The sequence below is a fragment of the Xenopus laevis genome, chromosome 7S, assembly GCF_017654675.1.
Source record: "Xenopus laevis strain J_2021 chromosome 7S, Xenopus_laevis_v10.1, whole genome shotgun sequence".
Classification (NCBI taxonomy): Eukaryota; Metazoa; Chordata; class Amphibia; order Anura; family Pipidae; genus Xenopus; species Xenopus laevis.
The window spans coordinates 18,310,758-18,454,165 of record NC_054384.1 but is presented as its reverse complement, the minus strand read 5'-3'; the positions used below and the strand labels follow the sequence as shown (position 1 = coordinate 18,454,165).

General features: G+C 39.8%; 2 protein-coding genes across 5 annotated transcripts; one reads left to right on the top strand and one right to left on the bottom strand.

The window, feature by feature from the left end:
* Window positions 1–1,094: 1,094 nt before the first annotated feature.
* On the bottom strand, window positions 1,095–10,387 carry borcs7.S (BLOC-1 related complex subunit 7 S homeolog). Of its 2 annotated transcripts, XM_018227437.2 has the most exons (6): window positions 10,269–10,386; window positions 9,978–10,143; window positions 4,792–4,854; window positions 3,662–3,705; window positions 3,076–3,096; window positions 1,095–1,507 (listed from the first exon to the last, which is right to left on the bottom strand). In XM_018227437.2, the coding sequence occupies exons 2-6, from the start codon at window positions 10,134–10,136 to the stop codon at window positions 1,456–1,458; spliced, it is 339 nt and encodes a 112-aa protein (XP_018082926.1). In that variant the 5' UTR covers window positions 10,137–10,143; window positions 10,269–10,386; the 3' UTR covers window positions 1,095–1,455. The 2 variants fall into 2 exon arrangements, with proteins under 2 accessions (XP_018082926.1, XP_018082928.1); XM_018227439.2 differs by lacking the exon at window positions 4,792–4,854 and having other exon boundaries at window positions 10,269–10,387.
* Window positions 10,388–37,965: 27,578 nt separating this feature from the next.
* Window positions 37,966–128,408, top strand: cnnm2.S (cyclin and CBS domain divalent metal cation transport mediator 2 homeolog S). 3 transcript variants are annotated; one of them, XM_018227434.2, is made up of 8 exons: window positions 37,966–39,880; window positions 112,418–112,561; window positions 114,275–114,412; window positions 115,492–115,661; window positions 115,939–116,032; window positions 121,342–121,404; window positions 124,822–125,003; window positions 126,467–128,408. In XM_018227434.2, exons 1-8 carry the CDS (start codon window positions 38,425–38,427, stop codon window positions 126,674–126,676), a joined length of 2,457 nt encoding a protein of 818 aa, XP_018082923.1. In that variant the 5' UTR covers window positions 37,966–38,424; the 3' UTR covers window positions 126,677–128,408. The 3 variants fall into 3 exon arrangements, with proteins under 3 accessions (XP_018082923.1, XP_018082922.1, XP_018082924.1); XM_018227433.2 differs by having other exon boundaries at window positions 124,819–125,003; XM_018227435.2 differs by lacking the exon at window positions 121,342–121,404 and having other exon boundaries at window positions 124,819–125,003.
* Window positions 128,409–143,408: the final 15,000 nt, after the last annotated feature.

Here is a 143,408-nt window from a genome sequence, read left to right as displayed (position 1 = left end):
CAGACACACAAGCTATAAGATACTAAAATCAAAGGTGAGCATTACAAGTTTTATGGCAGTATATTCTACAATCTTAAAGGGATACTGTCATGGGAAAAAATTTTTTTTCCAAATTGCATCAGTTAATAGTGCTGTTCCAGTAGGATTCTAAACTGAAATCCATTTCTCAAAAGAGCAAACAGATTTTTTTTATATTTCATTGTGAAATCTGACATGGGGCTAGACATATTGTCAATTTCCCGGCTGCCCCTAGTCATGTGACTTGTGCACTGATAAACTTCAATCACTCTTTACTGCAAGTTGGAGTGATGTCACCCCTTCCCCAGCAGCCTAACAACAGAACAATGGGAAGGTAACCAGATAACAACTCCCTAACACAAGATAACAGCTGCCTGGTATCCCACTGCGTTCTATTCAGTTACACTGAAAAGGAAAAACAACAGCCTGCCAGAAAGTAATTCAATCCTAAAGTGCAGGCACAAGTCACATGACTGGGGAAGCTGGGAAATTGACAAAATGTCTAGCCCCATGTCAGATTTCAAAATTGAATATAAAAAAATCTGTTTGCTCTTTTGAGAAATGAATTTCAGTGCAGAATTCTGCTGGAGCAGCACTATTAACTGATGCGTTTTGAAAAAAAACATATTTTCCCATGACAGTATCCCTTTGAGGTGGCCATAGATGTAGAGATCCGCTCGTTTACGGATGTCGCCAAACGAGTGGATCCCTCCCTGATATGCCCACATTGAAGTGCGATATTGTGCTGATCCGATGGTGGGTTCACGTCGGATTGCAGGACCGCATAAACGAACAGATACGTATCCGACGGGATTTTTTAACCTGCCCGATCGAGATCTGCCCAACTTTCGGGCCAGATATTGATCGGGAAAGCCCATCGGATGGCCCCACACATGGGCCAATAAACTGCCGTCTTGGCCCATGTATGGAGGCCTTTAGAGTCTTTCACCTATTAGATGCAACATGACTAAACATGGAGGCTGCCAGCACATAACTGTTTGCACTTGAGTGATTAAGTTGATTTCATCAGCTATACAGATTTGACATCAGAAGATAGAGATTTAAAGGACAACTTCTGGGGTGAAGCACTGTGTATTCCTGTAACACAAAGGTTAAAACAACATGGGTTAAGGTAGTCTGAGGGCTTATGATTATACAGTAACTGGCTGTGATCGGGCCTACAAATCCCCATTTTGGGGTATTATACATTATGGTTTTGTAGCTTATATTCTCAAGTGGGTATAGCAAGCTGGCCATGGGATGGCACAAATAGAAAGGCCGCCCAATCCCCCTAGGTTTCTACCACTGTAAAACCTTCTGTAAACATTTTATATCATTAGGAATAAGTTTCTTGCATCCAAAAGACTAAGTGAATTACTTGAACAGTAAATGGAGTCTCAGAAAGCAGATTACGTTGTAAAAGTTCTTTTTTTGGTCTCATTTCAGGAGATGATTCAGCTGATCCTGAAGGTTTGACGATTGCTCAACACTACAGGGAATATAAAGTGAAACATTATAAGACTTTATATATATTCTGGACAGATATTCCCTAGAAGTCTAAGTCTTGCGAATTGGGAATCAAGTTTGGGCATACATTTCCTTGGTAGTCGTTACCAAGATTATCATTATACAATACACAAAAGCCATGAATATCTTGTAAATTATATCCTTATGACTAGTGATGTCATCAGTTATAAACGGTGAGAAGTGATGTCATTTTTGTCACATGACTCACTAAAATGTGTGCATTATAATAAATAAAGCTCGGAGCTCCATGACCTGTATGGCCTCGTACTTTTATATGGTCATGGAACTCCTCAGTGACTTATAATATCCTTATATTTTACAATAGGGGGTACTTTATTCACTATATTACAGAAGCAATATACACCATAATGTTAAATGTAACCCCCCAATGGGTGGAAAGGGGAATCATTTAATCCCACATTTACGAGAAAATGTTAATTAATATCTAGATATATCTAGATATATATATCCAAGAAGGTAGCCGCACTCGCAGGACTTATAGTGAACAAAAGATGCTTTATTGCAGGTGAAGAAAAACGGACATTTCGGCTGATACACCAGCCTTTTTTTCAAAGTGACCCGGAAATAAAAAGATCAAACTAAATACAAGTTATGGCGCGAAAGCTGAGTGACCCCCCCAGGATGTGACGAAAAAGAAAAGCAAGAAAAAAAAGGGCAATAAAACAATCTACATTGCAAAAATAACAAACACATAAATAATATGTACCTCCAATACGATTGTTACACAACGTTTTTAGTAGGTGCTCATGTTTTTAATACACGAGGTATATTGGAGGTACATATTATTTATGTGTTTGTTATTTTTGCAATGTAGATTGTTTTATTGCCCTTTTTCTTTATTGCTTTTCTTTTTCATCCCATCCTGGGGGGGTCACTCGGCTTTCGCGCCATACCTTGTATTTAGTTTAAAGTTTGTATTTCCGGGTCACTTTGAAAAAGTCTGGTGTATCAGCCGAAACGTCAGTTTTTCTTCCTTCACCTGCAATAAAGCATTTTTGTTCACTATAAGTCCTGCGAGTGCAGCTACCTTCTTGGATGATCTTTCACGAATGATTCGGAGGTTCCTAATATATATGGACTCATTCACAGTACACCAGCGACACAGTGTGGTGAAAGAGAATAATTGTGTTTTTAATGTAAAATGCAATGATACTGTTGGAGATGGGATTTCTTGGCGCCAAATTTGAACTGGGGGTGGGTATATAAAGCACAGTTTGTTTGTTAACCTTGAAAAAGGGGCCGAAACGTCTGATTTATGTACACAATAAAAGGACTTAGAATTTTGCACATAATGGAGTGCTGGTCTTTTCAATAAGATTATATATATATATATATATATATATATATATATATATATATATATATATATATATATAGTTTCTATAACATCTGCATTATTAAGATAAAGCGTTTTTTCTGGGCCTGAGTAATAATCATAATAATCTGAATTATTGCTTCACATACCAGTAACCTGTGAAAATGTAAAAATAGTGATTTGTAGGAACTTACTTCTTTTGTATTGCTTCTTGCCTAAAGAGAAGGAAAAGACATTACTGTAAGAAACAAATGTATTTCTACTTGAAAATAATGTTTAAGGCTGGTAAAGTAGCTGAGCTTACATTTTCAAAGCATTCTGTGCATGCAGAGGGTAAGGTAAACCAATGGTTAAGTTGCATTCCTTAACATCAACAGCTCAGCCTTGCTTTATGGCTGAGCTTTTAGAGCATTCACAACAAAGTGGTCTGATATTTGAATGCAAATCTGTTGTGGCTGTCATCTGGCGGAAAACATCCGTGGACAAATGCCCACGTCCTCCTGACGCTGCTTCTCATAGAACTTAATAAATATTGCCCAAATGGAAGCACATGCATCAGTGACAGGGGGGAGTGGAGCAAACCATTTACTGATGAGTTCTGCCTGACACCAGTTTTATGTGTTCAGTACATCACTGGTGATTTCTACCAGGAGCGCTGACAGAATCACTATGACCAGCAGTCAAAATGCCACATGCCATATCACTTAGTATTATATAATGCATTGATTAAAGTACATCAAACTGAGACATTTTGAGAAGAGGTCATAATTGGGTCCTTACTGGTACTGTAGATGTGTGGTAATAATTGCCATTTTCCTTAAGCTCTGCAATAAAAAAAGATAAATAAGAAAAAGGTGCACACATTTACCCCCTTCTTTGGGCCTTTATGTTGTGTTCCATTCAGTACAATGCTACATACATATCGAGTGAATTAAATAAATGTAATAAGTAATAACAACAAGTTTTGGAAGCCTGTTGTTTCATAAGAAAAAGCAACACAGCAACTTTTTTTTTTTTTTTTAAATTGTTCTCGTTACTCAATTAAAGGGGTTGGTTTCTTTCCCCAACACTTTCTTTTCAGTTGTTTCAGATTGTTCACCAGTAATAAAGACTTTTTAAATGAGCTTTTTATTGTACTTTTGACACTTTTTCCAAAATTGAAATGTAATGTTCCTGTCTCTGATATTAGAGTGTGCAGCTCAGTAATCCAGGTGAGGATAATTGCTACATTAGTTGATAACAGTTCTCAGCAGTATCTGTTGAACATTAGCCATTATGGTATCCGTTCTAACAGCTGAAACTCAGGGATTCTTTTCGATTCCAATTATAAACTCAATTCGAATTTAAAAAACTCAATTTGTGTCTTTAGTGTTTCAGTCTGGCAGCTCAATGATTCAGGAGCATCTGATATGTTATAATCTGATACATTTAGTTGATATATTTACGGAACGCATTTTTAGGACATCATCAGGAGAACACACGCTCCTCCATGCACTCTCGTAAAGAAGAAGTATGCAGACTCGTCTCTAATTCTACTTACTTATCCGAAGACACTGCAGTCACACCTCCGTGCTGCCCACATTTGCTGTTGCAATCTCCCCCCTCGTGGCTCATTCCTCAGCCCTCCCTCCTCGGTCCTCAAACCTCCCTCCTCAGCCTTACAAAAGCCATTCGTCCTCAGCCCTCCCTCCTCAGCTCTCATCCCTCTCTCCTCAATCCTCCCTCCTCAGCCATCATTACAAAAGCCCTTCATCCTCAGCCCTCCCTTCTCAGCTATCAGCCTGGCTTATGAGCTGAGGTCTGAGCATGGAGGGCTGCGGAGGGAGGGCTGAGTGCTGAGGAGGGAGGGCTGAGAACTGAACCTTTAAGAAGGTAGAGCATATTATAATATATATATATATATTCCTTACATCCTCTGAGTGTAGAATGGAATCTTCTTGCATGACCATATTTCTAGCAGCCTGGCCAAGAAGCTAAAAAGAAAGGAGAATAAGGAAATTGGTAAAACTTACATTTGTGATGGCATAATAATTAATACATAGGGCTTGCACACGACACTGTGTGACAGCGGGATTTCTTTGAAGAATCGCACACTTGCGGATTATAGATAAAAGGTAACAATCTTTTATTTTGCTGAGCTGAGGTCTCTGAGGAAGTGCGCTACTGTTTGTTAATCGGATGTTAAAATAAAGATTGATACCTTTTATCTATAATCCACAAGAGTGCGATTTTTCCCGGAGTGTACCGTCACAACGTGAGGTGTGCTGTTAGTGTCTCTTTAGTGACGGACTCGGGCCAGCGGCACCCGGGTTACAACGTGGATGGGGTAAAACTCGTATTTTACTGCATTATAAAGTATATTTTTTTCTTTGTGGAGAGTCCAGCGGACTAAAACCGGTCTTGGAACTTAAGCGTGGGGCCCACGGTGACAGATACACGTAGCAGAAGTTTTGATGGGTGAGCAGCACACAGACTTTTATGCCTTTCTTAACAACAGAGTCGGATCTCATTGATCGATTTAATAATTTTGAAACCAGGGTGTGTGCAGTTGGTGGTTGGACGAATACATAGGGCTTGCCCACAAGTAAATCCATGTGCCCAATCAGCTAATGAAGATTTTATACTGAAGCAGCTGTACACAAGGTTGCACCAGCATGCATATATATTTATTCAGCACATTTGAGGGTTATACTGTTTAACTCTGCTTTCACCTTGTGGTGGCGGCTCATGGAGAGTGACCCCATGCAGTGAAGATGCCCAACACTATAGTCTTTATACAGCATCTATACCCAATGGCTGAAGTCATACACAGTTTTCAATACTGCCATATGTCAGTCAGCAGAGACATGCCTGAACATTCATTGAAAAGAAAACTGACCATACATTACCGACGCTTTTCAGCACAAATATACTCTCTCCCACTATTTAATGCAGTACAGGTTAGCAGGGAAATAATGGGGTTCGTGAGAAATTAGCAGGATCACCCCATAATCGATAATCATGGAGCCACGTACTACCATGCTAGCAGGTCCTTCCCCAGGGTGGGCCCTAATTATTAACCTACAGTCAACTGGGCCTTGTGAGCAGGGGTCACTGCCAAGTAGTAGGATGGGCCTGCAAATCACATGGGCTTGTATTTCTGTTACTGGGCCCCTGAATTTAGATTAGCGTTGCCTCTTTAATCCCACCCATGATCCATCCAAACGTCAGCCTTTCACCAGCAAGCCCTGCCTGTGAATCACACCTTTGTATTTCTTGCCTCCCCCCCATGACACTGGGCACCTGATGGGGGTCCCCGCCAGATTAAGGATGTCACCTTTGCTGGCAGCAATAACCAAAGGCACGGGAAAATGACATCATGGGGTGGGTAAGTGACATCAGAGAATGGAATTGAGATTGTGGACGTCTGGCAAAATTGGAATTGTGAATTATAACATCAAACAGCAAAAGGATGATTTCAAACGGACAACCCCCTACAAAACTGTCTGGTTAAATACCAGACTAGTGGCAAAACGACCCGACGGAGGCCCTGCATATAGGAGGCCATCTTGGCATACAAGAGTTCTTTAATAAAATAGGTACTTAACTAGACCTAAACTGGAATGAAAAGCATCAGTCTATTGAAAGTTCCAACATATAAAAGTGCATTTCTGCACCCAAAAAATAAAACGAGCCGGGTGCATCCAATTATAACAACGGTACTTATCTTCATCTGCACAGACTTACTACGAGCAGTTGTAGAACTGTAACCTTGCAGCCTTTAAGCACAGCGATGTAACAATAGGCTAGGTACACACAGCAGCTGTTGGTTCCTTGAAATGAATTTGTAAGTACACATTATCACAGGACTTTTGCACTGCATGAGAACCAGAAGCTGAAGTGGGAGTGGGATGCCGGACTGGAGAATTTTTTTTCTGTTGTATTTATTCTGACATTTGCACTAGGTCACTGGATAACGTGAAGTGCATCACGAAATCATCAAACTTATTGCTCTTACCTAATCTTTATATAATGGGCCTTTGATTGTCCTCTGATAGTGTGGGCTTGCTGGAGAGCTCTGCAGGGGACTAAAGGTGGCCATAGACGCAAAGATCCGCTCGTTTGGCAATGTCGCCAAACGAGCAGATCTTTCCCCGATATGCCATTAACGAGCATGGCTATATCGGGGGTAATCTGAACGTTCGGCCATATGGCCGAACGATCAGATTACGTTGTGCAATGGGCTCCAGCGGGATGTCGGCACTCTCCACACACGATCCGAAAATCGTACGAATCCTCGATTTGTACGATAGGATCTGTGCGTCTATGGCCAGCTTAAGGTTACATTAAGGGATTCTGTTCTCCTTTCAGAAACAGGACATTTGGCATAAGTGTCACCTTGCATTATTCTTCTCATCACTCCCACCTCCCCAATCAATGCCCCCAACTCAGTGTCGGACCGGCCCACCAGGATACCAGGAAAACTCCCGGGGGGCCAAGGTGTCAGTGGGTCCTCTTGCTTCTAACCATTTGGCCTATTTCATGTTCTTTCCCTATTTCTTAAGGGGCTTAATAATGTAAGAATAGAGTATAGTATGTAGAGATAAAAGACTAGAAGAATAGAGGAGGAATAATATTTTGGAAAGTGGGCATGCGGTCTAAGGATTTCTGGTGGGCCCCTGGCATCCCAGTCCAACACTGCCCCCACTCTTCCCTAACTCCAGTCAGCAATTCAGTCCACCAGGATTCATTTTCTCTATGGTTCTTAAAGGGGACCCGTCACCCAAAAAATATATTCAAAATCCTATTTTATCACATTAGTCAAGCAAAATTAACTTTAATTACACTATATAAATTATTTGAATCTTGTTTCCTTCAGTCTGGGAATTCAAAATGATAGCGAGCAGGCAGGAGCCATTTTGTGGACACTGTTATTAAGACAAGTCTTGCATCGTCTCAGAATCTTGTTTGTGCACCAGAATAGGGGACCCGATGTACATCCCCATGACTTGGCTACACAATTAAATGGTAAAGAGAACGGGGGGAATGTGTGGAGAGCAGTGACATCTAGGAAGTGCTCAATGGAAAGTGAAAGTAATTGTCTGCCCCGCCTCTATGCCCATGGCATAGAGGAGGGGCAGTCAATACTTGATTGACAGCTGAAATTTTTAAATGAGCTTACAACAGCTATGAATGCTTTAATAAAAAAATTAAATTGGATTTCATGTTGAATTTGAAAAGGACTTATTATACAGATTTTTGTGTCTGGGCGACAGGTCCACTTTAAAGGACAAGGAAAGTTAAACTAAAGAAGTAGCTAGAAATATCGTACATTATGTTTTGTGCTTCTGTACCAGCCCAAGGCAACCACCGCCCTTTAGCAGTAAATATCTGTCTCCAAAGATGCCCCAGTAGCTCCCCATCTTCTTTTCTGCTGATTCACTGCACATGCTCTGTGCTGCTGTCACTTACTGAGCTTAGGTATCAACTCAAAATATACAGTACACATAAACTATAAATGTCACAGTATACGGCTGATTAGTAATTAATATGGATAATTACTACATGGCAGCACAGAAACCAGTGCAACTAGCATCAGAATTTAATAATCAGCCCTGTAGCATCAGCTTATATTACAGACAAACCTAATTTTCTACTGGATAATTTGTGACGACCCCTAAGTTTAGCTTCTCAACAGCTGCTCAGACCCGACTGAGCATGTGAGTGTCACAGACACTTTTCAAGGTGTTGACCCCCTGTGACAAGTTTGAAGTCCTGGATCATTAGAAACTTTTCTCACATCTTTCCTAAGCAGAGGAACATCGGAGCAGCCTCTTTCTTTCTCCTGACAACGTCCTTGACTACTTAGTGGTCAGACCGGTCAAAAAATGACCAGCAGGTGGCGCTGTTGTAACAAAATTCATTGATGTTAACACTACACAAATCCTTTAAAATCTTGGAATTAAGAAAAAATAAATAATGAATGTATTTTGCAAAAGTGGTTAGAATAGCACCCTCATCAATTTTACATTCACTTATTGTTAAGGTTTACTTATCCTTTGAGAAGCTGAACATTTTGGCTGGTGAAATAAGTTTAAGCACAGAGTAAGGTTAAAGATTTAGCTGAGTTCACCCATACAGTAGCGCGGCGTCTCTCGCATCAGTTGCAGCTCTCGCGGGAATCCGGCCACTTCAGTCCAGAGTTACACAGTCACAGAAATTCACCCGCTGTACGGCGCTGACCGAAGCACTCACAAGAGACGTATGTTTCTTAATTAAGATGCGGCTTTATTGTGCACATCATGTGAACATTGGCAGTGGGTTGGAGAGAAAACCTACGCGTTTCGTGCCCTAACTCTCCCGGCACGTCTGATGAAGTGCCGGGAGAATCTTAATTAAGAAACATATGTCTCTTTTTAGTGCTTCGTCAGCGCCCTACAGCGGGTGAATTTCTGTGATGGTGCAAGAAGTTATTGATGATGCATGTTAGCGAAAGACGCAGTTGGAATGCAGCATGTTGCTTTCCACCTGCGATTGGCACCTACATGCGTCGTCCTGAGTGCAGGCCGCTTTTAAATAAAAGCAGGTGAAAGCAGGGGGGCAATTGCTCATGAGTAAGAGCACTAAAGGGTACCTATCACTGAAAAAATGGTTGTCTGCACTTTAAATGGCGGAAAAAAACGCTCTTGGCAACTTTATGAGTTGCATTTACTTTTATTAAACTGGAAATTTGCACAATTGTGCCCTCTGCACTAGCAGTGGGGTTCCCCCCTGGACCCACTCCTGCCCAGAAAAGATAAACCCGGGGGAGTGAGGGGAGGGTGGCATCACAGGAGCATAGGGTTGCCACCTCAACCCTTTAAAATCGAACACATATGGAATCCACAGCCTGCATGGCTAATTAGCAATTCATTTAGATGCATGGCTGCACATAAATCAGTTCAGTCTGCAGCATGCATCTCAAGTAATTGCTAATTAGCCATGCAGGCTGTGGATTCCATATGTGTTCGGGGTTTAAAGGGGTGAGGAGGCAACGCTACAGGAGCAGCGAGGGTGAGAGAATCGCTTTGATACCTTTTAAGATAACCTACATGTAAGGGAATAAAGTGCACCTCACCTCTGAGCTGTGGGATCCTTTGAGCACTTGCTTGGTGAGTGCAATCACATCAGCCCCACACGTACTGACTTTCTCCGTGAGCAGCCCTTTCACTGATTGGCCGTACCGAGCTTGACCCTCTGCGGACGCCGTCATCTTGGCACCTGCTTCCTTCTCCATTGTGTCACTACTCAGGGTTAGAAATATCAAAGGGAACATATGGTATCATCCTTATCTCCTAGTATTACATGCCCTCCCCTTCTTTTAAATGTATAGTGCCCAGATACAAAATGGTTCCAATAACATTTTTACCTCAGAAAAAAATCTAATTCTATTAGTGCTGCAGACAGATGCTCTCTGCTCCAGTGCTTGGGCTGAAATGAGAACTAGGCGGGTACTTTCATTTTCAAACAGGAAGTTGTCATAGCTGTGAGTGACAAGACAGCTGTGCAATAACAGCTCAAATCCCGCCCCCTGTCTCTGTGCTGGCAGCCTGAGCAATCTGTGTCACACAGTGTTCCTGCTCACAGCATTCAATGGAGCTGCTGCTTCCTCCTCACTGTGCAGTTTTTTCTTTCTTTTCCCTTACTCCTTTTCTTTACATTATTATTTTCCTTCTCTTTCTCTCTATTATTAATCACTAACTTCATTTACATGCTTGAAATCATATCAATGACTGCAATTTGTGTAATAAGAGCTTTTTCAAATAAAACTTCCAATACAAAAACAACTGTGTAATTCTGTTGTGTCCCCTTGCTATTACATCTCATTCCCATTTATTTGCACACCCATACCTCCCAACTGTCCCTTTTTCAGAGGGACAGTCCCTCTTTTGACAGCTCAACCCGCAGTCCCTCATTTGTACTGGAAGTCCCTCTTTTCTCTGCACTGAACAGCCAGAAAAAGAAACAAAGTTTCTCACTTAATTGGCTTTTAGCGGAGAGCCCAGAACAGCTAACAGGTGCAAATAAGATACTTTGTAACAATTTTGAGACACAAAAACACAGTTTAGATAAGGAGAAATATTTTCAAACTTTCATAACCTGCCAAATTTTGTAAAACAAACGGTAATTAGGGGGTGTGGCCACAGAAAGGGGTGTGGTCAAAAAATGCTGCGCTAAATGCGGAAAATTTTTTTTTGTCCCTCTTTTTACTTCCAAAATGTTGGGAGGTATGCACCCTCGACTTGCATGGGACATGATGCCCATGGGGTCCTTGACTTACAGGATTTTCCATTATATAAAATATGTCAGGGAGGTCATCAGAACTGGCTTTTGGCAAAATGACAGTTTAAATCTGCCCGTGTTTGGCCAGCATTATACCCCCATAAAATGATTAATGCCAGAAAAACAGGGCCAAAAGATGTGTAAATTAAATATACAGCTTTCTAATGGCAAAGCCAGAAGACTGAGTGAGTAGAATCCCAAGTAAATATATATTTATTGTCACATGCAAGGCTGCTAGTTTTCCATATATATATTCATATATTTTAATGTCTCTGTGAAGGAGAAAGAGAAAGATTTGCAATGGGAAAATGAACAGCCAGAATAGAGCTACAGCACTTGATAATAGAGCCCCATGTAAAGGTGGCCATATAGGATAAGATCTGCTTGTTTGGAGAGGTTGCCAAACGATCGGATCTTTCCCTGATATGACCACCAACGGCAGGGAGATATCGGGTTAATCTGAACAATCGGATCACAACTGACCCATCTAAAAAGACAAATGCTCTGTAAGGCTACAGATTTATTGTTATTGGTACAGGTAGGTGACCTGTAATCCAGAATGCCCGGGACCTGGGGCTTTCTGAATAAGGGATCTTTTCATAATTTGGATCTGAATACCTTAAAGGAGAAACAACCCTCTTATTAAAAAAAAACCCTACCCCCAACCCCACATAGACCCGTCTCCCTCCTCCCCCCCAGCCTACCTCTGGCAAATGCCCCTAACTTTTTACTTACCCCTCATTGCAGATTCAGGGTTCAGAGTTAACGGCAGCCATCTTCCGAGTCTTCTTCCGTTGCTTCTGCAATTTCGGCGCAGTCGTCGCGAACCGGGAAATTGCTCCAACTGTGCATGCTCCGCCGGTCTCGTTGTCAGATTACCGAAGACCCGGAAGATGGCTGCCGAGGGGTAAGTAAAAAGTTTGGGGAATTTGCCCAGGGTAGCAGCCAGCCTCCCCGCTGTCCCTTCCCCCTGCCAAATGCCGTCCTCTTTCTGAGCGTGCTTACGTCTTACTTGTTAGGTGCAGTACTGGAGACTGATGTGGGTCTCCAGTGCTAATAGCTTTTTTGATGCGGCTGGGCGGCATGCCGCCCCTATAATTCTGCCGCCCTAGTCCCGGGCCTTTGTGGCCTTGTCACAAATCCAGGCCTGATTTCTGTTCTGTATCAATGATGCCAAACGATAAAATTAATGTGAGAGTTGAATAGTTGATGCAGGTTTGGCCAGGAAGGGACTGCAGCGCTTGGATTAGGTGACTGTAGCGGAGCTGAGAGGGTGGATGGATCTGAGGTGGACCAGGGGCAGATCTGAGGCATGGCCAGGGGCAGAACAATAGGAATTACTAATTTACCAACTAATACGTTGACGGTAAATTTGTAATAACAGCCCAGGCTGGCATTATAAGTAATTATAAGTATTTATAGCTGCTACCATAGTGGTTGCCCTGGTAAACATAATATCCACAAACTATGGTACAGTAGAAAACACACCATGTGCCATTAGCCAAATGCCGCAGTCAAATATTTTCATGGCAGGCTAAGTCAGTTCATTTGAATGGGAAACACTGTGGCAGCAGTAGGAATTAAAATGTTACTGAGAGTATTAACACTTAGGGGCAGATTTACTACGATTTAATCGAACGATCGAATGATTTTCCTTCGATTGCAGGATTGCCAAATTTGTTGAAAAAACGTAGAATTCGATATTCGAAGTTTTTTAATTCGATGGTAACATTTCGAAGTTTTTTGTACTTCGAAATTCGACCCTTGATAAATCTGCCCCTAACAGTTATTATTGAGTTTTCTTTTTTTGCCAACAGGAGGTCATTGGTGACCCCTTCCAGCTTGCCCAAGAGGTGAAGAATCAGCCTCAGGATCCCTGTTCTGGATGCTGCTATGGCCCAAAAGGATGTTGCTAGGGATGAATAAGTGATTCGGAGAAGCCTTTGGACAGATCAGGATTATTAGACATCACCCAGTCACAAAGATCTCAAAAGCCAACTTTCCTCCAGCTTTGTCTCTATTATCCACAACTGTCTGATCTCTGATTGTGTATATAATAATAAATATTACTGTCATTTATTTTTATCGTGTGATTGAATTAATTTCATTAATGTGTTATCATTCTCAATTGTGGAAAAAACTGGAGAAATGTGATCAAGGAAAACTATGAGCTTGTTAGAAAGTTAAAAAATACACTTCTAGTTGATTTCAAAGGAAATCCCCAGTAACTCCTATATTCAGGGCCACCTTACAGCAGCACGAGTGGGACACATGGATAGCGCTATCTGTGCTTTTCTATTTCTACATATAAATAATAAACTCCAGTCCTGGTGACAGCCAGCAACAAAGCTATTTGTTTTAGGAAACAGGAAATGATGGGCCACACCACCATGAATAGGTAAAACTTCACCATTATTAACAAGAGTAAAAACACTGAAGACAAAAATCAGAAAGCCAGACGCGTTTCAAACTTTTCCGTCTTTACTTATTGTCTTAAGAAAACTTTACCCAGCTATTTGGCGCCATCTACTGTTTCTTAATAGTTAATAATCCATCGCCTCATCCCGCATTGGTGTCATTAACAGGCATCAACAGCTACTATGTTGGTCTGTGTGCAGATACACAGATTTCAGTGCACAAATGCTTTCTGTGCTGTGTTTTGGCACCCAGGCCTGTTAGGAAAATGCTACCCTGGGGCCAATATGAGCCTGCTGATTTCAGCCCCAAAGGGCAGTAGCCTCTTCTTCCTTTCACATCCGGGACCATTGTGTCAGCTCAAGCATGAACATACTTTGCTGATTTCCCACTTGTGTGGAACACAAAGATTACAGATGCAAAAGGACATACCTCCCCAAATATGTCATCATCATACCCACTCCAGCATCACTGCCCCACCACCACTGCATTTGTCATGCCCGTTTGTTTGGGTTTAGTCACCAGCAAAGGTAGCAACCCTACAATAAAAGAATTCTGAATACTCTTCCTTTACTCAAGGTCCAGATTATATAATTGTGAAAATCGAGGAAACTTATATTCAAGATTATAAACTACAAATAACAAACCTCAGCTCACACAAACACAGTAATATATATAATATATAATAATAATATAATTTTTATCCAGGTCCATTTCTTTGTATTATTTTATAGGCAGAGATATGTAACAAGTTGCCCATATAACAATTTAAATCTTAGAATTGTAGTGCAGCTTAGACACAAGCTATCCATACAGTGTATGGGAAATTATACAAGTCCTCATGGCCACAAGGGGGACTCTGTTGCCACAGTAAGATTTGCGTGTGTCATATGCTTATTGTATGCAATAGTATAACTATATATGAGGGTGTTATGCCATTGACACATTAGATAGTAATTTTGTGCACATTTTACCCTAACACACTTTACTATTGCTTTGCTTATTTGCCTTCTGCACCCAAGATCTGTACTCTCAGGGGGGTTATTTATCAAAGTCTGAATTTATCTCAATATTTTCTGAAAAAAACGGTTGGATGCATGCACGGGGTTTTTGGGCTTATTTATTAATACACTTTCCCGAAAATGTTGTTTGCGGTAAAAAATATCAGATTTTTTTTTCAAGATTTTTTGGATCTTTCATCCGATTATCACGATTTTTTAGGGGTTTTTCACTCGAAAACTTTGAATTTTGCCCAAAAACTTCGGGGTATTGCCAAAAACTCAGCATGCATCAAAAAATCATTCGGACTTCTCCCATTGACTTATTTGCAACCTTGACAGGTCTGAGATGCCAGATTTTCAGATTCTGACTTTTCCATCCTCTGGGTTTAATAAATTCTGAAAAATTTGTGATTTGTTTTTAAAATCCAATTTATAAAATAAAATCACAAATTTTCTGTGATTTTTGCATTCGGAGTTTAGTAAATAACCCCCATAGGGGTATATTTATCAAAGAGTGAAGTTAATAGTTAAGTTCCGCCACTAGAGTGAAATGCCGCCACTCCCCATTCATTTCTATGGGATTTTTAAAGGCGTATTCATCAAAGGGTGAACTTTCACTTTCACCCATTGATAAATACGCATTTCAAAATCCCACAGAAATGAATTGAGAGCTGCGGAATTTCACTCTAGTGGCGGAACTTCACTCTTTGATAAATTTACCCCTTAGTGTCTCCCACATATGAATATGTCTGTATACAGTCAGTCATTGCAGGTTGGGAGGGAGTGGCAGGGAGAGAAATGTATGTAGCTAGGGACTGCCTCTCATTTTGTTCAGCCTTCAGAAAAAAGTCACTTTGCAGGGAAAGGTTCTGCTTTTGCAATATACAAATTTTAGACAATTTTTTAAAGAATGTCCTTGTTGTGTTACTATAGGGAAGGATGAAGAGTTATTTCATTGAGAAATATACAATGTGAACTGTAGGCTGCTCTATAGTATAACTTTGCATGTACACGGTAGATATTTATATGTATATATGGCTCAGACACCTGTTGGCATTCCTGGCAGCACAATCAGATCTTTCAGGTACAGCAGTGAAAAGGTCAACACTAACCCTAGTGAATGTATTCCACTGAAAATATCCAAGGTTTGTTCTCAGTCATGAATATAAATTATTGTAAGTGTATTTATGGAATATTAGAGTGTATTTTTAGAGAAATCAGCGGCAGTTGAAATGTACCACCAGCACCAGCACCAACATTGATTAGGAATGGGAGGGTGGTCACCAGGATGAGTTATGTTCCTGGGCCATATGCAACTATATACACATGCAAACACACGTATAATAATCCCAAATGTGATTATTGTACAGTATTGTGAGTATTTTACAACCATTGTTTATTCCACGATTCTTATGTCTTTACATTTTTTATTCTTAATAAGAAGCATTAAATATGTATCAGGAAGTAATGATTCTATCTCTTGTGGAAATGAATCATGGCTGGAACTAGGGGTAGGCATAAGAGGCATGTGCCTCGGGGCCAACTGATGGGGGCACCATAGGAGGAAGAATAAGCAAGCAGAGGCTAAAATTAATTAAATGGGATTTACCTAAACCAATGCTGAGTGTCAACATATATAAATACGGTACATGCAGGCTCCTCCATCCACCCTACAGATTAGTAGATTTCTTCTCAAAGCCATTGGGCAACTGGAAGTCTCTCTTGATACACAGGGAAATACAGACCACTCAATAACATTGTAGCACAGCTATTAGTCCACAAAATTGTAGTGTTTGCTTAGTGATGCTAAGTATGGTTTTGGCGCAAACTACACTTTAACATTCCATGGCTCACGAGGAGCACCAGTCACACCACTTTACACCATAGTACAGTGCACAGAGCAATTTATTTTTGTGCAAATAGATGGGAAAGTCATCTGCTTAAATGGAGTATCGTGTTGAACAATGTCTGAAATCAGTTCACAATAAATTATTATTATATATTGCAAAATGGCTGGCTTTGTACAAATAAAATTAATCCTTTTTCTGAGTAGACACCCCCTTTTAAATACATAGGTTGCAATTCCAACTTATCTGCCAACCATAACCCTACTAAAGAGGTCCTACCCCTTGTTCTTTCCTTTCCCTTGTCTTAAAGACAGGTTTCATTTATGGAGACTATTCATTTCCAAATTGAAAATGAATGGATATTAATTAAAAACATTTAGTCATCAACTAGTGATGTATTGATTGATGTTAAGATGGTACATGCTGCCATAGGGCAGTTGGTAAATACTGAGCTCCTTTGAATGCTGTACCTGAAGACACAACTTGTTTATCTTAATTTATGAACAAGTTAGGGTGCAGGCAAGTCTCTCTGGCTGGAGACTTAAAAGCCATATGTTACCCCAATATGATTATTTAGCCTCTGCCTACTCAAGTGCTACATGGATTGTACGGTCATTGTTGTGGTAAGTTTGAAGGGAGAAATGTGGGATTTAGATATTTTTGGAACTGTGGCTCAATGCAGAGTCAGCCTAGCGGTACATGCTCCCAAGGTAAGTGCTTCTTGTTTCCCCTCTCTCGCTGCCTGCTGCCTGTGACCCAAGACCCCCCATCCCACTCACTTACCCACACCTGCTTCTACTCGCCCAAGTTGTGTCCTAGACAGTTGCCCCTTCTGCCTACCTCTGGTTCCAGCTCTGGCTAAAAGGATAATGGAACAACCTTGTTGTGGGCATTGACCAAATGTTGGACCTCAAAAGGGAGGCTGAACCAAAAAAGTTTAAAACACCCACTGATTTTTAATAAATGCTATTAAAAATCAAACTAAACAAATATTTTAAAGAACTTTAAAAACAAAGGGGTATATTTATCAAAGAGTGAAGTTAGAGACCGCCACATTCGTCTAAGTGAAATTCCGCCACCCTCCATTCATTTCTATGGCATTTTTAAAAGAGTATTTATCAATGGGTGAAAGTGAAAGTTCATCCTTTGATAAATACGCCTTTCAAAATCCCATAGAAATCAATGGAGAAATGGTGGAATTTCAGTCTTGACTGGACTGTTCCTGTTGACTGAGGCGACGACTGGTTTACCTAGTCCCAAGCTGCACACCTTACTGGTGAAGTTGGTGCAGGGAGCTGAGTCTTGTACTTTGAAGTTTTTGTGCTTCTTCTGCATTGTAAATAGTCCCACAGGTATTTGGAGAAACAGGTTTCCAGCAGGTCCGGACTGAGAATTAAAATAGGCCTTGGCATTTCAGAGGCCCATTCAGCCCACATAGAGACCCAAACAGCCCACTTAATACTGACTTTCTATGGGACCTCTGGCATTTGCCAGAACCCACAGATTGCTAGTCCGGGCCTGGTTTCCAGCGAGGCTTTCCTAATTAGATTTACCACTAAATGGAACCAGGGGCCAAATTAGAAATCCTGGTGGAATTGTAGATGCTATCAAACTCAGCAGTTCCTTATGATCAAAATAATAGATAGATTACAACCTACAGCAATGGACTAGCTGGTGTTCTGGTTTAAACCAGTGACCCATTCATGATTCGTTAATCATTTATGTTGATTGACCTATTAGTCAACATTTGTTTTGCTATTAGAATACAATACGTAATTACCCAAAAATCTAAATCCTGTTCCTAAAAGGAGTTTGACATTTCAGGTGCAATATGCTATAAGTTAGTAAGTTACTGTCTGACATTGGGGAAAGGGATGCATTGTTTAACTTTCAGCTCAAGTCTTTCTACATTAGTGATCCCCAACCAGTGGCCTGTGAGCAACATGTTCCTCACCAACCCCTTGGATGTTGCTCCCACTGGCCTCAAAGCAGCTGCTTCTTTTTAAATTCCTTAGTTGGAAACAGGTTTTAGTTGCATAAAAAACAGGTGTACTGCCAAACAGAGCCTCCTGTAGCCTGCCAGTCCACATAATGTTTACCAAATGCCCAATTACAGCCCTTATTTGGCACCCTCAAGAACTTTTTTCATGCTGATGTTGCTCACCATTATTGTATTATTATAGAACATCTGGCCAGAGATACGCAGTACATGGCAAATTGCAATCTGCCATTTACTGTGGGGGTCAAGCGCAGAAAGCAGAAGAAAGTAGAGAAATTAAATAACTCAGGAATGACAAAACTCCAAGCCTTTCAGTAAGTCGTAGTGAATTAATATAACAATGTCACTCAATATAATATGTCCTTTGTATTTTTTCATTAGTAAATGTCCTTCTTTTTCTAGTTGCCTGGGGCAAATTCCTTGACTGCAGCACACTTGTGACATAAAAAAAACATGTTTATTCACTTATTATGCACAACACACATCCCTTAAAAGTAAGGAAAACACATTGACATAAAATGTAGGGCTATGGAACCACATTATTGCTATATTTATAAATTTGTTTCCTAATTATAATACACCTCCCCAAAATTTATATTATAGTAGGCAACCTAATGCTGTTGCTTCCATAAGCCTCTCACTTGGCTTTAACCAGGGCAATTACAGTGACATCCTCTAAATTTAGTCACAGCATAAGAGCTGCCAGAGGCCATGACTGTAGTAGAACGCCAATTCTGGCAGCAGCCATTACAATAATGCAGCTAAAGTTATTTAGTCCTCTATTTTATGGTGAAGCAGGTTCCTTACTTTTGGGTTAATGTCACATACCTCCCAACTGTCCCTTTTTTGGAGGGACAGTCCCTCTTTTGACAGCTCAACCCGCAGTCCCTCATTTGTATTGAAATGTCCCTATTTTCTCTGCACTGAAAAGCCAGAAAAAGAAACAAAGTTTCTAACTTAATTGGCTTTTGGCAGAGACCTCAGAACAAGTGCAAATAAGATACTTTGTAACATTTTTGAGACACAAAAAAACAGTTTAGATAAGGAGAAACATTTTCAAACTTCCATAACCTGCCAAATTTTTAAAATGAACATGGTAATTATTGGGTGTGGCCACAGAAAGGGGCGTGGTCAAAACATTTTGTTGCGATACGTGTGAAAAAAACATTTTGTCCCTCTTTTTACATCCAAAATGTTGGGAGGTATGATGTCATACAAGGCATTTTCTCCTCCAGCGCAGAAAGAAACTGTCCATTCCAAGCAGGCCCGGACTGGCAATCTGTGGGTTTTGGCAAATGCCAGAGGGGCTGCTGCAAGATGCCATAGAAAGTGACTATTAAGTGGGCTGGTGAGGCTGTTTGGGCCTCTGTGTACTAGGAATGCCAGGGCCTATTTTGGATCCCAGTCCAGTCCTGGTTCCAAGCACCTGTCTCTGCTGGTGTAGGCATTTCTGCCCTGAAATCATGAGCATTTTTGAACTGTAATACACCTGCAATAATGAATATATATATATAGACTGGACCGGACCGCCCCCCCCCCAGTCCAACATTATGGGGCAGATTTATCAAAGGTCGAGGTTAATTTTCAATTGAAAAAATTTGAATTTCGAGCTATTTTTTGTGTACTTTGACTAGGGAATCGGCCAAATTAATTTTTCAATATATATATATATATATATATATATATATATATATATATATATATATATATATATATATATATATATACTGATCAACTCATTAATGAAAATCAAATAAAAATCAATATGTGTTTGTTGGTACCACTCAGAGGGCTGGCTTCCTGCCTAGTGTATCCATCTCAAATTCTACGTTCTATATGTATGACACTCCATCCTTTTCTGTCTTCTCAGCAGGAAACCATTAAGGATCCATTTGAGTTTGCAGAAGCAGAGATCAAAGGAGCCCCGTCTTTGTGTTCTGCAGGCAGCTTTGGAGTTGGCAGATATTGCTAGGAATATAGCATCAGTGACATTGGGAGGTCTATAATTAACAGAATATGGACCCACGTTAAAGGGGTAATTTACTTTAAACAAACATTTAGTATAATGTAAAAAGTTTGCAATTGATCTTTATTTTTAATCTTTTATAATATCTGAATTATTATCAGCTCTCCAGTTTGGAATGTCAGCCGTTATCTGGTTGCTAGGGACCAACTTAAACCAAGAAACCATGGCTGGGTTTCTTGGGTTTGAGACTGGAGGATGAACAGAGCATTTTTTTTTGTTTGGGTGCGATAGTCTCTTGGTCTGGGTTCCGATCCCTAATTACTGTTTGGGCGAAAGTGAGAAGAGAGGACTGGTGTGCAGATGAGATAAGCTCTCATTTTTGCCTGTGACTCCATTTAAAAGCCGGAAAGAGGCAGAAAAAGATGGCAAATCATTCAAATGCTATTAAGAAATACAAAATAAAGGCCAACTGAAAAGTTGCTAAGAATAAGACATTCTACAACTTACTAACAATTCACTGAACTACTCTTTAATGGATTATGAAACATAATGAGGGTTGCGTGTATTTGGATTTGCTGTATAATGTGAAGACAACAGAAATAACTTAATGAGAGCCCCCACATTGAGGGGAGCCCCATTTGCAGCCTTTTAGTATTAAATACACAAAGGAAAGCTTCCTGCACATGAACCTGTGACCTCCATCTACTGACGTCCTTCAGAAAATGATATGCAATGCTATCTGTTGCTTTGTGATTGACTTTGCTTTCCATATAACTCAATCAGATAAGATTTTAAAATGGAGAAACACTTTCCAATGTAAAAGCAGATCCAACTGGTCTTGCGGAAATGGAACCAATTAACAGGCCATTATAGCTGTGCAGGCATCTGAATCTTTGTGCTACTGCTGAGCTAATGCTGCAACTCATTGCAACTGGCTTGCCAGCTATAGACACACCTATACATACTATATGTCTACCAATTTGGTACACAGTAATGACAAAGCAACAAATAAATCATGTACGTACAACTTTATTTACTCTGGACATCCATTTATTCCATTCTGTGCAAGGAGACCCAAATGCAATTCATAGCAGGTTATGTGACATACACTAAGGGGCAGATGTATGAAGGGTCGAATATCGAGGGTTAATTAACCCTCGATATTCGACTAGGAACTAAAATCGTTCGACTTCGAATATCGAAGTCGAACGATTTAGCGCAAATCCTGCGATCGAACGATCGAAGGATTAAATCCTTCGAATCGAACGATTCGAGGATTTTAATACAACGATCGAAGGAATATCCTTCGATCAAAAAATCTCAGGCAAGCCTATGGGGACCTTCCCCATAGGCTAACATTGACTTCGGTAGCTTTTAGCTGCCGAAGTAGGGGGTCGAAGTTTTTCTTAAAGAGACAGTACTTCGACTATCGAATGGTCGAATAGTCGAACGATTTTTAGTTCGAATCGTTCGATTCAAAGTCGAAGTAGTAGTCGAAGGTCGAAGTAGCCCATTCGATGGTCGAAGTAGCCCAAAAAACACTTCGAAATTCGAAGTTTTTTTAATTCGAATCCTTCACTCGAGCTTTGTAAATGTGCCCCTTTTAAGGTTTCTATCAGCATCATTTAGAAACTTCATGCCAGGAGAGAGAGTGTCATGTAAAACTCCAGCTAGAAAGCCCAAACCAAAAAATATTTTCCTCTCACCAGCCTAGTCACTGGAGCCTCCTGGGTCCTGAGTCCTTCCAAGACTTAAATGGGGCCCTAAAGTATAAAAAATGTCCCTTGCAGGCATGGCCACGCCCCTAATACACCCTAACCACTCACCAATATTCAGCCCACAATCCACCTAAGCCCCACTCTCTCCTGCACAAACCACCACCCATTTTGCAACTCACAGCCAACAGTGGAGACAGCCAATGTTAGATTGGGGTATCACACTCAGGGGATCCACCTCCGCCATGGACACCTCCACCAGCTGGTTAACCTCCTCCTCCACCACTACCACCCCTGTTGGCACATACTCATAGTGTTCCTTTTACTTGCAGCTGTCACATTCTTTCACTTAGGGAGGCTTTAGGGGGTGCTAGCAGGTAGCAGGCTTGGGTTGGGAGGGTCCACCAGATTTTTTCCCAGTGTGTTGCTGGCCTAGTCTGACCCTGAAGACAGGAGATGTATGTTCCCAGCACCCCTGTTGTGCCCTAGGCATGAGCCTCTTCAGTCTACCTCTAATTCCAGCCATGTATTATTGTCATTATCAGAAACAGAAAAATCACCATCATCTGTGCCCAAATCCAACTAGGGAATACCCAAGAGTGGGCCAGATTTTCCCTCTTTCATTCCCCTAAAGGTCTCTGTCCAAACACTCCCTTGGCTATCTAAGTTCACTGGACACCCACTGTTACAATTAAGGTAACTATCAATGCTGAGATTGTACTTTCTGAATCCCAACCTAAAAAAAATGTATTGCAATTATTCAGTTGCTTCCTCAGACGAATGCATTTAAAGTATTATCAAGGTCAGCATCACAAAGCGGCAAAGAATCCAATAAGACCTTCTTTTCCAAGGAAGAAAAAACAGAAGCATGTGCAGTGATTTGGCTGGGCTTGGCACGCTTGAGCACTTTCATCTGGCTCTACAACCTCTATTTTGCTGGCCCTGCTGTTTGCTCAGCTTATTATGCTGCTGTCATGAGATGAAGTGACAGATGATTATTGCAGAGCAGGACTAACTAGAACAAGCAAAGAGCAGTGGCCCTAGCTATGTCAGGCTACAGCCAGTTAAACAACTGACCAGCAGCAGTACAGAGTGTTTCGGGAAAGCTAGCAAGGAAAAAACAGAGCAATTTCCACCATTGCAGCTTTCACACCAACCCCCATTGCTCACATACACACACACATACTCACATACACACCATTCCCCGCTGCTCAGTACATTCCAAATAAACATGTTATGATGCCACATGCCAATAACAAACATATAGACTTGTGTTGTTGTACTGGGAGTTGATGGGGCAGTCATGCTGTAGAGCTAAGGCATATGGTAATTGGGACAAGGTTCCAGGAAGAATATTTCATTTTCTTAAAAAAGAAAATCACATTTAGAAAATACTCAATATCAATTAACATCACTCATATCTAGTGAGTCTATTTACATACTTGAAACATGCACATACATTTGTATCATGGTTGTAACTGGCCACTTTTAGAACCAAAGGGAACTGAGTAGCAGATCCATTTGTGTATGAACTATGCTGGTATCAGTGTGGGACTGGGGTATACTAGGCTCCCCCATCACTAACCCCTCCCAGCCTCTAAGTCCTGCAGTAATATAAAAGATGGGTTTTGTGATCTTGGACCACTGTGGTCTGAATGGTCTGTCAGGACAATGGCACATGGGGTGTTTTTAGCAAATAGGGGAAAGTGTTTTACCAGTAGAATTGCATTATTGTGCAAGGATGGGTCATTTTAGTGCAGTAATGTGATTCTACTGAGAAGGACATGGCTATTCCTGTGATCTTTCATGCAAAAGTTTTTTTGGGGCATTTTGTCATCTGGCTTAAGGACAATTTAATAGGTAGAGAAAACACCCTGGCGCATGGTCCTTATAAAGAGGGCTAGAGTTTCAGCCATAAAGGATAACAGAACCACTGCATTTTGAGAAGAAGGAAAAGCATGTAACCTCTTGAATATACATCCTTCTGCCAGGACGGGAAATTAAGTAAGATAATTTAATGAACCGAAATACTTTACACTAGGGGTGCCCAAAAGGTAGATTGCGATCTACAAGTAGACCTTTAGCTGCTGATCAGTAGATCTCAAGACACTGTCAACTAGGGTTGCCTCCTTTTCTGGAAAAAAAAATATATATTTATCTTTTTTCCCTATTAATAACATTTGGATCAACCATCATTTTTACCGGCCAGGCCGGCAAAATACCAGCCAGGTGGCAACCCTACGTCAACAAACAGCTTGTCTAAATCATCCTCTATTGTCTATAACAATATACATTTTCCCAAGAATTAGTATATAGATAATATTTTCCATGGAACAGAATGCTAACAATGCTTTTGTTGATGTAGATTATAATGGGACAACATCACTAAAAGTAGACCTTGCATTAGTAAAGTATGGGCACTCCTGCCTTACAAATTGTTTTTAAACACAATTACACAACTTGTTATTGGTTGGTAGCACTAAAAATCATACACAGTTAGCCCTACCCAACTGTGATTTGTTATTGACACTCTATCTAAAAGTTTGCTAAAGCAATTATTACACATAGCAGCAGTGACAATGCCAGAGGTCACTATGGATCACTTTCTATTGACAACAAGGGCAATTTGGAGTAGCTCAAGGCCCATGATTGTTGTGGCACTTTCCAATAGTGTTAATAGCATGCTATCACCTTGGGTATTTAAAGCACTGGTAATTAAAATGTGTGCTCTCAGTAAAGCACACAAGGCTTTTTAGGGCATCTCCAGCCTAGAAATTCCCCCAAGAAGAAGGCCAAAGCTTGTCAATTGTGATGTAAGCCTAGACTGTGACTTTGTTACATGTTACAGAAACTGAATGCCATGTTCCTTGTATACACCTGTTTACTGTACAGCGCTGTGAAATACATTAGCACTTTCTGAATGTTTACTAGGGTTCCAGAGGATATACTAGTGGGCCCCAGTCAAGCACAATAACTCTCAGAAGGTAAGGTAAGCCTGAGTGGGGCTTACTTGCTAATGCTGGACTAAATTGTCTCAGTGCAGGACTGTATTTAGGTCCAGTGTACACCTAGGAACTGGACCACAGCTGGGGCCCTTCCCTGATGATCAGAGCATGGACAGCTTATTATTATTAACATGTATTTATATAGCGCCAACATATTTCACAGCGGTGTATTGATCTGTACTGTGCAATCACCGAGAAGATACTCCTCTCCCAGGTCCAGCACGGATTTAGCAGCAAGTAAGGCGGGCTGGTAAGATATTTTCAATGAGTTTATTAACAATATAGCCAGCTGAGGGCCACCTCAAGCTGCCAATCTATACATGCCATTCAAGTGCCTCTATGTTAGATACGTACCTGTTGATGAGCCTGCTGCAGGTAGAATGCTGAAGACAAATGTCTGGTTGATTGCTATTGGTTATTGGCTATGGTCCTAGGACACTGCACATAAGTCCTGGTGGCCCCCACAGAGCATTGAGCAGAAACTTACCCGATAACGAAAAGCACCCAAATTGGGGGAGGGTGCAATGAAAAAAATGACAGGGAAAATAATCTATTACTGAAAACTAAGCTGCACTTTATATATCATGTTTCATGACAGTTAGAAATACTAAAAATAACATTTACAGTATTTTCCCTGTGCCCTTCCTGTCTTGCTTTATAAGCTCATTTTTTCTTTCATTGCATTTTAATGCTGCCATAGAGTGATATTTAAACTCTCCCAGACACAATGACACCCTGCAAGGCTTTTGGCTGGCTGTGTTGCTCAGCAGCTCAGAAATAACCTTTCCTATAGGCCAGAACATGAATATTGCATTAATGGCTCGCTAAAGAGGAAGGCAAAATGTCAAACGGCAACTGTTAATATAAGCACAGCAGGCTTAGGTGGAATCACAAGTGATTGCCTCTTCTGTTCTATGGCTTTAATTAGTTTGTTCTAACAATGGCCAATCCAACAGCCGAGCACACACTGGTTTTCCTGCTGGATCACATAGTAACAAGTTTAAATGTCATTTAACACCTGTTGAGTGTTATTAAGTTGTCTGTCTTCTCCCTACACTCATCGTCTCATATGAGAAGGCTCTATTTTTATTTTAGATTGTATCCTGATTATTGCATTAGAGTTTTAAATAGATTTATAGATTTATAAGCAAACTTTATTTGAAAACTAAGAGAAAACTGAAAAAAATAATTAAAATGATTATAACATTTATATAGTGAATAAAGTACCCCCTCTTGTAAAATATAAGGATATTATTAGTTACTGAGGAGTTTCATGACCATATAAAAACACGAGGCTGAAGGCCGAGTGCTTTTATACTGGTCATGGAACTCCGAGGTAAGTTCTATTATTATTATAATTATTATTATTTATTATAATACACAAGTTTCAGAGTCATGTGACAGAAATGACATCACTGCTCACCGTTTATAACTGATGACATCAATACTCCCCTTTTATAAGGATATAATTTACAAGACATTCATGGCTTTTGTGTATTATATTGCAATAATACACTGTAATAATAGCCAGATAAAGAATTTGGCTAGAGAAATGGATGGCTAGATTATACTGATTTTCTAGGAGGAGAGATTGCCTGCAACATAGAGAAAGAGATGCAAAGTAGCTACTGCACCCTTAGATGGGTGGCATTGGAAGACTGCTTACTTAGGTTGGAGTAGCCTGCCAGAATATGAGGATACCCTGGTGGGCCCCAACCCATGACAGAAACTGTTTCTGGTTTTCACCATAAACCTATTTTAAACCTATTACATTTAGCACTGTCTATATATAATTGAGTTGGCCATCAATTTTAGGTTTTCTGTTGGGCCCTGGGAGCCCTAATCTGATTATGATTACACAACAGCCTTGTCGAGTGTGTAAAAATGGGGCTCATGCAGGAAGCAATTATCTGGTTAACCATTAAAAAGTTGGGAATTTACAATTTGGTCTCTTGGTACAACCAGCTTAAGACCAAAGGACACAACTCTCAATAAATAGTACTATTAATAAATAAATACTATCTCAATAAATAAATACTATTGCTAAGAAGCTCTTCTTCATCTGCCATTGAATTATCCAGCATCCAATGAGCCCATCTAAAGGTGGCCATAGACACACAGATCCTAAAATCGAGGATTCGTACGATTTTCGGATCGTGTGTGGGGAGTGCCGACATCTTTCGTCCGGCGGAGATCGGTCGTTTGGTCGATCGTTCAGGTTTGATTTTGACCCGACCGATCCCACCAGAGCCCATGGCACATCGTAATCGGATCGTTTGGCCATACGGCCAAACAATCAGATTACCCCCGATATAGCCATGCTCGTTAATGGCATATCGGGGAAAGATCTGCTCGTTTGGCGATGTCGCCAAACGAGCGGATCTTTGCATCTATGGCCACCTTTACAGTGGTCCTAGGAGACCCATTTGGCAAGGATTGGGTAAGGATTCCCAAATCTGCCCGATAGATATCTGGTCGATATTTGGCCAGATATTGATTGGGCAATCCCTTCCAAAGGCCACATACATGTACCCAAGAGAGGCCTGGGTTAAACATTGGTCTTGAAGATATGTCGAATTTAAGGTTGCTTTAGTATGTCACACTTCTACACACATCTGATTTGCACCTTGTGTTGCATTATTGATGCATTTTGTGTGGCAGAACAACTTGTGCACAGTTTACCAATATGGTATATACTGGCCTGCACAATTATACTAGATCTGGGGAAATAATGCTGCCTTGTGAGTAAGAAACATAATCATCTGCACAATTATTTCTCACTTTGCACTAGTTTAGTAAATGAGCCCTTATATAAAGTATTTCAGCCAGAACATTTAAACAGCTGCCAAGTAACCTTAACTTCCAGGGACAATCTTGTTTTCTATTTTTCTGTCTGAGGGAAATGTGTGTCCTGAAAATGTCCAAGGATTTTATAGCTACGCTGTAATAAAATCTAATAGCCATGTCTTTTTGGTACAAAAAGGTACAGTGGGAGTAAAACACAATGACCCTTTTAGTGCAAGTTAATATGACAAAGTGCATTGGCACTGCTGGCATTTAGGCCACATTTGTATTTGTTTGTTTTCGGAAATATTTTTCTGGGCAGCATTTCCATGCTGTGACCATTCAGTAACCAGACTGTACTCAGCAAGATGCTACCCTGTTTATGACGCGCTAACATTTCCACTAGGATCAGTTACAGTATCCAGTTTCGGTTACCTTGGAGCAGGGGCTGCTAATGGGGACAGCTAAAACTGTCACTGTGCTCATAATGCTCACTGCTTGGAAAATAAACTACAGTTATAGGATTTTTTTTAGAGAAACACGTTGTCCAGTAAGTTCCAAAATACCCAGTTTCCATAGCACCAACAAACAATACCTTATTTTTTAGAGATTTGGCTTTTTTCTCTCTAATAAAAGGCAGTACTTTGTACTTTATCTGAGCTTGCATAAGAGTTAGCTTTAAGGGCTGGGACACACTGTGATTTGGGGAGATTTAGTCGCCTGGCGACTAATCCCTGCGACTTTTCTCCCCGAATGCCTCCCCTCACTCTGCGCCTGGATAAAACGAAAAGTCGCCCGCGCTAATCACACACGGCGATTCGTTTTCCAAAGTCGCCCGAAGTTGCCTCACGAGGAAACTACGGGCGACTTCGGAAAACGAATCGACGCGTGTGATTAGTGCAGGCATTCGGGGAGAAAAGTCGCAGCGATTAGTCGCCAGGCGACTAAATCTCCCCAAATCGCCCAGTGTGTCCCAGCCCTAACGTAAGTTTCCCCACCAATGAATTTTATTTAACACACAGGAGGGTGGTATTATACATGGAACTGTCATTGTATTTATTCTGCCACGTGTTTTGGGAGGTATTATACATTATACAATTCTTTTGTCCTACAATGTTTCTGCAATTATGTTCTGGTCACAAAAACACCCAACCCTAACCCACCCATATGGAAACAGAGCCCATCCTGAACAGAACCTGTATCCGCCAAGGATCCCACAGAGGTGGAGGGGCCTGTAACTGATCATTAGTGTTCTGGGGTTAATATGGATAAAGCTGACATTGTGATACATGGAGTTGCCCCTGGGATACTACTATGAAATCCACAGGAGGTGCAGAATGCAAAGCCTGGACACGTAGGGGCAGATTTACATAGGGTCGAATATCGAAGGTTAATTAACCCTCGATATTCGACTGCCGAAGGTAAATCCTTCGACTTCGAATATCAAAGTCGGAGGATTTACCGCAATTAGTTCGATCGACCGATTCGAAGGATTTTAATCTATCGATCGAAAGATTTTTCTATGACCAAAAAAAGCTTAGAAAGCCTATGGGGACCTTCCCCATAGGCTAACATTGAGGTTCGGTAGGTTTAAGCTGGCGAAAGTTTTTTTGAAAGAGACAGAACTTCGACTATGGATGGTCGAATAGTCGAACGATTTTTAGTTCAAATCGTTCGATTCAAAGTCGTAGTCGAATGTCAAAGGAGCCAATTTGATGGTCGAAGTAGCTAAAAAAATCATTCGAAATTCGAAGTTTTTTTTATTCTATTCCTTCACTCGAACTAAGTAAATGTGCCCCTTAGTAATCAAATCTCAGTCTTATTCCTGTTGAAAAATGCAGTTTATGCAACTATTATCAGGTTGGTGGCCCAAGGGCCAAACAATCAGACCACCCCGGTAATTCCCACCTCGGATATTGATGAAGGCGACTTTTTTGTCTTAATGCATTAAAAATGGGTGTTTTTTCTTATGGTGACCTTTTTTTCTCCTAATGCATTAAAGTCAATGGGCGTTTTTTCTTATGGTGACTTTTTTTTGTCCTAATGCATAAAAGTCAATGGGCGTTATTTCTTATGGCGACTTTTTTTTTGTCCTAATGCATTAAAGTCAATTTTCTCTGCAGTTTTGAAAAAAAAACATTGCATGAATAAATTTGCTCATCACTACTGTGTATGGCCAAGGGAGGTATAAATTAAGGTGTGGCATGCTACTCATAAAAGTGCTGAATACATGGTTAATCAACCCTGGCTTTTGAACTGCAGACTAGAATACCAGACAGCTATGGCCAATCTGCTCTTCTCAGTTACTAAATATACCATGGGAATGCTTTAACTTAGTGATTTAGTAGGGCTGATTCTTGAGGATGTCATGAGAAAGCACAAGTTGGTCCTGACTTTACAGCTTACAGTGAAGTGATGCCTTTCTGTAGTCAGTTTTATAGTATGGGATCTATTATCCAGAATGCTCGGGACCTGGGGTTTTCCAGATAAGGGATCTTTCTGTAATTTGGATATCCATACTTTCTGCCTATTAAAAATCATTTAAATAAACTCAATTGGATAGTTTTGTCTCAAAAAAGGAATAATTATTTCTTAAGTAGGATCAAGTGCAAGGTACTGTTTTATCATTGCAGAGAGAAAGGAAATCATTTTTAAAATTTGTAAATATTTGATTAATAGAGTTGCCACCTTTCCTCACAGGTAACTCTGGGTGGGGCAGTGATGTTATGGGGGGCAGTCGATAATGTATTGAGGGCGGGTCACAGGGGTGGGGCTATAAAGTGCCAATCACCAATCGGGTGGTCGCTGCACCAATCTCGGGGAATCCTGCCAGGTTTTCCTAATTTGGAAAATCGGGCAGGCATTTTTGACAGCCTGGTATTTTGAAGGTCAAAATCTCTATGGGAGATGGCCTTCCTGTAATTCTGAGTTTTCTGAATAACAGGTTTACAGATAACTGATCGCATATGTGAACACAAAATTTAATGAGAGCCTCTGAGTAAAGCATTGCCATTCATATTTTATTAAGAGATGTTTAAGGGGCAGATTTATCAAGGGTCGAATTTCAAAGTAATGGGAGTTTTTTTGAACTCCCATAACTTCGAAGTTCAAATAAAAAAAGACCAATCGAAATGTATTATAAAAAAAAAATCAACGTTTTTTTTGCGGGGTGAATAGGCTGTATTCGATCGTTCGAAACGAAATAAGATCGAATTTGATCAAATTCGATTTGAAGTATTTTTTTAAAAGAAACTTTGATGTTTCAAATTCACCAATTGACTTCAAATAGGTTCTAGGAGGACCTCCCGCAATTCGGCAATTTTTATATGGCGCATGGTTGAAAGAGAATTTTCAATTTTTTTTTCAAATTCGAATTGATTTTCAATACGACCCTTGAAAAATCTGCCCCTAAATGTTTAGACATTCACATGCAGATATCTTGCTTAGATGCAGTAGCTGAAAAACAATGTGTATGGGAATCATGTCATGAGGAACATCACAAATATGACTGGCTACACTTCCTCTGAAGGTTCCTCCTGGATGTCACACTTCTGGATGTCACACTGTGATGCCTTTTTATTTCATTAGGCAAAGTCTATTTGAGGAACAATTTAGAATCAAAAAAGAAGTTGGGACTATTATGTCCCCAGAACAATTGTGCAGCTCTACAACAAAGTTGCATTTGAGTGGGATCCAGCAAAAACCAACATCATATAACAGTGTGTAAATGATTTCTGTAAAATCAAGTAACATCAAACTAGAACACAACTGTGATTGTGCACACACATGGAAGCTAGTGTAAAACCTGTAGAGGGCACTGTGTACCATAAGGAATCCTCTAATGTTACTTCTGTGCACTCGAACATTCTCTTATTGCCTTGTTATTAGAGTAATAATTAATACTATAATATCTATAATAAATGATATCTATAGTGTAGTAATAGTAACACCTATCCATGGGCAATTATATTCAACATACTTTTACCAAGGAAACAGAACAACTAGGGCACTAAGGGGCACATTTACTAAACTCGAGTTCGACTACGGCTTCGAATCGAATGATTCGAACTAAAAATCGTTCGACTATTCGACCATTCAATAGTCGAAGTACTGTCTCTTGAAAAAAAACTTCGACCACCTACTTCGCCGCCTAAAACCTACCGAGGTACAATGTTAGCCTATGGGGAAGGCTTTCTAGGCAATTTCTGATCGAAGGAAAAGCGTTCGATCGATGGATTAAAATCCTTCGAATTGTTAATCGTTCAATCGAACGATTTTTCCTACGATCGTTTGAACGAACGAATTGCGGTAAATAGATTTTACTTTGACGGCCGAATATCGAGGGTTAATTAACCCTCGATATTCGACCAATAGTAAATGTGCCCCTAATTGTAGCCACACAAATTTTAAGTACTGGGCTCGGCACTGCTGAACTTTCCGAAAGAGCTGGTCCCCCTTAACAGCGCCAAAGCCGTGCCACCTCCTTCCGAAGTTCCGGACAGCTGAATGAGGAAATGCCGAAAAAAAAAGTCCCAAAGCGGCAAAAAGACCCGAAGCCACAAAAACAGCCGAAGCCGAAGTCCCGAATTGGCGAAAAGACCCGAAGTCACCAAAAAAGCCAAAATTGAAGTCCTGAAGCGGGGGAAAAGACCAGAAGTCACGGAAACAGCTGAAATCGAAGTCCTGAAGCAGTGAAAAGACCCAAAGTCACGAAAACAGCTGAAATTTAAGTCCTGAAGCGGGAAAAGACCGAAAAGTCCTGAAGCCACTAGTTCAATTCCTCTGAATTAATCCCCTGGTCACCAATGTATTATTTTAATACTCTATAGGCCTCTGCCACCAATGTTTTTTTAAAAGTATTCTTTGGGGGCCCAATTTTTTTGTAACTTGTAAGGGGGGCCCTGGCACTAATGTTTTTTTTAAAAAAAATGTTCTTTGGGGCCCCAATTTATTTTAATTTGTAACTGACATTTTTTTCCCATGACAGTATCCCTTTAAGGTATAGATCCAATACCTGTATATATATAATATATATATATATATATATATATATATATATATATATATATATATATATATATATATATATATATATATATATTACACATAGCCAAGGTTATAGAGCCCTTCGGGAACATTTAAGAGACTCTGATTAAAAGAACATTAACATAAAACATTAATATTAAAGGAACCAGCTAATTGCATTTGTTTCTTTCTAAGCATTGCCAAATCATATGTTTACGGTGTATTATTATATAAAATTGTATAGTTTAGAGGAGGGAAAGGATTTATTGTTATAAAATTATTGTCCCTGGGGAATTGTATTTGTCCACCCTCTGCTTTCTTTAGGACAAGGCTGAGGCTGGTTATACTTTATGGCAGGGATGACACAGATACAGATATACTCTTAGAATCAGATTGAGAGTTTGGAAATATTGGCTCACGAGGCTTATTCACATTTCCTACATTGTTACCTGATTTGGCCTGTGCTTGATTTAGCTGTGGAAGAGATGTCATCTTAGTATAGACAGGTTAAACTAACCACATAAAAAGGTTACATTTGAAGCCCTAACATGATAGAAAACAGTGGAAGGTAATTCAAAGGTGTATAAAAAAAAATGTACCACTTTTTTGTCATTACGTGCTAACAATATACCTTTGATTACCTTGGAGGGAGTAAATTATCCATTCCCTTATTTTGCTGCCAGGTTTAAGCACATAGATAAAGTTAGATATATTTTAAGATAATAGTGATATCTGCACTCTGGAGCATTTCCTTATTAGGAAAGTGACATGAGGTGCCCGGGGCACAGACACAGCTGCAAGGCTTGGAAAGTGCATTTGATTTTATTGGTTCATTTCACTCAGATGGTTGGAAGATAACGATATCTCTGATCTCAGATATCTCTGAGACATCCCTCTTATCTTGGCTATCACTTTTCCCCAATTTAATGTTTAACAGTTGAAGATCATTAAAGCCATGTTTGGCAAGGGAATGTGTACCATAGAAATGTTGAACTATCAGTCACTCCTAAGAGCCATGTGTAGTTAGCCTTTGTATAATATTGTCTGTGCCAGAGTTTACCCAGCATCGTTAAGCAGTTGTATATTATACAGGTACAACCCTATTTGATGTATGTATACATTTATTATACAGGTATGGGACCTGTTATCCAAAATGCGTGGGACCTGGGGTTGTGCCGGATAAGAGGTCTTTCCATAATTTGGATCCCCATACCTTAAAGGGGGTTGTTCATCTTTAAATTAACTTTTAGTATGTTGTAGAGAGTGATATTTTGAGACAATCTGCAATTGGTTTAAATTAAGTTTTTTTTTAGTTATATAGCTTTTTTATTCAGCAGCTCCCCAGTTTGCGATTTCAGCAATCTGGTTGCTAGGGTCCAAATTACCCTAGTAACCATGTACTGATTGAATAAGAGACTGCAAGATGAATAGGAGAGGACCGGAATAGAAAAATGAGCAATAACAAAAAAGCAATAACAATATATTTGTAGCCTTATAGATCATTTGTTTTTAGATTGGGGTCAGTGACCCCCGTTTGAAAGCTGGAAAGAGTCAGAAGAAGAAGGCAAGTAATTAAAAAATTATAAAATGGGAAGACCAATTGAAAAGTTGCTTAGAAGTAGCCATTCTATAATATACTAAAAGTTAACTTAAAGTTGAACTACCCCTTTAAGTCTGCTAAACATGAATTAAACCCAATAGGATTGTTTTGCATCCAATAAGGATTAATTATATCTTAGTTTGGATCGAGTACAAGGTACTGTTTTATTATTACAGATGAAAGGAAATAAAAGTAAAAGTCTGAATTATTTGATTAAGGGTGGTGGCAGATGGGGAGATTAGTTGCTCATCGACAAATCTTTATATTATACATCAATTGGGAGTCCACATCTGATTTACATTTGATTATGCCTAAGGGACTCGCCCCAGTTCTCAGGCGATCAGAAGAGAAGATTTGTAGCTGGGCAACTAATCTCCCCATCTGCCACCACCCTAAGGGTAAGGCCAGACGATGAGATTCGGGGAGGTTTTGTCGCCTGGTGACTAATCGCCACGTCTTTTGCGTGACTATCTCCCCGAACTGCCTCAGCGTTTTTTCCCCATAGGCTACAGCGCAAAATCGTCTGCGCTAATGCACACGCGGCGATGCGTTTTCAATAGTCGCCCAAAGTTGCCTCAGTGAGGCAACTTTGGGCGACTATAGAAAATATTCAGAAATGTATTTTATTCAGAAATTGGCTATTTTAGTGCAGAGAGTGCAATATTCATCTGAAAGGTTGCGTCTGGTGGTAAAAACCTCAGAAACACCCCTGGGCATGTGTGCTTCACTTGCACACAGAATGCTGGAAATCGGAATCCTGCAGCGGATCGGGTACCCGCGAGTTACCCACAGAAAAAGCAGGTACCCTGCCGGAGGGTAAGATTTTCGGGTGCGGATATAGATGCAGGTCTGTGAGTTGCGGGTTGGGTTACAGATTTCACCTATATTTCTTATCTTAAATTGTCTATATTTTACTCCTTTTAAAATTTTACAAAACTTTTTATCTGTCTCCATCCACTTTTGATGATGTCACTTCCTGTTTACAGCAACAGCACTTCCTGTTTAATGGTGATTTTGCGGGTTTAATTCCTTGGCCACAACTGCATTAATTGAAACACCCCCTAGAGTCCTGCACTGAACCAATTTCTAATACACAGACCCGAACCCGCAACCCGCATATTTACCCACTTTGATCCGCTACCCGACTCGGACCTGCAACTGCCTAATCCGCAACCCGACCGCAACCCGCCGACCGCCATCAAACAGGAAGCGATGTTGCTGCAAACCGCAAGTGACATCATCGAAAGTGGGCAGGGACAGAAACAAGTTTTGTAAAACTGGACAATAGTAAAAAATGGACAATAGTACATAAAATAAGAAATGTAGGTGAGACCCTCAAACCCGCATCTATACCCGCACCTGAAAATCCTCCCCTCATTCCACAGGGTGCCCGTTTTTTTGCGTATCCAACCCGCTGCAGGACTCCAACTCCCCCCTTGGTGGGAATTCTAGGGAAAATAACTGCATTTTGAGGAAAAACAACTTGCACTTTACACACTGCATTTGCTGTCAACAATGACCACTCTAATGTTTTTAGGTAATATAAGGTTTATCTTGGGTTTATCTAATCAGGTAAAGACTTCACTGTTACAGACAATCACAGAAAACCACCCTAAATAGCACACGGGAACCATTTTTTGGAACCCAAGCCATAGGTTAGTCATCCCTACCTTATATATTTTCCTGTCACAAAAATAAACACTTTCTCCTATTCCTGCAGACATTTAATCACTGCTTAGGGAACTGAAGTGTTCTTACACAGAGCAACGGTCTTATTACTGGGAGGAAACCCTGGAACAGCTTGATGTGCCGCTGGAAAGCTATAAAGCACTGCAGTGCAAGCAAAGGTCATGTCACGTGTAGATTAGGCAGAGCCTGGGAAGCAGGTTTGCCAGGTTGGCAGGTTTCCAGCCAAATTGGGCAACTTATTTAAAGCCCAGGCGGGTTCTGAAAGAACAAACTAGCCATGGTACGGATTTGGGCTACTTTTTGTGCCTTTGGCTGTTTTGTACTTTTAAAACCAGCCAAAGTTCTTTCTTGTCCTAATGTGCCAAACCTGCGTCTCCCAATGCATGTTGGATAAATTCATTTTTGTTTAACAATTTGCCAACTGTCAAGTTTAATGTAAGACTACAATACCCAGCATGTGAAGGAACTGACTTGTGCAGAAGTAGGGAGTTACCAGTGTCGGACTGGCCCAGCGGGACACCGGGAAAAAACCCCCGCCAGGCCAGACCCCTCTCCCCACATAATGGGATTATGGAAAAAAAAATTGGCGCTGCGCCACCTGCGCATGCGTGCTGCGCTGAGCGTGCATTTTCATGTGTGCGCGCTGTGCGGCACCTCATAGTAGGGGGTGGGTGGGGAGGCCGGAGGGGGGCCCTGGACAGCGGTCCCGGTTGGCCCCGGGCCCCCCAGTTCGACCCTGTCTGTACCCCAGTCTCCCATAGCTTTCTCACATTTTCCAGTGACTTTTCTCAATTTCAGACAATTTTGGGGCAAAAATCTGCTCGCCAGTGCCGGGCCAAGTCAGCCGGCTGCCCAAGGCAACCCGGCCGACTACATTGCCACTTCTAAAGTGCGCACATGCACAGGCACGCGTGTACTAGGGAGCTGAAGCGCACAAGTCGAGCATCCGCGCGCGTATGCGTAGAAGAGCGCACACGTCCAGGAAGTGCCGATTGCTCTCACTGGCGGGGAAAGAAGCGTCTGAACTAGGGGTAAGGTGGCAAAAGAGGTATGGTGCCTGGCGCCCCTCCACATTTGCACCCTAGGCACGTGCCTCTTCTGCCTACCGCTAGTTCCGGCCCTGCTGCTGTCAGGGTTGCCACCTGTGGCCACAGGTGGCCTGGCCGGTAAAGATGATGCTTGATCCCAATGTTATTAATAGGGAAAAAAGATAAATATATAGGAAGGCCGGTATTTTTTTCCAGAAAAGTTGGCAACCCTAGCTGCTGGCCACCAAAACGTCTAGAGGTTGACCTGTTTTTGCAATATTTATTGAAATTGTATATGGGCCCCTCTCTGTAGTTACGCCCCTGGCAACGGGTGAATTTGTTCCATTTTGCTTCATCGATAAACTTGCGAAACAGTGAAAATTTGAAAAAGGTGTTTTTTCATATATATTCATTTATTTATTAGACTTTTTTCACTGCACATATTGGGCTATTTTTGGGCTACTTTTGAAGTGCCCCCTGGCTAGTTTTGGGCTGTTTTTTTTAGCTGGTTTTGAATGTTAGACCTGGCAACCCTGCTGGGAAGCTCACTGGGCACAAATACTGGATTCACTCTCTCACATCTGAAACAAACCATTCAATTAATAACAAGATAATGCAGTTTTTGGGTGCGATTCCCCTTTTAAGCGTTGGAATGGGCGTGCGGCCCATTCTAACGCTTAAAAGGGGAAAGACATCATCAAACTGCGCTGTTTTTGAGTTACAACTCCCAGAATCCACGTGATAGCGGAAGAAGCGCAAACCGAACATCACAGCGCCGCACAAACCATCAGCACGAGCAGCTCTGTGTACACATGCCATAAACCCGCATGTCTTCAGACAAGACCAAGCCCTTTCCACGCTAAGACCGCCTCTTTCGCTTCGAAAACACGCCCACCGCGGCTGAAAACCCAGCGATTGGTCCCGCCTCTTTCAGCTGTCACTTTACTCCGCCCACTTGAGAGAAAGATCGTCTTTTCATTTGTTCTTGGTCAAGTCGCTCAGGAGGTGCCCGCCTCCTCCTGGAATATTTGGTTCAATTCTGGACGCGGCTGCTAGCTCCTGTCAGAACCCGGGTGGGCGTCGGGCAGCGCGGGCTTTGCCTGTGATAGAGTCGGAATGGAGCCAGGCCGTGATTGTATGTGACACCCCCTCCTCACCCGGACTAAAGATGGCGGGTGGTCCTAAAGCATTGCCCCTATTCAACATGGCGGCGCGCAGCCACGGCTGTGTCCTGGCTCTGGTTTTTGCGGTACTCTGCGGCTGCATGGGCAGCTCGTCCGTGGCCGGAGAGGACAGTGAGGAGACCGTCATTATTGGGCTGCGGCTGGAGGATACTGACGAAGTCTCGGCCATGCACGGCGGAGCTCTGCGGGTTAGCGAGCGGACTCGGGTCCGGTTGCGGGTTTACGGTCAGAACATCAACAACGAGACGTGGTCCCGCATCGCCTTCACTGAGCACGAGCGGAGCCGAAGCAAAAGCGGGGCCCCTGGGGAAGAGGAAGGTTTCCACCCCTGCGGTATCCGCACCTCGGACATCATCATCCTGCCTTTCATTGCGCTGAGCCGCCGCAGCTCGGGCATCGTGGAGATCGATATCAAACCCCTGAGGAAGACTGAGAAGAGCAAGTCGTACTACCTGTGCACCTCCATCTCCACTCCACCCAGTGGTGGCCACCCTCAGCTCTGGGCCGACACCACCTGGATCTATCATGATGGGGAGGACACCAAGGTGATTGTGGTGGAAGAGAAGAAGTTCTTGTTGCCTTTTTGGCTTCAGGTCATCTTCATAGCCATGCTGCTGGGCCTGTCCGGCATGTTCAGTGGCCTCAACCTGGGACTCATGGCTCTGGACCCCATGGAGCTGCGCATTGTCCAAAACTGTGGCACAGAGAAAGAAAAGAACTACGCCAAGCGCATCGAACCCGTTCGTAGACAGGGAAACTACCTGCTGTGCTCCCTTCTGCTGGGCAATGTCCTGGTCAACACCACCTTGACTATCCTATTGGACGACATCGCTGGATCTGGACTGGTGGCCGTGGTGGTGTCTACTATAGGCATCGTCATCTTCGGAGAGATTGCGCCACAGGCCATCTGTTCCAGGCATGGGCTCGCCGTCGGCGCCAACACCATCTTCTTGACCAAGTTCTTCATGATGATGACCTTTCCGGCTTCCTACCCGGTCAGCAAGCTGCTGGACTGTGTGCTGGGTCAGGAAATAGGCACTGTCTACAACAGGGAGAAACTGTTAGAGATGCTGAGGGTCACTGACCCCTACAATGACCTAGTCAAAGAGGAACTTAATATCATCCAGGGTGCCCTGGAACTGAGGACCAAAACCGTGGAGGATGTAATGACCCCTCTCCGCGACTGCTTTATGATGGCCGGGGACGCAGTATTGGACTTTAACACTATGTCCGAGATCATGGAAAGCGGCTACACCAGGATACCTGTCTATGAAGGGGAGAGGTCTAACATTGTGGACTTACTCTTTGTAAAGGACCTGGCATTTGTGGACCCCGATGACTGTACCCCTCTAAAGACAATCACCAGGTTCTACAACCACCCCTTGCACTTTGTTTTCAATGACACCAAGCTGGATGCCATGCTCGAGGAATTCAAAAAAGGTGGGAAGTTTTTTTTTTTTGTTGTTGTTGTTTTTCTTTGTAAAGTAATTACTGATCAAATAGGAGGAGCATAACTGATAACTGAAGGGACCTTCCTATAAAGGGGATTGAACTACAACTTTTAGGTTCTGTTGATAGCTGTAGTCTTACAACTGTTGTTGTTGGAGAACTTTTACCACCAAATGGATCAGTTCCTAAAATAGGGTCCCGCTATTGTTACTAGCCTGATTCCCTATGATCCCCATCCCCAACTACAGCAAGTTTCTCCCGCAACAATAGCACTCGGGTTCATTCTGCTGTCCAAATCATTTTAGTTTATTTCCCACTGACCCAGGGATATGTCCATGCACAAGCCACACACATACCTTCATTTACGCAGCAGGGATCAACTTGCTGATGGAAGAATTTGGAGATTGTAGCTCAGCAGGTTGAAGATCCCTGGTGTTGTGGCAAGGTAAACTAAACTTGCCCGCTGCAGAAAATGTGTTGGGAAGAACTTTCTGCTAGTTGTCCTTTGTCAGTTCTAGCTATATATTAAAATGTGTTAAAACAGGTTCGTAGGAGCCCCTCCAACAATTCATTGAATGCATCTTGCAATACCCTTGGTTGGATATGTATTAGGTTTGCCATGCAAGAAACAATGCAACTGTGCACAGGAGAGCTCCTAGCCTCTTGCTGTTTGTGGTGATATCAGGCTGAAGATATTAATGCAACAAAGGTCCCTGTGCTCCCCCATCCCTACCTGTCATGCAGTTTACATCAAGGTGCAAAATCCCCATGGGGGGTGGGGCTCTGGTTCAGTTGCATCCCCAGTCACTGATAGACTAAAATACAAGGTACACTATCATTACTTATCCTGCCCATCAATCCTTGAAGTAGTATCATGTGAAATGTAGGCAAATGGCCATATTCTAATAAGCAGCTTTGATGTGTGTTCTGAGCCAACATATTCCCCGAATAAAAAAATCTATTTACAGGGCACGTATCATATGCTCTTTTGTTCTTTAAAGTTTTGTGCAGATTTAGAATCTTTTGATAATGACATTCAGTGGCACAACTAGATGCCATTAGAACTCCATGCTCATTTCTTTGTCCCCTCCATTCAGGGCTGCCATCAAAAACCCCACCTTTGGTTGTTGGATGTGTGGGATTACTGACATACTGATTTATGCAAAACGTAGATTTTAAAGGCCCTCCTACTGCTGTACAACCTGTCAGTTTACCTTCCCCAGTCACCCCAGTTTTTATCCAAGTATTCGTGCTTTACAGTGTCACTTTACTTCATTGTCATAAATCTAAGTCCAACCTATGGGACTTTGTCGAGTCTGGTATTGGTTTCTTTGCAAACACTACAACCTAATTGTTGTGTTCTGGCCTGCAACATTTCATTCTTTTCTAATAAACTATTTAGATTTCTTTGACTGTAGAAAGTGGATGATGGGAAGCATAAACAAGATGACAAGGATCTCTGTACAGCACCCAAAACCTGTGCCAGTACAGCTAGTGGAGAGTTTACTAGGAACTGCAGTGATTGCTTTCTTGTCTGTGTAATAGACCTAAGGCTATTATCTGCTCAATTATTTCTGCTTTTATGACAACTATGCTTTCACTTCTTGGCATAATTTATGATTTTATCTGCCTATGGGTCCCTTCTCTGTATACTTTACTATCATACTAATGGTGTCTTCGGTATATTGCTTGGTATTATGCATCATTTTTGATTTTCCCTTTTAGCTTGCAACCACAAGTTCAAATACAGTTTGTTGTATAATAATTTCGGCAGTGATGCCCCAAGAATAATTTCATTATAAAGTGCCCTTGGGTTTGTATGTGCCCCAATAATTGTTTTTAGTTAAAGAAAAATTATTCTCAGCAGCTTTACAATATACATTCATCATAAGTGTTTTACAGTTACTAGTCTTTAAGTAATTTCAATAGCAGTAGAAAGCAGTATATGTCTGCACTACCAATTCTGACTTCTGAAACTAAGTAGCAGCAGCCAGATGATTAACACACCTGACTACAATGTTTCAAGAGTCAGAACCAGAGAACACTATGGGATAAACAAATACGTTCAGTAGCCATGACATTTACAGATAATGTTGAAACCAGTAGCATTATTTAAACTTCTTATTTTTATCAGACCTATTATTTTTCTCTATCATGTTTTAAAACTCTTTAATTAAGTTGCTTTTATAAGCAAACTATTTATAAGAGCGACTGAAGGTTTATAGAAAACAAGCTTTGCTCTCCGGTATTGGATTTCATTTCAAAACTGTACCCCAGTTTCTAGGGTAAATAAGCCTAAACCATTTAAATTCCAAGTCTAAGAGGTGCAAAATAAAGTTAAAAAATGTAAAACCAAAAAAAGTATGCATGGTCTTTAGATTGTTGCTGCCATCATTCTACTAAATGTTAAACCCTTTTTATGAATAGAATTTTTCTTAAAATCTGCACCACAAAGAATGATATATTGCCGTTACTGTTCTGAGTGTCCTTATAATTGCCAATTTATAGTCTTATTCAGCTTTCTGTAAATGATATCCTTATAATACATAAAATTAATGCATATCTTGTAAATTATAAACGGTGACTAGTTAAGTCATCCGTTATAAACTGTGAATAGTGATGTAATTTTTGGCACAGGACTCCCTAACTTGTGTATTATAATAAATAAAGTACCCCCTTGATGGAAAATATGAGGATATTAGAAGTAACCTTGGAGTTCCATGACCTGCCTCATGCTTTTATATGGTCATGGAACTCCTCGGTGACTTATAATATCCTTATATTTTACAATAGGGGCTACTTTATTCACAATATAATACACAAGAGCCATGACCATGACTGATACCGTCCATATATTTTACAACAGGCTGTACATTATTCCCGATATGGAAAACACACATTTTGACATTGGAACATGCTGTTTATAATTAATTAAAGGGACAGCAGAATACTCCGCGACTACTGCAGCTTAGAATGGATGCACTATGAATGATGCACCCATAGCTTAGGTGACCAGTGATGGTAGGACTGCGCATTACTGACAGGAATGCTGACTGCATCTCTCTCTTATTATCAGTAATGCTGTGGGTGCAGCTCTCAAAGCATGCCTAACGCAGCTGTGATCTCTTGCTGTTCTATGTTCCAAAGAAAGATAATGGGGTTATATAGAATTCCCCAGGCACCCAAGCCTAGCTAAGGTCAGTTAGGGTGAGATTTCGGTGAAAACGTATTTGCTGTTGTATATGCCCTAGGAAGTAGCGCTATTTATAACCTTATAATACACAAAAGCCATGAATATCTTGTAAAATATATCCTTATAAACGGTGAGTAGTGATGTAATTACTGTCACATGACTCACTAAAATTTGTGTATTATAATTAATAAAGTACCCCCAGTTGTAAAGTATAAGGATATTATAAGTTACCTCGGAGTTCCATGACCTGTATAAAAACACTCGGCCTTCGGCTTCGTGTTTTTATATGGTCATGAAACTCCTCGGTAACTTATAATATCCTTATATTTTACAAGAGGGGGTACTTTATTTACTATATTATGATCTGATTGGGGGTCCTAGCTAACATTGCTTATAAACTAGACAACCACTGACTTATGCCTCTGTCACACACACTGTTTTAAACACTGACGAAATGCTGTGTTTGGCACTGGCCTTAGAACAATTTTAGATATTTGTGTTTACCATGCTTGTTTGTTGGTACAGGTATGGGATCCGTTATCGGAAACCCGTTATCCAGAAAGCTCAGAATTAAAGGAAGGTCATCTCCCACAATATCCATTTTAATCAAATATTTTATTTCATATGATTTCCTTTTTCTCTGTAATAATAATAACCTTGTAGTGATGCAGTGTCGGACTGGCCCACCGGCTACCAGGAAAACTCCCGGTGGGCCCAGTGCTAAACTTACCGGTCTATTTCATGGCCATTCTCTATTTCTATGAGAACAAACAGGCTAAATAGATGGAATAATTGATTATAGTATGTAAAGAAAACAGACTAGGAGAATAGAAGTTGATTGAGGAGATGAAGAATATTATTGCTGAGAGTGGGCCCCATGTCTAAGTTTTTATGGTGGGCCCCTGGTCTAAGGTTTTTGGGTGGGCCGCTGGTGTCCACTGTAATGGTGTGTGGGCCGGGATTTTCCAGTCAGAAGAGCTCAACCCGCACCTGCCTGCGACCCAGAAAGGGGGGGTGAGAGGTCAACCCGAATCTGCCCGACCCGCGAGTATCGGCCCGGCCCACACATAACGACTACCATTGTTTGCTACATGCGTATGAGAGGCAAAACAATCCTATTGCGTTTATTTAAATAATTTTTTAGAAGACTTAAGGTGTGGCGATCCAATTTATGGAAAGACCCCTTATTCGGAAAACCAGGTCCCAAGCATTCTGGATAACTGGTTGCATACCTGTAAAAAGACCCTGATATCAAGCATTAAAGGAATTGTTCAGTGTAAAAATAAACACTGGGTAAATAGTCTGTACAAAATAAAAAATGTTTCTAATATAGTTAGTTAGGCATTCAGTTACTCCAGCCTTTATACATTACATTTGTGGCTAACATAATAGCCAGAGCACTACTTCCTGCAGAGACTTGATGGGGGGGCCACATGGGTCATATCTGTTGCTTTTAAATCTGAGCTGAATGCTGAGGAGCAATTGCAAACTCACTGAACAGATATGTACCATATGGCCCCCCTTCAATTCGCTGACTAGCTCAGAGTTATAGAGCTGAAAAGCAGGAAGTAGTGTTCTGTTATGTTAGACACCCAGTCACTCCAGCCTTTATACATTACATCTTTGGCTAACTAACTATAATAGAAACATTTTTCATTTTGCACAGGCTATCTTATTTACCCAGTTTTTATTTTCACACTAAACTGTTCCTTTAATATATATATTTAAATTAGGTCTTTCCGCTGTTGATGGTTTCTTTCAATAGGCAACACTTCTCTCTGCTTTCAGACTTGGGGGCACAGCATTCAGTTGGAGTAGCTAGCTGGCACCAGTCTTAGGATTTTCCAAAGAAACACACAAACAAAGCTTGCATGGTTTGGCTGGGTTATGTAATTAAGAGGCTTATTTCCCTGCTTCATTGTAGCTCAGTAGAGTTCAGCAGCCGCACATATTTGTCATTGTTTGGCGCTACACTACTTTAATGTGCCCGTGCTGTAAAACTAAGTTGACGGAGTCAGGGGAGACGGTGAAATATAACTAGGGGTCACTTATTTATCTAGCAATGTTGTTTCATTGAACATTAAGTCAGCGAGCCAATTGTATTATTCTATGTCATTTTGCCACACTATTTACTTTCATGAAAGGCTTGCAACTTCAAAGGTGACATCATATTAAACCACTTTCATCCATTGTATTGCTACAATGAGAATCACAGTGCTTTGTTGTTCTCTATTTATCTTTTTTAGCACTAACAAGATTTAGGGCAGAGACACATACGAAGATTCAGGGAGATTTAGTCGCCCGACAAATATATATTAATGTATGAATGTTGAATGTTAATGTTATCAGGGGTCACTTTTGAACACAAGTGCAATTTCAGACACAAATGAGCTGGGTTTGTTTTTTTTTTTACCCATAATGCATGTTTCTTCCCTATAAGTTAAGTAATATTGCAGCCTCACTCCAAGTTGTCAGCCACAGTTGTGTCTAAGCTCTAAAGAATGCAGTTGCACTTTCAGTGTGATGCAAATCCAGTACAAGTTGTATCTATCATTTACAGAGTTGGAGTGGAGTGTGCATTGAAAATGTTGTTTGTATCTATTTCACTGGGTGCAAGTCTGGTTCAACCCACTCTGGAAACATTGAAGCTACAGCCATGTCTAGGATGGCAGTTAGTATCTTTAAGGTTCCCCAGTGTCAGAACGTGTCCATTTTAGAGCACCCCCACTTGTAGGTGTGTTCATGAATGATGTAAGGAACGATATGATTTTCATTTTTTATCATATGTCGCTCTTGAAATATTTAGCTTTTTGTTCTCCAGTTTGTAATTTCATCTATCTGGTTGCTAGGGTCTGAATTTCCCTAGCAACCAAGTATTGATGTAAATGAAAAACTAGACTATAAATAGGAGAGGCAAATAATTCAAAAACTATAGAAAATAACTACTTCAAAAGTTGATTTTAGCTAATTCTTTTATAACATACTTCGAGTTAAAAGTGAGGTGAACAAAAAGTATAGCAGTATATTTGTCTCTTTCCGTACGTCTTTCGCTGTCTCTTCTGTAGCAGAAGTCACCCTTGCATGCTTCTTCACAGGTTTTTTAACCTGTTCAAAAGTCTGAACCACCAGGGCAGAGAATAGATAGCAACATGCTGATGCTGCTTCAGTAGCATTTACAAATACAGGTATGGGACCTGTTATCCAGAATGCTTGGGCCTGGGGTTTTCTGGATAACGGATCTTTCCATAATTTGGATCTTCATACCTTAAGGGTAAGGCCAGACGAGGAGATTCGGGGAGATTTTGTCGCCTGGTGACTCATCGCCACGTCTTTTGCGCGACTATCTCCCCGAACTGCCTCAGCGTCTTTTCCCCATAGGCTATAGCGCAAAATCGCCTGCGCTAATGATGCGTTTTCAATAGTCGCCCAAAGTTGCCTCAGTGACAAAATCTCCCCGAATCTCCTCGTCTGGCCTTACCCTAAGTCTACTAGAAAATCATGTAAACATGGTTCTGCTTCCAATAAGGATTAATTATATCTTAGTTGCGATCAAGTACAAGCTGCTGTTTTAGTATTACAGAGAAAATAATTCTGAGCTTTCTGTAATTATTATGGAGTCTATGAGAGACATCCATTCCGTAATTTGGAGCTCTCTGGATAACGGGTTTCAGGATAAATGATATCATACCTGTACTTTAAAAATACTGAAAACATGTAATGAAAAGTTACATAGAGTTTCAGCTTCTTTCATTTAGTAAAGTTTTAATTATGGGTTTACACAGGGATGTATTGAGGTATAGTTCTACCCTACTCACAAGACCTTTACTGCACCCCTCCCCGAAGGGCAGCTGGGGGGATTTTTATTTTATCTTAAAATCAGTTTATATAGGCACCCGAGGGTCGACCCCCCCAAAAGCTGCTGCCCTAGACACAGGGTGACTATATAAATACAGACCTTTGTTTACACTCCCTTTATAGCAGAATGACCTATGCAAATACCATTATTACTTTCCATTCCTTACCAATATCTTCTGTTTGATTTTGTCACAGGCTTCTTCTATTCACAATAATATAAGATTATAATGAGGGTGCATTTCAGCAACAAAGACTACCCTTGTTTTCTCTTTGGTTATTTTCTTTTTTTTTTTGTTTGTGGAACATGAATTGCAGCGTGATGTCAAGCTATTCATTTGCAATTGGTTTTCTGCTTTTACCACAATTGTCAGGAGTGTTGTGATTTCTAATTCTCCTTTTGCCAGAAATGTACATTACTGCAATATGCTGATCGGCTATAAAATCATAATTGTCCGACTGCCTGAAAATCAATGGTTCTTTACTAGACTAAAATGCTGTGTAGATATGCCGCCCTCCTTTGTAGAGTGCTTTAGATATCATGGTTTATAGCCCTTGGTCCATCCTAATTACTGATCCAGTAATAGATATAGAATGATATGAATTGAACCAATACAAAGGTAGCTGAAAGGTAGTCCTTTCAGTTGGAGTTGTGGTATACAAGTATGCAATAGAATAATACATATTCATATGGAGAAGGTTCATACAGTGTGTGTTTTACAGTTAAATTCTAGAAAGAGATTAAATTGATGGAAATTGAACCAGTTCCTCGTATAGGCTATGGTCAGCTAACACCAATTTCATCCATATATGACTTGTTAAGATGCTAGGCCATTAGAGATATGTATCTACTGTTCCACTACTCGTACCACTGGGCGAGTAGGACACTAGGAAAAAATATGGTGGACCCCCGGGGAAGGGGGATTTGTAGCGTGGCCTGTGAAGGTGGGGGGGGGGGTTGGGGGCCCATGCGTATGTCAAAGGGGTGTGTATGAGCCCCTGATGTGGCAGCCCCGGTGGGCCCAGAGGAGCCCTATTCCGACACTGACTACTACTATGGCAATGGGTGATGTCGGTGCTTGCCAACTATTTCCTTTAGTGGGACAATTCAGTTAGCTAAGACTTGCATAATAAATGAGCAACAGGGGCCTTTACCCATGGCCCAACCATTAACCATTTCATCTACAATAGCATTGAAACATATATAATGAAATATATCCTAGAAATGGCAGACCCTATTACTATTTGTTTTATTAATAAAATTATGATTATGTAAAAGAAATGTGTATGTTAACTTTAGTCAGGCTATGGAAATCTTTTGAGTGTGGGACAACCATCAATGTTTTTTTTTTAAATGAATGTTTGAAGCAGGAGTCCACCCTATCTAAACCCCTATCAACCTGTTGCCTTGCGTTGAGTTGCTTTTGAATAATCCATCACCCGCTTGTCCATTTGTTGGATCTAGCAGTATGGACATAGACAAAACTCTAGAACATTTATTCTTTGATTAGATGTGCAAATATTCCTTATTAAATAATATAAATAATAGGATACATGTACTGGGATTGTGTCTACTTCATGCTGTTAAGATCTAACTAATGTCATGTTTTGATTCTCATGTTAGACTTCAGGCTGTAAAGTGACCCTTTTTTCACTTCATTTTCTCCTGTCCCTGTTTAATATCTGCCCAAAGCTATGTGTTCCTTGTTGTCCTCTAGTTCTCAATAAATCTTTGGCTTCTTGCAGACTGTAATCCAATTGTGATCCGAGTCAGTCAGAGCAAATTCTGATCCTTCTGAGAATTGGCAGTCTCAGACAGTGGGGTAAACGTTTTGGCTGCTCCAACTTCACTTGAAATGACCGAGACTAAGCGCGTATTAGATCTAATGCTGGTGGATCACAATTTACTCTTGAGTGACTGAGATCACATATTCTTCTTTGCTTCTCTTCTAGTTCATTGCCTTTCTATACATTCTGTTTTCTTCCTACTCTTCATGTAAAGATACCTGTTCTACACTAACCTTATGAATATTCCTTTATCTTTATGCAAGAAATGCACATACTGTCTGACTTCCATTTTGCTTCTAGACTGTTTAAGCCCCAGCCCAAAGATACAGCAACCTTAGCAGCGAGAAGTTATTGTGCCATGTTGCCCTCTTTGGCAGGTTTATGCCAGGCTCAGTATACTTGATTTTTGCTATTTTTATCTTGTTGCCCTAATATCATCGATGCATCTATAGCGTGGATTGGGCAGCTTGGAAATAAACTTTGATCTGCTGAGGTTCAGATGGCCCAGATGATTTAATATTTTGTGATTGGGTAATATCATGAATATTGTCCCATCACCGTTGCCTTAATGTACAGCCAGGGGCGTAACTACAGAGGAAGCAGACCCAGCGGCTGCAGGGGGGCCCAGGAGGTATAGGGGCCCCATGAGGCCCTAATTCATATAAAATTCCAATAAATACTGGTAAAACAGGTCAACCTCTAGACATTTTGGGGGCTTGAAAAATAATTTGCTGTGGGGCCCAGTAATATCAAGTTATGCCACTGTGTACAGCCTTGTGCCATCACTATCTTCCCTTTCTTCCATCTTTCTTGGATTCTTGTCAAGTACCACGCCACTAAAATTCAGTAATGCCACATATCCATCATCCTGAAATGACTGCCTTCTGACCCGCCTTCTGACCCATCTGCTGCAAAAAGAACCCAACATTCCCTGTCTGGATATCAACCAGTATCGGTCAGTTCTGGGTAACGTTTAATCTGGCTGCTGAATCACTTGCTTTAGCAGGTTTTTAGCTTATGCAAAGGTACATCATGTTCAGGGTATTGGCAGCTGCACTGGTAAAATTCTGTAAATGCAAGAATGACAAATAGACTGTGGCCAGAATGTAGTGCATCTTGTGGTGTCCATCATTTTGTCTGTCGCTATGAGCCAAAGCAAGAAGCTCTTATGGAAATATTTCCTTACTAATTTAGTGTAGTGTGTGTGTATCCTTATTGGAGCTAAAACAATCCTGTTCCATTTAGTGAATGTTTTAATTATTTTATTAGTAGAAGTAAATTATGGAGATCCAAATTAAGGAAATACCGCTTATCCGGTAAGTACAAAAAGAGGGTAGACTGCCAAGGTTGGGGTTGTTTTCTCTGGAAAAAAGGCGCTTTCGAGGGGACATGATTACACTTTACAAGGACATTATAGACAAATAGCAGGGGACCTTTTTACCCATAAAGAGGATCACCGTACCAGAGGCCTCCCCTTCAAACGAGAAGAAAAGAACTTTCATTTGAAGCAACATAGGTGGTTCTTCACAGTGAGGACAGTGAGGTTGTGGAATGCACTGCCGGGTGATGTTGTGATGGCTGATTCTGTTAATGCCTTTAAGAGTGACTTGGATGATTTCTTGGACAGACGTAATATCAAAGGCTATTGTAATACTACGTTCTACAGTTAGTATAGATATGAGTATATAAGGATTAAATATATCTTAGTTGGGATCAAGGACAAATTACTGTTTTATTTCTACGATTGATTGAAATGGAGTCTATGGGAGAAAGTTTTCCCGTAATTTGGAGCTTTCTGGATAAAGGAATTACAGATAACCGATCCCATACCTGTTGAAAGTGTCTTCTGTGCTTTGTTTGGTCAGATACAATAATTCCTGAAATACATGGAAACTGTAAAATTTGAGTTGGAAAAAGTCTAAGGATTTCTGATCATAACCAGAAATGTTTCCCTCAGCAATTTTTTTTAATACATAATGAAAAATAAGAAAAATGTCTGATTGTAAGCTAAATTTACTTTCAGATTTACTTATCTGAAAAATAACAGTTACGGTATAAATTCCATATTCACGTCACTTGAAGTAATAAGTACATTTTGAGACTTGAAAATCCCTAGCTGTGGCATTTTTTGCTGATTATTCAGGTTTTTATGTGCTATTCTGCTGAAATAGCACAGGACTTTGAATGTTTAGGTGAAATTGCATTGCACATAATGCTCAGAGTCCCATATTTTTCATATCAAGATAAACAATCTGTTCCCATCTCGCTAGTTGGTGGCAGTAGCTATGTTTTGGTTGTAAAGGTTCTTTACTTTATCAGTCCTAGTAAGTGTTCTTTATATGCTGCCTTTATTTATCATCTGACTATAGTTATAGCTTTAGCTAGCGAAATTTTATTCCGAAAGCTCTGATAAATATTATGTAAACAAATAGTGCTTCATTATTTATGGATTAGCTTTTTCTCTGTGTTAATTAGAACCTTGTAAAATGATAGGCTTGTCACCTGTCTGGTTGTGACCTGGACAGCCCAGTTTTTCGAAGAGCTGTCTGGGTCAAAACAGCTTGCCTGGTATTCCAAATTAGGAAAACCAGATAGGATTCCCTGAGATTAAGGGCAGGACTCCACAGACGATTCCGGCGCGATCCGACGCGCTGCGCAAAAACGCAGGCGTCACGACGGATGCGACGGAAATAAGATAAGTAATGCTATTGTCGGATCGCGTAGCATTATTGATGCGACGTCGGATGCAGGCGTAGCGTGCAGCGGCTGCATCAGACAGTCGCGTCGCATCAATGATGCGACACGATCCGACAATAGAATTTCTTACCTTATTTCCGACGCATCTGAAGTGACGCCTTCGTTTTTGCAAAACGCGTTGGATCGCGCCGGAATCGTCTGTGGAGTTCTGCCCTTACGCAGCAATTGGCCAAAATCGGAGGTCACCACTCCATAGTCCCACACCTGATTTCACAGGCCCACCCCTCCAACATCATCCCACTTAACCATGTTATTGCTCCCCCCCACCTGCAGATCGTGGCCGGGAAAGATGGCAACCCTATACAGTGAGGATGATAACTAAGCTGGCATATACCAATAGTAATGACAAAACAATTGTGGGTTTTTATATATATATATATATATGTGTGTGTTTGTGTGTAATATATAAATATGGGTTAATCTTCTCCTTTCACTAGCTTGGATGTCCTTGATAGCATTTATATGTATACCAGAAAGTTACATTACTAGTTTGATTTCCCTATGGGACCCTCTGTTCTGTTATTTTAGTTTTCCATTTGTGATATTGTAAGATGATAATTTCAATATGACGCCAGTTGACTTATTGCAAGCCTGCCGCTGTAAAATGTCGTGACCCCGGAGCCCATCCGGTCTAAATAAAGCAAATTTTTTTTTATGATCCTGCAAGTTCGGGTGTAGCATTGACACCACTGATAACCAGCCATGCCGTTAGACTACCTCCTTTTTAAGGCTGATGTGAGTTATGCCTGTGTGAGCGGTTCTGTACCCAATTTGCGATGAGAGTGGTCCGTGCATTTAGCGACCTGTCATAGTAGCTGAACTAACCCCTAAATTGTACTAGGTGAACATGCGTGGAGTACCCATGGGTCACGGTGGGGCATGAGACGGCTAGACAGGCCTGCCAAGGACCCTCCGCACCTTATATGTGCTCTACCACTCTGTGCCCACCATGGTGTGAGTTATAGATCAGAAACTACTCACGAAAGGGACCGCTCCAAACCCAGGCCCCAAACTTTTCCCACGTGGCTGGGTCACAGAACCAATAAAGGACGGCACTTTGGTTAAAAGGCAGGTTTTTTGCAGAATACTGCAGATATACAAAGCCTTACGCGTTTCAGGAACAAGATCCCTAATCATAGGCTCATGAAAGAACTCTCCATAATAGCTCTTTTACATGTGCTCTATTACTCTGTGCGCACCATTTTGTGAGTTATAGTTCAGCAAGAACTATTGTTGAACACTGAAACAAACGAGGCGACAAGATATTTTTCTATGTATTTCCCTCATTGGGTCTAATGACCCGTATATACAGGTATACTTCTTATGAACTGCTACTGGTCCAGATGACTGAGCCCTTATATACAAAATGGGTACCATGTAGAAAAACAAGTATTTTTCTATGTTACACAGGTGTTAGTTTTTTTTCCTACTGGTAACACAGTTCCTCCTGTTTGTATACAGGGGTTGCCATGACAACCAGAGTTTTCTTGGCGCCATTCACTTCTGGGGGAGGGTATTTAGCAGTTTGTGTTGGTCAAAGTCTGTTTTGTTTTATATATATATATATATATATATATATATATATATATATATATATATATATATATATATATATATATATATATATATATATATATATATATATATATATATATATATATATATATATATATATATATATATATATAGACAAATACAAGATTCCTCTGCACTCAACCCATTATCAATATATTTAAGACAGAGACATTTTGTGCATACTGCTACTGAAAAATGCCTTACCCTTTAAACAAAACAGGGATTGTTTGTCCATATATTGCAATATATTTAAGCTGGCCAACTACGTCAAAGTCATCCCATATCTGGCCAGTCCTATGCTCAATTTTCATTTGATTCATTAAGAATTCTATGGTTTCATTATACATTTTATAAAAGGGACGAATACGTTTTACCTGCAACTTACTAGCTGCTTTCAAAGTAAAACTCCAAACTTGGCTGCCCTTTTATTAGACACCAGTGGGATCACCTGACTATAGTTGGAGGGGGTGGGAGCTACAACATAGAGCTGGTCACTGCTCTTGTAGAACTATAACAAACAAGGGAAAGTTGTGCTCACCACTAGTTTTTAAAATCATTATGAGGGTGTGACCACAAAATACATATAGACAAATACCCTCATTGCACCCCCGCCTAATGATTTTAAAAACTAGTGGTGAGCACAACTTTCCCTTGTTTGTTATAGTTCTACAAGAGCAGTGACCAGCTCTATGTTGTAGCTCCCACCCCCTCCAACTATAGTCAGGTGATCCCACTGGTGTCTAATAAAAGGGCAGCCAAGTTTGGGAGTTTTACTTTGAAAGCAGCTAGTAAATTGCAGGTAAAACGTATTCGTCCCTTTTATAAAATGTATAATGAAACCATAGAATTCTTAATGAATCAAATGAAAATTGAGCATAGGACTGGCCAGATATGGGATGACTTTGACGTAGTTGGCCAGCTTAAATATATTGCAATATATGGACAAACAATCCCTGTTTTGTTTAAAGGGTAAGGCATTTTTCAGTAGCAGTATGCACAAAATGTCTCTGTCTTAAATATATTGATAATGGGTTGAGTGCAGAGGAATCTTGTATTTGTCTATATGTATTTTGTGGTCACACCCTCATTGCACCCCCGCCTAATGATTTTAAAAACTAGTGGTGAGCACAACTTTCCCTTGTTTGTTATATATATATATATATATATATATATATATATATATATATATATATATATATATATATATATATATATATATATATATATATATATATATATATATATATATATATATATTATAAATAATACACAAAAGGCTCAAATTATATCATTATAAATAGGGATTCCCCCGAATCCAGGATTCGGTTTGGGATTCAGCCAGGATTCGGCCTTGATTCGGCCTTTTTCAGCAGGATTCAGATTCAGCCGAATCCTTCTGCCTGGCCGAACTGAACCGAGAGAGAGAGATGGATGTAAACTACACCTTTTTCTGGTTTCACAGCACTGATGTACATCACAGATATAGTGTTAGCCATGTGGTATTTGACAGTTTGGCTGAGATTAAACTTTGAACTTGCAGTTATTATTCAGTCCTACTGCACAGCTGCTGCAGTCTTGAGAGAAACGTTGGCTCCTAAACCTGCTTTTATTGAAATCTTCCTATTGCCGCAATTGGCTACATTCATGACATTAATCATTCATTGCCTCTACCCATCCTTCTGTTCCGTTCTGGGGGAAACCTATGGATCTCAGAGGAACTGATGTTGGCATGGATATTGACTATTTCTTTACTTTGTTATATACACAGTGTTCAAATATCTAAATTTACCAACCCATAGACAACTGTAATAACAGGCACTGATACTGCCTTTTTAGTGCAGAAAAAATATGGCAGGCAAAGGTCAAAATACGCCCCATATACCATTGCAGTAAGGGTGAGCACTAATTCCCAAAACATTTGTAGAAACCCAACAGGATTAATCATAGTGACAATATTTTCAATATACGAGGTATATTGGGCCACTTATGGGGTTTAACAGCAAAATCTGTCACGTTTATGCAGACAGCACACTTGGCTCAAATGCTGATGTGGCCCATTAAACATGGTGCATTCTTTACAATTTACTGCATGATATAATGTCTGTTTAATGATCAGGAACTGCTGAATAAGAAGAGTCGTGATGTTTTGGAATAACATCCGAAAAAGAAGAAACAACATTTGTTGTAAACTATTCTTTTGTTGTGTATTGCACATAATCTGAAAGCAAAATGCTCCTCTGTGACCTTACTGCTGTCACTGCAATAAATCTTTTCAGGCTTTCCAATACAATTTTATTGGACTAGCATAAAAATTACAACATACTCTACGTGCACTAGTCTCTGCTCTCACATTTCCTTGCAAAACTGCTGAACTTTTCACTTTAGTAACCAAAGAGTCTGGAAGTTACAAAATGCATAATAATATATTTATGGTATTATTATGAGGTTGCATAAAATGCTTACCAGGCACCACAGTGGTCACAATTCAGTGCAATCATATTTATATAAACATCTGAGTTTTTTTAAAAGAAGGTTTTTTTGGGTCATTCCAGACCATACCAATGTCTGGTTCCTGCCCTGCAGCCTTTTTACTACATCTGCTGATTCCCTCTTTTGTTGGCAACCAAAATAAACTCTGTAGATTCTTCTGCCTGGAAAAAATCAGCTTTGGGTGGCATATGCCTTCTTTTTTACCCAAGACTAAAATAGAAACTTGGATCTATTGGTACTTTTTCACAAGGGACTTTCAACTTGACAGTGTTTCATGATGGTCTCTAGTCTGCCTTTGGGGCACACTCGTATTTGCACAGTACCTTGCCATAAATGTTCTAAATATCATCATTATCATGGACTTGCCTTTTCATTATAAGGTTATCTAGGTGGCACTGGGCAAAAGGATCATCATTTTCCTAAAACCAAAGGTATTGATGGGTGACAACTTGGCTAGGTTATATTTGCTATCTCTTGGTAGCAAAACTCCTGGAATGACCCCTTGTGCCATTGTCCTTAATTATATCCTACTGGCATTTCCACATTCTATAGCACTAAATCGTATCTCAACTGTCTCTAGGAGGTCTAAGTCGTCCTTCTGCTAGAGCATATTTATCAGAAAATACATTACTTGGTATTTGTGGGTAAAACTCCAATTCTTTAAAGGAGAACTCAATTCTAAAGTTAAAAAACCCCTACCCTACATAGACCCCCTCCCTCCTCCCCCCAGCCTAAGTCTTTACTTACCCCTCCGCGCATATTCTGTCCAGCGGAGTTGACAGGCACCATCTTCTGCTGCTTTATAATCTTTGGAATGTGACCAGCACTTCGGCAATTTTCGCGCAAGCACAATTATTGCGACACAGAAAATTGCTCCAACTGCACATGCGCCGATACAGCACTTCCCCAAGATTACAGAAGAGAAGAAGATGGTGCCTGTGAATTCCGCTGGACAGAATCTGCACCGAGGGGTAAGTAAAGAGTTGGGGCATTTGCCCAGGATAACACTTAAAGGGGAAGGAAACCTAGTCGGTGCAAACCCCCCATCCCCCCCTCCCGTTTGTTGTCCACCCTCCCTCCTCCCCCCTGGCCTACCCCTCCCGCAGGGCAAATGCACCTAACTTGTTACTTACCCTTCTGCGCAGGTCCAGTCCAGGGAGTTCACAGACGACCTCTTCTTCCACGCGATCTTCTTCCTGCTTTGAACGGCGCATGCGCAGTAGGATCATTTCGCCGGTACGATCTACTGCGCATGCGTGTGACTTTTGGCGCATGCACAGTAGATCCGTACCGGCGAAATGATCCTACTGCGCATGCGCCAAAACGCCGTTCAAAGCAGGAAGAAGATCGCGTGGAAGAAGATGTCGTCCGTGAACTCCCTGGACTGGACCTGCGCAGAAGGGTAAGTAACAAGTTAGGGGCATTTGCCCAGCGGGACGGGTAGGCCAGGGGGGAGGAGGGGGGGATGGGGGTTTGCGCCGACTAGGTTTTCTTCCCCTTTAAGATGAGGAGGGGGGGTCAATGTAGGGTAGGGGTTTATAAACTTTAGGGTTGAATTCTCCTTTAAGATAGCAGGAGTAGATTAAAAAAAAAACCTAATTGAAATAGTTTTTCACTGCTGAAGAAGTTTTGTACCATGGTCTTTTTAGTAACCTCTAACAAAGATTAGCTCCAATGTGTGGTTTACCAGTGCTGATTTATTTGCTTCTGAGTAGCCACAACTGGTTTGTTGCAGCTTTTTTTTTTTTTAGAACACTCCTCTCAACAGAACAAGGTGTACCTGAGAACCATTTATGCATGTTAAATCTACCATGTTCTCTCTTGGCAGCTTAAGCTTCCTGGCACAAGGTGGCCAAAAGTTAACTTGACATGGGAAAGTTGCCTTTTGGAAACTGCTTGTTTGGATTTTACCGAGGCGTAAAGCATAATAAATTAAATTTTAACTTTTTAACTCGGGCCGCAAGCAACTTATATTGACACCTCTCTTTGGATAAAGCCCCTAAATCATTTTTGGTTTTAGACTGCAGATAAATTCCACCATAGATAAAATATATTGTAGAATTCTTTATAGTTTTTACTTTTGAAAAACATGTTCTTAGCCATACTAACCCTCCTCCTGTAGCAAAGTTTGCAAATACGCCACAAACATATTAATCGTTAGTGTTGTGGTCCAGGGTGCTATTAACGGTAAATATGTCATTGCATTATATACCCACAATTCAGCTATATACAAGATCATATCATACTTTTCTTTAAGGCCTTTTCTAGAGATTACTAGTCTGTCTAGCTGACAATGTAAAGGGCCCAAACCAGTCTTTACAAGGTTCCAACCTGAAGGGATGAATTTTTTTGCTGTCTTGACAATATCTATATCTATAACTATAGCAGGGTGACATAAGTCATAGGATAATAGGGAGCATGACCAAATATTATAAGTATAGGAAAATGGACTTTAAAGGAACAGTAACCCCAAAAATAAGTGTTGTAAATGTGTTTAATATAGAATACTGTTACCCAGCACTGGTAAAAAAAAAAATTACATTTGTTTCAGAAGCATTACTGTATTTGATATAAACATGGTGTGTGCAGCCACGGGGCAGCCATTCCAGCTCAATAGGGCCATAGACTTATGTTTACATAGCAGATAACCGAAAAACGATGGACATTACAATGACAAGCTACAGGACTTGAAATAAAAAAAAATATATATATATTTTCACTTGTTGATGTTTATTGCAAAATGTTTTAGTATTTCAGTGCTAGGAGGTTTGAACAAGGTGTAATTATTTTTAAAACTCTGTGGCAATAGAATGTAGAATGGAATTAAATCATAGATATTCTAAATGTTCTAAGGCCTTAGTGTTCACTTTTCGTTGATTTTGGTTTCTATTTCGTATTGGTAAAGACATAATCTTCTATTTCTGCAGGCTCCAGTTTTACAAAGTTTTTATGCAAATAGGACTTTTGGCTGACTATATGATAACTTTCTTTTTCTATACAATCAGCGCCGTTCCTGTTCACATTGCCGCCTGAGGCAGCTCCAGTAATGCCGTCCTACCAGCCCGATTACATTTCCCGGGGGGAGGCAGCAACGCTAGTGCGGAGAGCGCAATTGCGCTCTCTCGCCCTAGTAAAGCCGAATTTCCGCCTCATTGGCGGATCGCCCCTGTATACAATAACAGTTATGAGAAATTAAAATATAATAGTTAATTTTCGACATATTCGATTCATTATTCATGTTTATCTGTACAGTTTGTAGGGAAATGGTTAATGCAAAATAGCTTATGTATTCAGCTGCCCAATTCTTGTCTTGTCTGGTGTTCGGTTTACTTTTTTCATCCTTTGCTGTATTGTTGGCAGCCTAAATTCTTTTCAGCCCTAAGAAGCCAAAAATAATTTTGTCTCTGGTCCAAATATTAGGAGTATTGTCGGAAGTTATGTTGGGACTGTGATCTGGAAACAAAACTACATTTCTCACATACCTTGTTAACAAAAGGAATCATTTTCTACATATCCAATTATTACTCACAAGTGTTGTTCAGAATAACAGCAACTTGTTGGTGTTTGGTGATTGGCATTGGGCTAAAAATAAGAAGTGTTAAAGACCACATATATTTAAAATCTTTATAGTCATTCATTTTAACGGATTCATCAGTTTGATGCATTGTCTTGTTTCTCATGATCCTTAAAAGAGAACTAAAGCCTAACTAAAGAAGTAGGCTAGAAATGTTGTACATTATGTTTTGGGCTTCTGTACCAGCCCAAGGCAATCACATCCCTTTAGCAGTAAAGATGTCTTTCCAAAGATGCCCCAGTAGCTCCCCTTCTTCTTTTCTGCTGATTCACTGCACATGCTCTTTGCTGCTGTCATTTAGGGACCCACTCACAATATACAGTACACATAGCCATATAAATGTCATAATATAAGGCTGATTAGTACTTAATACAGATAATTACTACAGCTCAGAAGCCAGTGCAATTAGCATCGTAATGCATACCTCCCAACATATTGCAAATAGAAAGAGGGACAAAAAGATACTTTTTTGACCATGCCCATTTTTGTGGCCATGCCCCCTAATTACCATATTCATTTGGCACGTTATTAAAGTTTGAACACATTTCTGTGGTTTTTATGTGTTATTACAGTTTTGCTAATGAAAGTGAAATGCCCTTTAAACTGAAAGTCACAGTTTCCCCAAGAGACCTGCCTATATTAAATTGTTACAATTACTTATTTGCTTATCTTAAATTGTTACAAAAGTATCCAAGTGCACCTGGTTGCTGTTCTGGGCTCTCTGCCAAAAGCCAATTAAGTTAGAAACTTTGTATCTGTTTTTGGCTGTTCAGTTCAGGAGATCAAGAGAATGTCGGGACATTTCAGTAACAATCCTGGACTGCAGATTGAGCTGTCAATATCGGGACTGTACCGCGAAAAAAGGGACAGTTGGGAGGTATGTTAATGTAATCAGCCTTGTCGCTTCAGCTTATATTACTAACCTCATTTTCTAATTTTTTCTTATAAATTTGCGACAACCCCTAAGCTTAGCTTCTCAACAGCTGCACAGAGCCCACTGAGCATGTGAGTGTCACAGACAATCTCCAAGATGGTGACCCCGTGACAATTTTTGAAGCCCTGTATCATTGCTGCTATTGACAAGCTGAACGTTTAGCCTGGTACAATAAGTTTAATATGTAAAATATGGCTTTTTTTAAACAAATTCATTTATAGGGTTTAGTTCTACTTTAATAGTAATTTTTTAAGTGACCCGTCTTCTTTAAAAGTTACACCATCAATCGGTCTTTCATTGTTGCTCAATACATTACAAGGCCTATTTCTCACTGAAGAAGCAAAAAGTATTAATAGATGTGCCTTTTATTGCCAAACCACAGTTACAAAAATCACGGAACAGTGTGTATGTTTGTAGTTAACCAAGAGCTGTAAAGAAGGGTTAGTCATTATTTTAATGTAAAAAGTTCTTATGCCAGCACCTGGCTGGGCCTGTTTATACTGGACACTTCTGGCTGGTCAGCTATTGCAAAATAAGGGATGCAAAGATGTTGTAACTACCTTCTTACAAATAAAACAAACATTTTTTGGGAGGTTTAAGGAGAAGGAGCATATAAATTAATGGTCTAGTAGGTAAAGCAGTAGGGAAGGTGTAATAGTTAACTGCTGATGTCCCAGGTTGGCCATATTTGATTCTTGGTTCGCTCCCCTTTCCTTCCTATTTCTTCCCTTCTTTCGTCTTGCAGCATTGCCTTTTTTCTTGGCTGAGTGGCTGACTCAGGGCCAGATGGCATACACTCACGGGTTCTAAGAGAGCTTAGTTCAGTTTTAGACCGGTCCCTATTTCTGATTTTCTCAGATTCACTTTCTTCTCGTATGGTACCTATGGATTGGAGAAAAGTTGATGTCATTCCAATATTTAAAAAAATCTCAGCCTGGCAATTATAAGACAGTAAGTTCCACATCTGTGGTGAGCAAGGCTTGTTAAGGGATCACATTCAAAAATTTGTCCTAGTGAATGGCATTATGAGCAGCAATCAGCATGGCTGATTGCTGATCATAATGTCATAGGTCATGTCAGATAAATTTGCTTTATATGATAAGGAAAGTAAGATGCTGGACAGTGAGGGGGGTCGGCAGTAGATGTGATCTATTTGGATTTTGTCAAAGCATTTTATACTGTGCCTCGCAAATAACTGCTTTCGAAACAAAGGTCTGTTGGGCTTAAAGGAGAAGGAAACCCCCAGGGCGCTAAACCCCTCCCCCCTCCCCTGTGCTGCCCCCCCTCCCTCCTCCCCCTGGCCTACCTGTCCCCCTGGGCAAATGCCCCTAATTTTTTACTCACCCCTCTGCGCAGGTCCTGTCCACGGAGTTCGCAGTCTCCATCTTCTCCCACGCGCGTCTTCTTCCTGCTCTGGCCGGCGTCTTCTGGCGCATGCGCAGTAGGAACAGGTACCGGTACGGCTCTACTGCGCATGCGCCGAATGTCACGAAGTGAAATTGGAAAACTTCGTGACATTCGGCGCATGCGCAGTAGAGCCGTACCGGTACCTGTTCCTACTGCGCATGCGCCAGAAGACGCCGGTCAGAGCAGGAAGAAGACGCGCGTGGGAGAAGATGGCAACTGAGAACTCCGTGGACAGGACCTGCGCAGAGGGGTGAGTAAAAAGTTAGGGGCATTTGCCCAGGGGGACAGGTAGGCCAGGGGGGAGGAGGGAGGGGGGGCAGCACAGGGGAGGGGGGGAGGGGTTTAGCGCCCTGGGAGTTTCCTTCTCCTTTAATGAAGTTGTTTGCACATGGATATGGTGGTTGTTAATGGTACATCAGGGCTCATTTTAGGGTCCACTTTTATTTAACTTGTTAATTAATGACTATGGGGAGGGTATTGTAAGTAATGTATCCGTGTTTGCGGATGACACAAAACTATCCAGCCTAATAAATTCCATCCAGGATGTGGCATCCTTGCTAAACAGGATCTTGACAAACTGGCAATCTGGGCAGCTAAGTGACTGATGAGATTAAATGTTGATAAAAGTCATGCACCTGGGATGTAAATATATCCAAGCCACTTATACCCTTAATGGGACTGCACTAGGCAAATCCATATTGGAAAAGGACATTTGATTCCTTGTTGCTTGAGCAAGCAATGGCAGTCAGCAGCATCAAGCACAAATAAGATATTGAGCTGTATTAAAATTGGCATAGATTCGTGACACGATGGTGTCATTCTCCCTCTGTACAGAGCACTGGTAAGGGCCCATCTAGAATATGCCGTAAAGTTTTGGTCTCCATCACTCAAACAGGACATTATTGAATAGAGCGGGTACAGAGAAGGGCAACTAAGCTGGTAAAAGGTATGGAAAAATCTCAGCTATGAGAAAAGACTGGCCAAGTTGGGGTTGTTCATGCTGGAAAAGAGGCGCTTAAGAGGTGATATGATAACTATGTATAAATATGTAAGGGGATCATATCATAATCTCTCTAATGCTTTATTTACCAGTAGGTCTTTCCAGCTGACACAAGGTCACCCATTCCGATTAGAAGAAAGGAGGTTCTGGCTAAATATTCGGAAGGGGTTTTTCAACAGTGAGAGCTGTGAAGATGTGGAATTTTCTCCCTGAATCAGTGGTACAGGCTGATACATTAGATAGCTTTAAGAAGGGGTTGGATGGCTTTTTTGCAAGTGAAGGAATACAGGGATATGGGAGATAGCTCATAGTACAAGTTGATCCAGGTACTAGTCCGATTGCCATTTTGGAGTCAGGAAGGAATTTTTCACCTCTGAGGCAAATTGCAGAGGCTTCAAATTGGGTTTGTTGCCTTCCTCTGAATCAGCTCACATTTAGGTAGGTTATATATAGAGTTGAAAGGTTGAACTTGATGAACGTGTGTCTTTTTTTCAACCTAACTTACTTTGTTACTGTCCCTACTGTTTCCTCTTTTATCTCTACCATCTCCCAATTACATATGTGATGTAATGGTTGCCCTTTATGCAGAAATGTGTCAAATAATTAATCATATTGTAATTATCTTCCATCTCAATTGATCCATCCCCTTCCACTACCTGCGCACTTTCTCTCTACTTGCCAAGCATTGTAGTTGGGTGCCAGGTTAGCTCTGGCAGCACCAAGTGCAGTCTTATTAAGAGATTGTCCTGCTAACAGGGAATGCAAGCAAAATGAATTATTGGCCTTAAAGGTGGTCTACTGATTCCCCGGCCCACTGTGTTCTCCTGGCAGCTTGACATGCCTTTGTGTACTCCTCCATGGGTTTTTCAATTGCCTTGTGTCGGGAAACTGGTGCCCCAGCTCCTGTTGTCTGAACTATTTGGATATTCTTGTTTATTTGTTCCAGGAAGGCGTTCACCGGGGATTCTTAATACTGCTGTATAGGAATCATTGGTTTAAATTCTACTTTCCGTAGATAATCCAGTTATATGGTGGGAAGAAAGATTATCAAAGATGTTTTTTCTGGATAAAAGATGCTTGCAGGGGTACATTATTATATATAATGTATGTTCGAGAACATTTTAGACAGCTAATGGGGATCTTTGTTCACATACATCAGGTGGCCCCTCCTTTACACTTGAGGAACATAATTTTCCCTTGAAGCAACGAAAATGGTTCTTCACGCTGAAGGCAGTTAGGTTTGGGAATTCCTTTAAGGGTTATTATGTTGTGGCAAATTCTATTAATGCCTTTGAGAGTGACTTAGATGACTTTTTAAACAAAATAGTAACCAGGGCTATTTACATTTCTACAGTTAGTTTTATATATGTATGTGTACAGCCCACACTATGTAACTATAATACAGTGTGTACATAGACTTAGCATCTCTGAACTGAAAGTACTGCTCACTAGATCAAGCAACATTTATAATTGTTCCCAATTTGTTTCACTCCAGCCTTGACCAGATTTCTTTCAGATTCTAGCAATAGTCAGCCAACATAGCCTTCACCTAAGAACAAGGAAAACTGGAGACTTTCCTTGCTTTACATGAAACTCTCCTTATCTATGTTTTGACTTGCTTCTAAAGCCATTCACTAATAAAGCAGGACAGAACATATTCCACAGGCAACAACTGTAACTGAATATTTGTCACTAATAAAGGGACATAACAACCTCACCTCAACTGTGAAATGTGGGAATAACTCTGAACTTTGTAGATTTCTGTTTGCAACACTGGCAGCATAAACCTGATTTTGTGCAGGAGCAGGTTTACCCGCGGTTCAAGCGGGTTCGGGCAGACCCTCACATCATTAAAACCTGATTCATTTATTTAGTTCCTTTTTTCATTATATGAAACATACCTAGAATTTTGCCTAGTTTGTATGTTTCCGTTCAGTTATGTGGTTTAAAATGAATGGAAACGGATGGAAAAATAAACTGCCCTTTTGGAGCAATTCAAGTGTTCATAGTTTAGTAATATGGAACATTTAAGGTGATTGGAAACCTAAAAGCTACATTTTTGTCTGTTTTTCCTTAATTGACTTTTCTTTTGTCCTAAGTAAGTAAACTAAAAAGAGGATTCTTTATGCACAGCAAACTTTCTTACAACCTGTAAGATTATATTGGGAATAATACTTTAAAATTACCGTATAAGGATATTCGTGAAGTCGCAGAGCTTTATGTTGACTGCTTTTAACTGGATTAGGGAACTGAGAAGACTTGCAGGATGCTTTTATATGAAATTAAAGGGTAATGTTCTAAAAATCAACAGGTGGCACAGCTGACATTACCAAGCTTGTGTTAGAGCTGAAGATATTGCTGTACTGTTTTGAGATCATTTTCCTGGGTATTCTTGGCTTTGTGCATACAATGTTAGAGTCCATCTTGGGTCTAATTGAGCAGAACCATGCCCAACCTGGACCTGCAACCTGAACCACACCCCCAACCTCGCTATTCCACCTAACCAGACCCGCTGCCTTACCTGCATCTGCAAGTGCTTAGTCACCACCCGACCCGGGATACGCACAGTCTGCGATGGATCAACCAGGTAAGAGAACACAAATTTGCTAGATCAGTAGGATGCAAGGGAGGGCTAGGCCCACACCAGAGTGTTTATGTATATATTTGTCCTATTCCAGGAGCGAATATATCCCTAATGTTTGTTGAAGGGCCACTTAAAGTGATACTGACTCTAAAAAAAAGAATTCTTCAAAATATTAATGTTCATTAAAAGTTACCTATAGCTCATGTTGATCGTTTTTATTGATAGGTCTGTTTTTAATTATTACTTGGGTAATGTAAAAGCATCTGCAAAATTAGAGATAGCAATCAAACACAATGTTTTTAAAGATTTAATAATAGGTTTAATTTCTGGTGTCAGTCTCTCTATAGTCTTACTGGGAACAATAAATTGCCTATGGATGGAGTCACCTGGCCATCAAGGGGGCACAAGTCATGGATATCAAAACTTGCCCATTTGTCTCTCATAAGATGCTGCTTTATACACTGCAGGACAATATTTTACACAAAATTTTTCCCTACAGTGCATGTTTGTACTTATATCCCGCACTGCCATATTGCCTAGTCTATAGTAAACTTGAAAAATTCGCCATACATTGACGATTAATGGTAATTACATGAAAGTGTTCCCTTCTCTTCTTTGTACAAGAGTCGTATTCATTCCCTTATTGGCATCAGACGTACAGAAAGAATTGTGTTAAAACTGACTTAACCTTAAATTGGGCACTGCGTAATTACTTTAGGAATGCAGACTGAAACCACTGATTGTGAAATCCATGGGCTTTTCAGGGATTCCTGTGAAATACACTATTACATGGGTGACTGGCTGTCCAGAGCTAAATGCCCATTGTGGTCTAAACTCATGGACGGGCATAGGTGGAGGGTTTAGGTACAAATGTGCCATACGTAGCATTACCAACTGATGGGACCAAAGTCTTTTTAAGTACAAAAATTTGGTTTTCTTGTGAGAAAATCACGTATTTTTCACGTTCCATGCCACCTTTTCTGGAAAAAATACTGGCCTACCTATGTGTTTATCTTTCTACCCTATAAATCACATTGACAAAGCAAATTTTTATCCGTTTTATGTATCTCATAACACACATCTCCAGATTTCCTCAATTTCTGAAGCAAGAATACATTTGAATGTTGTTGTCTTCCAAAATTGTCAGACCCGTATTTCTAACAGCTGCTACAGCTCTGAAAAATACAGGTGATGGATCTGTTTTCTGGAAACCTGTTATCCAGAAAGCTACAAATTACAGAAAGACTGTCTCCCATTTTATCCAAATAATCCAAAATTTTAAAAATTAAGTAATTTATTAATCCTTATTAGAAGCAGAACCAGCCTATTGGGTTTGTTTAATGTTTACATGATTTTCTAGTAGACTTAACATAGTAACATAGTAAGTAAGGTTGAAAAAAGACACATGTCCATCGAGTTCAACCTTTTTTTTTTCTTTTTTTTTTAAACTACCTGCCAGTTGATCCAGAGGAAGGCAAAAAACCCATCTGAAGCCTCTCCAATTTGCCTTAGAGGGGGAAAAATTCCTTCCTGACCCCAAAATGGCAATCGGACTAGTCCCTGGATCAACTTGGACTATGAGCTATTTCCCATAACCCTGTATTCCCTTACTTGCTAAAAAGCCATCCAACCCCTTCTTAAAGCTATCTAATGTATCAGCCTGTGCAACTGATTCAGGGAGAGAATTCCACATCTTCACAGCTCTCACTGTAAAAAACCCCTTCCGAATATTTAGGCGGAACCTCTTTTCTTCTAATCGGAATGGGTGACCTCGTGTCAGCTGGAAAGACCTACTGGTAAATAAAGCATTAGAGAGATTGTTATATGATCCCCTTATATATTTATACATAGTCATCATATCTCCCCTTAAGCGCCTCTTCTCCAGCGTGAACATCCCCAATTTGGCCAGTCTTTCCTCATAGCTAAGATTTTCAATACCTTTTACCAGCTTAGTTGCCCTTCTCTGTACCCTCTCTAATACAATAATGTCCTGTTTGAGTGATGGAGACCAAAACTGTACGGTATATTCTAGATGGGGCCTTACAAGTGCTCTATACAGTGGAAGAATGATCCCCTCCTCCCTTGACTCTATGCCCCTTTTAATACAGCTCAAGACCTTATTTGCCCTTGATGCTGCTGACTGGCATTTCTTGCTACAGCCAAGTTTATCATCTACAAGGACTCCAAGGTCCTTTTCCATAATGGATTTGCCTAGTGCAGTCCCATTAAGGGTGCATTATGGAAAGATCCTTTTTCTGGAAGGCCCCAGGTCCCCAGCATTCTGGATAAAAGGCTCCCATACTTGTTTTTGTTAAAGAAAGAAAATTACCTATGTCAGCAAGTAGATCAGCCCCTGCACATTCTTCCTCTAGTGTGGAGCTCATTATACTATATGGAACCTATCTGAAGTTCCTGGAATTAGAACGAGAACTTAATGTACCCCAAACTAGGTCATGTAAACCCAAGAGAATATATATAGAAGGGGAATGATCTAGATTAGGACTGTTTAGCTGGAGGACTGTGGAAGGGTGTGACACTTAAAGATACTTTTATAGTCCAAAAGTCTAAGGCACTACCTACAAGAGTTATTAATTTTATAGGTACTAATTTATAGCTAATTTTGTATCCTTGTTACGAGATATTAGATATAAACAAGAAGATCAGTGTCAATATAAAGGCATGAGGCTGGAGGCAGAGGACTTAAGGACCAAGAGAACTCTACATAAATGTTAATGGGCATCACCTAGCCAAATGCACCACATAAGGGCTTCAGATCGTCTCAATTTACTCCTGGCTGAACCTGTAGGCATTCCCACAAGATTTTTGGGCCCCCATGTTAGTGAAAGCATGTACTGTAATTAACTGTATTTGTGTTCTATACATGTCCCTGTGTTTTAGTACCAAAATCCCTTTCTGTTCAATAGGCTTACTGAATAAATTGCTCAGTCTTTTTTTTTTTTTTTTAACAAAGTCATATGACCATGGCAGTACACTGAGCCTATTATGATATCTATAGGTCAGCAGATTAGAGCGATGCACATGAGCCTTGCAGTGCCCCATGTAGTCTACATTTACCAGCTTTTGTGGGAAAAACAATACAAGCCTTTCCTACCCCTTTCTGTCTTCCCTTTTAGGGCAAGACCGGAACGTGGCGTTTTTACGTTGCGTTTTTAAAAAAGCTCCGTCTGGCGTAAATACACATAAACTGCACTACCACTGAAACTAATGGAAACGCACTATGGCAATTCTCACAGGGCGCTTGCTAGCTGAAATCCGCCATGGGACGCCAGTATTGTCGTTTTTTAGCAGAAAGTCCAATACGTCAAGAAACTACCAAGTTAATAGACTCTATGGGATGTGCAAGTTTGAAACCACACTTTACTTAATACACAGCGTATTTTAAATATGGCGTCCAAATTCTCGCAAGATAAATAATAGTGGATTTGGTGCATCCCTATTAAAAACGCATGTTGACGGTCGTGTGTGGTTTCAGTGGCGTATTCACGCCCGACGGAGCTTTTTTAAAAATGCAACATAAAAACGCCCTGTCTGCCCTTGCCCTTAATAACATAGTTATTTCTAATAGGAAGGTGGTGACAATCCTAGTGCACCTATATTTGTCAGCAGACCCCCCTGTTCCACAGTTAAAGGACTGACTTCCCCTTACCTGTTCCACTGAAATACATAGAATCGTCATGTTAGGTTCTCTGATGTTGCCTGAAGCAGGGGGCTGGGTATGGGCTGCAGGGGGCTGAGTGGGGCATGGTCAGGGGCATAACAGGTGTAGTCAAGATACCATGGGACATTTCAGATTTAGGTTGGTTTGTTGTGTGTGGAGGCTGATAATTAGGCCTAATCATGCCAACCCCCCTGTATATGTCATGGGTATAAAAGGCAATGGAAATTCACTAAGATGGGAGTTTTACTGAACGTTAGCTGTTCCTCCGGACTTGCCTTCGCCAGCTCAGACCAGGCTAAGTGCAATGGAATGTATAGGACTTCCTAAATTTTTTTGGCCGGCACCTTTTTACTTTTTCAGGGTGATAGGCTGCAAAAGTCCGTAAAAATGTTTTTGGGTACCCGGGTTCCCCTCTACATTTTCTAACATATGGCACATAAACTATACACTGGGCTTATGTGTAGGGCAATATAACAGCTCTATTATTTTTTTTTTATTAAGGTTCACTGGACTTGTGTAATGAAATGTAATGTATTTGCTGCAACATATATGTGCATTCAACGTTATCATTTCCCGCCGTATGCAAATTAGCCAACGCTAGCGCATCTTCGCTTTGATTGCCGAAGTAACGCTAGCGGAAATTCTCCAGCATTCGGCACCCTGGAACCACATTTTAGTAAATTCGCTTTGCCTGAACGAATTTTCGGCTGGCGAAGTGTAGCGATGGGTGTGAAGCCATCGCTGACAAATTTTTGCCACTTAGTAAATTTGCCCCATTAAAGGGATTTATCTGAACCCCCTTATGCGATGGTAGCTTCCATTAGATAGTATATATGCTGAAGGAACAATAGAGGAGAGAATGTGTTGATTTAAGCAAAGGTGATCACTGTAGATTAACAACATATTTCAATGCTAAGTCAGCAGAAAAAAGGATGGAATAACAAATGTATTCTTTTTGATGCATTCTTTCCTGAAGGTTCAAATGACAGATCCCTTTTGTAACCCTTCTGATGTGTTGCATTTTTCTTTAAACGGTACACCCAGTTCATTAGATCCCTTTGGCCACTGCCTCTGGTCCTTTTTAGAGATTTAAAAGAGTTTTAAGAGTTCAGCTGGTTGTGTACAATGTTCCTCCTATATAAGCAGTTTTTATAGAAATTGGTTACTTTTTAAATATGGGGAAAACACCATTAGCTAAATATACTATAATTATCAGCGGAAGATCTAGTTTATTATATGCTCTGACTCTTGCTTCTTGGTACATTATCTGTGTTTTCACAAGGAGCTTTAAATATTGCTTACCTCTATAGATAGCACTGTAACAGCTGCATTCCTAGTGGCCATAAAAGCGTGTGTTTTTCTTTTTTTGCTTTTATCTTTGATGAACATTCAGCTTTCTCTAATTCTTGCAAGGCAGTGTGGCAGCTTCACTTCCCTTGTTGTGTCACTAGAGAATAGAGATGCACAGAATCCTGAGGGTCTGCCCCAACTGAATCCAAACTCTTAGGAGCACATTTACTAAGCTGGAGTGAATAGTAAAAAAACTTCGAATTTCAAAGTATTTTTTTGGGTACTTCGACCATCAAATAGGCTACTACGACCTTCGACTACGACTTCGATTCAAACGTTTCGAACTAAAAATCGTTCGACCATTCGATAGTCGAAGTACTGTCTCTTTAAAAAAAAACTTTGAATACATACTTTGGCAGTTTAAACCTACCGAGGTACAATGTTAGCCTATGGGGACCTTCCCCATCAGGTTTTCTAAGGTTTTTTTGATTGAAGGAAAATCCTTAGATCGATTAAAATCCTTAGAATCGTTCAAAGGATTTTTCGTTCGATCGTAGGATTTGCCGTAAATCCTTCGAATTCGATAATCGAATTTGTAGCATTTTACTTCGAGGGTTTATTAACCCTCGATATTCGACCCTTAGTAGATGTGCCGCTTAAGGGTTTTTTTATCAAAATCTGAAAATATCTCATTATTTTCTGAAATATACTCCAACCAAATCTGTATGGGTTATTTCCCCTTATTTATCAGTACATTTGCCTGAAAAATTCCTGTGCGGGGAAAAAAATCCATTAAAATTGTACGAAAACTCAAATCATATGAATTTTTTGGATCTTTGCCCAAAAACCACAACAATTTAGGATTATTTCCCAAAACCCAACACAGATCAGGATATCTTCCGGACTTCTGCCATTGACGTATTTACAACCTCAGCAGGTCTGAGATGCCGGATTTTCGGATTTGGGCATATCCTGAAAAATATGAGGTTCTTTTTTCACTAAAAACTCAGATTTAATAGTAATAAAAACTCACTTTTTTCAAGTGTATGGCATTCAGACTTTTAATAAATAACCCCTTGAAAGTCCCCTTAAATTTATTTTGCTCGAATTTGCATATATAGTTTAGATTTCTGATTTTGGTTTGTGATTTGGGCAAACCTTTTGTGGTGGATTCAATATTTGGCTGAATCCTAAATTATGGATTTAGGGCATCCCTAGAGTTACTCCACCCCAGTAGTAGCTTTTTTGTTATTGCTGGTAGTGCATTGATCAGTGTTGGTGGCAGCCAAGACAAGCCCCAGCCCTCGATTGGGGGATCACATGGGGGCCATGTTTATTACCATTCATGCATCATATCACCAGGAAGCTCCAGTTTTAAGACTTACTAGGAACAGGCAGAAGAGGTATGTCTCTCTAGCACCCTGCTGGTCCTTATTACCCAAATCATAAAAACATTACTGTGTAAATTGGGGGGAGGGGATTTAAAACCAATTCACAGTACAGTAAAACCAATACAGTATTCTTTTTAGCCTACTGCCAAGTTTTGTGCTAGACGCTTGGGGGCTTATCTTGGGTCTTCTTCTCCTTAAATTCACATGGAACATCAACCTCTACCTGAAAATGAACAAGCCTGTTCAGGGATAAAATTACTTAAAACAAGGGAAGAACATTCTCAGAAATTTTTCCATTACAATAAAACAGACTAAACCAAAATCACCATTACGCCTTTTACCCCAGATTATGGCCCTGACTTATTTACTCAGGTTATTTTTTTTATTATTAAAATTTTGTATTATTGCAGACACTGTGCTTCTCCCCATTCCTGTTATTACACACCCTGCTATCATCACTTGATGATTCAATGAGCTACTTCTGTGGAAATATTTCTTTGTTCCTAAAGTGACACGCAAGGTTCCTCAATTCATCTTTCATATTGAAATACGGTAAAAATAGCTCATTTAGTGCATAGCTGTATTTATTACGAACATGCAGTAGCTGTACTTTTTCAAGTAAGGCCCTTGTATTAAAAGTTGTTTATGGGCCCCTATTTAGAGCAGTGATCCCCAAACAGTGACTTGGGAACAACAGGTTGCTCACCAATCCCTTGGATGTTGCTCTTAGTGGCCTCAAAGCAGGTTTTTGAATTCTTGACCTGCAGGCAGGTTTTGGTTGCATAAAAACCTTGATTCTATTTACATTTGAATTGTGGCTCAGAGGTAAAAAATGTTGAGGACCTCCAATGTAGGGCCACATCTCATGTATAGCAGCTATATGCATGTGAAGTTCTAACCCGTCCATCACCTTAAGAACATCTATTACTGCCTTCTGGTGGGTATTTCTCAGGACTCCAGTCTTGGTCGAAGGAGGAATTTGTTTGGGGCAAAAAAAAATCCCTTAAAGTGCAGATTGCACAATATTATAACAAATTATAGTCTTTAAAGTGCAAACCAATTCATACTGATGCTTTTTCTATGCCTTTTGCGTAACCATTGCCACATATGTTGTAATCCAATGGGGTTGTCAAATGTCCTGCGAAAGTTGTTTTTCTCTTCTTGGCCATATCTTGTGTTTGCTGTTAGATGTTGCAGAAAACATGCTGATTTAGCAGCTTAATAAGCTCAGTAATAGTTCCGCCTTTTATATGGCATATCATAAAGACAGGTGATTTCATTGGGATAATTGTTCTCATGTCTCATGTGTGACCTACAAGAACTTCATGTTGAGAAGTGAACTGCTTTCATGGAAGGATCAGAGCTGTTTAATCCAGTCCAAAGGTTTTTGGAAAAACACATTGCCACTAAAATGCCAGCCAGGTGCCAATCCTAGCTACTGGGCACATCATCAGAGACGCAGATCTTGACTGGCAAAAGGGCTGTGGTGACCATGAGCTAGTTAGTATAAAACCCAAAACTTAATGTATAGCAGTATAGCCTACTTCTTGGTTAAGCTTTAGATGGCCTTTATAGTTCACATAACTATTTATCTAGTGACATTTTCACAGCTTAGCTGGGACTGCACAGAGCCTGTGTTTGTAATTATCTTGTTGTAGCTTTAGGGCTTTTAGTCCCAAATAATTGTTTTCGTTGTGGTATTATGCTTCACCAACGTGTAAACAAGCATGGGGAAGAATGTGGAGGGCGACAGTGCAGGGAGACAGTGCTGGTCAATTTTACACAGTCCATTATTGTTAAAGGAAACTATGGGAAAACATGTTTTTAACCTCAGATTGTGGTTCTGTGTGCTTTATTTATGGAGAATACAGATAGGATTAAAGCAGACAGCAACATACTGTACATGAACACCCCCCCCCCATCCCTGCCAAATTTATCAGTTATTTCGCTACTGCACAGGTTAAGGATCCATTATCTAGAAACCTGTGAATAGATCTCATACTTATACATGTCACCCTTTCCATGCTTTCCTTATTTTTTTGTATCCTCTCCTCTGCATTTAGAACAATCCTAGCCCTAGTATGTTGTTTCAGCTTCATTTTTAACTTCTATTTCCCTTGCTCTACGTTGTAACAGGCCTGGAGATTGGGTCACATTTGGTCTTTTCCTAATGGAAAGAGAACTTGGGCTGCTTACAGTTAATATATAGTAAATTTGTGTAAATAAAATTAGAACAGGCCTACCCAAAATTCCAAGGGTCATTTATAACCACACAGATTTCCCTGCAGTCATTGTGTGTGTTTAACCCCATTCATTCAAGTTACTTCAAAATGCACTCTTTGCTCGGTCCTTCTGCCTCCTGTCCCAAATTAAGCACTGTTGCACCTGTTGATACAGAGGCACCTTGGAGTAGAGTCCTGCAGCGGGTCGGGTACCCACTGGTTACCCGCAAAAACCTGCAGTACCCTGCCGGTTGCAGGTAGAAGTTTCCGGAGCGGGAATAGATGCGTGTCAGCAGTTCTCCGGGTTTGCGGGTCACGGTCGGGGAGCGGGTCTTCTCAATAGCGAGTTTTACTCCTTTTTTTTCTGATCACGCCTGTGTCTAATTATGTTACTTCCGGTTTACAATGACAGCACTTCCTGTTACTTGATGGTCATTGGGTCGCGGATCGGGTTGCAGATAAGGTACTTGAGGGTCGGGTAGTGGGTCTAAGCGCAGGACTCTACCTTGGAGCTACCACCACCTCCGGACGATGCAGGAGCTTCAGGATTCACTCTCGCTTCAAACCATGATTGATCTTTTCCCCTCTCAGATATAGATTTTTCAACGTACTAGATAGAAGCTTGATTTTTGGTTTAGCGTCAATCCCTAATGTGCACACATGTTTAGACCTATATAGATTGGAACTTGCTTGCAGTTAAAAAGAGAAAATGTATTGCATGCTGTGTGTGCATGTTTCTGTGTTATAGGATTAGAACTTTGTATGGAAAGGTATGAAACGTGAAAAGAAAACACAAATTCTTCTTTTTAATGACAAGCAAGTGGGTTACCTGTGTGCATGTGTACCTTTAAGGAGGCCTTTAAGGTAGTGACTAAAATTCACAGTAGAGGGTCTTGGGTGGGATGGACAGAGGCTCAAGTTCAGTCGACACCCACCTGTGGCCCAATTTGTGGTTAAACGCGTGTGTCCCGTGGGCACATCACGACTGTGCCTACAGGCCAGGGGTGAAGCATTCGTGCCACAATGCAATTTAGTGAGTGTCCATCATCTTTAAATACAGGTATGGGACCTGGTCTACAGAATGCTTGGGACTTGGGGATCATTATTGTACTTTTGATCTCTAAAAAAATAATTTAAACATTAATTAAATCCAATAGGATTGTTTTGCTTCCAATAAGGATTAATTCTACACTTCTATAAAGCTACAAGTACATACCAATGTACACTTGTGTAATAATCAGGCCAGATGTACCGTACTCATTTACTGAACCGGATGAATATTATTATATATAAGTTGACTTTTAATCATTTATGCAATGTGGCTTCCAAGTATTGAAACCTTCAGGTTGTTCAGATTTCCTGGTTGCTGAGTTTTGCCTGTTTACAATGATGACTAGTGAAGGTCAATATTGGAACCTTTTGCTACATGTTCTTTTAGCCCATCAGTTAACAATCCCTCTGCGTGCAAGCTCATTATACTTACCCGCCAAAGAGACACAATCGTACCTTGCGTTTATTTGAGAAAGTGACCTTGGGTGTGCCAGAATTTGGCAGTCATGCTTATAAATATCTTATTTTAGGAATGTTCTATTAGATATTTCATTTTAAATATTTTGAAAACAGGGTTTCACCTTCCTATTTCTTTGTGTGGTTTCTTTTTTTATTTATTTTTTCTAGTTTTTGGTTATACTTAAGAGGATTTTTGTACAATTCATGATAGATGTAAATAAGAATTCAGGACATTGCCTTTTTTCACGTTTTTATGTGTCTATAGATCAGTCTTACCTATGCGTCTGCCTTCTATACGCAAGTGTAAAAAAGAATACAGCAGTAATGAAGGAGGAACACTGTTTGCATGTGTACAATAAAGGTGCTTATGGTGAGTGAGCCAAAACTGGGATTTTTGGGGGGAATGGTTCTGAAACGGGGCCTGACCCCCTGAAAAGGGGACTGATGGAAACCATAGATCTATCAGTAGATATAAAGCTAGTGACCAATAAAACACTACAGTAGTTTTGCCCACCAACCTTTAATCCTTTTTCAGATCAATTTAAAAGCAGAAAAAACAGTGACCTGGCAGATGTGTATTGTCCTTTTAGTAAAATACTGTATTTTCTTTAAATGCAATATCACTAAGTTTGGTTTTCCTTGGCATTGTAGTAGCAGCCTCAAAATGGAGATGTAGTATTAGATATTGATGGGTAACTAAAATATGGTGCTTTGTGGAAACTGGTTTTTAAGATGTCTTTTTTTTTATTTTTTATCTTTGTCCAAACCCTGATTATACCTATTTGAAATATCACTACTAAATCAAGAATTAAGGTTACAGTTGTCTAGAATTAGACTACAGTAATCGCATCTAGATCACATGGTTGTACAAAACGAAGATTTGGACTCTCTAATCTAGAACAAAAAAGAAAATTATCTGAAATGATTATTCTTAAAAAAAAAATAAAAAAATTCATGATTCTTCTTTATCAACACATGTACATGATTGGATAGCCTGGTCTATTGGCTGAGCAGTCGGTATAATTTGCCTACAACCCCTCTGTATGACTTCCCAAACACAAATGTTACTGTATATCCAACCAACCATTATCTAATCTGCCATTATGAATACTTGATATTAGATTAGGCGTGGACAAAGATAAAAAAAATTTATCATCTAAATGTATCAATTTAGAACATTTAGAGCAGCTCTGGGAGTCGACGACCCGCCTCCCAAAGCTGCTTTAGAAGGTTAAAAAATAAACTTTACGCTTCAGTTTTAGAAAAAATGAATCATGGATAATAAATGGAAAGTAATTGGATAAAAGTCTTTATTTCTGGGAACTATCTGAAAACATCTAAACGTTTATGAAGGTGAACAACCAGTTTAAGTGCCATGGGAAGAGCGTATCTAGGTTTCTCAAATAGGAATCCAAACATTGTGGTGTACTTTATAATCAACCAAAATGTTTTGTTGGGCATTGTTGCTGTTATGAGATTTTCTGTCAAATGTCATGACATTAATGTAGCCCACATATGGGTATGTTAAAAATGGTAGGCAGGGGTAAGAGTAGGAAGTAGTGGGAGGTGGACTGGAGCTTCTACCCAAGATATAAACTAAGACACAACATTGTTATTTATGTCCCTTGCAGCTGATTGTTTCAGTAACAGAAATGTTTAGCTGATAACAGATATTGAAGCCTTTGAGAGCTCGGCGTGGGAGTTGGAAGTCTACGGCTATGCAGCTATCAGGGTTTATATAAAACTAATATTGTGATGTTATGTGGCTTCTCGTATCCCTTTAGGTCCACAAAGCAAATTGAAGTCTCAAATATTTAATGAGGCTTTATTTTCAACTGTGAGGAACAGTCTGTTATCTGTACAAAGCTTTTCATCCCATAATATTTTCTTTAGTTTTCATAGTCCATAACACGGCTATCTCACAGTATTTTAAGAAGGAACAGTACACCGCAATCCCTAGAAGACACACAAATAGGAAATGCTTGGGTGTAACATTTACACTTATCCAAAACATAATACCTTACCCTGGGATTCTTGTAAAAATACCAAGATTGAAAATATGGTATTTTGTTGAAAAGAAATATAATAAAAACAGAGGGTTCCTTGTCTGAAATCTGAATACATTAAAACAAAATGGATGTTTATTGATGTCTTTTTATTGATTTTCATTTAACTGAGTGACCCCAAGTTTTAGTCAAAATGCAAGTTACAATAAACATATGACCCGGTTTGAAATTAGTCAGAGATGTGCCAGTCTGAGAATTCAGACCATCATTTTTCAATTTATACCCCCCCCCCCCCAAGTTTACTGTCCATACGCTGGCTGTTGTAGACTGATGCTTCTTGGATGCAGATAGAACTTGTACCATAAAGTGCACAATGTTCCTTCTCTTTCCTTATATCAGGGTTTTTCACATTTTATTTCTTGTTCAAGCTCCACTTGAAGGTCTTTAATTTAGTAAGGTTCCTTCTTAAAAGTCCATCTTTTATCAAGGACCCCATAGCTCTAGAAATAAGTAAGGTACAGTAAGTACCATGGAAATGATTGGCACATCTGTCATTGTCTTAGGACTGGGGATCCATTTGTATTTTTTTCGCACAAAACCCCATTTCCCCCTAAGTATGACATATGTTAAACCATCATGCTAGTAGTTTGTGGTTCAGTGTTGACCTGCAACCCAGGCTTCATTATTAAACATTATCTTTTATTCTGCTAGGCTCTCCTGATCGACATCCAATGGACAGACCTGCCTACTCCAAGGATTTACCCATATGGGATCTTTTCATTCTTACTATGAAGTCCAGCCACTTAAATGAGAAGCAAACCCTAAATTTAAAGAAACCCCTACCCCTTACCCTACATAGACCCACTCCCTCCTTCCCCCAGCCTAAGTGTTACCCCGGGCAAATGCCCCTAATTCTTTACTTACCTCGACGTGCAGATTCAGTCCAGCGGAGTTCCCGGGTGGCGGGCGCCATCTTCTTCTCTTCGGTAATCTTCTGAATGAGACCAGTATAGTGGCGCATGTGCATTTGAAGCAATTTTCTGTTTCACGACAACTGCACATGCGCCGAAATGCTGGTCTCATTCCGAAGATCACCGAAACGGCTGAAGATGGCGCCCGTGAACTTCGATGCCTGATTCTGCACCGAAGGGTAAGTAAAAAGTTAGGGGCATTTTCCGGGGGTAACACTTAGGCTTAGGGGGGTCTATGTAGGGTAGGGGGTAGGGTAAACTTTTTGGTTTGCTTCTCCTCTAAGGGAGGCTTATTGGGTATAGATAATTGGATTTGTTTGCTTTTGCCCAAAACACAGTAAGAATCAGGTCAGAATGAGACGACTAATGCAGTGTAAAAGATAAACACTTCATACGGGATCCTAACAGCAGCACTTCTTAGGAAATGTTTGTTATTCTTACTCTACAACCAAATCCTTCTGTGTGTGTATGAGCCAAGATTTGCACTGTTTAATACATTCTAGCTGTCTGTATGGCAAAAGATATAGCTGTTTGTTATCTAAATCACTGATTATTGCTAAACAACACTAACATGGGCAGATAACAAATATACTATGCATGAAGCAATTTCCCTTTTTAATTAATAATCTTATATGATAGTACAAAGAAATACAGTATAATAATGACTAGCAGAGATCACTCAAGTTACCTGTATGTCATAATGACATTCAGAGGGCATATGTTGGTTTTTCTACTTTAATTTTCTTTCCTCTTTGTGTATGTCATGCTGGATTATTTCCAGCAAATGCAGGATTTTAAAGGAGAACTAAGCCCTAAAAATGAATATAGCTAAAATGCAGTATTCTATATAATTAACTTATTGCACCAGCCTAAAGTTTCAACTTCTCAAAAGCAGCAATGATCCAGGACTTCAAACATGTCACAGGGGGTCACCATCTTGGAAAGTGTCTGTGACACTCACATGCTCAGTCGGCTCTGAGCCGCTGTTGAGAAGTTAAACGATCGTCGCAAATTATCAAGCAGAAAATCAAGTTTGCCTGTAACATAAGCTGATGCTACAGGGCTGATTATTCAATTCTGATGCTAATTGCACTGGTTTCTGTGCTGCCATGTAGTAATTATCTGTATTAATTACTAATCAGCCTTATATTGTGATTTATATTATATATATTCAGTATATTGTGCATCGATCCCTAAGCTCAGTAAATGACAGCATCACAGAATATGTGCAATGAATCCGCAGAAAAGAAGATGGGGAGCTACTGGGGCATCTTTGGAGATCTTTACTACTAAAGGGCTGTGGTTGCCATGGGCTGGTACAGAAACCCAAAACATAATGTACAACATTTCTATCTACTTCTTCAGTAAATCTTTAGTTCTCCTTAAAGGGGCATCTCTCCAGCCCTAATAACATTGCTGAAAATCTACCTGTTTAAATCACTGGGCCTCAAGAGCAAAGGGAGTGTTGTGAAGTGATTGTTTTATTATGTTAAACATAAACCAATAGTGACCTCTAAACAAAAAACGATCTCTTCAGTTAAATTTTTCATAAGGTACACAAAAAGTTATTTTTTTATTTTAAAGGACAGATGATGAGATCGGCACCCCAAAGTCAATATAATGGTTTACCTTAGCCCCTTGACTGGTGCTTCTGTCCACTAATAGGTTTGCTTGCCCAGGGTACTATACCCTGAGCTTTAACTTAAAAATTTAGATTTTTACTCTTCTGCATCGACATAAAAGTACCCTGGACTGGTACCATTTTTGGCAGTCAGGGCACTGACTGAGGATCTAAGGTTTGCACAATCTTGCAACAATATGGAATTGCACAGTACATTCTGAAGGAAACTGGTGACACCTGTACAGCATTGTTACTAATTTTATATGCAATTTTTCCCAATGACAAAGTATTAAGGTGCAAATTAATGACATAGAATGAGGAGACTGTTAAGGTGGGTGACTGGGTAGGGAGGGTTAATTCACAAAATATCTGCTGCCAGTACTTGGATGATCCATCTCCCGTAAATTACAGATTCAAACTCTATTTTTTAATCAGCTGGAAAACCTCTCTTTTTGGGGAAATGACACAGGGCAATGCATGTAAAGGGAAACTCGATCTCAAAAAGTGTGGGCATGGTTGTTTACCAAGGAAATGCCAACATCCCACCCACCTAGTTAAATCTTAATAAGTCGCCTCCTTGGCTCCTGGTATACATTTGCATATTATAATTAGGGGTTTGGTTTGCAAGCATGAAAGGAGTCAGCCAGTCTGATAATGCTCATGGTAAATAGACAAATCTCTCACTTTCATAAATTCTGATTGGCGACTGTCTATTATGTGTACGACATATAACAGAAGATGTGGTCATTCCTATGTATAAAATCCACTCCCAGTATTTAGGCACTCCACTGAGCTGGAACAATATGGGAGTAGATAGTCTGGATATTTTTTTTTTTCAATTGGACCTAGGATTTGTTTAGCAAATTTAACAAATAAAAAAACAAACAAATACAAAAAGTATTGTAGAAGTGATACCTATATTGGCTAACAATAAAAATACATTGGAAGCTTTCGGAGCACCGAGGCCCTTTCGTATTTTGCCTGACGAAGGGGCTCTGAAAGCTTGAAATGTATTGTTAGCCAATATAGGTATCACTTCTACAATACTTTTTGTATTTGTTTGTTTTTTTTATTTGTTATTTTTTGCTACTGGCTAACACGATATTCACTAAGGGAAAAGGGGAAGGGAAGTGGAAGCACTCAAAGGCTAAATTAAAGGATATATAAGTATTATTATATTATATATACTATTTTTCAATGCACATTCCCTGGGCCCCTGTCTAATAAGTAATTCAGTATAATTGCAAATGCATATGTTTAACAGACGGGTTTTTAGTTACAAAGTTATTACTGGCTAACACGGTACCATCGTTTTTGTTTTGTGTTTAGCAAATTTAGAAAGAGTCAGTGATAATTGTACAGAATGTATCAACCAAAAAGAAAAATGAAACTCCAGCACGAGCTGATTGATCAAACAGGAAAGAAGCTGTCTCAAAGGACAATGAGTATAATAATGTAATTAACCCTGTGCCAGTGTGCATCTCACAAAGTACTCACAAAGGAGAACTAAAGCTCACAAAGCATTAGGCTAGAAATCCATGCCCTAAATCGAATGGAACTGAACTAAAATAGAGTCTTCAGTCAGGGGGTAGAAAAGCAGTGGTAAGGTTAAAGCATCTTGATTAACTCTAAACTTGAAAATAGGTGCATTCACATATATTTGATGCCTTTAAAGGGATACTGTCATGTTTTTTATGGTGTCGTTTTTTTATTTCTAAATTACATTGTTTACTCTGCAAATAATTCACTCTATCATATAAAATGTTATTTCTGAACCAACAAGTATATATTTTTTTTTAGTTGTAATATTGATTTGCAAGCAGTCATAATGCTCATGGTAAATAGACAAAGCAGGCTGTTGTTTCTCCTACTCAATGTAAGTGAAGGAGTCGCAGTGAGACTTGGATTTTTACTATTGAGTGCTATTCTCATGTGTCAGGGAGCTGCTATCTGGTTATCTTACCATTGTTCTAATGTTAGGCTGCTGAACCGGGAGGGGGGAAGGAGGGGTTGATATTACTCCAACTTGCAGTTCAGCAGTAAAGAGTGACTTAAGTTTATCAACAGGGGCGTAACTACAGAGGAAGCAGACCCTGCGGCTGCAGGGGGGCCCAGGAGGTACAGGGGGCCCCATGAGGCTCTCATTGATGAGCAATTTGAACATATATTGGTAAAACAGGACAAACACTGGATATGTTTGGGGCCCTAAAATTAATTTGCTGTGGGGCCCAGCAACATCTAGTTACGCCACTGTTTATCAGAGTACAAGTCACATGACTGGGGGCACATGGGAAACAGATAATATGTCTAACCCCATGTAAGATTTTAAGATTAAATATAAAAAAATGTGTTCTTTTGAAAAACTGATTTGAGTGCTGGAGCAGCACTAATTAACTGATGAGAGATTTAGAAAAAAAAACATTTTCCCGTGGCAGAATCCCTTTGAGGATGGACCTTAACTTGTATAACATGTTTAAGAGCAAGTCTAGTGTATTGTCAGTGCTGTTTACAGCCATGTTTGGCCAACCACAGCCCCATGAAAGCATTCTAAGTTAAACATTTTAAAAAAGTGAAGGCATAGTTGCCCTTTAATTCATTACCTTTTCTTCCTGTTACATTCTAAATGAAATCGAGGCTGACTCTAAGAGAGAATCTAGATCTTATATGGAACCAAAACATAATTTCTGTTCGCTTTGGCCTGTACGACAGAGCCAGAAATCATCAGATGTCACTGAATGATCGAGCTAACCCTCAGCAATTGGGTCTAGTAAAAGCTACCTGCTGATTGTTTGCCATTCGTTACTTTCCAACTTTACTCAACAACCTTGTCCATGTTAGAATTCCAATTTAGATGAAAGCTCAGTAAATCTCCCCCAGCTAATCTCATCCTCCAAGCAAATTTGAGCTGCCATATTTGATAGAAAGCCCGTGACGCTTTGTATTTTGTGCCTCGTAACCGGCAAATCTATTTTTTTTGTCCTGTAATGTACAGCAGGTTCATTATATACTGCTATGGGCCATACTGAGGCAATAAACCTATTTGAACAAGGTTACTAATCTGAATAAATTACAGGCTCATTTTCCATGTGAAGGGCTCAGTTGCACCCTTGTGAATAGCTTTTTTTAAGGCTCTAAGGGCGCTATCACTTAAAATATCTGTACAGCAAGAAGAATGAGATTTGCTGTAAGAACGCTAATATAGTAATGGGCTCTCGTTAAGTAAAACTATAACAGACAAATTTCCAGAGCAAGTAGAAGGACCAGCAATATGAAAAAATTACATTGAAAGGGTCTGACACAGACCTCAGTAGTTGAAATCTACACTTACAATTTGTAATTCAACTGGATTATTTTTAGAGTTTTTGTTGAATAGTATACCGACATTAATAACAAGGGAACGAATTAAAGTTAAAATCCTTTTTTACTTCTCCATTATAATAGTGATTTAAAAACCTCAGTGTACAAACATATTGCCCCTGTGATAGCAGATACAGTACCTTAAAACAACAGATTATCCTGTAAATGGAAAATTTCATATAAAAAATAGAAAAAAAGTTTTTATTCAAAATTACATCTTAAAATTACATATATACAGACCCCATAGTAGTCCAGCGTATGCATTTCGTACCTGCCGATACATGGTCATAGGCTGTGATATGGTACCTTCCCTAGAACTAGGGACATGAGTGACTAAAACTGCACTGGCATGCCTCCCAACTGTCCCGTTTTGACACCTCCCAACAGTCCTGCTTTTGACAGTTCAATCCGCAGTCCTGGATTTGTATTGATATTTCCCGATGTTATTTCCCGATGTTTCTCTTTGATCTGCTGCACTGAACAGCCAGAAAAAGATACAAAGCTTCTAACTTAATTGACTCTTGGCAGAGAGCCCAGAACACATACTTAAGATACTTTTGTAACAGTTTAAGATAATATAAGAACGAAGACTCACAGCTTAAAGGGCAATTCACCTTCATTAGCAAAACTATAATAACATAAAAACCATAGAAATGTGTTCAAACTTTCATAACTTACCAAATTTTGTAAAATGGACATGGTTATTAGGGGGTGTGGCCACTAAAATGGACGTGGTTAAAAAAAATTGCCGCGCTCCGCTGTTTTTAAAATGTTGGGGGATATGCACTGGGGAGCATGAAAACTCACATTCCCTGCTTAGGTATATGATCCCTACAGTATTTCAGGTTATTATATAAACTACTACGGCCTACTGTGTACAGGCTTTATAAAGCCAAAGACTTCTAGTGACCCAGAAGGGGGGGGGTAATATTCTAAAAACCGCCTACCTTTCACCTCCATGTCCACCATCTTTAACTACTTGTCAGCAAATTGCGGATTAGAAATATGGTCCTATCTTTTGGACTACTAAAAGTCACAGTTGGAGTAATACATTATACTGTTAATGAGAATTATATTGTGATTCAATTTGTAGTTTCACTTTTTTTTTTTTTTTAGGTAATTTGCAGTTTAGTTCTGCCATTCTCAATATGAAATTTAAAATGTACTTACCAGCAGAACTGACTCTAGCAAACAGAAAGCAAATTAATTCAGAAGATAAATGTAGATTTTTAGTAATATAGATTACTGATCATTATATCCGGGCTCTTGCCTATTTATTTTGCTGTACATATGTCAAAAAGAAAAAAAAAACAAACTCGGACCATATTTATCAAATCATACTATTCGATCAGGGCACAAGGAGCCCAAGCTGCACTTTCCGTAATGCAAAGTGAGAGGTGTCCGGTTACTATACCAGGGGCAGCAAAAAAGGTAGCCAGGACAGGTAACCTTAATGGGGACCTGTCATTGATTGACAGGTTGATTGATCTTCCAAATTCTTTTCTTTTGTGTTTATCAAGCAAACTAAATGTAGCTATAAAAAAAAAAATGTCAATCTTGCTTCCTTCATTCTTTCCAAATCCACAACTGGAGCATGTAGGCGAGCACAATTTTGTGAACATTGTTAATAAGGCAAGCTTTGCATCATCTCAAAATCTTGTTTATTCGCCAGAACCCAGTCCACACAATAGCTACATGGTTATAGAAAGTGAAGAGGGAGTGAAAGTAATTGCATGCCCCGCCTCTATGCCTGACAAAAAGAGGTGGGGCTGGCAATATTTGATTGACACTAAGATTTTTAAATACCGTTATAACTGATATGGATTTTTTAATAAAAAAATAATTTGGGTTTCATATTTAATTTGAAAATAGCTTTTGTTATACAGCTTTTTATGTCTGGGTCCCTTTTAAGAGCCGAAATTAAAATTTTTAAGTAGAATTCAACTCTTCTAATGTATAAAATGGGAAGAAAATTTGGAAGGCTGCCCGAGGGATCGTTATCATGCATTGATAAGGTAGAACCATGGGTGGGATAGGGGAATATGGATGTTTACCCAAGCAATCAGACAGTGGTTTGAAAATCAGACTGCATGGGAGGGATAATGGGCCAATTGATTACAAAGGTGTACAATGGAATTCTCTCTTTAATCAGGGGTGCCCAAAAGGTAGATTGGGATCTACCAGTAGACCTTTAGCTGGTGATCAGTAGATGTCAAGACACTAAATCACTCTTCTGTTTAGTTAAGATATTTATTCTGTTAAGGTTAGAGAAGAAATAGTTAATAATGATTATAAAAATATCATAATAATAAATAATAAAATTCTTAAATATAGCACAATAACTTTACCCATAAATCAATATAATATTTAAGCAATACAAAATGCTAGCAATGCTATTATGGATGTAAATCATAATGGAACAACATCACTAAAAGTAGACCCTACATAAGTAAAGTATAGGCACTCCTGTCTTAAATAATACCAGAGCCTGATGCATCAGGTGTTAATTGATCCAAGTATTCGGGGCAGATATAATCAGTTTGATCTCGAAGTGGTACAGAAAACTTGGCCAACCAGCCATCAATCCATGTATGTGCTTCCGATTGTCTGATTCTTCAGAATGTCATGTGATCAGATCAGTAACGTAACTGGAGGGGGCGGACCCTGGTGCGGGACGTAGCACCGGGCCCCCCTCCGTACCAGATCATCGAAATTGAAATCGGCCGATGAGGCCGGAAATCGGCAGTGCGCGAGCTGCCGGTGGTCCCTGAGGGGGTGCGGGCCCTGGCCCAATTGCACCCCCTGCTTCCCCGGTAGTTCCGCCACTGGATCAGATTGCAGTCTGGAGAGAGGTCGTAATCCATATGGAAGATCATGGGTGGACCTGCAGGAAGCAGGTGTTAGTTCTCTTCCACACATCTGCAGCAGTGATGGGCAGACTGTGGTTCTTCAAAAGTTGACTAGAAGCTTGTAAGGACACCTGACAAATCTTAGACTTGCATGTAAATAAGTTTTTCTTCCAATTAATATATTTGTAATATTATATTATATGCAATATTTATAATGCCATTGGTGATGGAGCATAAGTCACACATACTTTAATTTCAAGCCTATGCCTGGCTGTTGCTGCTCACCACTTCAATATCCTATGCAGTTAAGTGAATAACCTGCTTCAAATAATGCAGCTGGATCACCCTTTTAATGTCTAACAGATGGCAACAAATAATAGTTATTATTTATTCAGTGGCTGTCTAATGGTAACTTAGTTTCAGAGCCAGTGGGTACCAGAGGCGCCTTTTCCAATACTTCTAATATACTTTTCAACTCCTAATGTAACCTTGAGGTAGCAACAAATGCATTCACTTAGGTGTGGGAAATTCCATTGAAAGTGCATAACGAAGAGAAAATAAAGAGCCCATCATAAGTATGCATATTATGTACTTGCCATAGAGCTACTGTACAAACTCCCCAGCACAGCAAGCTAATAAAAATGATACTCCCCTGCTGTTTGTTATCTGATCTGATGTCCAAACTATAAACACTTGCTTCACCAGAGATCATCATATTTTGCAAAATTGCTGAAGCACCATTGGCCTTTCCACAGATTTCCAGCCAGACATTGACTGGGCCATTCAAGGTTCTTGGTTTTAAATCATCCCCATGTAGCTTTGGCTGTGTGTTTAGGATCATTGAAAATGTATAACCTGTCTCTAAAAACTTGAGTTTCTAGCAGAATGAAATATTTTTTTCAAGAATTGCCCTATATTTGGCTTTATCCAAATTGCCATCAATCCTGACCAGTTCCCTAGATTCTGTTCATGAAAAGCATCCACACAATATGATTTAACAGGTATGGGATCAGTAATCTAGAAAGCTACAAATTACGGGACAGCCATCTCCCATAGATGAATTTCCTTTTTCTCTGTAATAATAAAATAGTGCCTTGTACTTGATCCCAACTAAGATATAATTAATCCTTATTGGAGATAAAAACTATCCTATTGGACTTATTTTATGTTTAAATAATTTTTTAGTTTTCTAAATTACGGAACGATCCCTTATCCGGAAAACACTGACCGACCCGTGCCCAACCACACCTGTCTTCCCCCGCTCCATTTATAGACCGCCCCATTGAAGATGTCACAAAAGGGGCGGGGCACGCCTATAAAACCGGAAGTCAGAAGCCAGCAGTGTAAGGTTGCAGGTTGGGAGAGCAGGCAGAAGAGCGCAAACCCACAAGCAAATGGTGCAGCAAGGCCCGAAACCCACCCAACCCATGGGTCCTGTGGATATCATGCAAGGCCCACATGCCACTAGTTGAGATCATTCTGAATAACAGGTCCCATGCCTGTACCACCACCATTCATCTCTCTGAAGATGTTTTCCCAGAAAGGTTAGCAGTGGTATTTGCTTTTCACCATGCACAGCATTTTGCTGTAACCCCAAAAGTTACAGACAAGAAAACCTTTTTTCTAACATATTTGCTATGTCTGTTACAGCAGGTCTTTTTATCTAAAGACATGTATGTAAAACCAGGGTTGTAGATGTCCCATTAGCCTACTGGTTGCTTGCTGTCTTATTTCTCTCTTTGTCTAATGAGGTAATTGCCTTTAGGTGGATGGCCTTTTACAGGAGTTGTGGTTGAAGATTATAATGATTTTAATGGTGCTCCAGTGAATGTGCTCCAGATGCAGCATTTTTTTTTCTTTAACCTGGACTTTTTGACAGATTCTGATAGCTCCTTGTTCTTCATGTTTCTGTTTCTTTAGATATGTTCTCCAGACACACATGTATAGTATTTAGGTTCAATATGGTTATTGCAACACAGCTAGTTTTCAATTAACCAATTATGTTAATACTGAAGGCATTTGGTTGCACGAGAACTTATTTAGGGCTTTTACTGGCTCCATATTTTTGGGCTACTACAAATTTAACCACAAACCTTACTGTGCCTCTGCCCTCAAAGCTCTCCTTAGATGCTTAACATTTTGTTGATCCCCTCCAGCTATAATATTTTTCTAGAAGTAAAACATGTTTTTGGCCATTGAAAGTACTAATCTTAAAGTTTTGGGTTTCAGAGTACGTAGTACTTTAGGAAGGCCCAATGAATTTGGGTAAGTGTCTATAGTGTAAATTGGGATGCTGTCGTTTTTTGTAGTTCATAACCTCCCAAAATTTCTGCCTGAAAAATATAGAGCTAGCCACATGCCATGACCTGCTCAAACTTTCTAGAAAACCCCACCACTTTTTGTGTCCATAATTGCACTCTGTCTCTCATAAATACAAAAAAGTGGGAAATGATTTTAACTTTTGTGTTAGTAAATTCTTAAAACATTCTTTAGTTCTTTTTTTTTTTTAAGACTGATCAGCGTCATTGATCCTCTGTGCTCAAGTGGTCAAAAACTAGATAGAGTTCTGCTCATCCACTCGTTATGCACATCCACGGGATTAAGAGAATGTTTTACATTCCCTGTAACAGAATCAGAAGGCTCAAGTTTGTTGCTGCAAACAATTGATTCCCAGCATCCCCAACCTCTGATTTAATTCAAGCTTGCAATCCCTTCTTTAAATTCAAGAGCGATGCCATGAATTAAGAACCTCTCAGGCAACTCCTGTTATCGACCGACTCTCTTTAATGTCTTTATTGCAGTGTCTCATTTACAAGACATCACTTGTTAGTGGTTTCCTAAATAGATCCATGTGCGCATTTTATATTCTCTAATTTTCTAGTAATTCATCACAATCAATAGTCTGAGGCAGGCAGGCACTAAAGAAAATGCATAACCTTTCAGCTGTGGTAGAACTGCAACCTTTTCACACACTGTCTCGGTTTTACAAATGGCGAATCCCAATTCCGAATCAGATTGGCGGCAGTAAAATGACTATGAAGAAAAACAGGAACACATTACTCACTGCTAAAGCTGTCTGACAGTTGCATCATCATCAAGTGGCTGTCTTGATCCCTCTTTGAGGACCAACCGTGCCTTTTTATAATAAGGCTCTCTATGCTGTATAGGAAAGTATTGGTGTAGTAGCCAATCAGCCATAGTTCCAAGTATATGTAGCACTGCAAGTTTCCACCCTAATTGTTTTTATCGACCCAACCCGGACCTTCAACTGCCTTATCCACAACCTGACCCTCAACCCACCGACCGCCATCAAACAGGAAGTGATGTTGCTGCACACCGAAAGTGACATCATCAAAAGTGGGCGGGGACAGAAACACGTTTTGTAAAACTTTAAAAGGAGTAAAATATAGACAATATTACATAAGATAAGAAATTTACATGAGTCCCGCAACTCGACCCGCATCTATACCCGCACCTGAAAATCCTCCCCTTATTCCACAGGGTGCCCTTTTTTTCTGTGGGTACCCAACCCGCTGCAGGCTCTACTTTGGGACTTTGTTTTCTTACTAAATATATTTTCCATTTTACAATATGAAACGAAGATCATAAAATGCATTTGTTTTTGTAAGAACATTGCTTGTTCCAAAGAGATATCAGAGTTGCAAAAGGTTACCGGCTAAAGGTTGGATAAACAACATGCTGGGCTTCTTTAAATTTAAGATGAGTAATCTGTTTGCTTCCTTGGGACTGCACTGCTCGATTGAAATGATTGATGAGATGCTGTGCATATCGCCTATCTATTGGAACGACTGCAACAGTGCCAAAGTTTAAAAGATTCTGCTAATAAACTAAGGCCACACAGGTAACCAGGTTACCCATGCTGACCCTGTATGATACATGGACTTGAAGTGTCCAGCCAAAGAGAGTACACACTAAAACCTTGCGGAAAGCCCCAATCTGATTGGGTTCACCGAATAGTGCACTGCTGCCAAATCTGATTAATGTGCAGCCACAGAATAATCCATAAATAAAGTGTCATAAAGTATAGAGATCAGTACTTTGTGATCCTTCCCATGTTGGCTCTTAGAGAGAGGTGGATGTAATTCTCATCTCTAATGTTACATTTCTGAGGCTCTCGCTAGATAAAAACACTCTCAATCAAAAGTCTTTGAAAATGTTCTCTGGTTAATGTACAATATGAAATAGAAATGGATTGCTTGAACTGACAACTTTTTTTTTTTTTAGGAACGTATAAATTCCGTAACACTTCTCACTGGGTGTTTAAAGGAATAGTGAGGCTCGTGGCACATGCAGCAGATTTCAAGCACCATTTTTAGGCATATTCCCTTCAAAGTGATGGGAAGCAGCAAGGGCTGCTCTGCTCATGTGCCTCGTGCATTAGCCTAAAGCGGAACATGGATGAAAGGGGACCCTAAAATATTACCAGATGCAGATATTTGGTATATTGATGTAAGTTTTGGTTATGATTGAATTTTTGATGTGTTCTTCAAGTGCTGAGCTTGCTGCAAGAAACCAATACATTGGCTCCCATTTCTAATATTCTAACAGTTGCACTATATAGTATGTATTCGACTCTTTATATACCACCGTCCAAGAAATTGACAGCAGCAGCATTCTGGGTTCTGCGTAAAGCCTTTGTGGGATCACAAGTTATCCCTTTAAGACAAAATCCCCATTTGCTCTCATATCACTAAACCAATGCAAAGTCCAGTGTGCTTACATAGGATTCCTTGTTTAGATGAAGAGTCCCAGGGCAAGCTATCCAATGCGGGCCTCCATATTGATGACGGAGTCAATAAGAAAGCTGTTCTGTCGTCAGTACTGACCCCCTCCCCACATGCTTTTCCAGCGCATGGCGCAAAGATGGTTGCTCTATTTGCCACCTCCTAGTGATGACGCTGGCCATATCCCTATATTTGCATGGATCCCAATCAAATGACACAAGGTTGTTGCACCAAATATTGTATATTAGGGGTAGAGCTGGGTACGGAGTGCAATGTTTTTTTCCTGCTTGCACTCTCAGCACAAGTAGTCTGACAGCTACTTATTGCAGTTAGTAAGTGCCACTGGGGCAGAGCCAAGTACTTACCCCCCGATGGCAAACAAGAACAAGGCAGCCTTGCGCCTGCCAGATCTGCATTCTGCACTTAATGCCTATTCCTAAACCGGTGCCAGGTACAGAGAGCAGCCGGTTCCCGGATGCAAGTGCTTTTTTTGAATAAACACAAAAACTCTACAACTTACATCCAGGTTCATAGTAATGACCCAAATGTATGGTCTATAGAAAATGCCTCGAGCAGTGCAGACAGCAGTTCCTACCCAATAGCCAGTATAAGCATTATCCAGAACATAGAGACAGCTGTGACCTCATATAATTTCTTTTTTGTTTTCACTAAATAACAACACCCTGCAACAGGCTTTACCTTTTATTGGGAGTCCTCTGTCTTATTGTTCAACAACATCTGGGGAACACCAGATTGCCCAACCCTGTTCAGAATGCCCATTGTATGAAAGGAATTATCCAGAGAGGAATGTAGTGTTCTAATGGCACCTTGGCTGTGTAGTTTTTACACAATGGCCATGTAAGTTTATCTGTTTGGACTTTCTACTCTTTTATGACCTGTCAGATTTGTACCGCCATTTATTATTAGTACCAAATGAGAACTTCCGACACAAGCTGTTTGGACAAATATGCCTTTTATGTGCTACTAACCATATGAGATGCACATGGCCACCCTTCTTCACTTTTACTCTCAGCCGCAGATCAGATTGCACTGGCATTCTGGGAACAGGGATTAGTTCCCAGTGAGTAGGACACTTTAGTAGAAATCCCTCTGGCAACCCAAAGCCTCTTTAATCGCCGCAAACAATCAAGGCAGTTGTTTCCATATTAATGCCAACTCTTTTAATTTGGGAGATTTATTCACAATATAGGTCAGCGAGACAGTCGGGAATATAAAATTAGTTCAATAACAGTTTTAAAAAGGAAAAAAAAGCACATTTCTCTAAAGCATTGTTTCTGTCTAAAGTCTTTGATAAGATTATTTATATGACGTGATTGTTTGGTGCATTGTTAAATTAAAGGCACAGTGTCACAATCTTCTATTTATTTTGACTGTGCATAATATGTTGACGTCCGTTAATTATGCAGCAACTTTTCTTGTCTGCAGTTTTGTTGAACAGTGTCTCTACTCTTAAGCTTAAATTGTTGAATTGTGCTTAGTAATGTCGACTTCCTTTGCTGAGCATTCTATGGTGCTCTTGGCGGGCTTTCTACAATTTGTGGAACACTCAGAATGTATTTCAATATTTTCATTTTAAAAAGGAAGACTACAATAATTTTTCTGCACTGGTATCATACAAGCCATACACCATATCTATTTGCAACTGATTCAATGCCATTGATAAGATACATTCTTTATTTCCTTCTCTCAACAGAAAGACTGCTCTGACCCTTATAATTTGCTTCTGGTGAGCAATTCGTTATTGGAACAGTAACACAAAAAAAATGAAAAAATATTAAGTGTTTTAAAGGAATGACAATATAATGTACTGTTGTCCTGCACTGGTTAAATGGGTGTGTTTGTTTACTACTATAGTTTATATAAATGCTGCTGTGTAACAATGGGGACAGCCATTCAAACACAGGATACACAGTAGATAACAGATACGTTCTGAAGAATCACATTGTACACTACAGAGCTTATCTGTTATCAGCTATCCTGGGCCTTTTCTCATTTTCCAACTTTGAATGGCTGCCCCCATGGCTACACAGCAGCTTGTTTATATAAACTATAGTAGAGTTTCTGAAGCGAATACACCAGTTGTACCATTGGAGAGAAACACTAAATTATATTTTCATTACTTTAATTCACTTTCATTTTTCAGTATATACGATCCTTTAACAAAAGAGATAAGATCATTATTAGCACTGAGTTGCCAATTCTGCTCTTTTCACATAGAAGTATAACGAGCATGGCCTGTCTTTATTGCTACATGCCTGAAAAGACCACGTAGAGCACAATTAATCAATCGTAGTGTAAAATACATTAATCTTTAAAACCCCTTCCTTCGTTCTCTCAAAGCAGGAGCACCTTTCGGCAGTCATCTTTCCACCCTCTGGCAACCCCACTCCGCTCCACACTTTCATACTTCTTCCAGGGACAGTTATAAGGTGTTGGGTATAGGGTGTGCCAAGTCATGCTCTAAGGCAGCCACATTCAAATGTAAAAAAAGTTGGAGAGCAACATAAGCATGATCCTGGGATGCTGTGATTAGCTTTTGGTAGACCTATGTTTACTTGCAGCCAACAGGAGACACTATTTGGCAGTATACATGGTTTTTACGCAACTAAAGCTTGCCTTCAAGTCAGGAATTAAAAAATATGCCTCTGCTTTAAGGCCACCAGGAGCAACATCCAAGGGGTTGGAAAGCAACATGTTTCTCACAAGTTACTGGTTGAGGATCACTGCTCTAGGGTAACGAGAGCAGCCATCACTCTTGTTTTTAAATTTACATCGTCGTCGCTGAAGCCTCATAAAGGAAGGAGCATATCTGGAATGTGAGGGATTATACATCTAGATAGTTGACTCAGTAGCAAGGGCAGTGCTCTTATGCTGTAAAAGGACAAGAACGTGTATTCAGGTGGGTAACTCACTGTTCCGTGATCCCAGAATGTTGTTCCAACGACCCTCAATATAACCAATCCCAACTCTCAATCATTCACTTAAGGGTCCCTGTATATAAAATTTTCACCTGTACAGTTCAGAAACATATTTATTTTCTGGAGCAGGGGTCTAGTTTTAAAGATGCTGCTACAACTGCACTTCCCAACACTTCCATTACTGGGCAGTCAGTATATTAAATATTGGCGATTCACACATTTTATAACTGGAGCTGTGTTGTGGGAGCAGTGATGACTACTCTCATGAGTGCCCCAGAGTGTACCAGCTGTATTCAGTGGGGAATAAAAAGGCTGTATTCGAGGATGCTGGGAGCTGGAGATTATATTGTAAATAGTGATGGGCGAATCTAACCTGTTTCACTTTGCCGAAAATTCGCGATACATCAAGAAATTCTCCAAATGTATTGAAGTCTATAGGCGACAAATTTTGTTTTGACGCGCAACAATTTTTTTCCACCCATTGCGGTCTATGGGCTTCTTTTTCGCAGAGAAACCTGCTAAAAATTTTAGCTCATCACTTATTGTAAATACTAGGAACCCAACATAACAAAGGAGGAGCTCTGTGATCCAGTTGTTGGCAGGCTGAAGTTCCCACAATTCTCCAACACAGTCTGATTACAGCAAATTTCCCTATGGAGAACCAGTCAATCATGCAGTCATCCATTTATTGGGTGGTGCACAACATGTTTTTCAATCCAAAGATCCTTTGTCAGGTGAATAGTATAGTGAACACCAGAAGAAGGATCTTTAGACAGTTTCAGACTGGGATGCCAGGGGCGTCTAGAAAACCTTATACCGTGGGCCAATTTTTTTAAACTATTATTCCTCCTCTCCTCACTTAACCTCTTCATTCTCCTAGTCTTTTATATATACTTACTAGTGATGTGCAGGTCAGGGCTTCCCTGACCCGCACCCGACCCTAACCCGCCCTGCTAATACCCGTGCTCGCCCGCACCCGCTTCCAGAGGTCCTTTTATAGACCCGCGCTGCCCGCCCGGCCGATAACATCACAATGACATCACAAAATGGGTGGGGCAAACAGACGCGACACTATATAAAACCGGAGCCAGAAGTCGGATGCCGGCATTTGAAGGTGGCGGGCGGGGAGAGCAGATGAGCTCAACCTGCACCCGCCACCCGCGAGGAGCACTGTGAGGTCAACCCGAACCGGCCCGACCCGCGGGTAAACCTGTGGGTCCCGCGGGTAAACCTGTGGGTCCCGCGGGTATCAGGTCGACCCGCACATCACTACTACTTACTATACTCTCTTCTTCCATTATTACGCCTCATTTTTCTCATAAAGAAATAGGGAATGACCATGAAATAGACCAAATGGTTAGAAGCAAGAGGACCCACTGACACCTGGGCCCAACGTGAGTTTTCCTGATATCCCGGAGGTACAGTCCGACACTGTCTTTGGATCCGAAACATGTTGTGCACCACGCAATAAACAAAACAATAGTAGATAGACAGGAGCCGTAATAACCACGGGTAGTGTTAAGATAAAAAAAATCTTTATTTCCAAGCATCTTTAAAAACACAAACAGGCATCCTCCTGGAGCTCTTTAACTAAACCATGACGTGTCTAGTCACCTGACGCGTTTCGTGCCTCTCTTTGGCACTTCATCAGAGGTGGAGTCTATTGCCACGCAATAAACGGATGGCTGCATGACTGACGGATTCTCCAGAGTGAAATTTGTTATTAACTAGTGAAGTTGAGAAGGTTTAACGGACCTTCTACTTTGTATGAAGGACTCTAACACAGAAATAACAGATAATAATAGATATCATCTATTCCACATCTGAAAGGTTGATTAAAGCAACAGTTCATAAAAATCTAGGGGTGGACACATACACTGCCTTGCAAAAGTATTCACCCCCTTGGCTTTTTACCTAGTTTGTTACATTCCAACCTGTAATTTAAATGTTTCTTAATCTTATTTTATGTGATGGATCTGCACAAAATAGTCTTAAATTGGTGAAGTGAAATGAGAAAAATATCTGTAAAAAAAAATAAGATTATATAGTGAATAAAGTACCCCCTTTTGTAAAATATAGGGATATTATAAGTTACCGAGGAGTTTCATGACCATATAAAAACACGAGGCCGAAGGCCGAGTGTTTTTATACAGGTCATGGAACTCCGAGGTAACTTCTAATATCCTCATATTTTACAACTGGGGGTACTTTATTTATTATAATACACAAATTTCAATGAGTCATGTGACAGAAATGACATCAGAACTCACCGTTTATAACTGATGACATCAGAACTCACCATTTATAAGGATATCATTTACAGGATATTCATGGCTTTTGTGTATTATATATATATATATATATATATATATAAAGGGATCTACAATTCAAGTTTTTCTTGTCAATATAACCAACTTTGGCTTTGAATTGATTTAGAGTCCGATAGATAACATTATAGAGCTGACCTTAACATTGTTTTCGGCCTTAGGAATTTTTGCTAATTGCATGGAGACGTGTTTCCTTGAGGCAGACGTGTTAACCTTACTACAACTTTCCTAGGAAATACTGTAAAAGAAAATGACCTGAGCTGTTTGCTGCCATTTCTTAAGTTAGTGAGAGTAATAGTGCTAAGACCAACCTTTTTACACTCGAGTCTGCAGACGTTTGATTTTGGTATTATAAAGGAACCTTGAATTCTACTGGGCAGTGATCTCTGACTGCTTGCAATTTTGGGACTGGTGGTGGGTGATGACTGGGTTTGCAACTTTGCATAAATATGTTGAAATTGCACCTTATTCAGTACAAGTATGGGACCTGTATGTACAGTTACGGGATCCAGAATGCTTGGAACCTGGGGTTTTCCAGATAACGGATCTTTCCGTAATTTGGATCTTCATACCTTAAGTCTAGTATATGATTGTGTAAACATTAAATAAAACTAATAAGCTGGTTTTGTTTGCAATAAGGATTAGGGATGCACCGAACCCAGGATTCGGTTCGGTATTCGGCTGGATGCGTCGTGAATCGTAATCCTTAAAATCACGTGACTTTTTGTCACAAAACAAGGCAGTAAAATTTTTTTTAGCTGCACGTGTGGCTCATTTTTTCCCTCCCCGCCCTCATTTACATATGCAAATTAGGGTTCCATTTCAGTTCAGTATTAGGCCAATTCTTTCACGAAGAATTCGGGGCTTCGGCCAAATCCAAAATAGGGAATTTGGTGCATCCCTAATAAGGATTAATTATATAGTTTGGATCAAGTACAAGGTACTGTTTTATTATTATTATAGAGGAAGAAGAAATCATTTAAATTAACACTGCTGGGGGATAACATTTATACCACCAGGTCACTGTTTCCTGTCAAATAGTTGGTGCTGTTTTCTAAAACAGTGTGTAAAAGAAACGGATCTGCACACACACCGATTAGTGCAGTCGGGGATTATCCCCTTTTATTCAGCCACCAAACATCAACGTTTCGGGGGGGAACACCCACCCTTCAACATGAAGGGTGGGTGTTCCCCCCCCGAAACGGTGTGTGTGCGGATCCGTTTCTTTTACAGATTGGTTGTTAAGGGACCCGGCCGGGTCAACGGAAGGAACGCACCACCAGCTTGCAGGATTGGTGAACTACAGGTGTGCTGTAGGATAATTACATTGTTTTCTAAAACAGGTTTGGGACCTGGGGGTTTCCGGATAAAGGGTCTTTCATACCTTAAATCTACTAAAAAATGATGTTAACATTAAGTAAACCCAATAGGCTGGATTTGCTTCCAATAAGGATTAGTTATATCTTAGTTTAGATCAAGGACAAGTTACTGTTTTATTATTTCATAGACATTATTTTAAAAATTAGAATTATTGGCTTATAATGGAGTTTATGGGAGATGCCCTTTCTGGATAACAGGTTTCCGGATAACAGATCCTGTACCTAAATAGGAAAATACATATTGAGATGTTAAAATAGAATAGAAATTGCTGATAAATCTGGTTATGTTCTGTCACTGGACAAAGCCCACAGTTACTTGTTGGGTTACTAAGAATCTTAGCACAAGTAGTGACCGTTTATTTGTGCCTCTAGGGGATGTATAGGACTGGGGCTTTGTTAGCAGAGGTGAGGTCATTCCTCATGAATTTACAAATTAAAGCCTCTTAAACAGATTTCCATTATTTGCCTGAGTTATTTTTAACTTTCCATATTTACAGATTTGAAGTATGCTCAATTATTTTGCTGGATTTAAAGTGAAATACAACATATTGATGTAAAGTACGGTTTTCTTTTACTTTAAATCCAAAAAAAAGGTTCTCTTCCGAAGTTTATCTTCATATTGTTATAGGATCTATAGATATAATGTGCTGTGCGGTCATCAGTTTTTAACAAACATTTGCATTTATTCTGTTTTTCCTGTTTCGGCTTTGTTTGTACCGAAAGGGCTTTACCTTGCATTGCTGACATCGGTAATTATAAAAGAGTTAAAGCCATTTTCTAATAGTGAAGGGATTAGTTGTAATCCCCTGAGCTCTAAGGAACAAATAATGCTGCAGTAACCCAGCGATGGTTCTGAAACCACATGGAGAAATTACAAGTGCTCCCTCTCGTTTCCCTTTGATGAGCTTATTTTCAGGGCCCCTATGAGTTGAATCCACCCGTCTTCACTCCTGCTTTGCATTTGTAGCTAATGTTGCCCTAAATCAAAAACATTTCTTGTTCTAATGTTATAAAATTTAAAAGGAAAATAATTCACCCTATATACCCTGTTTGTATCATTTATCAGACATATAATATCTGGCTTCTTGTGTGCACAGATCATAATCATTCTTTGAATACATATTAGTGCCCAGGGTGAGTCTGTGCTGGTGGGACCCTGGGAGAAAACCTGCTGCCTGCCTAGGTGTTGGGGTCCCTATGGGTGTGGCCCTGCAAGAGATATGTGGGGGCCCTATGGGTTCTGAAATATCCCATTCAACAATGTTACTGCCATTTGTATGGTCTCATTTGAGGCATCCTCCTTGAATTGCAAAAGAGCTCCCTTCAGATACGTTGACACAATGACTGCAACTTTTGCTCTGAAGCAGTTTTGTCTAGCACTTGGGGGAACACTAAATTGCCAATAACCAATGCTTCTCCTTGGCTGATGATCCGGTGATAAAGTCACAGTACTCTTTTAGGTGTTTCCTGCCCAGTTGTGAGTCGTAATTTCACAAGGGTTTGGTTATGAACATGACCCACACTTTCTGCAGTTCTGAAATGGTGCACAAGTTATACCATATTACATGCGGCCAGAGGACAGCTTATCACCCATACCCTGGCGAATAAATACTTCTCTACACTGTCCTTAAAACTGGATGGCCCTTACACACCCTAAGTCATTTTAAGTACCTGCTGCAGGACACACATTAAGGTAAGCAGTAAAATTTCTCCAACACTCAAGCATTCCAAAAATCCTTCCAAAATTCATTCTGTAATCTCTGAAAAGATACTGGCCAAGCACATTCGCACAGGTGTTGTGTTTTGTTGTCAGCTGTAGAGTGATTATTCACTGGTCATCCAGCTCAGGTAAAAGGTCTTCAGTGACCAAACCAGATGAACTGGTTGCTATTCGTGTGGCTGGCTATGCCCGTGGCCTCACATTAGGATGAGTTGCAGTTCTGCTGCAACTGGAAGGCATTTTTGTTTTGATGCCCTGTCCACCACTTTGCTTGTTCAACCTCAAACCCCCCACCTGTTGGCCCACACAGCCCCAAAGGTCCCCCTGCAGCTCTTCATTCCTTCCTTTACCTGTCAATCACTATCTCAACTAGCTAAGTTTGAGGCAAGTGCTGCCTACCTCTAGTTCTTGCCCTTAATATTGGTTCCAGTATGAGCCTTACAATCTGAATATAACGTTCATACAATTGGCATCCTTGTTCTGTATGTTTGTTTTATGGTGAACAAAAGCTGAATTCATAGCATCATTTGCATAACCTGATACAGTGCCAGAACCTTCATCTTCTAATTTCAAACAAATCCAACAATAAAAATGTTCTCTGTAATATTTTTTTGTCTATTAAGTTCATATAGGCAAGTCTTCCCCAACCAGTGGCTCGGGAGCAACATGTTGATCATCAACCCCTTGGATGTTGCTCTCAGTGGCATCAAAGCAGGTGCTTATTTTTGAATTCCAGGCTTGTAGGCAAGTATTGGTTGCATAAAAACCAGGTGTACTGCCAATCGGAACCTCCTGTAGGCTGCCATCCTCACAGAGACAACCACATAGCCAATCACAGGTCTTATTGGAACTATTGGAACTATTTTCATGCTTGTGTTGCTCCTCACTCTTTTTATATTTAAATGTGGCTCATGGGTAAAAATAAAAGGTTGGGGATCCCTGATATATGCAAATGACACATGTGCACCTCAATTTTCATATTGTGACCCAGATTCTCATGTAGAATGAGATCAGGGTTTTGACTGAGCCATTGTAGGGCCTTTCTGTTCTTGAACCATTTAGTAGTTTCATTGGCCTTGTGTTTAGGGTCATTGAAATATAAATTTTCACCCAAAATCACTTCAGTAGACTTAAACAGGTTCTCGTGCAATATTTTCCTACTGATGAATAGCAGTCCCACAAAAAAGTGCTCCCACTACCACCATACTTCACTGAAGATATATCAGCCATATCAGGAGCTCTGCACTGTCCTATATGGTAAAGCCAGAAGCCATTACCAAACAATTGAAATTGTGTCTGGTGTGAGTGACCCAGTTGAGATATGAGAAAAGGTTGGAGGCCAAGTTAGAGATTTTTTTAGTTATATTGTGCTGAATATGTGATGATATTGAGCACAGTGGGGGTGGGGGGGGGGTCTAGAATGACCTTGCATTACAAGTTTGCGAAATTCCAGTTGAACAGCCTTTAGGTAGGTGGTTTTGTCACATGCATTCTATTGTTAGAAAATTCCAATTAAATAAATACAATTAATACAAGAGGAATAACATATTTTCTTCATAAGCCGTCTCATAAGGGAATATTATATTTCTCCTTGAAGTACATAATCTGCTTGTAACTAGGCAAGTTCACCTTCTTGATTCAAGCTGGTGGCCTTGAATCTACTTTTGTAGGGGCCTGAGAAATCTGATGGGGATTAGACAATAATATTCAGTGGTCACCTCAATGACAAGATATTTCCGGTATTTGGGGAGGTGGATTAATGTAAGGAAACTTTTTATAATGACCCTGGACCACGTCCTGCTTTAAATGAGACTGAAGTCCCCAGCTTTTGACTTATCAAGGAATTATTAGAATATATTAGACCAATGGTTATGAATGTGCCATGTGAGGATAACCTTTAACGTATAGGGAGTATTGCGGTAGCTAAAGGGTTAACATTCCTTATGCATAAGTGGTAAATCTCATTAGCTAAATCAAAGCACCAAGAGGCAAATAGGATTAATTTAGTTTTAAAAAAAGCATCCCGTAATTACGAAATTCTTGTTTCACTAGGTGAATTATTTGTTGTTAAACTGTCACTGCACTCTATTCTTGGTGTTTTGTTTTTTTTAATGGACAAAACATTTTTTTTAATGTTTTTATAACTAGGTTTCCTTGCAGCTTCAAAACACCAGGAGCACATTGGCTTAATATAGACGCCCTAAAGTAGTCTGAATGCCAGAACTATCCCGCTGCCCTTCTTCTGAGGATTATACCCCTAAAGTCAGGATTTCTTCCAAAAGGGCAACTGCGATTTCATGTTCACAAGGCAGATATTCCAGTTTTATTTATTAAAGGAGAAGGAAAGGTTTTAACTAAGTAAGCTTTATCAGAAAGGTCTACATACATATACCAGTAAAATTTCAAAGTAATGTTTCTGTATCAGACTTTCTTCTTTCAGCTTAAACCTCCAGGGCACGGGCTTGAGCATGCTCAGTTTGCTCCTCTCTTCCTTCTCCCTCCTCCCCTCGCTGCTGTAATCTGAGCCCAGAGCTATGAGCAAGCAGGGACAGATTCAGACAGGAAGTTATGTCACACCAATATGGCAGCTGCTATCCTAAACAAACAGAGAGCTTTTAGGGCTGTTTACTCCGGTATGGTAAAGCATTCTACAAACACACAATGCTGCGTTTTATGTTCTTATCTGTTGTATGTGGGCATATAGAAAGTCATTGAAAACTCTTCACAATTTCAAGGCATGGAGGCAGCTGGTCTGTTGCTTTTACCTGGCTTCCATAGCTCTGTTTTGATTTTGAAGAAGCATTTTATGCTTGAAAGGGAACTCCAATATTAGAGATTGACCATTTCACTTTACTACTATAATGTTATCAATAATTCAGTCCGGAAAATGGAACACGCATTTCTTTTCCAACACAATTATGTGGTTTTTCACCTCTTCAAATCAATGGAGGACAATGCTGCCTCAAGAACCAACAATAAAAACACTCCTGTGTTTTACCCACCAGTCCAGACTTTCTGAGTACCTTGCCTACTTACAGAATGCCTGCAAGAATGCAAACATATTGTATTGAGCATTATCTTCTGTGGCATGATCCTGCAGAACCTGGCATGACAGTTTTTAGCCAAGAGTTAAAAATTGCAGAAAAAGGTACTGGGTACTTGGCCTTCACAAATCACTGTAATGGCTATGGGATTTGTTTTCTGTTGCGTGCAACAGGGGTGTGGTTGTTCCTCACCAATGCATCAGATTTATAGGAACATCGTCTTACAAATTTTTAGCTTAATTTAATTAGGGATGCACTAAGTCTAGTATTTGATATGGATTTCGACTAAATCATGGTGCTTTTTGTAGGATTCTAAATTAGCCGAATCTGGAGAGTTCAGCCATAATAAATCTGGACCCATAAATTCATGTGACTTTTAAAATCCGGACAACTGAATAATAATAATAATAATAATAATAATGTGTTTTGGGGGGCTGGTGGTACAATTCTCTTACTATCATCAAGCTTGAATTTGCAGGTCAAGATACTATTTCAGGATAATTTGTGGAGATTCTGCATTCAGTTGTATTCTAGTTAAGGCTCGAATTATTCTTGTCCGAGAAATCATCCAAGCCGATCTTATGGGTATTAATAAAGTCTTCCATCAGAATATCACCCAGTAGGACATTCCCCAACCTCATTTGCCCTCACTGAGAAGAACCACCTAAGCTGCTTCAAATGAAAGATCAGTTTCTCCAGTCTAGTGGAGTAGCCTGTTTCTTTGTTTTGATGTTTGAATGATAGAAATGCCAACAGAAATTAACAAACCTGTTGCTAACCTGTTTTTTTTAACCCGTTTATTTTAACCTGTTTTTTTGTACATGATCTTAAGTAGAGCTATGTTTAAACACAGCAAATATACCATCAGTTGACATTTCTGCCAGGTTCTGGTGTGGTACCTGCTTCACTGGGCAAGAACAGTTATTTTCCATTTGCCTTATCTCCTCTCTGTCTCAGGTCAGCACTAAGTTTCCATTCCATATTGCTTAGGAAAATATCCCATCATTTGTTTAGCAGACCACCCAAATGATGGAGATACCCAGGGAACTTTCTGAGTTAATTATGGGAAAAGACATATCAAAAAATGGAAAAAAATGTCATCCTAAAATAATCATGTGGTGATGGAAAATGGTCTATTTGTATTGTCCACTGCCCTCAAGTTTGTTTCTCAGGATTTATTTAGAGAATCTTCTATCTGTACGTATATTTGTTAATACATTGTTGCATTAGTCATTGTGCAGAAGGGCATGACTTGTCCTTTTCCCATGATTAAAGTGGGATCTCCACCCAAGACCTGCTTTTTTGCAATGCAAGAAAATGTAATTCTAAGCAACTTTCCAATATGCATAAATTAAAATGACAGTGGTCTGTAAATGTCATTTTATGTATGTATAAATTTATTTATAAAGTGCTCCATGAATACACAGTGCTGTACAATATTGCAGAGTAGGAAAGTAAGGCCAGGGAGCACCAATATAATAAGCATAAATATACAGATATTAAGTGCCATGTGCTAAAAGAGAGTAAAGCTGGCCATAGATGTTGAGATTTTTAAAACATCCGATCCTCATCGTGAGACCACGATTTTCTCGAACGATCATACGATCGTACGAATTGACCAACTAAAAAGACCAATTTGCCAGGAAAACAAAGGGGAGCTGCCTGCTTGGCCCTGCAAACATAGAGAGATTGCACTGGGACCGACTAAGATTTTTTTAACCTGGCCGATCAATTTCCTGACAGATGTCGGCCGAAAAATCGTAAGACGTACGATCATTCGAATCCCACTAACCGCAAGATAATTTTGAAGGATTGGTCGGACTTCTCTAAAATTGGTCGTTCGCAAAGAAGAATCGTCGCGTCTATTGGGAGCTTTAGAGTGATGTCCCTGCTCCGTAGAGCTTACAATCTAAGTGGGTGGATAACCTACAGATACCTATTAGGAAAAGTGTACAGAGGGCATTGGCCCTTAAGTACAGGACTGGATATTTTCTAGTGCTCCAAAAGGTAGGACTTTCTTTTTGAAAAGGTTTTAAGATCCCTGAGGAGAAATTCCGGGATGGAGTTCAGAAGTAAGGAGTCACAAAGTAGAAAGGTTTAAGATGAGAAATGGCAGTAGATATGGATGGTGTAAAAAAGTATGTGGCTCTTAGAGGAGGATACGGCCAGGAATGCACAAGGGAGGAGAAGTAGTGAGAATTGAAGGGCTTTAATTATTATCAGGAGGCTTAACAGGCAACCATTATAGGGATTTTACCTGGGGTCATCGTGTTCCCTCAGATCTAGCTGAAGAGTTTAAAATTAATTTGCAAGGTAGACAGGTGGGAGTCTGGGAGACTGGTCATTAGAGATTGCAGTTGTCTTAACTACTGAATAATCAATCTATCACCACCTATCCAATATTTCACCAGGTAAAAAACTACCTAAGACCAGTTCCAGTTACACCTCTGATCAAACCAAGTCTGAACACTCTTCACAGCCAGTTTCTTTTGATCTGCCCTGTCACCCCATCCATCCCAATTTCATTCCCCTTTATGTCGCAATTCAGGCTGGACAGAGCATTTGGATTCCCAGGGTGTAGCTTGGACCTTGTAACTTGAATTTGTATAAGTTTGGTCACCTTCGATGAATGCAAGACTAGTTATAATAATTTTATTTCAAATATTGTTTTCCTTATGCCACTGGTTTACATTATTTTTTTTTGTTGTTTACAGATATTTGAAAATGCCATTAGTTTTATGTGGATAAAAAATTGGAAAAATAGCATTCAAAACAAATGCGGCCATGTGCAAAGTAAATAATGGAATAATAAAAATAAATAAGTCCTCTGTGTGTTAAAGCTCCTGCAAGTGGAACAAAACGACACACATATATGCTACAGGTCCAATCAGATGCTGTAATCTAGTTTTGGTACCCAGGCTCTGGGAGATTAAATTACTTGTGCAAGGTTACAGTGAGATCTGATACAGTCATTTGAGTAAAGCTCATCTGTCACAGAGATGTCTTTGCCTAAAACACATTCTGTTACACGTCCTATAGTGATGGACTCACTGCAAGTCATGCTAAATACAAAGTTCAGATTCAGTGCATCTCTATACATTCTTAATGGCTTGAATATCTAGAGAGAAAGCTGTCTCCAGGCTCACTGCAGCCAGGTTGGGTTTGCCTGCTTTTTGGTATGCTGCCATATACAGAACAACTCGGACGGAAGCTACTTGTAACCTATCCAACTTGCAACTCTCACCAAATGTCATTTATGTGCAAACATTGCTCTGGCCCTCACGTCAAAAAGGTGCAAGGGTGTTTTTATGGAATCCATGTGCAAAGCGGATTGTGCATTTTTGTTGCGCCTGCTGTATAAATGTACACTGATTTTTTTTTTGTCTTTATTAAACTTAACATTGCATCTGTATAAATAATCTGCTTAGTGTGCACCCTGGTATTTTTTTGTGTGCCTTCATGCTCCAGCTCCGCATAATTGCACCAAGAATATATCTTTTAAACTTAAAATGAGGAGAAGGAAAGCAAAGGAAAGGCAGTTTATTGCCAGTAGATTAACCACAATAGTGCAAGCTAGAACGCTATATTTATTCTGTAGAATGCTTTAGCATACGTGAGTAAACAGGTTTAGAATCTCTCTCTGTTTGTTTAGGGTAGCAGCTGTCATATTAGCTTGGTGTGATGTAACTTCCTGCCTGAGTCTCTCCCTGCTCACTCATACTGTAGCTCTGGGTTCAGATTACAGCAGGGAGGGGGGAAAAGGGAGGGGGGAAAAGGGAGGGGGAGAGGGAGGAGCAAACTGAGCATGCTGAAGCCCTAGCCCTGGATGTTTATGCTGAAAACAGGAAGTCAGATACAGAAGTCCATGTGTACACAATAGAAGGACAGAAATGCTGTGTTAATTTTGACAGAGGACTTAGAGTAGCATTACTTTGAGGGTTTACTGGTGTATTTATAAGACTTTTCTGATAAAGCTCATTTAGTTTTAGCCTTTCCTTCTCCTTTAAGCCTTAAACTGTACTTTTCTATAAAAATGGTCACGTGTCTGGCCTTGCACAGATTTTGGACCCATTATCTAGACATAGCCTTTCCTAATATGTTGTTTTTCACTAATTCTGTGCAACACATTAACCTACTAGAGGTGAGTGCTGACTGATTAAGCGGTAGTTATAAGGAGCATTTCCTGCTTCCTTTTCCTTCTACTCCATTTAGAAGTGAGAAGAGTCAGAGTAGCTGGCATTGTCAAATATTACTGGATTTGGTGTTGGTTCCCCAAAGAGTCCATTTTTGGACCCTTTGAATATCAGAATACCGGAAAATACCTGTACAGTCAGGTATAATCATTAATGCTTCCAAACATAAGGGTAAGTTGAGCTTGGAGGACTCATTTATTAAACTAAGGTAGAGTTCAAAGCACAAAAGTGTGACCACTGCAATTCTGTTCACAAAGATACTTGCATCAGTTGCTTGTTCCTCATTTTTGTGAATAAGGTGTTGGTTGCAAAGTACAGGACACATAAGGCAAGGATTCCAGGGCTCCCTATCGTATCCTTAAAGTGGACCTGTCATCCAGACACAAAAATCTGTATAATAAAAGTCCTTTTCAATTTAAACATGAAATCCAATTTCTATTTTTTATTAAAGCATTCATAGATGTTGTAAGCTCATTTAAAAATCTCAGCTGTTAATCAAATATTGTCTGCCCCTCCTCTATGCCAGTGGCATAGAGGCGGGGCAGACAATTACTTTCAATTTCCATTCAGCACTTCCTACATGTCACTGCTCTCCCCACATTCCCCCATTCTCTTCACCATTTAATTGTGTAGCCAGGGCATGGGGATGGACATCAGGTCCCCCATTCTGGTGCACAAACAAGATTCTGAGATGATACAAGACTTGTCTTAATAACAGTGTCCCACAAAATGGCTCCTGCCTACTTGTTATAATTATGAATTCCCAGACTGAAGGAAACAAGATTCAAATAATTTATATAGTGTAATTAAAGTTCATTTTGCTTGATTAATGGGATAAAATAGGATTTGGAATTTTTTTTTGGGTGACGGGTCCCCTTTAAAGAAGGTACTGCTGATGTTGTTTCCAGATCTGCATACATTGCAGTGCCGGAAATAATACAATTTGCATCCATGTTGACACAACAAAACATGAATTAAGCTCATGTGTGATTTACCAATGCAGGATGTGTCCTTGTCTGTAAATTATGCTCAAGCTGAAGGATGGAAATTCCTACCAAATATCCACATTGTTTGTTGATGGACCTTTGTGTGATCAGATTGTTGCTCCTGGGAACATCCCACCACATACAAATCTGGCAAAGATCTGTTGAGATTTGGTGAACTTTTCAGGGAAGTTCCTATCCATGGTCCTATGTATGCAATTATTTTCACAGTCCTGCTAAAACGGGAGTCTTAAAACAAACAGGATACAGCATGATACATATAGAATGCTTCATTGGTCCAAGGTCTGTTTCATCAGAAGCCAAATAACACTGCCAGCATGTTCTGGGGTGTAGTAAATAAAACGTAGCACCTGGAAGGGACCCACACCAACCTTTTGTATCATATGTTGCCTTTTAAGTGAAGTCTGCCTAAGGTCTGATATTCTATTGTAACATTTTAGTTGGCTCAGTTGATCTAGCCTCTGAGTCACTTCTAAGGAATTCTCCTCATCATGTTATAACTATTATTTGGGCTAATTGTTCTGAGTTAACTCCTATTCCCATGTGCTCATTGGAAAAATGTTCTTATGTCTTCATTAGAGACTCCACTAAATCTGTGCATCAGTACAGATTTGGGTGCAAACCCAGAGTCCCTTAAAGGACTAAACCATTAATAAACCCCCCCCCCCAGCATAACAGTTACCCCTGGTAAATGCCCCTAACTCTTTACTTACCCCTTCAGTGCAGATTCAGGGCATTGGAGTTCACGGGCACCATCTTCTTCTCTTCAGTTTTCTTCGGGAAGTAAGTGTCGTATCGGCGCATGCGCAGTTCTAGCAGTCTTTGGGTTTTTGACAACTGCACAACTGTAACAATCAGAAGTCACTCAATGAAATCTAGCTTAAGAGACTTAAAACTCAGCCACTTACCGATCTTCAGAGTTTGCCAGAGTGTTACCAGGGGCAATATCTTTATAAGGATATAATTTACAGGATATTCATGGCTCTTGTGTATTATATAAACAGTGCTCAATGTCATTGGTTATAATCTGAGCTTAGTGATGTAATTTCTGTCACATGACTCTTGTGAAACTTGTGTATTATAATAAATAAAGTACCCCCTATTGCAAAATATGAGGATATTAGAAGTCACCTCGGAGTTCCATGACCTGTATAAAAAAAACCTCTGCCTTCGGCCTCATGCTTTTGTATGGTCATAAAACTCCTCTGTAACTTATAATATCCTTATATTTTACAAGAGGCAGTACTTTATTCACTATATTATTTCAGTAAGAGCCAGCAACCTAAAGTGTTTTTTGGCATCTTTGTGTTAAATATTAGATTTATGCGGAATCTTACATTGTACTCGGTGTCGGAGTGGCCCACCGGGATACCAGGAAAACTCCATGTGTGCCCAGGTGTCAGTGGACCCTCTTTTTGGCCTATTTCATCTTCATTACCTATTTCTTTATGGGAAAAAGGAGGCTTAATAATGAAATAACGGAGTATAGTAAGTAGAGATAAAAGACTAGGAGAATGAAGAGGTTAAGTGAGAAGAAGAGGAATAATAGTTTGGAAAGTAGGCCCACGGTCCTAAGGTTTTCTCGAGGGCCCCTGGCATACCAGTCCAGCACTGGCTGGCTGTGCAAAAATGTAGGTACCCTTGTAATTTTGCGAATTTGTTGGATTAGCTCCTTAAGCCTTGAACTTTATAGGCAGGTGTGTCCAATTATGAGAAAAGGTATTTAAGGTGGCCATTAGCACTCTCCTCTGAAGAGTGACATAATGAAAAGTTTGGGAACCCCTCTTAATTCTTTGAAGTTTTGTTTATGGTTGGCTGAGCTTTCAAAGTAGCAACTTCCTTTTAATATATAACATGCCTTATGGAAACAGTAGAGTTTCAGCAAAAAGTTTATTGAATTAACAGAAAAAATTAAATATGCATTATAACAAAATTAGACGGGTGCATACATTTGGGCACCCCAACAGAGATATTACATCAATACTTGGTTAAGCCTTCTTTTGCAAATGTAACAGCCTCTAGACCAGGGATCAGGAACCTTGGCTCTCCAGCTGTTAAGGAACTACAAGTCCCACAATGCAATAATGGAGCCTTTTGAAGGAGTCTAAAGGCAAATGCATTGTGGGACTTGTAGTTCCTTAACAGCTGGAGAGCCAAGGTTCCTGATCCCTGCTCTAGACACCTCCTATAGCCTTTGATGATTCTGGATGGCGGTATTTTTGACCATTCGTCCATTTTCGATGATATTCAAGACTGTGATGGCCATTCCAGAATATTGTACTTCTCCTTCTGCATAAATGCCTTTGTAGATTTCAAAGTGTGTTTAGGGTCATTGTCTTGTTGAAATATCCAACCCCTGCGTAACTTCAACTTTGTGACTGATGCTTGAACATTATCCTGAAGAATTTGATGATATTGGGTTGAATTCATCTGACCTTCGACTTTAACAAGGGGCCCAGTCCCTGAACTAGTCACACAGCCCCACAGCATGATGGAACCTCCACCAAATTTGACAGTAGGTAGCAGGTGTTTTTCTTGGAAGGAATGCGGTATTCTTCTTTCGCCATGCAAATCGTTTTTTGTTATGACCAAATAACTCGATTTTTGCCTCATCAGTCCAAAGCACTTTGTTCCAAAATGACTGTGACTTGTCTAAATGGAGTGCAGAAAATGCTTCTTTCTCATCACCCTGCCATACAGATGTTCTTTGTGCAAATTGCACTGAGTTGTAGAACGATGTACAGATACACCATCTGCAGCAAGATGTTCTTGCAGGTTTTTGGAGGTGATCTTTGGGTTGTCTGTAACAATTCTTGCAATCCTCCGCATATGCCGCTCCTGTATTTTTCTTGGCCTGCCAGACCTGAGTTTTACACCAACTGTGCCTGTGGTTTTCCATTTTCTGATTACATTCCTTACAGTTGAAACTGACAGTTTACACCTCTGAAATAGCTTTTTGTAGCCTTCCCCTAAACCATGATACTGAACAATCTTTGTTTTCAGATCTTTTGAGAGTTGCGTTGAGGATCCCATGCTGTCACTCTTCAGAGGAGAGTCAAACAGAAGCACAGCTTGCAATTGGCCACCTTAAATACTTTTTCTCATGATTGGACACACTTGCCTATGAAATTCAAGACTTAGCAAACCAATCCAACCAATTTGGTGTTGCCACATTCAAATTAACACAATTACAAGGGTACCCAAGTTTTTGCACAGCCAGTTTTTCACATTTGATTTAATTTCACACAACTGAATGCTGCTTCACTAAAAACCTTTGTTCAGAAAACACCTCAGTACTCAATGACTATATATATATATATATATATATATATATATATATATATATATATATATATATATATATATATATAATATATATGTAGGATCACAATCCCATGTAGCTTATAATATGGGTTCAAAAAGTTCTATAAAGTCATGGTCAGTGTCCCTGGATTTCTCAAGTGTTCTACATGTATGTCAAATGGCATTGTTAATGAACTATTTTATGTATATATTTTTTATAAAGTTTCTAGATTCTCTCATTTTGAGCCCACTTGCATGTTATCTCTGCCATTATTCGCCCCAATCACATTGCACGCTGTATAATCACATGTGGCATAAGCCCACGGGCTGTGACTAAATAATAACAGCTTGTTCCTATAATGTGTGTTTCTCCTGCTTAATTATTGGTCGGAAAGTGCTTACAACAAACATAGGCCTATCTGATTTTAGTCTTTGGTGTTTAGCTGGTATGTAAAGTATGTCTATCTGCATTTAAATGAGTGGCTCCAAGACAATCAGATTATATAGCAGTTACTTTGGTGAGAATATCGTTGGAATAGAATGGAAACTTCATTTTAAGTCTAATATTAGACTGCTTCGGAAAATTCCTTTTAAATGATCACAAGCTGAGAATAGCAAAAGAATTTCAAGTTTCAGCAAACGGCATTCACAAAGAATCTTTAACCATTCGCGATTGACCATGGGAAAATTGAATTTATTTAGGCCGATTCATTGTTTATATCAGCTGAGAAGACATTTCTTCATTCCTGGGCTAATTTTATTCCCGTCCTTTCACTCTTACAGACTTGGTGATGACCCTTTAGACTTACAAGGTTTATTTTTGTCTGGTTTGTAGACTCATTTGATAAAAAGAAAAAAATAACAATTTGTAAGAAATCATTACAAAATAGTAATGTTGTTCTGGTCCCATGCCATAAATGGCCGGGTTATGGGGACTGAATGACATTCATTTTAGTAGTTAACATGGAGGACAATATGACTGTCCTATTGAAATTTACCTACTCGGAAAGCATTCTTTATGTGGACAATTACATAATTCTCTAGCTTTGGAACAGATCTCTTGGTACTAAATCAGAATCCGCTTCAGAATATTAAGCCTAAATATCATTATAATGGAGGAATAAACTTTACAATGAAATAGGGTAGAAATGCTTCCCATTATGTTCTAGGGTACTGTACTAGCCCAAGGAAACCGCAGTTCTGGGCTGCTGTCAGTTTTCTGAGCTTAGGAACCGACTCACAGTATAATTTATATATAGAATGTAAATTTGGCAGTACATTGAGCTATACTTGCCCTTTAATGTATTTTTGTGGCACAGGTTTCATATTTTTTTTAAGGCCATAATGCAGATATTTCACAAAGAGATCTTCAGTAAGCCTCATATTGACAACTGCATGTTTACTACATTCAGTATTGCTTCTTATGCTGGATAATTTAGAGCAATAACCCCGCTGTTCTAGAAAACAGGCTCAAAGCTGCATGGGTTTGCCTCCATAGCCATTAGCTAGTGAGCCAGTGCCTAGAGCTTCAACCAAAATGGTGGAATTAAGATTTAGATCTTTACTGTTACTCTATTTTGAGTTCTCTTTAGAAAAAAAATCAATGACCAGATTTTATTAACTGCTGCTTTGATAGGAATCATTCTGTTTCCCGATCCCTCTGGAACCTTCCCTTTCCTGGATATAAAGAGGGAAAACGGAAAGGCTTTGAAAAGGCATAGACTCATTACGGATTAAACAGTGTCTTATTTGTATTTGTTATGATTGGCTTTGCAATCAAATGGTGATATATTAATTCCTAAAACGATTTCATTTTCTGCTGTAGGTAAATCACACCTTGCTATAGTGCAAAGGGTTAACAACGAGGGAGAAGGCGATCCATTTTATGAAGTGCTTGGCATTGTTACCCTCGAAGATGTGATTGAAGAGATCATCAAATCTGAGATCTTGGATGAAACGGACTTGTACAGTGAGTAAGAAATATGATTACACATCAAAAGGTTCAAAGAATAAGCTGGAAAAATGGAAAAAGAAATTTATTCTAAAAGAAAAGGCCCAGGCCTAGAGAGGCGAAATTTTAGGGACGGCATGCCACCCAGCCGCATCCTAGTGCTTGCGCGTGCGGGGTGGGGGAGAATGCGCGCGGATAGTGGGAGCTAGGACCCCAAATCCTTGGGCCCCCAGGAGAGAAATCCGGCACTGGCTCCAGTTTCCAGTACCCCTGAGTTTTTTTTAACTTGTAAGGGGGGCCCTTGCGCCAATGTTTTTTTAACAAATATTCTTTAGGGCCCCAATTTTTTGAAACTTGTAAGGGGGACCCTGGCGCCAATGTATTTTTAAAAAATGTTCTTCTGTGGGGACCCAATTTTTTTACTTGTAAGGGGGGCCCTGGCACCAATGCTTTTTAAAAAAAACTTTTAGGGGGGGCCCCATTGCACAAATTTTTTTTTTTAACTTATAAGGGTGCCCTGGTCCCCAGTATCTTTTTATAACTTGTTGGGGAGGGGGGGGGGTTACCTTTTTTTAGCGCTGAGGTCTGTGTGGTCTTTTAACTGTGATGTGGAGTGGCAGGTTCTGGGGCGGGCCTAGGGGGCCCCGAAAATTTTGTTGTACGGGGGCCCCGAAAATTTTGTTGTACGGGGGCCCGTGATTTCTAACGGCGGCCCTGGGTCTATGTAGGGAAGGGGAATAGGGATTTTTACCTTTAGGGTTGAATTCTCCTTTACAACCTTCTTCTGTTGGACGCAAATGATTTGGAAGGTGCCAACCAGTCCTTTCTTATCCATGGTACTTTCTGTGCTGCATGGGAACCAGCGATTGGCCGATCACCGTGTCAATCAAGGGAATCCCGCCCGGTTTTCCTTATTTGGAAAACCGGGCAGGAAGTATAGACCCGGGCAGCCCCTCAAAATACCGGGCTGTCCGGGTCAAAACCAGACAGGTGGCAACCCTAGTTACTACCTTTGCCGACGGCTAAACCCAAAAAAAGGGAGTAGGGCAACTAGCATTGGGAGTGGGGCAGTGATGTTAGGGTGGGCATGATGATGTTGTGGAGTTATGAAACCAGGAAAGGGATAGTGGATCACTTAGATGCAATTGGCTGGATTTCTGTCCAGTATTCTCAGTGTCAGACAGAGTGTTTTGACCGGCAGCCCTTTGAAAAGCTGAGATGTCCAGTTCAAAACCACATGGCTGGCAACCCTCTATCTATCTATATTCTGCCTGATGAATAAAACCAATCCTTTAATTACAGGCATGGGATCTATTATAAATGAATCAGTTATCCAGAAAGCCATGAAATACAGCAATGCTAGTTTAGAAAATCCATTTCGTATTTTTGGTTGATTTGCCTTTTTTGTTTCTAAAATAAGAAATTAACTGCACTTGATAATAAATAAGCCATGTTTCATTTATTGTTCAGATTATTGGTCGGGTTTCACAAGGCAGAAAACCGAATAGAAAGTTGAAAACCTAAACAGGCTTTAGAAAAACCCCAACCATTTGGGTCAAAACCGAACAGGTGGAAACCCTAGCAATAATACTGTATATATAAAAGGGCCACACGTATATTTTGTAAGTGATTGCTTAATGTAACAACTTTTACTAGAAGAAAGAGAGACTTTGTAATAAGCATTTCTTTTGTGCAACTGACAATTTCTGTGTTGTTGTGTTAATTTCGCAGCTGATAACAGGACGAAAAAGAAGGTAATGCACCGGGAGAGGAAGCAGGACTTCTCCGCTTTTAAACAAACCGACAACGAGATGAAGGTTAAAATATCACCACAGCTTCTCCTGGCAATGCACCGTTTCCTAGCAACAGGCAAGTTGGGCTTATCACAGTGTGAGATCACTGGTAATATGAAAGCCTGTATTTAATTGGGGATGGGAACGGGGCGCTTGGGCTTAGGGACGAGTGACTTTTAATTCTCCATCAGTGCCGACACGTGTTTCTCACTTCCTGAGTGCGATCACGGAAACGAATCAATAAACCAGCAGCAGCTATAAAAGAGCATATCTCCGATTTGTGACGCTTAAATGCCTATGAGGACAAGAGTATTCTGTTTTTTCTTTTATTCTATATCTAAAATTAGAGGCAACAAGAGAAAATAAAGTGTTCAGGGGCCTCCTTTGCAATGGAGCTGCAAAACACAGTTTAAAGGGATACCATCATGGAAAAACATGTTTTTTTCAAAACGTATCAGTTAATAGTGCTGCTCCAGCAGAATTCTGCACTGAAATCCATTTCTCAAAAGAACAAACAGATTTTTTTATATTCAATTTTGAAATCAGAATATAAAAGGAATAGGAATTGTGTGTTGACAGAAGCCACTTGCCAACAAAGGGTTAAAATCAAGGCTGAATTTGCTGCTCTGTCTTTGCCCTTGAGTAACTGCAGGAAGGGGTTACACAGCAGAGTACTTTACTATGGTAGAATGTTTTTAACAGTCTCTTGGAACTGTGTTTTGTTATCCCCGGGTAGATTAAGGGGTCCATTCATTATGTTCTTAAAATGAAAATCTAGTTCAAGTTCAGCCAAAGTAATAGGAGCCTGGTGTCTGTCCGTGGTAAAAATTTTTGCTTCTTTTAAAGGAGAATTAAAACCTAAAAATGAATATGGCTAGTAATGTTGTATTTTATATACTGAATTTACTGTCCTAGGCTTCAAATTTTATACCTGTCTCAACATCTGTCTGTCTCATCATCTATCTTTCTATTTATTATATATTGTGAGTGAGTCAGTAAGCTTAGACTGACAGACACGGAGCATGTGCAGTAAAGGGTTGTGGTTGCCCTGTGCTAGCATGTGTAGCCTTTCTAGCATTATCGGTGGCATTGCACTAGGATGCACGGATTCAATATCACATAAGGTTAATCCCATGCATGGTGTTTGCTTTATAGAAGTCGATTCATTTAGCCCCTGTCAGATGTCAGAGAAAATCCTCCTAAGACTGCTGAAACATCCCAATGTCATCCAAGAGCTGAAGTTTGATGAGCGGAACAAGAAGTCTGCTGAATACTACCTCTACCAGCGGAATAAGCCTGTGGACTACTTTGTTCTCGTTTTACAGGTCAGGCCAGTTGCCCGTGAGCATTTCACCTGCTGTGCATCTTTCCCTCACCCTAGAGCCTGGTGTTGTTGTGTCTATGTAATGCTCTAGGGTTTCGGGGAAAATACTAGAAGGCTAGACACCCCCTGTTAACATTCCTACCCTTGGAACATGCCCGTATATTTCCCTTCAAGTCTCAGTAGAGAAACAAGTTTGCTTTGCTCATATGACATATAATCTCTTTTCCAATACATTTCTTTTATCCAATACCATGTGTCTAATCCCTATTTATCCACAGGGGAAGGTAGAAGTGGAAGCGGGCAAGGAAGGCATGAAGTTTGAAGCAGGTGCATTTTCATACTATGGCGTAATGGCTCTCACTGCATCACCAGGTAGTTTAGCTTGTTATAGACTCTCTTTCTATCTTTGTGCGGTTTTATGTTTGGCCCTTGCTGCATGGTCAGTGCTTACAGAAATATGCTTTCTTGTTCAGAACAGCAGGATTTAAAGCATTGCTTATTTACAATACACGGTGCCAAATAATACTGCCCAATAAAGGGGTTTTGTACATTTACACAGCTTTAAAGGACAAGAAAAAAGAAAACATGCTTGGGGGATACCAGTTTGTTAGGCATCCCCTCAGCGAGCACACCGGTGCTATTTTTTTCATTGTTCTCAGATGTCCATTGTGCACATGTGCCCTATTACAACTCCTGGAACCCATGATGTGCTGCATGTACCCCAGGCTGCTGCAAGGGACACCTGGGAGCACTGTTGCAATGTAGCCCAAGCCAATTTATGTTTTATACTGTCATGGGGAAAAAAACATTTTTCAAAATGAATCAGTTAATAGTGCTGCTCCAGCAGAATTCTGCACTGAAATCCATTTCTCAAAAGAGCAAACAGATTTTTTTATATTCAGTTTTGAAATCTGACATGGGGCTAGACATTTTGTCAATTTCCCAGATGCCCCAAGTCATGTGACTTGTGCTCTGATAAACTTCAATCACTCTTTACTGCTGTACTGCAAGTTGGAGTGATATCACCCCCTCCCTTTTTCCCCCCAGCAGCCAAACAAAAGAACAATGGGAAGGTAACCAGATAGCAGCTCCCTAACACAAGATAACAGCTGCCTGGTAGATCTAAGAACAGCACTCAATAGTAAAAACCCATGTCCCACTGAGACACATTCAGTTACATTGAGTAGGAGAAACAGCAGCCTGCCAGAAAGCATTTCTCTCCTAAAGTGCAGGCACAAGTCACATGACCAGGGGCAGCTGGGAAATTGACAAAATGTCTAGCCCCGTGTCAGATTTCAAAATTGAATATAAAAAAATCTGTTTGCTCTTTTGAGAAATGGATTTCAGTGCAGAATTCTGCTGGAGCAGCACTATTAACTGATTCATTTTGAAAAAAAATTATACCCATGACAGTATCCCTTTAATTAGACAAAAATGTATAAAGGCTGGAGTGACTGGATGTCTAACAGAACACTACTTCCTGCTTTGCAGCTCTCTTGGTTTCCACTGATTGGTTACCAGGCAATAACCAATCAGAGACTTGAGGGGGGGCCCACATGGGTCATAACTGTTGCTTTTAAATCTGATCTGAATGCTGAGGATCAGTTGCAAACTTACTTGATCATTTATGTCCCATGTGTGGCCCCCCTTCAAGTCACTGACTAACTCAGAGTTAAGAGAGCTGAAAAGCAGGAATTTGTGTTCTGTTATATAATAGTGATGTGCGGGCCGGCCCAATACCCGCGGGAACTGTTTTTATTTTTACACTTATTCCTTTAAAGGAAAAAGTGCTCCTGAACAGGCCAAAGTATGACTTCCCCCTCAATCCCCTCTTTATTGTCTTTTGAGTAAGGATACACCAAATCCACTATTTTGGATTCTGCGAAATCCTAATCCTAATTTGCATATGCAAATTAGGGGGCGGGAAAGGAAAAAGGAGAAAACATTTTTGTTTTGTGACAAAGTCATGTGATTTCCCTTCTCGCCCCTAATTTGCATATGCAAAAGAGGATTCGGTTTGGCCAAGTACAAGGATTTGGCTGAATCCTGCTGAGAAAGACTGGATCCTGGATTGGGTGCATACCTATCTTTGAGTCATCAGTGCTGTCTGCACTCTATGCTTTAGTCTGTGGTTTACTGTGTGCAAGTTGTCTCTAGTGTGACTTGACCTTGTCTGGTTAAAATACTCGCCATAAAGGCTAATAGAGCTGCAATTTAACAGAAAGTAAACCGTCACATGTCTCTGGGCCAGCTAAAAAGGATCATCCTTTTCTTTAGATGTAAATAAACTACCACAGTTATTGTTCTTTATTATATATGTTTTCATTATTATTTTTTTTTATATAGCACCAACATATTCTGCAGTGCTACATAGAGATTATACATCATTTACATCAGTAAATCTAATCTAAGAACTCTAAAGCTGGCCATAGACATATAATCGTACGAATCCTTGATTCGTACGATTTACGGTCCGTGTGTGGAGTGACCCAACATTTTTCGTGCCATGGCGATTGGACAGGTTAGAAAATTTCTGTCGGCTGCCGATAATATCTCTGCATGTATTGCCGATCTGACGATTTTCAGTGGGAGACTGTCACCAGCTTTTGTCGGACATAAACTTTCTACGATTGCTGTCAGGGGCAGAACATCGGCTGATCTGTTCTTTTACTATTTTATTTAAACTGAAGGTTAGTGGCAGATCGGGAGATGGGGAAGTCCGGTCGTACGATATTGCAGGTAAACCTGCACGTCTATGGCCAACTTTAGACACAATAGGGTCAATGTTTTAGCATTGTTATATAAATAATATAATATAAATGTATACAGTATAAATTTACATTGTACGTTTAGACAACGTCAATTCAGCATCACTCCTATTATATACACTTATATATTATATACAGTTATAGAAATTGTACCATGTGTGTTAACAATAATGTAGAGAGACCAAATATTTGACACACAACAGTCTCTTCAGACCTTCCATATTTAAGCAAGTGTAGAACAGGGTAAGGGAAAATGCCAGGGGCTCTTCTTGAGCGCAAACAAGTTCATCAGTGTCTGGGTCCATCGTTTTCAGTTCCATTTTTGTGCACTATTATTCATGTACACACATTAGTAAACTTTGCAACTTTGCCCTGTACAGACCTGTACAAAAGGGATGATTGCATAAATTAATGAAATTTGTGTTTCTCTTGCTCATTGGAAAGTATCGTGCCATTTGTATCATGCATGTGGTTAGTCTCTATATTATCTATTTCTTCTATTTGTTTATTCAGCCGTGACAGGCCCACCCATTCCACTGAGAGGGCTATAGCAACATCTGCTGGTAGACATGAGCATGGTTGTTGAGTGACTTAAAGGGACTGTCCACCCAAAAACTGTTTCTTGCATGATGAAAGAAAATGTAATTTTAAGCATCCTTCCAAAGTACATAAATTTAAATTAATGTTCGTTATTTGTAAATATAATTGCAATTGAAATCAGTTTCTGTGGGTTTCTTACAATTTCCTTAATCTCCTTTCCCTTCAGCAAAGATTGTACTTCCTACAATGCTTTGCATGTTCCCTTATAGATCTGAGAATAAAGAGAATAGCAGCAAATGCAAGGCATTGAGTCTTTACATGAGAAGAGCTGATTTCTGATATATTGTCTTTTATTTATTTTTTATTGTTTTTAGCAAAGGACAGGCAAACTGCTTTCAATTGCAATTTCATTTACATGTAACTTTGTGGATCCTCTGTATGACCACGGGCTGGGGTGCTGATGTGCAGTAGAGCAAAGCAGAAAAACAGATGCACTAGCCTGAGGCCTAAGGTAAAGACCTGCACACAGGCCCGGATTTGTGGAAAGGCCACCAAGGCCCGGACCTAGGGTGGCAGGATTTTAGAGGGGCGTCATGCTGCCCAACCACAACCACATTGGTTCAAAAACGCTGGAGATACAATCATATTTTAAATTTCCTCGGCACCAATCCCCATGGCTCCAGTCCAGATGATGAAAATTTGCATGAATAAACTGGAGTGGACAGGGGCGACTAACGGCAGTGGACCTAGGGCCGCCCGCTATGTAAATCTGGCCCTGCCTGTACAGGTCTTTTTTTGCAGACTCGTGCCCAACCCAAACCCAAATACCCCCAACCCGCTCCCGATTAACCCTCATTCTTTTCCCTATCCATTTGCTTCTGCCCCCCTCACCATTGATATAAGTGTGCCATAAGTTGCAAGTCATGTTACTTAACAGTCAATTCTCGCAACAATTCACTTATTTCCTTTTCCAAAACCTCCAGAGGACTGTCTGAATACTCAGGACATGAGAAATATTCTGACCCTGCCCCAAATGCTTTGTGGATATTCCACGGGTACCCGACCCTCTGCAGGACTTTTATTATGCAGTGAAATAATTGTTCTGTTTTAGGCAGATGTTCCCACATCCCAAGTGAGAGCTCAACATTTCTTATAGTACTATCAATTCTAAATAATAGCCTGTACAGCAAGGGCAACACTAAAATACAGCTCTGTCAGCGGAGAAATTCCCGCCTACCCCAGTACATATTCTTGGTCGCAGTGTGTTCAGTTATTGCTTAGGTACTGAGATGAATGGGTTTATTCCAGTTAAAGGAATAGTAACATCAAAAAATTAAACTGTTTTTAAGGAAAGAATAGATAATGTACTGTTGCCCTGCTCTGGAAAAACTGGGGTATTTGCCTCAGAAACACTACTATAGTTTATATAAACAAGCTGCTATGTAGCCATGGGGGCAGCCATTCTAGCACAGGATACACAGTATATAATAAACTATATAGTATTCCATTCTGCTGTGTATCTTGTGCCTTTTCAGCTTTCAATGGCTGCCCCCACAGCTACCAAGCAGCTTGGTTATATAAACTAAAGTAGACTTTCTAAAGCAAACACACCACTTACATTTTTTGTTCTTACTGTTCCTTTAAAGGAAAGCAAAGAGACTTCAAGTCCCAGAATCCATCACTTTAACATGGAACAAGGTGACGGGGCAGAAAGACTTTAGTCTAAGGGGTGGGGACATGGTCTGTGCAAGTCAAACACAGGCTACTATCATAGTTTCCTCTCAATATTGGCTTATTGGGCATGTCTATGTAAAGAATAAAATCCCTCTTTGTATGTTTTTAGCAGTTTAGAGTGTTTATTCATCTTTTCTACATAAGTCTAACTGATTGAACTCAAGCAGAAAAGAGGGGGATATTTCCCTCTCACTGGGAAAATTCGAGTATGTTTTAAATAAGCCCATTCTTAGCATCTTTCTAGCCTTCTTTTTGATTGGCTTTCATATTCTGCCTTTTTTTCAGGTTGCTGTTTAAAATGCGGGTTGTGTTAATCTCTGCGAGGCTACATTGTTATTATTCCTTTTTATCACTTAACTTCCTGTAGAGGTTGTACCATTCAGCTTCCATTCCGCCTTCCCAACCACTGCCTGGTTGCTAGGCAATATAGACGTTAGCAACCAGGTAGCAATTGAATTGCAAAACTGTCGAACAAAAGATTATAAAAAGGACTCGTAAATGTCTTCCAATACCACTGTATTTATTGTTGTAATATGTCATTTTAAGGTCAACTACCACTTGCACATTTTGGGCTGTACAGTACTTACCCAGTTTCCTCCCTTTTCATGGTCTTCCATCTTTTCTTTCATTAATTTCCAGTTCCCTTATCCTTGTCTCGTACCTTTGTTGTCAGCAGAACAGAATCGTTAGCAGGTTCTCCAGGTAAATCTGCATGTTTCTATTAAAGCTTCTCTACTTCGCTCTGCTTTTTGCCTTTTGCCATTAAATGTATCACTGGAATTCCCCCCAGGCACAGTTACCCTTTTTTTCTTTCCTGGCTTTGCTTAGGAACCTGTAGAATTAACTGTACTGCAGCAATATAGCAATCTCTGACATCGTTTGCAGCTATATAGAAATCTCTAACTTAGTTTGCAGCTATATAGAAATCTCTAACTTAGTTTGCAGCTATATAGAAATCTCTAACATCGTTTGCAGCTATATAGAAATCTCTAACATCGTTTGCAGCAAAATAGAAATCTCTAACATCATTTGCAGCTATATAGAAATCTCTAACATTGTTTGCAGCAATAAAGAAATCTCTAACATCGTTTGCAGCTATATAGAAATCTCTAACATCGTTTGCAGCAATATAGAAATCTCTAACATCGTTTGCAGCAATATAGCAATCTCTGACATCGTTTGCAGCTATATAGAAATCTCTAACTTAGTTTGCAGCTATATAGAAATCTCTAACATCGTTTGCAGCAAAATAGAAATCTCTAACATCATTTGCAGCTATATAGAAATCTCTAACATTGTTTGCAGCAATAAAGAAATCTCTAACATCGTTTTCAGCTATATAGAAATCTCTAACATCGTTTGCAGCAATATAGAAATCTCTAACATAGTTTGCAGCAATATAGCAAACTCTGACATCGTTTGCAGCTATATAGAAATCTCTAACTTAGTTTGCAGCTATATAGAAATCTCTAACATCGTTTGCAGCAAAATAGAAATCTATAACATCATTTGCAGCTATATAGAAATCTCTAACATCGTTTGCAGCAATAAAGAAATCTCTAACATCGTTTGCAGCAATATAGAAATCTCTGACATCATTTGCAGCTATATAGAAATCTCTAACATCATTTGCAGCAATAAAGAAATCTCTAACATCGTTTGCAGCAATATAGAAATCTCTAACATCGTTTGCAGCAATATAGAAATCTCTAACATCGTCTGCAGCAAATTTGGGTGGAAATCGGTAACAGTAGCCAAGCTTTTTGCTTTTGTGTCGGAATCTGTGACGGTAACTGGTTTTTGCAGCAGAATTCCTGTGTATAGGAATGTGTGACACTATTGTTTCATCAGAATCAGAATTTTTGTTGACTTAGTAAATTCCCACAGCACTAATCTGTCACTATTCAGTCTCATGTTAAACAAATGCTGAGCAAATACTGGTATGCATTTGCTAGTGCAATGCTCTCAATAGAAAATAATAAATAATTAAAGGAATAAATAATCATATAAAAGTACAATTCTTACTAGGCTTAAAAGTGGCTGCTTTTCAGATCAGTATCAGTATTGTTTAATGTACCCACACATAGGTTGTTCGTTTGTTTCGCCCAAGGACTGAACAAGCAAACACTAAGAGGCACATTTATCAAAGGTCGATTTTCGAATTCATGTGAGTTTTTAAAAACTCCCATACATTTGAAATTCGACCCAAAAACTTGAATAGATTCGAATAAAATTTGATATTGGTATTTTTTAAAAACTCAATTCGAGTTTTTTCTCCGGAAAAAAACTTGAATGTCAGGAAGGCTGCACACAACTCCAAATTGATCCCTGGATGTTCATAAAGGGCCAGAGTATGATAAATCTCGAAAATCGAATGGAATTTGAATAACTCCTCGAATTTGAAAATAAAAAAAGTAAAATTTTAATTTCTAATTTTCAATTCAACCCTTGATAAATCTGCCCCTAAGTTTGACGTCTAAATTACAGTTATGTGATTGTTAGGCCCAATAGATAGGGAAGTGTGGTTCTTATGTTTTTTCACAGGCTAATGAACTTCAATATGCGCCATTGGCCCCATGCCATAAGTAATGTCCTAAATTTTGCTACAAAGATATGGTAAAACCTAAAAAAGAGAGTGAATGCTCTGTAGATGTGATCAGATCAGTAACATCCATTGGCTACTTACAGTTTAGAGGTAAATCCTTTGCCACTCATAGGCAAAGCCCTTCAAATTCAGTCTAGCATAGCAAACCCCCAAAAATACAATGTGTTCTCAAGCTTCAGAAAATCCATCACAATAATTATAGTCCTTTGTGAAAGTTTGTGAACCCTTTCAAATTTTCTTTTATTTTCATATGAATGTGACCTAAAACATCAACTGATTTTCATCCAAGTTCTAAAAGTAGACGAAGCAAAGCTAGTTAAATAAATAAAACAAAAATTATTCTCTTTGGTCATATATTTATATATTATTGAAACAAATGATCCAATAACATGTCGGCGTGTGGCAAAAGTAAGTGAATCCTTAGGATTCTCATATAATTTGAAGGCAAAGTCAGTCTGTTGTTTTCAGTCAATGGGATAACAACGAGAGCCTGATTTATTTAAAGAACAGGGGATTAGCCACATTTGTGGGTCTCTATCATGGCTCAAACAAAGGAGGTGTCTGAGGACCTCAGAAAATAAGTTATTGATGCCCATAAAGCTGGAAAAAGTCACAGGACTATCTCTAAAGAGTTTGAACTCCACCAACTCCATCAACTGTCAGACTGATTGTGCACAACTGAAGGAAATTCAAGACCATTGTTACCCCACCCAAAAGTGGCCTACCATCAACGATGCAAGGCGTCTAATAGTCCAAGAGGTTACAAAGGAACCCAGGATAACTTCTAAGCAATTGAAGGTCTGTCTCACATTGGCTAATGTTGATGTTCAGGAGTCCACCATCAGGAGAACACTGAACAGCAATGATGTGTATGGCAAGGTAGCAAGGATAAGCCACTGCTCTCCCCTAAAAATATTGCTGACCTACTATAAATATTGCTAAAGATCGTGTGGATAAACCAGAAGGATACTGGAAGAATGTTTTGGGGATGGATAAAACCCAAAATAGAACTTTTTAGCTTAAATGAGAAGCGTTACATTTGTAGAAAGAAAAACAGTATATTCCTGCATAAGAACCTCATCCCACCTGTGAAACATAGTGGTGGGAGTGTTCTGGTTTAGGCCTGTTATGCTGGGCCTGGATGGCTTGCCATCATTGATGAAACAATGGATACTGGACTATGCCAGAGAATTCTAAAGGAAAATAGTTCCTTTAACTAGGTTTTCTTCACTTCTTTAAGGACTTGTTTGAAAATACCACCCAATGTGTCGCAACCTTCGTGTCATTGGTAATTAAATTTGATTTGAAGTGACACTTAGGTGCCTATGTATAAAATATCTTTAAATGTTACGGAACAGAAATGATTTTGATAAATAGTATATGGAAGTGCTTCTGACAGATCAGCGCCTTGGTACTATCTATATACAGTATTATAGCCCATTATGTTCCATCACGTTTGAGTTTCTGTTTCGTGTTAATTTTAAATTTAGATTTTGTTGTTTTTGTCATAGCAGAGAATAAATCTCCACCCCGTCCTTGTGGATTGAACCATTCCGACTCACTTAATAGAAGCGATAGAATTGATGCAGTGACACCTACACTGGGGAGTAGCAACAACCAGCTCAACGCCTCCTTCTTGCAAGTCTATATCCCTGACTACTCCGTAAGAGCCATAACAGACTTGCAGTTTGTCAAGGTATTACTTTTTTGGTGTCAAAGTCCTTTTCTTTTTTAAAATCAGAGGTTAATATAGGTTAACAAATGAGTTAAAAACTGACCTCTGTCTAATTGCATGGCTAAAGGTATAACTTAGTCAGTGGCGTAACTGGATGATATTGGGCCCCACAGCAAATTAATTTTAGGGCCCCAATATATCCAGAGGTTGACTCATTTTACCAATATTTGTTGAAACTGCTCATTAATTAGGGCCTCATAGGGCCCCTGTACCTCCTGGACCCCCCTGCAGCCGCAGGGTCTGCCTTCTCTCTAGTTACACCACTGAACTCAGCATACAGTTTTAGGGTTGTGACCTGGGCCACTTAAGACTTATTAGTATCTAACATCATATTAGCCATGGCTGATATCTGTCCAAAAGCTATTCATTAAAAGAGATTGAAAGGGTTGCCAAATGTTACACATCCCAGTGATTATTATTGATTACCTGATCCCCCTGACTAACCCTCCCCAGTGATTTTAACTTTTCTTGTTGTTGATGGAGAAACCTCAAACTTTTATTTCACGAACTGTTCAAGTGGCCAGTACATTTCAATGCCTGACAAATGCAGGTAATTATGTGCTCCGGAGAATGGTAGTTTTTAACATCATCTGTCATAAATGTCTAAATTAATTCTTGAATTTTTTTTCCCTTCAATCATATCCTGAAATACAGAGTAAGCAGACATTTCTTCTACTTCTAAATTACTCAGGGCTGTTTTATTTCCAAGGCACTTATCAGTGCCAAAATACTGTTGTCATAGAAAATACTAATCCCACTTATGTCGCAACGCAAATGAAAAAGCCCTTGCCTGGCAGTCATATAAAAACCGGCAAATCATAAAAGCACTTGGCAGGGATGTTCCCGATACCCCAATCACATTGTTTCATCTTAATCCTCCACAACCAATACAAAAGCTCAAACCAAATTCTGCATTCACAGATAAAGTGCAGGGTAGTAACCAGTAACAGCCAGATGTTTGTATTTATTACTATAACTAACTGCTTATTAGTTATATCTGGGCTACTGTTTACTTGGGTTGTCTGAGAGATAGGAGTAAAGGCCATACACAAGCAGATAAAGCTGCCAGTATCGGTCCTGTAGACCAATTCGGCAATTTATCGGCCCATGTATGGGGTCTTCCCTTTCGATATCTGGCCATGATATGGATCGGGAAGGTTTCATTTTTCCACTGACTGACCCATCGGAGCCCATTGCTCCTCGTTGTAATCCGTTCATCACCAGACAAGCTGTTCTCTTCATGTATGGCCATCTTAACAGTCAATGTTATACACCAGAAGGCAGACATCAGAACCTTGTTATAGATTGGTGCTATAAAAAGTTGAGTAAGATTAATTCCAGTAAGTGTACAGATCTTCCTGCTGATACTGTATGTAATGCCATCTCATACTTATTGAATCCTCTTCTGTTTATCTGCAAATTAGATCACAAGGCAGCAGTACCAAAATGCGTTAATGGCTTCACGTATGGACAAAACCCCTCAATCCTCAGACAGTGAGAACACTAAAATAGACATGACTCTTACTGAGCTACATGATGGCTTAGCAGATGAAACGGCAAATCTGTTAAATGAACAGAACTGTGTCACACACAACAAGTCCAATCACAGTATGCACAACGAAGGTCCGATTTGAAAGGGTTCAGCCCAGCTCATTGACATTCAGGACTGTCTTTACTTCATTCTCAAGCTTCCTTCACCGGATTCCTGTCTGTGCAACTGTGAACATCTTGAGTTAACGTGCTCATGCCGAGTGCCACCCAGCATTCTGAGACCAAAGATTCTAAGCCCAGCGGTGGCAGGAACCGAAGTGCTTAAAACAGGAGCAGGAGAGAGACATCAGGAATAAAGCAAATAATAGTAATAAATAAAACTAGGGATTGGTGAGTGAGACCAAAAAATGATATGATCATCCAACTAAAGAAGACACCGTTTTATCCCCTATTGACTCGTGGCATTTGTGAAAAAAGAAAACGTTAATTGTTAATGTTTTCATATCAGAATCCGACCAATCCTAAAGCAGTCATCACTACTGCAATTTTATGGTTGGACGTCAAAAACTCAGGCCTTAAATACATGTTAGCCTGCTTCTCATAAACTCCAAAGTGACTGGCTTCTGAAATTTTCCAGTCCACGGGAAATTTCAGCAAAAAAACAAAATAACGATATAGGTACTTTGTTGTATCAAATATGATAGGGCAGTTAATGGTTTCCCTTTCTTCCACATCTTTGGAAGGTGTTCATTCTTGAATTGACTAGTTGAAACCTGTAAGAGTAAGGGTTGTTGGCATTTTTGTTTTGCAGAAAATGTTTTTCCTTCCAGAAATTAGAAGTCTTACATGTTAGGTTTTTTCCCTTTGTTTTATATTTTCAAATTAGATGGCTACCAAAGTTAATTTTTTTTCTTTGCTCGTAATTCTGTGTTCAACTGATATCCCTGTACACTGAGCAAATATAAGATACAGATCTTATCATTCTTTACAGTGGACTAACCCAAAGATATGTCAGATTACATATATATTTTTGTGGATTTTTTTTTTTTTTAAAGAAAAATTTTAATGTAATTTTAAACATATATGTCGATCATTAGGATTTAGCATGAACCATCCAGTGCAGTTTCCATTTGGATACCAGGTTTTCCAGACTGAGAAAACTTATGACCTTTAGAAATACAACTTATTTCCCCCTGATTCTTCCATTCCCCATCGTGATATTTCCCCTCGTAAACCAGAAGTTAGCTGTGTCAGTGCCTTATGATTAGGTGATGAATATTCCCTTGTGTAACGCTGGGAAAAAGATAATGATCAAGATTGTTGCTCGTTTTTATCGTTCAGCTGTAAACAACTGTCTTACAACCGTACAAAGAACACATTTTGTTGGCTTATATTCCATTGTACAATTGTCCAAATGATCATCGTAAAACACTAAACAAGAATATTTCTCTAAATCATCAACCGCAATGTGTTTGATACAGCTAAAAGTCACAGGGACATGGTTATTCCACATCTGAGTACGTTTAGAATAATCTGTTACCAATCTGTGTTCATGATCCGATAGTTTTTGGTTTAGTTCTCTGTTTTTAGAACCCGCAATATCAATGCAATTTCTGGAGTGAAAAAAAAAGTATTTTAATCCCTCATCGCTGTGCAAGTCTCTTCGATACTTTCATCCAACCTACAAACAAAAAGGGTGTTCTACGTTAAACGAAAATATTTCGAATATTTTTCTAGAATATGTTGTATTTTATGTACTTCAATGATATTTTCATGTTGATTAGAAATGCTGCTATGTTAACCGGTCTTAATGATAATTTGTGTGCTACTGTGTACCAGGTGATGCCCTGCCAGATCATACAATTATGTGTGGAATACAAATCTTACTGATATAAATAGGGAAAAAAAGATTCAACCAAAAAAATTGGGATATACGATTTGGAAAACTTGCTCTCTATGAAAACTGATGTATAGTGTTCTATTTGTGATTCGACTCTTTTCCGGGAACTCCGGAATGATTTATGTTTGGTTACACACTAACGATATTATTCCCTTCTATCTGTTCACAAAATTAGATCCCAAATATTATGAGATTTCATTTTGTTGACTACTCGATTATTTTCGTTTGTAATATTAAAGGGATACTGTCATGGAAAAACATGTTTTTTCCAAAACACAGAATTCTGCACGGAAATCCATTTCTCAAAAGAGCAAACAGATTTTTTTATATTCAATTTTGAAATCTGACATGGGGCTAGACATTTTGTCAATTTCCCAGCTGCCACAGTCAGGTGACTTGTGCCTGGACTTTAGGATGGAATTACTTTCTGGCAGGCTGTTATTTCTCCTACTTAATGTAACTGAATCAGTCTCCGTGGGACTTGGCCTTTACTATTAAGTGCTGTTTTTAGATCTTCCAGTGAGCTATCTTGTGTTAGGGAGCTGCTATCTCATTACCTTCCCATTGTTCTGTTGTTAGGCTTCTGGGGGGGGGGGGTGATAACACTCCAACTTGCAGTAAAGAGTGATTGAAGTTTATCAGAGCACAAGTCACATGACTGGAGGCAGCTGGGAAATTGACAATATGTCTATCGCCATGTCAGATTTCAAAATTGAATATAAAAAAATCTGTTTGCTCTTTTGAAAAATGGATTTCAGTGCGAATTCTGCTGAAGCAGCACTATTATCAGATGCGTTTTGAAAAAAAAAACGTTTTCCCATGACAGTATCCCTTTAAGTGGAAATCAGGGACAATAGGTTGGTAGTATGAGCTCTCTATGACTTGTGCAAAGAGCTTCTTCTAGTTGACTTTTAGTACGTTCTTACGGTATCTTTTATACGATGTGGAAATGATCAATGGAATAGTCATTGTTATTTATCAAGAATTATTATTCCTTAAGCATTCTACTCAGTAGAGCATTTGTCAGCTCCAGTTAAATGAAACCTTAGCTGACTTTAGAAATAATTATGGATCCACGGAAACCTTAGGAACTTATTTATTAGAATTCAAGATTGTGGATTTTGCCATTCAAAAATATCACGGCATTAAAAAATGAGATATTTCAAATGGTTTTGAAGTTGAGTTTTCCAAATTTGAATTTTTGAATGAAAAAATCTACTTAAAAAAAATTCTAAAATCAAACTTCTGTCGAAGTCAGTTGGAGGTGTTTCTTTGTAACATTCAAAGCTATTTTTTTTTTTTTTTAAATTAAATTTCTAAAAAATACCTTCAAGTTTAATCGCTATTTTTGTCTAATCAAATTTCTGAATAACTTAACTTAGAAAAGTAGTAAATCTATCTCCCAAACCAAATCCAAAAAATTCAATGTTAAGTGAAAGCTCTGGACAACTAAATGTATTTATTTTTTGTTGTTGTTCAAAATGTACCCAACCCAAATACCCTGTTTGCAAATTAGGGTTGGGATTTCTTTTAGGTTTCGGCTTAATCTTCTGTGGAGGATTTGGTATTTGCTCAAATATAAATATTTGGAGCATCTCTAGAAGAAATAGGCATATTGGACTGCTGTTAAGAAGAGGAAAATGATTATAACACTATAATGTTAACTTAAAATATAATGTGCTAGAAGCCATGTTGTTTTCCAGAAAGCGGTGGTGCGGTGGCATTTGCTCCAATGCAATGGTGCTAGACAATCAAATTTAGAAATCATACTATATATATCTATATATATATCTATATATATATATCTATATATATATATCTATATATATATATCTATATATATATATCTATATATATCTATATATATATCTATATATATATATATATATATATCTATATATATATATCTATATATATATATATATATATATATATATATATAGATATACACGTCTTTCCATTTTTGTGTCTGATATTGCCAAAATGTGTGTATATGCAGCCCCTTCTGTGAAGTCGCTAAGGGGTCCCATTATCCCGTGACCATATAAGGCTGTTATATGGTGACAACTCCTTGGTGGCTTAAATATAACATTTATATACACACATCATAAGCATGCATTCTATTCCTTTTAATTTTGAAAAGTGATTTAGCAATTTGGGGGGGGGTCAACTTGTTGCTCTATGTTCAACTAGTTATCTTACGCTATAGGGCCATCCTACCCGAGGCTTTAGGAAGGTGGTTTAGTCAAAATAGAAACTTAAACACCTCTTCATTAACTGGGGTCAATTTTTAAATCTTGGGTTAATGTCCCCCTAGGCATTTTAATTGCTATAAATTAATCAGGGGAAACTGTGATCAATGTATATATGTACTGCTGTATAGAAATCCTATGACTTTGACTAAGCATTCCCACGCATTCAAATCTCCACCATGTCCCTGAGAAGAACATGGCTGTGGAAAACGTCAGGGGCTTTGTAATTGGACCGTTTACCTCCGGAGTAGACAATTTTATATTGGGCACTGATGCACTTCTGTGATGATGCCATGTAGTAGTTTGACGAAGAAGATAAAATATCTATTTTTTTCACAAAAGTATTTTTCATACAAAACAAAACCTATTTTTCTCCTGGTTCCTATGTTTCTTCATTATTTCCTCCTTATTATGAAAGCCGTGATTTGAAGCAGCAAGTCTGTTACAGCGGGTCCCTTGCAACCTTCATAGGTGTTAGAGTGCATAAGCTCAGAGTCGTAACAGTAGGGGGCAACGTGCTGTGGGGCCATTGCGTTGATGGCCCAATGGGTTCATCGTCAATGAGTATGTTTGAGAAAAAGGTTCATCTTAGTGGAGTTTTGAGAACCTTAAAACGATTCACTGTGCTTAGTGGAATGTGAATGTTGAGTAAGCCATGTCCTATACTTATAAATGGAATAAATTGAATATAATATATTTTGGCTATTAAATATATTTGCTATATTTCCTTTAAAAAGTGCTTTGCAGAGACGTTGTGTCAGGTTAAAAGAAGGTAATTCCAGTTCCAATGTGATTGATGCCTTATGGATATTTTTTAATATCTTGGCACCACTGTTTTAAAACGTTCCCTTTTATTATGTCCAAATCCAGTGTCTGGACACACAAAAAAATGCGAAAATGTACATAATTTGATAATGGAGTTTTTCAGGTTTCCACATACTTTATATCTGAATATAGATTCTAGCAAGATAAGTGTCTTGAAAGTGGGAGACCTTGAATGAAGTTGGTTAGACTGAAGAACAAAGCTCCCCCTTTGAGGGAGCTGGATGAAATTTTTGTTTGAGGGCCAGTAGAAGGCTTTCTATTGGAGACTGATGTTTATATATGGCAAATGATCTTTTTTCTGAAATCATTCTGGAACTCATTACCAAAAGCAGCTTGCCTGGGTGCAAAGTGGCCAAAGTGTTGGATTCCAAATATTTTTGGATCTGACCTTAACTTAATTATGTGGCAGAATGGCTTCAAGATCAAATCTTTGTTATTAATGAGCTGCATGACGAGACATGATCAACTAGTTGCTTCTCTGTCAAGTGGCATATAGTCTATTGAAGATTGAAGGTACAGACGTCAATAATATGAGTAGTAAACCAGCCGCTTTGGTAAAGCACTTGGCATAGGCTATTTCTTCAACAGAGGGTCCAGCAGTTTCATTAAAAAAACATTGGGCATTCTTGCATGTTCTTATTTAGCAATGACACTATAAAATAATATCTTACTGTAATCTACTAGTAATGTCCATATATAACATGCCACTTTATGGATTTGCATGCCAGACAGACTTTAGATTCTATAACAGCAGATATAATATTGTATCATTTGATGGTTTTAATGATACAAGTTCATTCTCAAGCCGATTCTCCCTCTGTTTAAGTCCTCTCCATCCTCTAGTGTGATTGCGCTGTGCTGTTTGGTACTAACTGTCGGGCAATCTCGGTCAATATGACTATCTCTGTGATGTCCAGTGTTGTTGAAACGCCTTGGAAAAGATATCATGTGGGACCCATAACTGTTTGGCCATTGGTGATGGATCTGCATAGACCTGATAGTTATGGCTGTGGAACTCCCTGGCTGCTACCAAGTCTAGCTCTTCAGTTTGGTGATAGTTCTTCCACCATATAATGTCCTGGGTGGATACTAGGTCTGTAATTCCCTAGGTATAAGCAGTTATTGTATGAGAAACCTTGCCCCGGTAGGGTCTTGATTACGTAGTAGACTCTGGTGAGTACACCAAGGGAGTCCCAATGTTTTTATGGACTTTTCACTATCCATTTAACATTACCAAGGTGTATTAGTACTATATGTATCTTTTGTGGACCACTGAGATTTGACATGGAGCTGCTATGATGTGCAACCAACTTGATCAGCTTGCTCATGCAAGCTTTTTGCCTCATAATTTGGGGACTTCAGATTTGTTATTATCTAGGATTCAAAACTTGTTCTCATATAAACTCAATGTCTTTATTTTCTGGCTTTTGTAGTGGATGCTTTTTCCAGTCCTCGGCTCCCCACTATTTACACATATTATTACTTATCTCTTTACATTCAGGGATGGTGAATCAATGTACAGCTTGAGACCTATTCTGTTCTTTAATCATTTAAATGATAGCTAAATTAATTTGAAGACCTCACGCATTGTAACTGTGTCTTGGGACTAAATTCTGTTTTGTTATTGAATTTTATATGTATAAAAAAACTAACCCTAGAAGTGTTGTTGTGCTCAGCAGCAACAAGTCAGTTACTTTTCTCCACGTAACGTAACTGAAATGCCTGGATAAGTAGCAATGCATATTCGTTGACTGACTGGTGGATTGGTGCTATGAGATGAGGTTTTCAAGGAACCTTGAATTCTTTTGCCACTTCTGGGCATAGGCCATATCTCGCCATTTTAGTCTTGCAATAGAAAATTCCATATTATCTCCAAATTAATTCCAACTATCCATTTGCTCTGTTATAGGGGCAATTTACACCTACACCTTCGTTCAGTTCGAGCACAATAAGTAGGACCTGTGTTTACTGTTCTGTCTGTTGTTTTTTTTTTTTTAATTCAAAATCTAATTTTCTTTTGCCTTCTTGTATTGACATTCTTTTATTTTTTTCTGCTATAATGCACTTACAGGGCATTGCTTTGTTTTTAATCCATACTACCTCCCCCTATAATGAGAAGAGATAGTTTAATGATCTCTGCATAAACAAGCCCCTCTCTTTCCCCAGCTGCAGCCTGTGCCTCGGGTTTACAGCTTAGGAGGAGTTTGATTTGAAGAACCAGGCAAGAAGTAAAAAAAAATATTTCTCAATGAACAGAACAGTCCAAAAGTTCAAGCATAAGCTCTGTTTATTGAACTCTTGTTGACCACGGTGGGAGGGTATATTGAGCATTTAATCTAGTTTTAAGATTTGGTAGTTTTGTCTGTTTTTATTCTTCATTCATCTATTGGACTTCTCTTGATTGTTTTTGTTTTATGCCTGTAAAGTATTGATATTTTGGGTACCAGTAAGTTCTCACTTGATAGCAACCTCTTTGGCATCCAAAGGTTAACCACGGATTCTGAAATGATAATCTTGTCTGTGAAGACCAGCAAACGCCCAACAGATACTCGGTACTCTACCTCCTCTAGTCAGTCAAGTTCGATGGCGACAAAATGGACTGTCGGCCTCAGAGAGAATTTCATGTAGCAAGGTTTTTTTTTTTCCCTAATTTTGAGACATTTGCACAGAAATGTTTGTTGAAGTAATGTATCCTGCACCACTGGGAATGATTCCGTAAACGTTAATTTCACTATATATTCCCTTTCTTCCAGCCAATGGTAAGGAATACGCTAGAGAAATTCTGGTCCTTACCACTTGGTTAACTGTGGGCATTGCCAAAGTATTTCACTGTTCTAGATGACATTCCTGGAATGAATGGTCACTACTAGAGTCTGAGCAGCACTCAATGAAAATTCAATGAATTCCTTAATGGTCCATCCAACACGCTCTTCTAAAACTGAAACTACCAGTGTAACTACTGACTCCTCCCCCAGTGTTCCACACGACTCCTTGTCCTCGCGCTTCACCATAAACCATCGTTACGCCAAAGTAACCACGGAAAGCCGGACAAAGGAAGTACATTATGTGTAGCAGGAGCTCATTTTATTATGCAAAGGTCTAAATATTCTTTTTTTTTTTTTGTTTTTTTTGTTTTGCTTCTGATAAAATATTGTAATATGGTGCGGAATGATGAAGGCGTGTCATTTTAATAAAGTCATCTTTGTATTTTCATTCCTTATTATGAAAATGGAATTTCTGACTGTTATTTTTGTTGATTTTCTTTTGTTTTTAAATGACTGAATACCATGTACAAAGCATTTGCGTGTGTTCCTTTCTTCACCATTCTCTTATTAAAGGGATACTGTCATGGGAAAAAACAACATTTTTTCAAAATGAATCAGTTTAATAGTGCTGCTCCAGCAGAATTCTGCACTGAAATCCATTTCTCAAAAGAGCAAACAGATTTTTTTATATTCAATTTTGAAATCTGACATGGGGCTAGACATTTTGTCAATTTCCCAGCTGCCCAAGTCATGTGACTTGTGCTCTGTTAAACTTCAATCAATCACTTTTTACTGCTATACTGCAAGTTGGAGTGATCTCACCCCCCTCCCTTTTCCCCCCCAGCAGCCAAACAAAAGAACAATGGGAAGGTAACCAGATAACAGCTCCTAACACAAGATAACAGCTGCCTGGTAGATCTAAGAACAACACTCAATAGTAAAAACCCATGTCCCACTGAGACACATTCAGTTACATTGAGAAGGAAAAACAGCAGCCTGCCAGAAAGCATTTCTCTCCTAAAGTGCAGGCACAAGTCACATGACCAGGGGCAGCTGGGAAATTGACAAAATGTCTAGCCCCATGTCAGATTTCAAAATTGAATATAAAAAAAATCTGTTTGCTCTTTTGAGAAATGGATTTCAGTGCAGAATTCTGCTGGAGTAGCACTATTAACTGATGCGTTTTGAAAAAAACATGTTTTCCGATGACAGGATCCCTTTAAGTGCCTAATGCACAAAACGCATAAGGCTATGTAGTTTCCTTTAACTGCCTAATACTGTATAAAGTCTTCAGTTCTTTTTATCAAGCTGGTCTGTGGCATCTGTGAGTCCCTGATGTTTCTCCATGATATGACCCCTAGAATGTTGCATTGCTTTGTTACAGGCAAATGACCTTCCACCTAAACTCTATTGCCTGGTGTTTACTAGGGAGGACTAGTAGTAATTATTGTACATATCAAAACCCACTAGGTTTACCATCACAAATATTGTGTTGGTTCTAACCATAACAGGTGTGGATTTATTGTGCACACCAAGGGGCACATTTACCTAGGGTCGAATATCGAGGGTTAATTAACCCTCGATATTCGACTGTCGAAGTAAAATCCTTCGAGTTCGAATATCGAAGTCGAAGGATTTTGCACTATTCCTACAATCGAAGGAATAATAGTTCGATCGAACGATTCAAAGGATTTTAATTCATCAATCGAAGGATATTCCTTTGATCAGGAAATTGTAAGGAAGCCTATAGGGACCTTCCCCATAGGCTAACATTGGCCTCGGTAGGTTTTAGGTGGCGAACTAGGGGGTAGAGACAGTACTTCGACTATCGAATGGTCGAATAGTCAAACGATTTTTAGTTCGAATCCATCGATTCGAAGTCGTAGTCGAAGTAGCCATATTCGACCATTCGAAATTCGAACTATTTTTCCTCTATTCCTTCACTCAAACTAAGTAAATGGGCCCCCAAGTGAACATAGGCAGTGGGTTGGAGACCTACGCGTTTTGTGCCCTAACTCTCCCTGATGAAGAGAAAAAAATGCAGGCCGTGCACGCACAGAATCAAAATCAAATGGTTAGTGCCTGGTGCCCCCAAGTGCACAAAGCACTTGTGTGTTCGCAATAGTGATGGGCGAATTTCTCCCATTTTGCAGAAAAATTTGCTAATTTCCCGCAAAAAAACGGCGGAAAATCGTGAAATCAGAAAGTTCATGAAAAAAACGTGAAAATCTAACGGTTTCATGAAAGAAATCGTGAAATTCTAGCGTTTTCATGAAAAAAAATTGTGAAACTCAAAATGTTTCATCGAAAAACGTTTTCAAAAAAAAATTTGAGCAATTCGAACGTTTTCACGAAAAAAATATGCAATTTGAAAGTTTTCACAAAAAAATTGTGAAAATCTGAAATTCGCCGCAAATTTGGGCCATCACTAGTCAGCAACTTTGTCTTGGCCCATCAGGCTACCGCCAGAAATTCCAGTGGGCCCCAGAGCTGGTCAGGTCCTTTGGGCCTATGTGTTCCCAGGCCAACTCTGATTGTCAGTGAATGGGAAAATCACTCTTTATTCTGCCTGATGATATGATTCTTTTTTTATAAGAGGAACGTGTCTCCTTAAAGGGGATCTAAACCCAAAGCATCAATTAATGTAAACTTGCTCCTCTGAAAACTTTTGCAACTTAAATAAATTTTCAGCATCCGGAGGGTTAACTTTGAAGGAGCCACTCTGGTCCTTCAAAATTATTCAAAATAATTAGTTCAAAAGTTTAATTTCAACGTTGAGCAGTTAGTCTCTTATTTTTATTTATTTGCAGTTTTCAACAATTTTATCTTTTGTCTTTGATTCTACTAATTGATAAAAACGTTCATAGCCACGGCGGGAAGGCATAACCTGAAATGACATATTCGCTGTCTCTAGACTTTACTTTCTTTTTAAAAATAAAATACAACCATCCCAAAGTCCAGTGGGAGTAGAGATAAGGAGTAATGAACAACCACAAGTGCAGTGAATTGCAAGTGTAATTTGAGCTCAATCTACAATCAGGGCAGCCATCAGGGGGGGACAGGAGGGAGAGTTGTTGGAGGCTCCGAGGGTAAGTGGGGCCTGGCCACGCCGCACTTTCTTGATTAGCTAGGCCCCCCTGCTTTCTGAGAGCTGCTGACTTCGGGAAGGCAGGGCAGGAGCACAAGGGGAGGAATCTTCTGTCCATTACTTCCCCTTATTGGTCACTGAGTTTATGTCCCGGTTGAGCTGCTCAGGGATTGGATAGCTGAGGTTTGAACTTCTCCTCCAGCTCATCCAATCACCATGCAGCTTTACCAGGACTTGAAATTCTGTGAGCAATAAGGGAAGAAAATGCTGTCATTGGAAGAAGATGCAGCCACCAGTGCTCCCCTCCTTCCTTCTGTAGTTGGCAGCTCACTTACAGCAGCTGGGCCACACTAATGAAGTAAGTGCAACATGGCAGGGCCCCCTAAAGGTAACCCTTTGTGGTCCCTGTTGTGTGGTGGGGCCCTGGGCACCAAATTTTTTTTAAACTTCTGGGGGGGCAAGTTTTTTTTACATGGACGTTTAAGGGGGGCCCTGGCCACCAATTTCCTTATAACGTGGGGGGGCCTGGCCACCAATTTTTTCCCCATGTGGGGTCCTAGCCACCAATATTTTTTAAAGGGGGGCCCTGACCACAAATTTTTTTTTTTGATGGGGGGGCCCTGACCACCAATGTTTTTTTTTTTCTAGTGTGGGGTGGGGAGGGTGGACCTGTAGGTGGGGCTTGTGGAAATTTTTTCGTATGGGGCCCTGTGATTTCTTTTGGCGGCCCTGTATACAATGCAGCATTTTCCCATTTGCCCAAAGCTGAATGAGGCGCAACTCTCCCTGGCAACCTCAGTTACACTTGAATGTGTAACAGAGGTCGCCGGGAGGAGTGTAGCGCCTTATTCAGCTTTGGGCAATGAGTAAGAATGTGCATGTGCAATTTGTTAGATGCAATTGCGCTGTCAAAGAGATGTCAGTCCTATTATTCAGGGGCAATTGCGCAGTCTGATCGGTGCAGGCCAGTGTCGGACTGGCCCACAGGGATACCAGGAAAACTCCCGGTGGGCCCAGGTGTCATTGGCCCCTCTTGCTTCTAATCATTTGGCCTATTTCATGACCATTCCTTATTTCTAGGCTAAATGTAAAAAAAGAGGCTAAAAAGATGGAATAATAGATTATAGTATGTAAAGAAAAGAGACTGGGAGAATAGAGGTTGAGTGAGGAGAGGAAGAAGAATTCTACTGAGAGTGGGCTCCTGGTCTAAGGTTTATGGGTGGGCCCCTGGTGTCCCAGTCCGACGCTGGCGCAGGCTGCTGTGGGAACCCTGAAGATAAGATAACCATGAAGATTCAGGCATCGGGGTTCACCGCAAACATCTTCCGGGTCTTCGTGTCTTCCCCCGGCGCTTCGCAATTTCCTTCCATTTCGTCGCATGTGCAGTCGCAAACCAGTAAATTGCTCCAACTGCAAACACGCTGCTACTCCGGTCTCCCACTCAGGTTACTGAAGACCTGGAAGATGGCTACCGTGAACACCGATGCCTGAATCTGCGCCGAGGGGTAAGTAAAACGTTAGGGGCTTTTCACAGGGGGGGGGGAAGAAGGGTCTACGTGGGTTTTGAATTCTCCTTTAATGCTTATGTAATAGAGTAGGTGATGTCACTTAACAGACAGATGACGCAAATAACTGCATGGATCTAAAATGCAAGTTTATTTACAATTTATTGGTTATACGGTATAATATGATTTACAAACCAGTAAAGAGAACAATCCCAAACTGGACTAAGGAAATCAAACACTATTTAATGGGTCGGCTGGTGAGTCTCGGTCGCCACTGACAATAAAGCCCAAGCTCTATCATTGGCTGAAAATATTGTGATCACCCCAGTCACATGAATTGTCACTTTCCCTGTCGCCTGCCTGTGCTTTCCCAGCATGCTCTGTGAGTCAAAGAGTTGAAATTTAAGGATCCCTCCCCCCCACCCAAATAAGCTTCAGAGACTGTTGTCTCTTAGAACTGGAATATTTTCATTTTTGGCTTGAAACAATATATTTCACTAAATAAACCAGGCAAACATGAATGTGGAGTTGAGGTATAGCCTTACATTTAAAGGGGCGGCTCAGGCAGTAGCACGTGGGTATAGAGCAAATGCTGCTGTCCAATCAGTGTCCAATACAACAAGAAAGCGGCAACATCTCCTTGTATGGACCAATGGGTTGCAGTGCTAGCCCTTCCTGTGATTGGTCACCAATAAGCTCAGTTTATGGTGCAAATATGGCTCCAGTCTGGAGAAGATGTTTCTCTAGGTGGGAACGAGAGACGTTTTTCCATTGGAAGGCTGTTGATACCAAGTGCACTGCTGTTCCTCATAATAACAGAAATAGTCCCATATCTGAGCAGGTGAAAGATTCCTCTTGAGAAATCCATGGAGCGGAGGAGCAGGGCTTTTATTCACATATATATATATATATATATATATATATATATATATATATATATATATATATATATATATATATATATATTATATATATATATATATATATATATATATATATATATATTATATATATATATATATATTTCCCATTAAGAATGAAGTTCATCCCGTAGAACGCACAGTGTGGGTGTGACTGAAGTTCACCCCATGAACTAAGAAAATAGCTTGGCTTCATGAGTCAGACATGAATAACAAATAAAAGCCAATGCTGAGCTCAGCCTATAGACAAGCGATATCCCCAGAACAACATGGCCGCCTCTCGCCCAAATGTACCTAAATCACAGCCTCCTGCTGACTCATGTGGAGACCATTCATGTAATGGCCCATTCAGCAGTGGTGGGATCTTGTGGGCGGAGCACAAAGTGAGCATGTGACAATATTTCGGTGAAGGAAACAAGATCAGGCTGAAACACAACAATATACTCAGCACTATCAATGCCCATCAGGTGGCACTGGAATAAAAACCGATTTGTGCTATAAAACTATTCCAGTTAAAGCAACATTTAAAAAGAAAGTGACAGCTTCTCCAGGTCCCAACAAACGCACGAAATTCACTAAAAAAATGTGCGTATAAACATATAGATCATGGAATATACTTTCAATGCCAACACACGGGGGTTTCTTTTTTTATTAGGAACTAAAAAGTCTTTTAAAAATTCTTAAAGGAACACTTCAGTGTAAAAATATAGGCTGTGCAAAATAAAAAATGTTTCTAATATAGTTAATTAGGCAAAAATGTAATGTATAAAGGCTGGAGTGACTGGATGTGTAACATAATAGCCAGAACACTACTTCCTGCTTTTCAGCTCTCTAACTCTGAGTTAAAGTCAGTGACTTTAAGGGGGGCCACATGGGACATAACTGTTAAGTGAGTTTGTAATTGATCCTCAGCATTCAGCTCAGATTCAAAAGCAACAGTTATGACCCATGTGGCCCCCCCTCAAGTCTCTGAATGGTTACTGCCTGGTAACCAATCAGTACAAAAACCAAGAGAGCTGAAAAGCAGGAAGTAGTGTTCTGGCTATTATGTTACACATCCAGTCACTCCAGTCTTTATAAATTACATTTTTTAAAACATTTTTTATTTTGCACAGCCTATTTATTTACCCAGTTTTTATTTTTATACTGAACTGTTCCTTTAAAGGGGAACTATTCCGGAATCTGGATTGCTTCTGAAATAGTTCAATAAAAGCTAAAGGAGAGTTTGTCTGCACAATGTCATGCTTCAATCCCATTTGGGGCATGTACTAGTCCAACGCTGCATTGCACAGACATAGGTTAACATTTGGTTGCACCTGGGGAAACTGGTCAGAATGAGCCAATCAGTAACTCCAGGTGTAACAAACTGGCTGCTTTATGACTGCAGATTAATTGTGCTTGACTCCCAACATGAGCCACTAGGGAAATAAAATCACAAGCTATAGGGAAATAAAGCTCCGAAAGAAACATATTTAAAGGGGTGGTTCACCTTTGAGATTACTTTTAGTATGATGTAGAGAGTGATATTCTGAGAGAATTTTCAATTGGTTTTCATTTTTTATTATTTGTGGTTTTTGAGTTATTTAGCTTTTCATTCAGCAGCTCTTCACTTTGCATTCTAAGTAATCTGGTTGCTAGGGTGCAAATTTCCATAGCAACCATGCAATGATTTGAATAAGAGACTGGAATATGAATAGGAGAGGAGCTGAATAGAAAGATCAGGAATATCAAGTAGCAATAGCAATATATTTGTAGCCTTACAGAGCATTTGCATTTTAGACAGGAGTCAGCGACGCCCATTTGAAAGCTGGAAAGAGTCAGAGGAAAAAGGCAAATAACTATAAAACTATAAAAAATAAACATTTGAAAAGTTGCTTAGCATTGGCAATTCGATAACATACTAAAAGTTGCCTTAAAGGTGAAGCACCCCTTTAACATTCCATACAGTCTGTTTCTTTAAATACAGTGGTGTGAAAAACTATTTGCCCCCTTCCTGATTTCTTATTCTTTTGCATGTTTGTCACACTTAAATGTTTCTGCTCATCAAAAACCGTTAACTATTAGTCAAAGATAACATAATTGAACACAAAATGCAGTTTTTAAATGAAGGTTTACGTTATTAAGGGAGAAAAAAAACTCCAAATCTACATGGGCCTGTGTGAAAAAGTGATTGCCCCCCTTGTTAAAAAATAACTTAACTGAGGTTTATCACACCTGAGTTCAATTTCAAAGGTTATAAAGCCATTTCTAAAGCTTTGGGACTCCAGCGAACCACAGTGAGAGCCATTAGGGCTCTTACACATGAGCGTTTTTACCTGCGCTCCCCTGCGTTCCGTTTTTCGACGTTCAGCCGCAGGGGAGCGCAGGAATAGACGCATTTCATTATTTCAAATGGGGCTGTACTCACACAGGCGCATGTAGGCGCCGAACGCAGGAAAAATGCAGCATGTTGCGTCTCAACCTGCGTTCGGCGCCTACATGCGCCTGTGTGAGTAGAGCCCCATTTGAAATAATGAAATGTGTCTATTCCTGCGCTCCCCTGCGGCTGAACGCCGAAAAACGGAACGCAGGGGAGCGCAGGTAAAAACGCTCATGTGTAAGAGCCCTTATCCACAAATGGCAAAAACATGGAACAGTGGTGAACCTTCCCAGGAGTGGCCGGCCGACCAAAATTACCCCAAGAGCGCAGAGACAACTCATCCGAGAGGCCACAAAAGACCCCAGGACAACATCTAAAGAACTGCAGGCCTCACTTGCCTCAATTAAGGTCAGTGTTCACGACTCCACCATAAGAAAGAGACTGGGCAAAAACGGCCTGCATGGCAGATTTCCAAGGCGCAAACCACTTTTAAGCAAAAAGAACATTAAGGCTCGTCTCAATTTTGCTAAAAAACATCTCAATGATTGCCAAGACTTTTGGGAAAATACCTTGTGGACCGACGAGACAAAAGTTGAACTTTTTGGAAGGTGCGCGTCCCGTTACATCTGGCGTAAAAGTAACACAGCATTTCAGAAAAAGAACATCATACCAACAGTAAAATATGGTGGTGGTAGTGTGATGGTCTGGGGTTGTTTTGCTGCTTCAGGACCTGGAAGACTTGCTGTGATAGATGGAACCATGAATTCTACTGTCTACCAAAAAATCCTGAAGGAGAATGTCCGGCCATCTGTTCGTCAACTCAAGCTGAAGCGATCTTGGGTGCTGCAGCAGGACAATGACCCAAAACACACCAGCAAATCCACCTCTGAATGGCTGAAGAAAAACAAAATGAAGACTTTGGAGTGGCCTAGTCAAAGTCCTGACCTGAATCCTATTGAGATGTTGTGGCATGACCTTAAAAAGGCGGTTCATGCTAGAAAACCCTCAAATAAAGCTGAATTACAACAATTCTGCAAAGATGAGTGGGCCAAAATTCCTCCAGAGCGCTGTAAAAGACTCGTTGCAAGTTATCGCAAACGCTTGATTGCAGTTATTGCTGCTAAGGGTGGCCCAACCAGTTATTAGGTTCAGGGGGCAATTACTTTTTCACACAGGTTTGGATTTCTTTTCTCCCTAAATAATAAAAACCCTCATTTAAAAACTGCATTTTGTGTTTACTTGTGTTATCTTTGACTAATAG

What these genes read in the sequence shown, in the direction of transcription:
- cnnm2.S (XM_018227433.2), top strand. Translation starts at nt 38,425, where the DNA reads ATGGCGGGTGGTCCTAAAGCATTGCCCCTATTCAACATGGCGGCGCGC. An exon ending in GCTCGAGGAATTCAAAAAAG is followed by an intron (nt 39,881 to 112,417) that starts GTGGGAAGTTTT and finishes TTTCTGCTGTAG; the next exon opens with GTAAATCACACCTTGCTATA. An exon ending in ATCGTTAGCAGGTTCTCCAG is followed by an intron (nt 121,405 to 124,818) that starts GTAAATCTGCAT and finishes TTTTTGTCATAG; the next exon opens with CAGAGAATAAATCTCCACCC.
- borcs7.S (XM_018227437.2), bottom strand. Translation starts at nt 10,136, where the DNA reads ATGGAGAAGGAAGCAGGTGCCAAGATGACGGCGTCCGCAGAGGGTCAA. An exon ending in AAGGATCCCACAGCTCAGAG is followed by an intron (nt 4,855 to 9,977) that starts GTGAGGTGCACT and finishes CTTTCTTTTTAG; the next exon opens with CTTCTTGGCCAGGCTGCTAG. An exon ending in CAAGAAGCAATACAAAAGAA is followed by an intron (nt 1,508 to 3,075) that starts GTAAGTTCCTAC and finishes TATTCCCTGTAG; the next exon opens with TGTTGAGCAATCGTCAAACC.